Source organism: Heptranchias perlo, unplaced genomic scaffold (assembly GCF_035084215.1).
Source record: "Heptranchias perlo isolate sHepPer1 unplaced genomic scaffold, sHepPer1.hap1 HAP1_SCAFFOLD_59, whole genome shotgun sequence".
Taxonomy (NCBI): Eukaryota; Metazoa; Chordata; class Chondrichthyes; order Hexanchiformes; family Hexanchidae; genus Heptranchias; species Heptranchias perlo.
Window position 1 is genome coordinate 2,133,826 of NW_027139612.1, and position 144,179 is coordinate 2,278,004.

A 144,179-nucleotide genomic window follows, 5' to 3' on the forward strand; every position below is an offset into this window, starting at 1 on the left:
CACAAACTGACTCACAGATATACAGGGGCATCCTCGCTCACACACTCACTGATATACAGGGGCATCCTCGCTCACACACTCACTGATATACAGGTGCATCCTCTCTCTCACACTCACTGATATACAGGGGCATCCTCGCTCACACACTCACTGATATACAGGGGCATCCTCGCTCACAAACTGACTCACTGATATACAGGGGCATCCTCGCTCACATACTCACAGATATACAGGGGCATCCTCGCTCACACACTCACTGATATACAGGGGCATCCTCGCTCACAAACTGACTCACTGATATACAGGGGCATCCTCGCTCACACACTCATTGATATACAGGGACATCATCGCTCACACACTTACTCAGAATCACTCACTGACATACAGAGCCATCCACTCTGTCTCACACACTTACTCAGAGTCACGCATTGATATATAGAGGCATCCTTTCTCACAAACTTACTCAGAGTCACTCACTGATATACAAAGGCACCCTCTCTCACTCACTCATTCAGACCGTGCGGGGAGTGTCCGGGTGATTTTTTTTTAAATTCGTTCACGGGATTTGGGCGTCGCTGGCGAGGCCAGCATTTATTGCCCATCCCTAATTGCCCTCGAGAAGGTGGTGGTGATCCGCCTTCTTGAACCGCTGCAGTCCGTGTGGTGAAGGTTCTCCCACAGTGCTGTTAGGAAGGGAGTTCCAGGATTTTGACCCAGCGACAATGAAGGAACGGCGATATATTTCCAGGTCGGGATGGTGTGTGACTTGGAGGGGAACGTGCAGGTTGTGTTGTTCCCATGCGCCTGCTGCTTTTTTCCTTCTAGGTGGTAGAGGTCGCGGGTTTGGGAGGTGCTGTCGAAGAAGCCTTGGCGAGTTGCTGCAGTGCATCCTGTGGATGGTGCACACAGCAGCCACAGTGCGCCAGTGGTGAAGGGAGTGAATGTTTAGGGTGGTGGATGGGGTGCCAATCAAGCGGGCTGCTTTATCTTGGATGGTGTCGAGCTTCTTGAGTGTTGTTGGAGCTGCACTCATCCAGGCAAGTAGAGAGTATTCCATCACACTCCTGACTTGTGCCTTGTAGATGGTGGAAAGGCTTTGGGGAGTCAGGAGATGAGTCACTCGCCGCAGAATACCCAGCCTCTGACCTGCTCTCGTAGCCACAGTATTTATATGGCTGGTCCAGTTAAGTTTCTGGTCAATGGTGACCCCCAGGATGTTGATAGTGGGAGATTCGGCGATGGTAATGCCGTTGAATGTCAAGGGGAGGTGGTTAGACTCTCTCTTGTTGGAGATGGTCATTGCCTGGCACTTATCTGGCGCGAAAGTTATTTGCCACTTATGAGCCCAAGCCTGGATGTTGTCCAGGTCTTGCTGCATGCGGGCACGGACTGCTTCATTATCTGAGGGGTTGCGAATGGAACTGAACACTGTGCAGTCATCAGCGAACATCCCCATTTCTGACCTTATGATGGAGGGAAGGTCATTGATGAAGCAGCTGAAGATGGTTGGGCCTTGGACACTGCCCTGAGGAACTCCTGCAGCAATGCCCTGGGGCTGAGATGATTGGCCTCCAACAACCACTACCATCTTCCTTTGTGCTAGGTATGACTCCAGCCACTGGAAAGTTTTCCCCCTGATTCCCATTGACTTCAATTTTACTAGGGCTCCTTGGTGCCACACTCGGTCAAATGCTGCCTTGATATCAAGGGCAGTCACTCTCACCTCTGGAATTCAGCTCTTTTGTCCATGTTTGGACCAAGGCTGTAATGAGGTCTGGAGCCGAGTGGTCCTGGCGGAACCCAAACTGAGCATCGGTGAGCAGGTTATTGGTGAGTAAGTGCCGCTTGATAGCACTGTCGACGACACCTTCCATCACTTTGCTGATGATTGAGAGTAGACTGATGGGGTGGTAATTGGCGGATTGGATTTGTCCTGCTTTTTGTGGACAGGACATACCTGGGCAATTTTCCACATTGTCGGGTAGATGCCAGTGTTGTAGCTGTACTGGAACAGCTTGGCGAGAGGCGCAGCTAGTTCTGGAGCACAAGTCTTCAGCACGATAGCTGGGATGTTGTCGGGGCCCATAGCCTTTGCTGTATCCAGTGCACTCAGCCATTTCTTGATATCACGTGGAGTGAATCGAATTGGCCGAAGACTGGCTTCCAGTGATGGTGGGGATATCGGGAGGAGGCTGAGATGGATCATCCACTCGGCACTTCTGGCTGAAGATGGTTGCAAACGCTTCAGCCTTGTCATTTGCACTCACGTGCTGGACTCCGCCATCATCGAGAATGGGGATGTTTGCAGAGCCTCCTCCTCCCGGTAGTTGATTAATTGTCCACCACCATTCACGACTGGATGTGGCAGGACTGCAGAGCTTTGATCTGATCCGTTGGTTGTGGAATCGCTTAGCTCTGTCTATAGCATGTTGCTTCTGCTGTTCAGCATGCATGTCGTCCTGAGTTGTCGCTTCACCAGGTTGGCACCTCATTTTTAGGTATGCCTGGTGCTGCTCCTGGCATGCTCTTCTACACTCCTCATTGAACCAGGGTTGATCCCCTGGCTTGTTGCTAATGGTAGAGTGAGGAATATGCCGGGCCATGAGGTTACAGATTGTGCTGGAATACAATTCTGCTGCTGCTGATGGCCCACAGCGCCTCATGGATGCCCAGTTTTGAGCTGCTAGATCCATTCTGAATCTATCCCATTTAGCACGGTGGTCGTGCCACACAACACGATGGATGATGTCCTCAGTGCGAAGACGGGACTTCATCTCCACGAGGACTGTGCGGTGGTCACTCCTACCAATACTGTCATGGACAGATGCATTTGCGACAGGTGGATTGGTGAGAACGTCGGTCAAGTAAGTTTTTCCCTCGTGTTGGTTCGCTCACCACCTGCCGCAGGCCCAGTCTAGCAGCTATGTCCTTCAGGACTCGGCCAGTTCGGTCAGTCGTGGTGCGACCGAGCCACTCTTGGTGATGGACATTGAAGTCCCCCACCCAGAGTACATTTTGTGCCCTTGCTACCCTCAGTGCTTCCTCCAAGTGGTGCTCAACATGGAGGAGGACTGATTCATCAGCTGAGGGAGGACGGTAGGTGGCAATCAGCAGGAGGTTTCCTTGCCCATGTTTGACCTGATGCCATGAGATTTCATGGGGTCCAGAGTCAATGTTGAGGACTCCCAGGGCCACTCCCTCCTGACTGTATATCACTGTACCGCCACCTCTGGTGGGTCTGTCCTGCCGGTGGGACAGGACATACCCAGGGATGGTGATGGAAGAGTCTGGGACGTTGGCTGAAAGATATGATTCTGTGAGTATGGCTATGTCAGGCTGTTGCTTGACTTGTCTGTGGGACAGCTCTCCCAATTTTGGCACAAGTCCCCAGATGTTAGTAAGGAGGACCTTGCAGGGTCGACTGGGCTTGGTGTTTTGCCGTTGTCGTGTCCAGTGCCTTGTGGTCCGTCCGGTTTAATTCTTATTATGACTTTTCGTGGCGAGATTTTACAACTGAGTGGCTTGCTCGGCCATTTCAGAGGGCAATTAAGAATCAACCACATTGCTGTGGGTCTGGAGTCACATATAAGCCAGACCGGGTAAGGACGGCAGGTTTCCTTCCCTAAAGGACATTAATGAACCAGATGGGTTTTTACGACAATCCGGTAGTTTCATGGCCATCATTACCGATACCAGTATTTCAATTCCAGATTTTTTTATTTAATTAATTGAACTTAATTAATTAATTGAATTTAAATTCGCCAGCTGCCGTGGCGGGATTTGAACTCATGACTCTGGATTTTAGTCAGGCCTCTGGATTCCGAGCCCAGGAACATAACCACTATGCTACCGTACCGTGTGGGGGAGGGAGGAAAGGGGTTTAGGATCAGACCATGCAGGGAGTGCCCGGGTGTCGGGGAGGGAGGAAGAGGAATCAGGATCAGTCCGTGCAGTGAGTGTCTGGGACTGGGAGACGGAGGGAGCGGTGGGTTGGTGTCAGGATCATACCGTGCGGGGAGTGTCCTGGACTGGGGGAGGGTTGATCAGGATCAGACCGTGCGGGGAGTGTCTGAGACTGGGGGAGGGAGGGAGAGTGATCAGGATCAGACCATGCGGGAAGTGTCTGGGACTGGGGGCGGGCGGGAGGGGGATCAGGATCAGACCGTGAGGGGAGTGTCTAAGATTGGGGGAAGAAGGGAGGGGGATCAGGATCAGACCGTGCGGGGAGTGTCTGAGACTGGGGGAGGGAGGGAGGGGGATGAGGATCAGACTGTGCGGGGAGTGTCTGGGACTGGGGGAGTGAGGCTGTGGATCAGGATCAGACCGTGCGGGGAGTGTCTGAGACTGTGGGAGGGTGGGAGGTGGATCAGGATCAGACCGTGTGGGGAGTGACTTGGACTGGGGGAGGGTGGGAGGTGGATCAGGATCAGACCGTGCGGCGAGTGTCTGGGACTGGGGGAGGGAGGGTGGGGGATCATATCAGACCGTGCGGGGAGTGTCCGGGACTGGGGGAGGGAGGGAGTTGGGATCCAGATCAGACCGTGCGGGGAGTGTCGGGGACTGGGGGAGTGAGGGAGCGGGAACAGGATCAGGCCCTGCGGGGAGTGTCTGGGACTGGGGGAGGGAGGGATGGGGGTCAGGATGAGACCGTGCGGGGATTGTCTGGAGCTGACGGAGGGAGGGAGCGGGATCAGGATCAGACCGTGCGGGGAGCGTCTGAGACTGGGGGAGGGAGGGAGGGGGGTCAGGATCAGACCGTGCGGGGAGTGTCTGGGGCTGACGGAGGGAGGGAGCGGGATCAGGATCAGACCGTGCGGTGAGTGTCTGGGACTGGGGGAGGGAGGGGGATCAGGATCAGACCGTGCCGGGAGTGTCTGGTACTGGGGGAGGGAGGGAGGGGGATCAGGATCAGACCGTGCGGGGAGTGTCTGGGACTGGGGGAGGGAGGGGGATCAGGATCAGACCGTGCCGGGAGTGTCCGGGACTGGCGGAGGGAGGGTGGGGGATCAGGAGCAGACCGTGCGGGGAGTGCCTGGGACTGGCAGAGGGAGGGAGGGGGATCTGGATCAGACCTTGCGGGGAGTGTCTGGGACTGGCGGAGGGAGGGATGGGGATCAGGATCAGACCGTGCGGGGAGTCTCTGAGACTGGGGGAGGGAGGGAGGGGGACGAGGAACAGACCGTGCGGGGAGTGTCTGGGACTGGGGGAGGGAGGGAGGGGGATGAGGAACAGACCGTGCGGGAAGTGTCTGGGAATGGAGGAGGGAGGGAGGGGATGCAGGATCAGGCCGTGCGGGGAGTGTCTCGGACTGGGGGAGGTCGGGAGTTGGGATCCGGATCAGACAGTGCGGGGAGTGTCTGAGACTGAGGGAGGGAGGTAGGTGGGATCCGGATCAGACCGTGCGGGGAGTGTCTGAGACTGGGGGAGGGAGGGAGGTGGATCAGGATCAGACCGTGCGGGGAGTGTCTGAGACTGTGGGAGGGTGGGAGGTGGATCAGGATCAGACCGTGCGGGGAGTGTCTTGGACTGGGGGAGGGTGGGAGGGGGATCAGGATCAGACCGTGCGGGGTGTGTCCGGGACTGGGGGAGGGAGGGAGGGAGATCAGGATCAGACCATGCGGGAAGTGTCTGGGACTGGGGGCGGGGGGGAGGGGGATCTGGATCAGACCGTGAGGGGAGTGTGCGGGACTGGGGGAGGGAGGGTGGGGGATCATATCAGACCGTGTGGGGAGTGTCGGTGACTGGTTGAGGGAGGGAGCCAGATCAGGATCAGGCCGTGCGGGGAGTGTGCGGGAACTGGGGGAGGGAGGGAGCGGGATCAGGATCAGACCGTGCGTGGAGTGTCTGGGACTGGCAGAGGGAGGGAGGGGTATCAGGATCAGACCGTGCGGGGAGTCTCCATGACTGGGGGAGGGAGGGGGATCAGGAACAGACCGTGCGAGCAGTGTCTGGGACCGGGGGAGGGATGGAGTGGGATCCGGATCAGTCCGTGCGGTGAGTGTCTGTGAGTGGTGGAAGGATGGAGCGGGAACATGTTCAGAACGTGCGGGGAGTGTCTGGGACTGGGGGAGGGAGGGAGCGGGAACATGTTCAGAATGTGTGGGGAGTGTCTGGGACTCTGGGAGGGAGGGAGCGGGAACATGTTCAGAACGTGTGGGGAGTGTCTGGGACTGGGGGAGGGAGGGAGGCGGATCAGGATCAGACCGTGCGGGGAGTGTCTAAGATTGGGGGAAGGAGGAAGGGGGATTAGGATCAGACCGTGCGGGGAGTGTCTGGGACTGCGGGAGGGGAATCTGGATCAAACCGTGTGGGGAGTGTCTGAGACTGGGGGAGGGAGGGAGGGGGACGAGGAACAGACCGTGCGGGGAGTGTCTGGGACTGGGGGAGGGGGATCTGGATCTGATCGTGCGTGGAGTGTCCGCGACTGGGGGAGGGAAGGAGGGGATGCAGGATCAGGCCGTGCGGGGAGTGTCTCGGACTGGGGGAGGGAGGGAGTTGGGATCCGGATCAGACAGTGCGGGGAGTGTCTGAGACTGGGGGAGGGAGAGAGGTGGATCAGGATCAGACCGTGCGTGGAGTGTCTGAGACTGTGGGAGGGTGGGAGGTGGATCAGGATCAGACCGTGTGGGGAGTGTCTTGGACTGGGGGAGGGTGGGAGAGGGATCAGGATCAGACCGTGCGGTGAGTGTCTGGGACTGGGGGAGGGAGGGAGTTGGGATCCGGATCAGACCGTGCGGGGAGCGTCTGAGACTGGCGGAGGGAGGGAGGGGGATCAGGATCAGACCGTGCGGGGAGTGTCCGGGACTCTGGGAGGGAGGGAGGGGATCAGGATCAGACCGTGCGGGGAGTCTCAGGGACTCTGGGAGGGAGGGAGGGGGATCAGGAACAGACCGTGCGGGGAGTGTCTGGGACTGGGGGAGGGGGATCTGGATCAGATCGTGCGGGGAGTGTCTGGGACTGGGGGAGGGAGGGAGGGGGATGAGGAACAGACCTTGCGGGGAGTGTTCGGGACTGGGGGAGGGAGGGATGGGTTGCAGGATCAGGCCATGCAGGGAGTGTCTCGGACTGGGGGAGGGAGGGAGTTGGGATCCGGATCAGACCGTGCGGGGAGTGTCTGGGACTGGGGGAGGGAGGGAGTTGGGATCCGGATCAGACCGTGCGGGGAGCGTCTAAGACTGGGGGAGGGAGGGAGGGGGATCAGGATCAGACCGTGCGGGGAGTGTCTGGGACTGGGGGAGGGAGGGAGGTGGATCAGGATCACACCGTGCGGGGTGTGTCCGGGACTGGGGGAGGGAGGGAGGGGGATCAGGATCAGACCGTGCGGGGAGTGTCCGGGACTGGGGGAGGGTGGGAGGGTGATCAGGATCAGACCCTGCGGGGAGTGTCTGGGACTGGGGGAGGGTGGGAGCGTGATCAGGATCAGACCGTGCGGGGAGTGTCTGGGACCGGGGGAGGATGGGAGCGTGATCAGGATCAGACCGTGCGGGGAGTGTCTGGGACCGGGGGAGGGATGGAGGGGGATCTGGATTAGAACGTGCGGGGAGTGTCTGGGACTGGGGGCGGGGCGTAGGGGGATCTGGATCAGACCGTGAGGGGAGTGTCGGTGACTGGTTGCGGGAGGGAGCCGGATCAGGATCAGACCGTGCGGGAAGTGTCTGGGACTGGCGGCGGGCGGGAGGGGAATCAGGATCAGGCCGTGCGGGGAGTGTCCGGGAACGGGGGAGGGTGGGAGGGAGATCAGGATCAGACCGTGCGGGGAGTGTCTGGGACTGGGGGAGGGAGGGAGCAGGAACATGTTCAGAACGTTCGGGGAGTGTCTGGGACTGGGGGAGGGAGGGAGGCGGATCAGGATCAGACCGTGCGGGGAGTGTCTAAGATTGGGGGAAGGAGGGAGGGGGATTAGGATCAGACCGTGCGGGGAGTGTCTTGGACTGCGGGAGGGGTATCTGGATCAGACCGTGTGGGGAGTGTCCGAGACTGGGGGAGGGAGGGAGGGGGACGAGGAACAGGGAGTGTCTGGGACTGGGGGAGGGGGATCTGGATCTGATCGTGCGGGGAGTGTCTCGGACTGGGGGAGGGAGGGAGTTGGGATCCGGATCAGACCGTGCGGGGAGTGTCCGGGACTGGGGGAGGGAGGGATGGGGATCAGGATCAGACCGTGCGGGGAGTGTCTGGGACTGGGGGAGGGAGGGAGGGGGATCAGGATCAGACCGTGCGGGGAGTGTCCGGGACTGGGGGAGGGAGGGAGGGGGATCAGGATCAGACCGTGCGGGGAGTGTCCGGGACTGGGGGAGGGAGGGATGGGGATCAGGATCAGACCGTGCGGGGAGTGTCTGGGACTGGGGGAGGGAGGGAGGGGGATCAGGATCAGACCGTGCGGGGAGTCTCCGGGACTGTGGGAGGGAGGGAGGGGGATCAGGCTCAGACCGTGCGGGGAGTGTCTGGGACTGGGGGAGGGAGGGATGTGTAATCAGGATCAGACCGTGCGGGGAGTGTCTGAGACTGGGGGAGGGAGGGAGGGGGACGAGGAACAGACCGTGCGGGGAGTGTCTGGGACTGAGGGAGGGAGGGAGGGGGATAAGGATCAGACCGTGCCGGGAGTGTCTGGGACTAGGGGAGGGAGGGATGGGGATCAGGATCAGACCGTGCGGGGAGTCTCCGGGACTGTGGGAGGGAGGGAGGGGGATCAGGATCAGACCGTGCGGGGAGTGTCTGGGACTGGGGGAGGGAGGGATGTGTCATCAGGATCAGACCGTGCGGGGAGTGTCTGAGACTGGGGGAGGGAGGGAGGGGGACGAGGAACAGACCGTGCGGGGAGTGTCTGGGACTGAGGGAGGGAGGGAGGGGGATAAGGATCAGACCGTGCCGGGAGTGTCTGGGACTGGGGGAGGGAGGGAGCGGGAACAGGTTCAGACCGTGCGGGGAGTGTCTGGGACTGGGGGAGGGAGGGAGGGGAATCAGTCTCAGACCTTGCGGGGAGTGTCCGCGACTGGGGGAGGGAGGGAGGGGCATCAGGTTCAGACCGTGCGGGGTGTGTCCGGGACTCGGGGAGGGAGGGAGGGGTATCAGGATCAAACGGTGCGGGGAGTGTCTCGGACTGGGGGAGGGTGGGGGTTGGGATCCGGATCAGACCGTGCAGGGAGTGTCTGGGACTGGGGGAGGGAGGGGGATCAGGATAGACCGTGCAGGGAGTGTCTGGGACTGGGAGAGGGAGGGAGGTGGATCAAGATCCGACCGTGCGGGGAGTGTCTGGGACTGGGGGAGGGAGGGAGGGGTAATCAGGATCAGACCGTGCCGGGAGTGTCTGGGACTGGGGGAGGGAGGAAGGGAGATCAGGATCAGAACGTGCGGGGAGTGTCTGGGACTGAGGGAGGGAGGGAGGGGGATCAGGGTGAGACCGTGCGGGGAGTATCCGGGACTGGGGGAGGGAGGGAGGGGTGCAGGATCAGACCGTGCGGGAAATGTCCGGGACTGGGGTAGGGAGGGAGGTGGGATCAGGATCAGACTGTGCGGGGAGTATCCGGGACTGGGGGAGGGAGGGAGTGGTGCAGGATCAGACCGTGCGGGGAGTGTCTCGGACTGGGGGAGGGAGTGAGTTGGGATCCGGATCAGACCGTGCGGGGAGTGTGTGGGACTGGGGGAGGGAGGGAGGGGGATCAGGATCAGAACGTGCGGGGAGTGTCTGGGACTGAGGGAGGGTGATCAGGATCAGACCGTGAGAGGAGTGTCTGGGACTGGGGGAGGAGGATCAGGATCAGACCGTGCGGGGAGTGTCCGGGACTGGGGGAGGGAGGAAGGGGGATCAGGATCAGACTGTGCGGAAAGTGTCTGGGACTGGGGGTGGGAGGGGGATCAGGATCAGACCGTGCCGGGAGTGTCCGGGTCTGGCGGAGGGAGGGAGGGGGATCAGGATCAGACCTTGCGGGGAGTGTCCGGGACAGGAGAACGGAGGGAGGGGGATCAGGATCAGACCTTGCGGGGAGTGTCCGGGACAGGCGAACGGAGGGAGGGGGATCAGGATCAGACCGTGCAGGGAGTGTCTGGGACTGGTGGAGGGAGGGAGGGGGATCAGGGTCAGACCGTGCGGGGAGTGTCCGGGACTCGGGGAGGGAGTGAGGGGGATCAGGATCAGACGGTGCGGTGAGTGTCCGGGACTCGGGGAGGGAGTGAGGGGGATCAGGGTCCGACCTTGCAGGAAGTGTCCGGGACTGGCGGAGGGATGGAGGGGTATCAGGATCAGACGGTGCGGGGAGTGTCTGAGACTGGGGGAGGGAGGGGGAACAGGATAGACCGTGCGGGGAGTGTCTAGAACTGGGAGAGGGAGGGAGGTGGATCAGGATCAGACCGTGTGGGTAGTGTCTGGGACTGGGGGGTGGAGGGAGCGGGAACAGGTTCAGACCGTGCGGGGAGTGTCTGCGACTGGGGGAGGGAGGAAGGGGGATCAGGAACAGACCGTGCGGGGAGTGTCCGGGACTGGGGGAGGGAGGAAGGGGGATCAGGATCAGAACGTGCGGGGAGTGTCTGGGACTGAGGGAGGGTGATCAGGATCAGACCGTGAGGGGAGTGTCTGGGACTGGGGGAGGGATGGAGGGGGATCAGGATCAGATCGTGCGAGGAGTGTCCTGGACTGGGGGAGGGAGGAGGGGGATCAGGATCAAACCTTGGGGGGAGTGTCGGTGACTGGGGGAGTGAGGGAGCGGGAACAGGATCAGACCGTGCGGGGAGTGTCCAGGACTGGGGGAGGGAGCGAGGTGGATCATATCAGACCGTGCGGGGAGTGTCTGCGACGGGGGGAGGGATGGAGGGGAATCAGTCTCAGACCTTGCGGGGTGTGTCCGCGACTGGGGGAGGGAGGGAGGGGCATCAGGTTCAGACCGTGCGGGGTGCGTCCGGGACTCGGGGAGGGAGGGAGGGGGATCAGGGTCAGACCGTGCGGGGAGTATCCGTGACTGGGGGAGGGATGGAGGGGTATCAGGATCAGACGGTGCGGGGAGTGTCTCGGACTGGGGGAGGGTGGGAGTTGGGATCCGGATCAGACCGTGCAGGGAGTGTCTGAGACTGGGGGAGGGAGGGGGATCAGGATAGACCGTGCAGGGAGTGTCTGGGACTGGGAGAGGGAGGGAGGTGGATCAAGATCCGACCGTGCGGGGAGTGTCTGGGACTGGGGGAGGGAGGGAGGGGTAATCAGGATCAGACCGTGCCGGGAGTGTCTGGGACTGGGGGAGGGAGGAAGGGGGATCAGGATCAGAACGTGCGGGGAGTGTCTGGGACTGAGGGAGGGAGGGGGATCAGGGTGAGACCGTGCGGGGATTATCCGGGACTGGGGGAGGGAGGGAGGGGTGCAGGATCAGACCGTGCGGGAAGTGTCCGGGACTGGGGGAGGGAGGGAGGGGGATCAGGATCAGACCGTGCGGGGAATGTCCGGGACTGGGGGAGGGAGGGAGGTGGGATCAGGATCAGACTGTGCGGGGAGTATCCGGGACTGGGGGAGGGAGGGAGTGGTGCAGGATCAGACCGTGCGGGGAGTGTTTCGGACTGGGGGAGGGAGTGAGTTGGGATCCGGATCAGACCGTGCGGGGAGTGTCTGGGACTGGGGGAGGGACGGAGGGGAATCAGTCTCAGACCGTGCGGGGAGTATCCGGGACTGGGGGAGGGATGGAGGGGTATCAGGATCAGAACGTGCGGGGAGTGTCTCATACTGGGGGAGGGAGGGAGTTGGGATCCGGATCAGACCGTGCAGGGAGTGTCTGAGACTGGGGGAGGGAGGTGGATCAGGACAGACCGTGCATGGAGTGTCTGGGACTGGGAGAGGGAGGGAGGTGGATCAAGATCAGACCGTGCGGGGAGTGTCTGGGACTGGGGGAGGGAGGGAGGGGTAATCAGGATCAGACCGTGCCGGGAGTGTCTGGGACTGGGGGAGGGAGGGAGCGGGAACAGGTTCAGACCGTGCGGGGAGTGTCTGGGACTGAGGGAGGGAGGGAGCGTGTTCAGGATCAGACTGTGAGAGGAGTGTCTGTGACTGGGGGAGGGGGATCAGGATCAGACCGTGCGGGGAGTGTCCGGGACTGGGGGAGGGATGAAGGGGGATCAGGATCAGACTGTGCGGGGAGTGTCTGGGACTGGGGGTGGGAGGGGGATCAGGATTAGACCGTGCCGGGAGTGTCCGGGACTGGCGGAGGGAGGGAGGGGGATCAGGATCAGACCTTGCGGGGAGTGTCCGGGACAGGCGAACGGAGGGAGGGGGATCAGGATCAGACCGTGCAGGGAGTGTCTGGGACTGGTGGAGGGAGGGCGATCAGGATCAGACCGTGTGGGGAGTGTCTGGGACTGGGGGAGGGAGGCAGGGGGTTCAGGGTCAGACTGTGCGGGGAGTATCGGGGACTGGGGGAGGGTGGGAGGGGTGCAGGATCAGACCGTGCAGGGAGTGTCTCGGACTGGGGGAGGGAGGGAGTTGGGATCCGGAGCAGACCGTGCGGGGAGTGTCTGGGACTGGGCGAGGGACGGAGGGGGATCAGGATCAGACCTTGCAGGGAGTCTCTGGGACTGACGGAGGGACGGAGAGGGATCAGGATCAGACCGTGCGGGGAGTGTCTGGGACTGGGAGAGGCAGGGAGTTGGGATCCGGATCAAACCGTGTGTGGAGTGTCGGGGACTGGGGGAGGGAGGGAGCGGGAACAGGATCAGACCGTGCGGGGAGTGTCTGGTACTGGGGGAGGGAGGGAGGGGGATCAGGATCAGACCGTGCGGGGAGTGTCTGGCACTGGGGGAGGGAGGGAGCGGGAACATGTTCAGACCGTACGGGGAGTGTTTTGGACTGGGGGAGGGAGACAGGGGGATTAGGATCAGACAGTGTGGGGAGTGTCCTGGACTGGGTGAGGGAGGGGGATCAGGATCAGACCGTGCGGGGAGTGTCTTGGACTAGGCGAGGGAGAGAGGGGGATCAGGATCAGAACGTGCGGGGAGTGTCTGGGACTGGGGGAGAGGGGAAGGGGGATCAGCATCAGGCCATGCGGGGAGTGTCTTGGACCAGGCGAGGGAGAGAGGGGTATCAGGATCAGAACGTTCTGGGAGTGTCTAGGACTGGGGGAGAGGGGGAGCGGGATCAGGATCAGACCATGCAGGGAGTGTCTTGGACTGGGGGAGGGACGGAGAGTGATCAGGATCAGAACGTGCGTGGAGTGTCTGGGACTGGGGGAGAGGGGGAGGGGGATCAACATCAGACCATGTGGGGCATGTCTTGGACTGGGCGAGGGAGAGACGGGTATCAGGATCAGAACGTGCCGTGAGTGTCTGGGACTGGTGGCCGCTGGGAGCGGGGGTCGAGTGTGGAATCAGAACCCAAAGGCAAATGAGGTCCTAAAACCAGTGGTGGGAAATGGAGAAGGAATTGCCTCGAACTGGGGCGGGAGAATGAAACGATCACATATTGTGGTCTGGGTGGTAAAGAGACATGGAATGTGGAAACAGAGTTCATCAAACAGTGTGTTAAATTCAATATTAGAGGAAAAGTTTAGATTACATTCACCTTCACACCGTCAATATTGGTCTCATTTACTGCCCTGCCATAAATAGATCTCCTGGAGTGATTGAGAAAAGTCCACAGCTGGAAGTCAACAGGGATTGCAGACTGAGGAACAACAGCAGGTGAATCAGCACAGGATTGTGAGAGCAGCAACCAGAGAGAATCCTTCCGATTCGAAAAGCTTCCATAGATCGACTGAGGAGAAAGGTAAGAGAAAGTCCCATTTACTCAGATAAACACTGGTCCTGTGGACAGTCCACAAAAGTTACAAGGTAAGGGGGGAAATTGAGAGAATGAGACTGGGAGAGTCTGATCACCGAGTACAATTATCCAGTGTGAGGCCGTGCAATGAAATGTGAAGTAAGATCAGTTTCTGTCTCAAAACACACAGTCACAAATGAATCTTGTGTGTGTTTTAGAGCAAAGGGGTTGAATCGAAGAGCTGACTCCAGTCTGAAGCAGTGCCTAGCAGATATACAGTGTCTCCCCGCCCCCAGCACCAACTCGGAAAGAACCCACCTTTATCGCCCCCATAATATCGATATTACATTGCGTTTTAATGTAGTACCAGACAGTGTTACCGAATTCAAATATATTTCATATCCAAATATCAAAATCAATCATCTTACAATTCTGAACTGGATACTGGGTTTTACTTCATGTTATTTCCCATCAGTAAATCTATTTCTGGATTTAACAGTTGCAGTTGAATTGAATGATAATTTAAATATAAACTGGTGATAAAATGATACCTAAATCGTATTCTAATAATGATTTGTAAATTGTCTTCCAATTGATTATTTGTGTTTTGTATCAGAATAATGTTCTGGGTGATCACATGATCCAGCTCCTGGCTTCCGCCGAGGGTTCGTTTTATTAAACTGAGATCGAAGTCTGTCTCAATACAATCTACATTCATTTCCGTGCTTTTTCAACACAATCATCTGATTATTATGGGGATATGCTTTTAGTAGGAAATATAAACACTGTCTTTCAGCCCTTTAAACACTAACTGGAGTTTGCCGAAATGACGCTTATCCAAATTTTGTAACATTCCAGATGTATAAAGAATGTGACGATCAGTTGTTTCGCCATCGAATTCAGTATTGTGGCAGTAATTTAAATGGTCACTGTGAACAGTTACAGATTTAGATGGTTGAAGACAATTTGCTTTTCAGAGCAGACGGGGTCTGTTTTCAACAGTGTGACTGTTTTATCCATGTCCTTCTATAGATGCTGTGCTGCTTAATGTTCTGTAGAGTTGGAACTGACGGTGAATTCACTAAATCGCCAGTATCAGGTCTTGTGGTGTAAAAAATCCTTTATTGGAATCGCAGCTTCATGGTCATAAAAAGTGTCTGAATGTTCAGAGTTAATCTTCGACTTAACTAAACTCCAAACACGATGGTGGCTTTTCATATTTCCGTTTCAGTTATTTTCCTTTAGTGATTTCCTCTATTGCCAGGGTAACAATCTGTCAGATCTCAGTACAAGAGGCGTTGGTTCCAATTTATATCCGAAAGACCATGAAACATTCAGTGTAAACTCCTTTCTATATACTCAGATCATGAAACATTCAGTGTAAACTCCTATCTATATATTCAGACCATGAAACATTCAGTGTAAACTCCTTTCGATATATTCAGACCATGAAACATTCAATGTAAACTCCTCTCTATATATGATGTGGAGATGCCGGTGATGGACTGGGGTGGACAAATGTAAGGAGTCGCACATCACCAGTTTATAGTCCAACAGCTTTATTTGATATCACAAGCTTTCGGAGCTTTGCTCCTTCGCCAGGTGAAGTGACTTCACCTGACGAAGGAGCAAAGCTCCAAAAGCTTGTGATTTCAAATCAAGCTGTTGGACTGTAACCTGGTGTTGTCCTCTTCATATTCAGACCATGAAACATTCAGTATAAACTCCTATCGATATATTCAGACCATGAAACATTCAGTGTAAACTCCTATCGATATATTCAGACCATGAAACATTCAGTGTAAACTCCTATCGATATATTCAGACCATGAAACATTCAGTGTAAACTCCTATCGATATATTCAGACCATGAAACATTCAGTGTAAACTCCTATCGATATATTCAGACCATGAAACATTCAGTGTAAACTCCTATCGATGTATTCAGACCATGAAACATTCAGTGTAAACTCCGATCGATATATTCAGACCATGAAACATTCAGTGTAAACTCCAATCGATATATCCAGACCATGAATCATTCAGTGTAAACTCCTCTCTATATACTCAGATCATGAAACATTCAGTGTAAACTCCTACCGATACATTCAGACCATGAAACATTCAGTGTAATCTCCTATCGATATATTCAGACCATGAAACATTCAGTGTAAACTCCTATCTATATATTCAGACCATGAAACATTCAGTGTAAACTCCTATCGATATATTCAGACCATGAAACATTCAGTGTAAACTCCTATCGATATATTCAGACCATGAAACATTCAGTGTAAACTCCTATCGATATATTCAGACCATGAAACATTCAGTGTAAACTCCTATCGAGATATCCAGACCATGAAACATTCAGTGTAAACTCTTATCGATATATCCAGACCATGAAACATTCAGTGTAAACTCCTATCGATATACTCAGACCATGAAACATTCGGTGTAAACTCCTATCGAGATATCCAGACCATGAAACATTCAATGTAAACTCCAATCGATATATCCAGACCATGAAACATTCAGTGTAAACTCCTATCGATATACTCAGACCATGAAACATTCAGTGTAAACTCCTATCGATATACTCAGACCATGAAACATTCAGTTTAAACTCCTATCGAGATATCCAGACCATGAAACATTCAATGTAAACTCCAATCGATATATCCAGACCATGAAACATTCAGTGTAAACTCCTATCGATATACTCAGACCATGAAACATTCGGTGTAAACTCCTATCTATATATTCAGACCATGAAACATTCAGTGTAAACTCCTCTCTATATATGATGTGGAGATGCCGGTGATGGACTGGGGTGGACAAATGAAAGGAGTCGCACATCACCAGTTTATAGTCCAACAGCTTTATTTGATATCACAAGCTTTCGGAGCTTTGCTCCTTCGCCAGGTGAAGTGACTTCACCTGACGAAGGAGCAAAGCTCCAAAAGCTTGTGATTTCAAATCAAGCTGTTGGACTGTAACCTGGTGTTGCCCTCTACATATTCAGACCATGAAACATTCAGTGTAAACTCCTATCGATATATTCAGACCATGAAACATTCAGTTTAAACTCCTATCGAGATATCCAGACCATGAAACATTCAATGTAAACTCCAATCGATATATCCAGACCATGAAACATTCAGTGTAAACTCCTATCGATATACTCAGACCATGAAACATTCGGTGTAAACTCCTATCTATATATTCAGACCATGAAACATTCAGTGTAAACTCCTCTCTATATATGATGTGGAGATGCCGGTGATGGACTGGGGTGGACAAATGAAAGGAGTCGCACATCACCAGTTTATAGTCCAACAGCTTTATTTGATATCACAAGCTTTCGGAGCTTTGCTCCTTCGCCAGGTGAAGTGACTTCACCTGACGAAGGAGCAAAGCTCCAAAAGCTTGTGATTTCAAATCAAGCTGTTGGACTGTAACCTGGTGTTGCCCTCTACATATTCAGACCATGAAACATTCAGTGTAAACTCCTATCGATATATTCAGACCATGAAACATTCAGTGTAAACTCCTATCGATTTATTCAGACCATGAAACATTCAGTGTAAACTCCTATCGATGTATTCAGACCATGAAACATTCAGTGTAAACTCCAATCTATATATTCAGACCATGAAACATTCGGTGTAAACTCCTATCGATTTATTCAGACCATGAAACATTCAGTGTAAACTCCTATCGATGTATTCAGACCATGAAACATTCAGTGTAAACTCCAATCTATATATTCAGACCATGAAACATTCAGTGTAAACTCCTATCGATTTATTCAGACCATGAAACATTCAGTGTAAACTCCTATCGATATATTCAGACCATGAAACATTCAGTGTAAACTCCAATCTATATATTCAGACCATGAAACATTCAGTGTAAACTCCAATCTATATATTCAGACCTTGAAACATTCAGTGTAAACTCCTATCTATGTATTCAGACCATGAAACATTCAGTGTAAACTCCAATCTATATATTCAGACCATGAAACATTCAGTGTAAACTCCTACCTATTTATTCAGACCATGAAACATTCAGTGTAAACTCCTATATATTTATTCAGACCATGAAACTTTCAGTGCAAACTCGTTTTTATGTATTCAGACCATGAAACGAGGACGCCCAAATCTCTCTGAAGACCAACATTCAATAGTTTCTCACCATTTAAAAAAATATTCTGTTTTTCTCCATCTGCCACTTTCTTGCCCACTCACTTAACCTCTCTATATCGCTTTGCAGACTCTTTGTGTCCTCCTCACAGCTTACTTTCCCACCTACCTTTCTATCTTCAGCAAACTTGGATACATTGCACTCGGTCCCTTCATCGAAGTCATCGAATCATAGAATGGTAACAGCAGGGAAGGAGGCCATTCGGCCTGTCGTCTCTGCGCTGGATCTCTGCAAGAGCAATCCAGCTGGTCCCACTCCCCCGCACTATCCCCGTAGCCCTATAATTTTTTTCCCTTCAAGCGTTTATCCAATTCCATTTTGAAGGCCATGATTGAATCAGCTTCCACCACCGCCTCGGGCAGTGCATTCTAGATCCTGAGCACTCACTGCGTAAGAAGGTTTTTCCTCATGTCGCTTTTGGTTCTTTTGCCAATCAACTTACATCTATGTCCTTTGATTCTTGACCCTTCCGCCAATGGGAACAGTTTCTCACTAGACCATTCATGATTATGAACACCTCTTCAGATCTTCTCTAAACCTTCTCTGTTGTAAGGAGAACAACCCCAGCTTCTCCAGTCGATCCATGTAACACTAACATAGATTGTAAATAGTTGAGGCCCAAGCACCGATCGCTGCAGCACACCTCTGGTTACAGCCTGCCAACCTGAAAATGACTGTTTTATCCCTACTCTCTGTTTTCCGTCCGTTAACCAATCCTCTATCCATGCCAATATATTACCCACAACTCCCTTATCTTGCGTAACAACCTTTTATGTAGCACCTTATCGCATGCCTTTTGGAAATCCAAGTATACTACATCCACTGGTTCTCCTTTATCTAGCCTGCTGGTTACATCTTCAAAGAACTCTTCATAAATTTGGTAAACACGATTTTCCTTGCATAAAACCATGTTTACTGTGCCTAATCATATTATGATTTTCTAAGTGCCCTGTTACCACTGCCTTTATGAATTCCAGCATTTTCCTGATGACTGATGTCAGGCTAACTGGCCTGTCGTTCCATGTTTTTTTCTCTCCCTCCTTTCTTGAATAGCGGGGTTACATTTGCTACCTTCCAATCCGCTGGGACCGCTCTAGAATCGAGGGAATTTTCGAAGATCACAACCAACGCATTCACTCTCTCTCTGCAGCCACCTCTTCCAGAACCCTCGGATGTAGGCCATCAGGCCCAGGGGATTTATCAGCTTTAGTCCCATTAGTTTCTGAAGTACTTTTTCTCTTCTGATATTAATTGTTTAAAGTTTCTCACTCTCGTTTGCCCCTTGGTTCCCCACTCTTTCCGGTATGCTTTTTGTGTCTTCTGCTGTGAAGACAGATACAGATTATCGACGCACATTAATCTTAAAAGGATTATTCTTACCATCAGTTTATCGATTAATAAATTGATTTAATTTTACTTAGCAGGTGTAAATAGAGGACTGTATTTAATATGTGATTTCAAAACATCAGTGAGCGACAGGCCCTTTAGATTAATGTACAAGTCTGGCGTGTCATGTAACTTTCATATTACAAAGTGATCATCATAAGTAATACCATTGTTGAGAAATGGCGGGGTTATAATATGTTCTATGGAAAACAAGTATAAGTGCAGAGACACAAAGTTCAAAGCACTTTTTTCCACTTGGCGGCTGTAAGTTGTCAGCGAGCTCAGGGAACGGAAATGAGATTCTGGGTGGAAACCAGATGGTGATCAGAATTAAAGATAAAACCTAATGCAGTGAATTAATCAACACCAAATGCGGGTGACCCCATTATTCTCAGGTGGATGTTAGGGTCGAATTGAAACCCAGTGCTCCATTAATTAAAAAACACAGGGATTGAATAAACCTTCTGGTAAAAAAATCAAACTGAAGGGGGAACTGAGTGGGTCTTAAAATGTCTGCCACTGAGTGACACAAAGTAACAGCAAAATGCTGAAACTTGCAGAGACAGAGGCGAACGGTTTCCGTTTGTGGGAACTCACCTCCTCAAACTTTGGGTTGATCTGAGGAAGAGCTTTGTGCACTTTGCACGTTGACACCACTTGCTGAGTCTGATCCAACCTGTGATATGGACACGTGTCTTCTGGCAATTTAACTTGTTCGATCCGAGTCTGTGTAGGATTTAACAAATTGTTGATGGTCAAAGATCGGGTTTCATCATCCTGCCGCTTGTCCCCAACATAAAATACTCACAGATACTCAGTCACTCACTGATATACAGAGGCATCCTCTCTCTCTCACACTCACTCAGAGTCACTCACTGATATACAGGGGCACCCTCTCTCTCACACACTCACTCAGGGTCATTCCCTGATAGACAGGGGCATTCTCTCTCACACTCACTGATATACAGGGGCATCCTCGCTCACACTCACTGATATACAGGGGCATCCTCGCACACACTCACTGATATACAGGGGCATCCTCGCTCACACACATTCACTCAGAGTCACTCACTAATATACAGACGCATCCTCTCTCTCACACACTCACTCACTGATGTACAGAGGCATCCTCTCTCTCACACTAACTCACTGAGTGTCACTCACTGCTTTACAGAGGCATCCTCTCCCTCACACTCACTCAGAGTCACTCACTGATATACAGAGGCATCCTCTCTCACACACACACTCACTCAGAGTCACTCACTGATATACAGAGGCATCCTCTCTCAAACACACACTCACTCAGAGTCACTCACTGATATACAGAAGCCTCCTCTCTCTCACACTCACTCAGAGTCACTCACTGATATACAGGGGCATCCTGTCTCACACAAACTCACTCACTGATATACAGGGGCATCCTCTCTCACACACACTCACTGATATACAGGGGTATCCTCTCTCACACAAACACTCACTCAGTGTCACTCACTGATAAACATGGGCATCCTCGTTCACACACATACTCACTCACTGATATACAGAGGCATCCTCTCTCTCACACATTCACTCAGAGTCATTCACTGATATACAGAAGCCTCCTCTCTCTCACACTCACACACACTCACTCACTGATATACAGCGGCATCCTCTCTCTCACACACTCACTGATATACAGCGGCATCCTCTCTCACACACACACACTTACTCAGAGTCACTCACTGATATACAGAAGCCTCCTCTCTCACACACTCACTCAGAGTCACTGATATACAAGGGCATCCTCTCTCACATACCGACTCATTCAGAATCACTCACTGATACACAGAGGCATCCTCGCTCACACTGACTGATATAAAGGGGCATCCTCGCTCACACACACTCACTCACTGATATACAGGGGCATCCTCTCTCTCGCACACTCACTCAGAGTCACTCACTGATATACAGGGGCACCCTCTCTCACACTCACTCAGAGTCACTCACTGATATTCAGGGGCATCCTCTCTCTCTCACACACACTCAGAGTCACTCACTGATATACAGACGCAGCCTCTCTCACACTCACTCACTGAGAGTCACTCACTGATATACAGGGGCATCCTCTCTCACACACACTCACTCACTGATATAGAGACGCATCCTCTCTCTCACACACTCACTCAGAGTTATTCACTGATATGCAGGGGCATCCTCTCTCTCACACACTCACTGATATAGAGACGCATCCTCTCTCTCACACACTCACTCAGAGTTATTCACTGATATGCAGGGGCATCCTCTCTCTCACACTCACTCACTTATACACAGAGGCATCCTCTCTCTCTCACTCTCACTCACTGATTTACAGAGGTATCCTCTCTCACACACACTCACTCAGAGTCACTCACTGATACGCAGGGGCATACACACACACACACACACACACACACACACACACACAGAGTCACTCACTGACATACATGTGCATCCTCTCACACGCATACTCACTCAGAGTCACTCACTGATATACAAGGACATCCTCTCTCAAACACTGACTCACTCACTGATACACAGAGGCATCCTCTCCCTCACACTCACTCAGAATCAATCACTGATATACAGGGGCATCCTCTCTCACACTCACTCAGAGTCACTCACTGATATACAGACGCAGCCTCTCTCTCACACACTCACTCACTGACATACAGGCGCATCCTCTCTCACACACTGACTCACTCAGAATCACTCACTGATGCACAGAGGCATCCTCGCTCACACTCACTGATATAAAGGGGCATCCTCTCTCACACTAACTGATATAAAGGGGCATCCTCGCTCACACACTCACTCACTCAGAGTCACTCACTGATATACAGGGGCATCCTCTCTCACACTCACTCAGAGTCACTCACTGATTTACAGACGCATCCTCTCTCTCACACACTCACTCACTGATATACAGAGGCATCCTCTCTCTCACACTCACTCATTCAGGGTCACTCACTGATATACAGGGGCATCCTCTCTCACACAAACACTCACTCAGTGTCACTCACTGATATACAGAGGCATCCTCTCTCTCACACATTCACTCAGAGTCACTCACTGATATACAGAGGCATCCTCTCTCTCTCACACACTCACTCACTGATATACAGAGGCACCTTCTCTCTCTCACACTAACTCACTGATTTACAGAGGCATCCTCTCTCACACAAACACTCACTCAGTGTCACTCACTGATAAACATGGGCATCCTCGTTCACACACATACTCACTCACTGATATACAGAGGCATCCTCTCTCTCACACTCACTCACTGAGTATCACTCACTGATATACAGAGGCATCCTCACTCTCACACATTCACTCAGAGTCACTCACTGATATAGAGAGGCATCCTCTCTCTCACACACACTCACTCACTGATATACAGAGGCATCCTCTCTCTCTCACACGAACTCACTGATTTACAGAGGCATCCTCTCTCACACACTCACTCACTGATATACAGGGGCATCCTCTCTCACACACACTCACTCAGAGTCACTCACTGATACACAGGGGCATACACACACACACACACACACACACACACACACTCAGAGTCACTCACTTACATACATGTGCATCCTCTCTCACACACAAACTCACTCGCAGATACACGGGGGCATCCTCTCTCTCACACACTCACTCACTGACATACAGACGCATCATCTCTCTCTCACTCACTGATATACAGAGGCATCCTCTCTCACACAGACTCACTCACTGATACACATAGGCTTCCTCGTTCACACTCACTGATATAAAGCGGCAACCTTGCTCACACTGACTGCTATAAAGGGGCATCCTCGCTCACACTCACTGATATAAAGGGTCATCCTCGCACACACTCACTCACTGATATACAGGGGCATCCTCTCTCTCACAAACTCACTCAGAGTCACTCACTGATATACAGGGGCATCCGCTCTCACACTCATTCAGAGTCACTCACTGATTTACAGACGCATCCTCTCTCTCACACACTCACTCACTGATATACAGAGGCATCCTCTCCCTCACACTCACTCAGAGTCACTAACTGATATACAGACTTATCCTCTCTCTCGCACACACTCATTCAGGGTCACTCACTGATATACAGGGGCATCCTCTCTCACACAAACACTCACTCAGTGTCACTCACTGATATACAGAGGCATCCTCTCTCTCACACACACTCACTCACTGATATACAGAGGCACCTTCTCTCTCTCACACTAACTCACTGATTTACAGAGGCATCCTCTCTCACACAAACACTCACTCAGTGTCACTCACTGATAAACATGGGCATCCTCGTTCACACACACACTCACTCACTGATATAAAGAGGCATCCTCTCCCTCTCACACTCACTCACTGATATACAGAGGCATCCTCTCTCTCGCACTCACCCACTGATATACAGGGGCATCCTCTCCCTCTCACACTCACTCACTGATATACAGAGGCATCCTCTCTCTCTCACACTTACACACTGAATTACAGAGGAATCCTCTCTCACACACACTCACTCAGAGTCACTCACTGATACACCGGGGCATCCTCACACACACACACACACACACACACACACACTCAGAGTCACTCACTGACATACATGTGCATCCTCTCTCACACACACACTCACTCACTGATATACAGGGGCTTCCTCTCTCTCACACACTCACTGATATAGAGACGCATCCTCTCTCTCACACACTCACTCAGAGTTATTCACTGATATGCAGGGGCATCCTCTCTCTCACACTCACTCACTTATACACAGAGGCATCCTCTCTCTCTCACTCTCACTCACTGATTTACAGAGGTATCCTCTCTCACACACACTCACTCAGAGTCACTCACTGATACGCAGGGGCATACACACACACACACACACACACACACACACACACACACACACAGAGTCACTCACTGACATACATGTGCATCCTCTCACACGCATACTCACTCAGAGTCACTCACTGATATACAAGGACATCCTCTCTCAAACACTGACTCACTCACTGATACACAGAGGCATCCTCTCCCTCACACTCACTCAGAATCACTCACTGATATACAGGGGCATCCTCTCTCACACTCGCTCAGAGTCACTCACTGATATACAGACGCAGCCTCTCTCTCACACACTCACTCACTGACATACAGGCGCATCCTCTCTCACACACTGACTCACTCAGAATCACTCACTGATGCACAGAGGCATCCTCGCTCACACTCACTGATATAAAGGGGCATCCTCTCTCACACTAACTGATATAAAGGGGCATCCTCGCTCACACACTCACTCACTCAGAGTCACTCACTGATATACAGGGGCATCCTCTCTCACACTCACTCAGAGTCACTCACTGATTTACAGACGCATCCTCTCTCTCACACACTCACTCACTGATATACAGAGGCATCCTCTCTCTCACACTCACTCAGAGTCACTCATTGATATACAGATGCATCCTCTCTCTCACACACACTCATTCAGGGTCACTCACTGATATACAGGGGCATCCTCTCTCACACAAACACTCACTCAGTGTCACTCACTGATATACAGAGGCATCCTCTCTCTCACACATTCACTCAGAGTCACTCACTGATATACAGAGGCATCCTCTCTCTCTCACACACTCACTCACTGATATACAGAGGCACCTTCTCTCTCTCACACTAACTCACTGATTTACAGAGGCATCCTCTCTCACACAAACACTCACTCAGTGTCACTCACTGATAAACATGGGCATCCTCGTTCACACACATACTCACTCACTGATATACAGAGGCATCCTCTCTCTCACACTCACTCACTGAGTATCACTCACTGATATACAGAGGCATCCTCACTCTCACACATTCACTCAGAGTCACTCACTGATATAGAGAGGCATCCTCTCTCTCACACACACTCACTCACTGATATACAGAGGCATCCTCTCTCTCTCACACGAACTCACTGATTTACAGAGGCATCCTCTCTCACACACTCACTCACTGATATACAGGGGCATCCTCTCTCACACACACTCACTCAGAGTCACTCACTGATACACAGGGGCATACACACACACACACACACACACACACACACTCAGAGTCACTCACTTACATACATGTGCATCCTCTCTCACACACAAACTCACTCGCAGATACACGGGGGCATCCTCTCTCTCACACACTCACTCACTGACATACAGACGCATCATCTCTCTCTCACTCACTGATATACAGAGGCATCCTCTCTCTCTCACTCACTGATATACAGAGGCATCCTCTCTCACACAGACTCACTCACTGATACACATAGGCTTCCTCGTTCACACTCACTGATATAAAGCGGCAACCTTGCTCACACTGACTGCTATAAAGGGGCATCCTCGCTCACACTCACTGATATAAAGGGTCATCCTCGCACACACTCACTCACTGATATACAGGGGCATCCTCTCTCTCACAAACTCACTCAGAGTCACTCACTGATATACAGGGGCATCCGCTCTCACACTCATTCAGAGTCACTCACTGATTTACAGACGCATCCTCTCTCTCTCACACACTCACACTGTGTCGCTCACTGATATGCAGAGGCATCCTCTCTCTCTCACACACTAACTCACTGAGAAACAGGGGCATCCTCTCTCTCACGCACTCACTCAGAGTCACTCACTTATATGCAGATGCACCCTCACTCACACTCACTCAGGGTCACTCACTGATATACAGACGCATCCTCTCTCTCTCACACTCAATCACTGATATATACACACATCCTCTCTCACTGTCTCTCTCACGCTGTTCACTGCCTTCCCCAAAGTGTAAACAATTTTACAACACTAAGTTATAGTCCAACAAATTTATTTTAGATCCCACAAGATTTTGGAGGCTTCCTCCTTCCTCAGGTGAACGGTGTGGAAAATCACACCGTTCCCCAAAGTGTGTGACACTGTGTCATTACCCGTTTGTTTCACACGCTACACAATAAACAGTGCACAGGAACAGGAGGCGGCCGTTCAGCCCCTCGAGCCCATTACACGGGAACAGGAGGAGGCCGTCCAGCCCCTCGAGCCCATTACACGGGAACAGGAGGAGGCCGTTCAGCCCCTCGAGCCCATTACACGGGAACAGGAGGAGGCCGTCCAGCCCCTCGAGCCCATTACACGGGAACAGGAGGAGGCCGTTCAGCCCCTCGAGCCTGTTCCACCATTTTATTAAATCATAGCCAATCTGTCCCTCAACTCCATATCACCTCGATATTCCTCATAAAAGGGTAGATTTGATCACCTGTTACTTTGTACTGAAAACAGAATCGGACCCTGTTGGGGAAACTGAAAACCAGGGACACAGACAGACTCAGTGAGTGAGGAAAACTGTGGGAGATGGTGTTTAATGTGGGCAAGTGTGAGGTCATCCACTTTGGATCAGAAAAAGACAAATCAGAATATTTTCTGAATGGGAAGAGTGTGGGAACTGTGGATGAGCAGAGAAATTTAGGGGTCCAAGTCGACAAATCTCTAAAACCCAGTGGGCGGGTACAAGAAGTGATCAAAAAGGCGAATGGAGTGTTGGCCTTTATCTCAAGAGGGCTGGAATATAAAGGGGAGGAAGTTATAGAATCATAGAATCATAGAAGTTACAACATGGAAACAGGCCCTTCGGCCCAACATGTCCATGTCGCCCAGTTAATACCACTAAGCTAGTCCCAATTGCCTGCACTTGGCCCATATCCCTCGATACCCATCTTCCCCATGTAACTGTCCAAATGCTTTTTAAAAGACAAAATTGTACCCGCCTCTACTACTGCCTCTGGCAGCTCGTTCCAGACACTCACCACCCTTTGAGTGAAAAAATTGCCCCTCTGGATCCTTTTGTATCTCTCCCCTCTCACCTTAAATCTGTGCCCCCTCGTTATAGACTCCCCTACCTTTGGGAAAAGATTTTGACTATCGACCTTATCTATGCCCCTCATTATTTTATAGACTTCTATAAGATCACCCCTAAACCTCCTACTCTCCAGGGAATAAAGTCCCAGTCTGTCTAACCTCTCCCTATAAGTCAAACCATCAAGTCCCGGTAGCATCCTAGTAAATCTTTTCTGCACTCTTTCTAGTTTAATAATATCCTTTCTATAATAGGGTGACCAGAACTGTACACAGTATTCCAAGTGTGGCCTCACCAATGCCCTGTACAACTTCAACAAGACATCCCAACTCCTGCATTCAATGTTACAGCTGTACAGAGCTCTGGTTAGAGCTCATCCAGATCTCAATGAGGTAGGTTTTAAGGAGCGTCTTAAAGGAGGTGGAGAGGTTTCGGGAGGGAATTCCAGAGCTTGGGGCCCCGGCAGGTGAAGGCACGGCCGCCAATGGTGGAGTGATGGAAATCGGGGGATGGGCAAGAGGCCAGAATTGGAGGAATGCAGAGATCTCGGAGGGTTGTCGGGCTGGAGGAGGTTATAGAGATGGGGAGAGGGGCGAGGGTCATGGAGTGAATTGAAAACCAGGATGAGAATTTTAAAATGGAGGCATTCCCGGACCGTGAGCGGATGTCGGTCAGTGAGCACAGGGGGTGATGGGTGAACGGGACTTGGTGCGAGTTCAGATACGGGCAGCAGAGTTTCGGATGAGCTGATGTTTATGGAGGGTGGAAGATGGGAGGCCGGGCAGGAGGGTATTGGAATAGTGGAGTCTGGAGGTGAGAAAGGAATGAATGAGTCTGATTAACCGTCTGATTCACACTCCCGCCCGTGGGAGGATGGCGGTGGATTGAGATGATGGCGGTGGATGGGGACCGGTTGATCTTCTCCAGGGGGAGGATGGCGGTGGATTGAGATGATGGCGGTGGATGGGGACCGGTTGATCTTCTCCAGGGGGAGGATGGCGGTGGATTGAGATGATGGCGGTGGATGGGGACCGGTTGATCTTCTCCAGGGGGAGGATGGCGGTGGATTGAGATGATGGCGGTGGATGGGTCGCGGTTGATCTTCTCCAGGGGGAGGATGGCGGTGGATTGAGATGATGGTGGTGGATGTGGACCGGTTGATCCTCTCCAGGGGGAGGATGGCGGTGGATGGGGACCGGTTGATCCTCTCCAGGGGGAGGATGGCGGTGGATTGAGATGATGACGGTGGATGGGTCGCGGTTGATCTTCTCCAGTCCCCTGAACTCTCCCATCAGTCGGCTGACGGCACCGCCTCTCGACACACGTCACACGCGCGCCGTTGCCAGGTTACGACCGTCACACGCGCGCCGTTGCCATGTTTACGAACGTCACACGCGCGCCGTTGCCAGGTTATGAACGTCACACGCGCGCCGTTGCCAGGTTACGAACGTCACCGCGCCTTTGCCAGTTTTCCAACATCGCCCGCGCTCCCGGCCCGCGCTGTTTCTGTTCAACGGCCGCGCAGTTTTAAAGTCAGCTGCCGCGTGACCCCGAGCCGCACCTCGATTGGTGGACCTCGCGTGGACGTCAATCACCAGGTTCCGAACCGCAGGAGCGGACTCTGGGAGGGGGCGTTTATTGACGGTGAATGTCCGCAGTGCGCATGCCCCGGCCATCCAATCCCCGGATGGAGCAGGGTCGGCGGAGAAGAAGACGGTTTGGAGGAAAAATGGCGGTGGAGGCGCAGGGGGTGAAATGGAGAGAGAGAGAGAGAGAGTGTGAGTGAGTGTGTGGGATTGGGGGCCGCTCCGATGGAGGGAGGCTGTATTCCCCGCCCCCGCCAACGTACCGGCATGTGGGGGAATTGAAACTCAGAGACAGGAGCAAACGGTTCACCCGTTTGTGGGAATTCACTCGCAATCTTTGGGTCGATCTGAGGAGGTGTTTTCTGATCCTTTCCCCCGAGACACCACTTGCTGTGTCTGATCCAACCTGTGATGTGGACACGTGTCTTCTGGCAATTTAACTTGTTCAATCCCAGTCTGTGTTGGATTTTACATGTTTTTAATGGTAAAAGGTTGGGTTTCATCATCCTGCCGCTTGTCCCCATCACAAAATACACACGGATACTCAGTCACTCACTGATATACAGAGGCATCCTCCCTCCCACACACTCACTGATATACAGAGGCATCCTCTCTCTCACACTCACTGATATACAGAGACATCCTCTCTCTCACACACTCACTGATATACAGAGGCATCCTCTCTCTCACACACTCACTGATATACAGAGGCATCCTCTCTCTCTCACAAACTCACTGATATACAGAGGCATCCTCTCTCTCTCACAAACTCACTGATATACAGAGGCATCCTCTCTCTCTCACACACTCACTGATATACAGAGGCATCCTCTCTCTCTCACAAACTCACTGATATACAGAGACATCCTCTCTCTCTCACTCACTGATATACAGAGGCATCCTCTCTCTCACACACTCACTGATATACAGAGGCATCCTCTCTCTCTCACAAACTCACTGATATACAGAGACATCCTCTCTCTCTCACTCACTGATATACAGGGGCATCCTCTCTCACACACTCACTGATATACAGAGGCATCCTCTCTCTCCCACACTCACTGATATACAGAGGCATCCTCTCTCTCCCACACTCACTGATATACAGAGGCATCCTCTCCCTCTCACACACTCACTGATATACAGAGGCATCCTCTCCCTCTCACACACTCACTGATATACAGAGGCATCCTCCCTCTCACACACTCACTGATATACAGAGGCATCCTCCCTCTCACACACTCACTGATACACAGAGGCATCCTCTCTCTCACACTCACTGATATACAGAGGCATCCTCTCTCTCTCACACACTCACTGATATACAGAGGCATCCTCTCTCACACACTCACTGATATACAGAGGCATCCTCTCTCTCACACACTCACTGATATACAGAGGCATCCTCTCTCTCACACACACACTCACTGATATACAGAGGCATCCTCTCTCTCACTCACTGATATACAGGGGCATCCTCTCTCTCTCACACACTCACTGATATACAGAGGCATCCTCTCTCTCACACACTCACTGATATACAGAGGCATCCTCTCCCTCTCACACACTCACTGATATACAGAGGCATCCTCTCTCTCACACACTCACTGATATACAGAGGCATCCTCTCTCTCTCACACACTCACTGATATACAGAGGCATCCTCTCTCACACACTCACTGATATACAGAGGCATCCTCTCTCTCACACACTCACTCACTGATATACAGAGGCATCCTCTCCCTCTCACACACTCACTGATATACAGAGGCATCCTCTCTCTCACACACTCACTGATATACAGAGGCATCCTCTCCCTCTCACACACTCACTGATATACAGAGGCATCCTCTCTCTCACTCACTCACTGATATACAGAGGCATCCTCTCTCTCACACACTCACTGATATACAGAGGCATCCTCTCTCTCTCACACACTCACTGATATACAGAGGCATCCTCTCTCTCACACACTCACTGATATACAGAGGCATCCTCTCCCTCTCACACACTCACTGATATACAGAGGCATCCTCTCTCTCACACACTCACTGATATACAGAGGCATCCTCTCTCTCACACACTCACTGATATACAGAGGCATCCTCTCCCTCTCACACACTCACTGATATACAGAGGCATCCTCTCTCTCACACACTCACTGATATACAGAGGCATCCTCTCTCTCTCACACACTCACTGATATACAGAGGCATCCTCTCTCACACACTCACTGATATACAGAGGCATCCTCTCTCTCACACACTCACTCACTGATATACAGAGGCATCCTCTCCCTCTCACACACTCACTGATATACAGAGGCATCCTCTCTCTCACACACTCACTGATATACAGAGGCATCCTCTCCCTCTCACACACTCACTGATATACAGAGACATCCTCTCTCTCTCACTCACTGATATACAGAGGCATCCTCTCTCTCACTCACTCACTGATATACAGAGGCATCCTCTCTCTCACACACTCACTGATATACAGAGGCACCCTCTCTCTCTCCCACACTCACTGATATACAGAGGCATCCTCTCTCTCACACACACTCACTGATATACAGAGACATCCTCTCTCTCTCACACTCACTGATATACAGAGGCACCCTCTCTCTCTCCCACACTCACTGATATACAGAGGCATCCTCTCTCTCACACACTCACTCATATACAGAGGCATCCTCTCTATCTCACACACTCACTGATATACAGAGACATCCTCTCTCTCTCACACTCACTGATATACAGAGGCACCCTCTCTCTCTCCCACACTCACTGATATACAGAGGCATCCTCTCTCTCACACACTCACTCATATACAGAGGCATCCTCTCCCTCTCACACACTCACTGATATACAGAGGCATCCTCTCCCTCTCACACACTCACTGATATACAGAGACATCCTCTCTCTCTCACACTCACTGATATACAGAGGCACCCTCTCTCTCTCCCACACTCACTGATATACAGAGGCATCCTCTCTCTCTCACACACTCACTCATATACAGAGGCATCCTCTCTCTCACACACTCACTGATATACAGAGGCGTCCTCTCTCTCACACACTCACTGATATACAGAGGCATCCTCTCTCACACACTCACTGATATACAGAGGCATCCTCTCTCACACACACTCACTGATATACAGAGGCATCCTCTCTCACTCACACACTCACTGATATACAGAGGCATCCTCTCTCTCTCACACACTCACTGATATACAGAGGCATCCTCTCTCACACACTCACTGATATACAGAGGCATCCTCTCTCTCACACACTCACTGATATACAGAGGCATCCTCTCTCTCTCACACACTCACTGATATACAGAGGCATCCTCTCTCACACACTCACTGATATACAGAGGCATCCTCTCTCTCACACACTCACTCACTGATATACAGAGGCATCCTCTCCCTCTCACACACTCACTGATATACAGAGGCATCCTCTCTCTCACACACTCACTGATATACAGAGGCATCCTCTCCCTCTCACACACTCACTGATATACAGAGACATCCTCTCTCTCTCACTCACTGATATACAGAGGCATCCTCTCTCTCACTCACTCACTGATATACAGAGGCATCCTCTCTCTCACACACTCACTGATATACAGAGGCACCCTCTCTCTCTCCCACACTCACTGATATACAGAGGCATCCTCTCTCTCACACACACTCACTGATATACAGAGACATCCTCTCTCTCTCACACTCACTGATATACAGAGGCACCCTCTCTCTCTCCCACACTCACTGATATACAGAGGCATCCTCTCTCTCACACACTCACTCATATACAGAGGCATCCTCTCTATCTCACACACTCACTGATATACAGAGACATCCTCTCTCTCTCACACTCACTGATATACAGAGGCACCCTCTCTCTCTCCCACACTCACTGATATACAGAGGCATCCTCTCTCTCACACACTCACTCATATACAGAGGCATCCTCTCCCTCTCACACACTCACTGATATACAGAGGCATCCTCTCCCTCTCACACACTCACTGATATACAGAGACATCCTCTCTCTCTCACACTCACTGATATACAGAGGCACCCTCTCTCTCTCCCACACTCACTGATATACAGAGGCATCCTCTCTCTCTCACACACTCACTCATATACAGAGGCATCCTCTCTCTCACACACTCACTGATATACAGAGGCGTCCTCTCTCTCACACACTCACTGATATACAGAGGCATCCTCTCTCTCTCAGTCACTCACTGATATACAGAGGCATCCTCTCTCTCACACACTCACTGATATACAGAGACATCCTCTCTCTCTCACACTCACTGATATACAGAGGCATCCTCTCTCTCACACACACTCACTGATATACAGAGGCATCCTCTCTCTCACACACACTCACTGATATACAGAGGCATCCTCCCTCTCACACACTCACTGATATACAGAGGCATCCTCTCTCTCTCACACACTCACTCATATACAGAGGCATCCTCTCTCTCACACACTCACTGATATACAGAGGCATCCTCTCTCTCTCACGCACTTACTGATATACAGAGGCATCCTCTCTCTCACTCACTCACTGATATACAGAGGCATCCTCTCTCTCACACACACTCACTGATATACAGAGGCATCCTCCCTCTCACTCACTCACTGATATACAGAGGCATCCTCTCTCACACTCACTCACTGATATACAGAGGCATCCTCCCTCTCACTCACTCACTGATATACAGAGGCATCCTCCCTCTCACACACTCACTGATATACAGAGGCATCCTCTCTCTCACACACTCACTGATATACAGAGGCATCCTCTCTCTCACACACTCACTGATATACAGAGGCATCCTCTCTCACACACTCACTGATATACAGTGGCATCCTCTCTCTCTCACTCATTGATATACAGAGGCATCCTCTCTCACTCACACACTCACTCACTGATATACAGTGGCATCCTCTCTCTCTCACACTCACTGAAACACAGAGGCATCCTCTCTCACACACTCACTGATATACAGTGGCATCCTCTCTCTCTCACTCATTGATATACAGAGGCATCCTCTCTCACTCACACACTCACTCACTGATATACAGTGGCATCCTCTCTCTCTCACTCACTGATATACAGAGGCATCCTCTCTCACACTCACTGATACACAGAGGCATCCTCTCTCACACACACTCACTGATATACAGAGGCATCCTCTCTCTCCCACACTCACTCACTGATATACAGAGGCATCCTCCCTCTCACTCACTCACTGATATACAGAGGCATCCTCCCTCTCACACACTCACTGAAATACAGAGGCATCCTCTCTCTCTCTCACACTCACTGAAACACAGAGGCATCCTCTCTCACACTCACTGATATACAGAGGCATCCTCTCTCTCTCACTCATTGATATTCAGAGGCATCCTCTCTCTCACACACTCACTGATATACAGAGGCATCCTCTCTCTCTCACACTCACTGAAACACAGAGGCATCCTCTCTCTCACACACTCACTGATATACAGAGGCATCCTCTCTCTCTCACACTCACTGATATACAGAGGCATCCTCTCTCTCACACTCACTGATATACAGAGGCATCCTCTCTCTCTCACTCATTGATATACAGAGGCATCCTCTCTCACTCACACACTCACTCACTGATATACAGGGGCATCCTCTCTCTCTCACTCATTGATATTCAGAGGCATCCTCTCTCTCACACACTCACTGATATACAGAGGCATCCTCTCTCTCTCACACTCACTGAAACACAGAGGCATCCTCTCTCTCTCACACTCACTGATATACAGAGGCATCCTCTCTCTCACACACTCACTGAAATACAGAGGCATCCTCTCTCACACACTCACTGATATACAGAGGCATCCTCTCTCTCACACACTCACTGAAATACAGAGGCATCCTCTCTCACACACTCACTGATATACAGGGTCATCCTCTCTCTCACACACTCACTGAAATACAGAGGCATCCTCTCTCACACTCACTGATACACAGAGGCATCCTCTCTCACACACACTCACTGAAATACAGAGGCATCCTCTCTCTCTCACACTCACTGAAACACAGAGGCATCCTCTCTCTCTCACACTCACTGATATGCAGAGGCATCCTCTCTCTCAAACACTCACTGATATACAGAGGCATCCTCTCTCTCTCATACTCACTGATATACAGAGGCATCCTCTCTCTCTCACTCATTGATATACAGAGGCATCCTCTCTCACTCACACACTCACTCACTGATATACAGTGGCATCCTCTCTCTCTCACTCACTGATATACAGAGGCATCCACTCTCTCTCACACTCACTGAAACACAGAGGCATCCTCTCTCTCACACACTCACTGAAATACAGAGGCATCCTCTCTCACACACTCACTGATATACAGAGGCATCCTCTCTCTCACACACTCACTGAAAGACAGAGGCATCCTCTCTCTCACACACTCACTGATATACAGAGGCATCCTCTCTCTCACACACTCACTGATATACAGAGGCATCCTCTCTCTCACACACTCACTGATATACAGAGGCATCCTCTCTCTCACACACTCACTGATATACAGAGGCATCCTCTCTCACACACTCACTGATATACAGAGGCACCCTCTCTCACTCACACTCACTGATATACAGAGGCATCCTCTCTCTCTCACACTCACTGATATACAGAGGCATCCTCTCTCTCACACACTCACTGATATACAGAGGCACCCTCTCTCACTCACACACTCACTGATATACAGAGGCATCCTCTCTCTCTCACACTCACTGATATACAGAGGCATCCTCTCTCTCACACACACTCACTGATATACAGAGGCATCCTCCCTCTCACACACTCACTGATATACAGAGGCATCCTCTCTCTCTCACACACTCACTCATATACAGAGGCATCCTCTCTCTCACACACTCACTGATATACAGAGGCATCCTCTCTCTCTCACGCACTTACTGATATACAGAGGCATCCTCTCTCTCACTCACTCACTGATATACAGAGGCATCCTCTCTCTCACACACACTCACTGATATACAGAGGCATCCTCCCTCTCACTCACTCACTGATATACAGAGGCATCCTCTCTCACACTCACTCACTGATATACAGAGGCATCCTCCCTCTCACTCACTCACTGATATACAGAGGCATCCTCCCTCTCACACACTCACTGATATACAGAGGCATCCTCTCTCTCACACACTCACTGATATACAGAGGCATCCTCTCTCTCACACACTCACTGATATACAGAGGCATCCTCTCTCACACACTCACTGATATACAGTGGCATCCTCTCTCTCTCACTCATTGATATACAGAGGCATCCTCTCTCACTCACACACTCACTCACTGATATACAGTGGCATCCTCTCTCTCTCACACTCACTGAAACACAGAGGCATCCTCTCTCTCACACACTCACTGATATACAGTGGCATCCTCTCTCTCTCACTCATTGATATACAGAGGCATCCTCTCTCACTCACACACTCACTCACTGATATACAGTGGCATCCTCTCTCTCTCACTCACTGATATACAGAGGCATCCTCTCTCACACTCACTGATACACAGAGGCATCCTCTCTCACACACACTCACTGATATACAGAGGCATCCTCTCTCTCCCACACTCACTCACTGATATACAGAGGCATCCTCCCTCTCACTCACTCACTGATATACAGAGGCATCCTCCCTCTCACACACTCACTGAAATACAGAGGCATCCTCTCTCTCTCTCACACTCACTGAAACACAGAGGCATCCTCTCTCACACTCACTGATATACAGAGGCATCCTCTCTCTCTCACTCATTGATATTCAGAGGCATCCTCTCTCTCACACACTCACTGATATACAGAGGCATCCTCTCTCTCTCACACTCACTGAAACACAGAGGCATCCTCTCTCTCACACACTCACTGATATACAGAGGCATCCTCTCTTTCTCACACTCACTGATATACAGAGGCATCCTCTCTCTCACACTCACTGATATACAGAGGCATCCTCTCTCTCTCACTCATTGATATACAGAGGCATCCTCTCTCACTCACACACTCACTCACTGATATACAGGGGCATCCTCTCTCTCTCACTCATTGATATTCAGAGGCATCCTCTCTCTCACACACTCACTGATATACAGAGGCATCCTCTCTCTCTCACACTCACTGAAACACAGAGGCATCCTCTCTCTCTCACACTCACTGATATACAGAGGCATCCTCTCTCTCACACACTCACTGAAATACAGAGGCATCCTCTCTCACACACTCACTGATATACAGAGGCATCCTCTCTCTCACACACTCACTGAAATACAGAGGCATCCTCTCTCACACACTCACTGATATACAGGGTCATCCTCTCTCTCACACACTCACTGAAATACAGAGGCATCCTCTCTCACACTCACTGATACACAGAGGCATCCTCTCTCACACACACTCACTGAAATACAGAGGCATCCTCTCTCTCTCACACTCACTGAAACACAGAGGCATCCTCTCTCTCTCACACTCACTGATATGCAGAGGCATCCTCTCTCTCAAACACTCACTGATATACAGAGGCATCCTCTCTCTCTCATACTCACTGATATACAGAGGCATCCTCTCTCTCTCACTCATTGATATACAGAGGCATCCTCTCTCACTCACACACTCACTCACTGATATACAGTGGCATCCTCTCTCTCTCACTCACTGATATACAGAGGCATCCTCTCTCTCTCACACTCACTGAAACACAGAGGCATCCTCTCTCTCACACACTCACTGAAATACAGAGGCATCCTCTCTCACACACTCACTGATATACAGAGGCATCCTCTCTCTCACACACTCACTGAAAGACAGAGGCATCCTCTCTCACACACTCACTGATATACAGAGGCATCCTCTCTCTCACACACTCACTGAAATACAGAGGCATCCTCTCTCACACACTCACTGATATACAGGGTCATCCTCTCTCTCACACACTCACTGAAATACAGAGGCATCCTCTCTCACACTCACTGATACACAGAGGCATCCTCTCTCACACTCACTGATACACAGAGGCATCCTCTCCAACACACACTCACTGATATACAGAGGCATCCTCTCTCTCCCACACTCACTCACTGATATACAGAGGCATCCTCCCTCTCACTCACTCACTGATATACAGAGGCATCCTCCCTCTCACACACTCACTGAAATACAGAGGCATCCTCTCTCTCTCACACTCACTGAAACACAGAGGCATCCTCTCTCACACTCACTGATATACAGAGGCATCCTCTCTCTCTCACTCATTGATATTCAGAGGCATCCTCTCTCTCACACACTCACTGATATACAGAGGCATCCTCTCTCTCTCACACTCACTGAAACACAGAGGCATCCTCTCTCTCACACACTCACTGATATACAGAGGCATCCTCTCTCTCTCTCACTCATTGATATACAGAGGCATCCTCTCTCTCACACTCACTGATATACAGAGGCATCCTCCCTCCCACACACTCACTGATATACAGAGGCATCCTCTCTCTCACACTCACTGATATACAGAGACATCCTCTCTCTCACACACTCACTGATATACAGAGGCATCCTCTCTCTCACACACTCACTGATATACAGAGGCATCCTCTCTCTCTCACAAACTCACTGATATACAGAGGCATCCTCTCTCTCTCACAAACTCACTGATATACAGAGGCATCCTCTCTCTCTCACACACTCACTGATATACAGAGGCATCCTCTCTCTCTCACAAACTCACTGATATACAGAGACATCCTCTCTCTCTCACTCACTGATATACAGAGGCATCCTCTCTCTCACACACTCACTGATATACAGAGGCATCCTCTCTCTCTCACAAACTCACTGATATACAGAGACATCCTCTCTCTCTCACTCACTGATATACAGGGGCATCCTCTCTCACACACTCACTGATATACAGAGGCATCCTCTCTCTCCCACACTCACTGATATACAGAGGCATCCTCTCTCTCCCACACTCACTGATATACAGAGGCATCCTCTCCCTCTCACACACTCACTGATATACAGAGGCATCCTCTCCCTCTCACACACTCACTGATATACAGAGGCATCCTCCCTCTCACACACTCACTGATATACAGAGGCATCCTCCCTCTCACACACTCACTGATACACAGAGGCATCCTCTCTCTCACACTCACTGATATACAGAGGCATCCTCTCTCTCTCACACACTCACTGATATACAGAGGCATCCTCTCTCACACACTCACTGATATACAGAGGCATCCTCTCTCTCACACACTCACTGATATACAGAGGCATCCTCTCTCTCACACACACACTCACTGATATACAGAGGCATCCTCTCTCTCACTCACTGATATACAGGGGCATCCTCTCTCTCTCACACACTCACTGATATACAGAGGCATCCTCTCTCTCACACACTCACTGATATACAGAGGCATCCTCTCCCTCTCACACACTCACTGATATACAGAGGCATCCTCTCTCTCACACACTCACTGATATACAGAGGCATCCTCTCTCTCTCACACACTCACTGATATACAGAGGCATCCTCTCTCACACACTCACTGATATACAGAGGCATCCTCTCTCTCACACACTCACTCACTGATATACAGAGGCATCCTCTCCCTCTCACACACTCACTGATATACAGAGGCATCCTCTCTCTCACACACTCACTGATATACAGAGGCATCCTCTCCCTCTCACACACTCACTGATATACAGAGGCATCCTCTCTCTCACTCACTCACTGATATACAGAGGCATCCTCTCTCTCACACACTCACTGATATACAGAGGCATCCTCTCTCTCTCACACACTCACTGATATACAGAGGCATCCTCTCTCTCACACACTCACTGATATACAGAGGCATCCTCTCCCTCTCACACACTCACTGATATACAGAGGCATCCTCTCTCTCACACACTCACTGATATACAGAGGCATCCTCTCTCTCACACACTCACTGATATACAGAGGCATCCTCTCCCTCTCACACACTCACTGATATACAGAGGCATCCTCTCTCTCACACACTCACTGATATACAGAGGCATCCTCTCTCTCTCACACACTCACTGATATACAGAGGCATCCTCTCTCACACACTCACTGATATACAGAGGCATCCTCTCTCTCACACACTCACTCACTGATATACAGAGGCATCCTCTCCCTCTCACACACTCACTGATATACAGAGGCATCCTCTCTCTCACACACTCACTGATATACAGAGGCATCCTCTCCCTCTCACACACTCACTGATATACAGAGACATCCTCTCTCTCTCACTCACTGATATACAGAGGCATCCTCTCTCTCACTCACTCACTGATATACAGAGGCATCCTCTCTCTCACACACTCACTGATATACAGAGGCACCCTCTCTCTCTCCCACACTCACTGATATACAGAGGCATCCTCTCTCTCACACACACTCACTGATATACAGAGACATCCTCTCTCTCTCACACTCACTGATATACAGAGGCACCCTCTCTCTCTCCCACACTCACTGATATACAGAGGCATCCTCTCTCTCACACACTCACTCATATACAGAGGCATCCTCTCTATCTCACACACTCACTGATATACAGAGACATCCTCTCTCTCTCACACTCACTGATATACAGAGGCACCCTCTCTCTCTCCCACACTCACTGATATACAGAGGCATCCTCTCTCTCACACACTCACTCATATACAGAGGCATCCTCTCCCTCTCACACACTCACTGATATACAGAGGCATCCTCTCCCTCTCACACACTCACTGATATACAGAGACATCCTCTCTCTCTCACACTCACTGATATACAGAGGCACCCTCTCTCTCTCCCACACTCACTGATATACAGAGGCATCCTCTCTCTCTCACACACTCACTCATATACAGAGGCATCCTCTCTCTCACACACTCACTGATATACAGAGGCGTCCTCTCTCTCACACACTCACTGATATACAGAGGCATCCTCTCTCACACACTCACTGATATACAGAGGCATCCTCTCTCACACACACTCACTGATATACAGAGGCATCCTCTCTCACTCACACACTCACTGATATACAGAGGCATCCTCTCTCTCTCACACACTCACTGATATACAGAGGCATCCTCTCTCACACACTCACTGATATACAGAGGCATCCTCTCTCTCACACACTCACTGATATACAGAGGCATCCTCTCTCTCTCACACACTCACTGATATACAGAGGCATCCTCTCTCACACACTCACTGATATACAGAGGCATCCTCTCTCTCACACACTCACTCACTGATATACAGAGGCATCCTCTCCCTCTCACACACTCACTGATATACAGAGGCATCCTCTCTCTCACACACTCACTGATATACAGAGGCATCCTCTCCCTCTCACACACTCACTGATATACAGAGACATCCTCTCTCTCTCACTCACTGATATACAGAGGCATCCTCTCTCTCACTCACTCACTGATATACAGAGGCATCCTCTCTCTCACACACTCACTGATATACAGAGGCACCCTCTCTCTCTCCCACACTCACTGATATACAGAGGCATCCTCTCTCTCACACACACTCACTGATATACAGAGACATCCTCTCTCTCTCACACTCACTGATATACAGAGGCACCCTCTCTCTCTCCCACACTCACTGATATACAGAGGCATCCTCTCTCTCACACACTCACTCATATACAGAGGCATCCTCTCTATCTCACACACTCACTGATATACAGAGACATCCTCTCTCTCTCACACTCACTGATATACAGAGGCACCCTCTCTCTCTCCCACACTCACTGATATACAGAGGCATCCTCTCTCTCACACACTCACTCATATACAGAGGCATCCTCTCCCTCTCACACACTCACTGATATACAGAGGCATCCTCTCCCTCTCACACACTCACTGATATACAGAGACATCCTCTCTCTCTCACACTCACTGATATACAGAGGCACCCTCTCTCTCTCCCACACTCACTGATATACAGAGGCATCCTCTCTCTCTCACACACTCACTCATATACAGAGGCATCCTCTCTCTCACACACTCACTGATATACAGAGGCGTCCTCTCTCTCACACACTCACTGATATACAGAGGCATCCTCTCTCTCTCAGTCACTCACTGATATACAGAGGCATCCTCTCTCTCACACACTCACTGATATACAGAGACATCCTCTCTCTCTCACACTCACTGATATACAGAGGCATCCTCTCTCTCACACACACTCACTGATATACAGAGGCATCCTCTCTCTCACACACACTCACTGATATACAGAGGCATCCTCCCTCTCACACACTCACTGATATACAGAGGCATCCTCTCTCTCTCACACACTCACTCATATACAGAGGCATCCTCTCTCTCACACACTCACTGATATACAGAGGCATCCTCTCTCTCTCACGCACTTACTGATATACAGAGGCATCCTCTCTCTCACTCACTCACTGATATACAGAGGCATCCTCTCTCTCACACACACTCACTGATATACAGAGGCATCCTCCCTCTCACTCACTCACTGATATACAGAGGCATCCTCTCTCACACTCACTCACTGATATACAGAGGCATCCTCCCTCTCACTCACTCACTGATATACAGAGGCATCCTCCCTCTCACACACTCACTGATATACAGAGGCATCCTCTCTCTCACACACTCACTGATATACAGAGGCATCCTCTCTCTCACACACTCACTGATATACAGAGGCATCCTCTCTCACACACTCACTGATATACAGTGGCATCCTCTCTCTCTCACTCATTGATATACAGAGGCATCCTCTCTCACTCACACACTCACTCACTGATATACAGTGGCATCCTCTCTCTCTCACACTCACTGAAACACAGAGGCATCCTCTCTCACACACTCACTGATATACAGTGGCATCCTCTCTCTCTCACTCATTGATATACAGAGGCATCCTCTCTCACTCACACACTCACTCACTGATATACAGTGGCATCCTCTCTCTCTCACTCACTGATATACAGAGGCATCCTCTCTCACACTCACTGATACACAGAGGCATCCTCTCTCACACACACTCACTGATATACAGAGGCATCCTCTCTCTCCCACACTCACTCACTGATATACAGAGGCATCCTCCCTCTCACTCACTCACTGATATACAGAGGCATCCTCCCTCTCACACACTCACTGAAATACAGAGGCATCCTCTCTCTCTCTCACACTCACTGAAACACAGAGGCATCCTCTCTCACACTCACTGATATACAGAGGCATCCTCTCTCTCTCACTCATTGATATTCAGAGGCATCCTCTCTCTCACACACTCACTGATATACAGAGGCATCCTCTCTCTCTCACACTCACTGAAACACAGAGGCATCCTCTCTCTCACACACTCACTGATATACAGAGGCATCCTCTCTCTCTCACACTCACTGATATACAGAGGCATCCTCTCTCTCACACTCACTGATATACAGAGGCATCCTCTCTCTCTCACTCATTGATATACAGAGGCATCCTCTCTCACTCACACACTCACTCACTGATATACAGGGGCATCCTCTCTCTCTCACTCATTGATATTCAGAGGCATCCTCTCTCTCACACACTCACTGATATACAGAGGCATCCTCTCTCTCTCACACTCACTGAAACACAGAGGCATCCTCTCTCTCTCACACTCACTGATATACAGAGGCATCCTCTCTCTCACACACTCACTGAAATACAGAGGCATCCTCTCTCACACACTCACTGATATACAGAGGCATCCTCTCTCTCACACACTCACTGAAATACAGAGGCATCCTCTCTCACACACTCACTGATATACAGGGTCATCCTCTCTCTCACACACTCACTGAAATACAGAGGCATCCTCTCTCACACTCACTGATACACAGAGGCATCCTCTCTCACACACACTCACTGAAATACAGAGGCATCCTCTCTCTCTCACACTCACTGAAACACAGAGGCATCCTCTCTCTCTCACACTCACTGATATGCAGAGGCATCCTCTCTCTCAAACACTCACTGATATACAGAGGCATCCTCTCTCTCTCATACTCACTGATATACAGAGGCATCCTCTCTCTCTCACTCATTGATATACAGAGGCATCCTCTCTCACTCACACACTCACTCACTGATATACAGTGGCATCCTCTCTCTCTCACTCACTGATATACAGAGGCATCCACTCTCTCTCACACTCACTGAAACACAGAGGCATCCTCTCTCTCACACACTCACTGAAATACAGAGGCATCCTCTCTCACACACTCACTGATATACAGAGGCATCCTCTCTCTCACACACTCACTGAAAGACAGAGGCATCCTCTCTCTCACACACTCACTGATATACAGAGGCATCCTCTCTCTCACACACTCACTGATATACAGAGGCATCCTCTCTCTCACACACTCACTGATATACAGAGGCATCCTCTCTCTCACACACTCACTGATATACAGAGGCATCCTCTCTCACACACTCACTGATATACAGAGGCACCCTCTCTCACTCACACTCACTGATATACAGAGGCATCCTCTCTCTCTCACACTCACTGATATACAGAGGCATCCTCTCTCTCACACACTCACTGATATACAGAGGCACCCTCTCTCACTCACACACTCACTGATATACAGAGGCATCCTCTCTCTCTCACACTCACTGATATACAGAGGCATCCTCTCTCTCACACACACTCACTGATATACAGAGGCATCCTCCCTCTCACACACTCACTGATATACAGAGGCATCCTCTCTCTCTCACACACTCACTCATATACAGAGGCATCCTCTCTCTCACACACTCACTGATATACAGAGGCATCCTCTCTCTCTCACGCACTTACTGATATACAGAGGCATCCTCTCTCTCACTCACTCACTGATATACAGAGGCATCCTCTCTCTCACACACACTCACTGATATACAGAGGCATCCTCCCTCTCACTCACTCACTGATATACAGAGGCATCCTCTCTCACACTCACTCACTGATATACAGAGGCATCCTCCCTCTCACTCACTCACTGATATACAGAGGCATCCTCCCTCTCACACACTCACTGATATACAGAGGCATCCTCTCTCTCACACACTCACTGATATACAGAGGCATCCTCTCTCTCACACACTCACTGATATACAGAGGCATCCTCTCTCACACACTCACTGATATACAGTGGCATCCTCTCTCTCTCACTCATTGATATACAGAGGCATCCTCTCTCACTCACACACTCACTCACTGATATACAGTGGCATCCTCTCTCTCTCACACTCACTGAAACACAGAGGCATCCTCTCTCTCACACACTCACTGATATACAGTGGCATCCTCTCTCTCTCACTCATTGATATACAGAGGCATCCTCTCTCACTCACACACTCACTCACTGATATACAGTGGCATCCTCTCTCTCTCACTCACTGATATACAGAGGCATCCTCTCTCACACTCACTGATACACAGAGGCATCCTCTCTCACACACACTCACTGATATACAGAGGCATCCTCTCTCTCCCACACTCACTCACTGATATACAGAGGCATCCTCCCTCTCACTCACTCACTGATATACAGAGGCATCCTCCCTCTCACACACTCACTGAAATACAGAGGCATCCTCTCTCTCTCTCACACTCACTGAAACACAGAGGCATCCTCTCTCACACTCACTGATATACAGAGGCATCCTCTCTCTCTCACTCATTGATATTCAGAGGCATCCTCTCTCTCACACACTCACTGATATACAGAGGCATCCTCTCTCTCTCACACTCACTGAAACACAGAGGCATCCTCTCTCTCACACACTCACTGATATACAGAGGCATCCTCTCTTTCTCACACTCACTGATATACAGAGGCATCCTCTCTCTCACACTCACTGATATACAGAGGCATCCTCTCTCTCTCACTCATTGATATACAGAGGCATCCTCTCTCACTCACACACTCACTCACTGATATACAGGGGCATCCTCTCTCTCTCACTCATTGATATTCAGAGGCATCCTCTCTCTCACACACTCACTGATATACAGAGGCATCCTCTCTCTCTCACACTCACTGAAACACAGAGGCATCCTCTCTCTCTCACACTCACTGATATACAGAGGCATCCTCTCTCTCACACACTCACTGAAATACAGAGGCATCCTCTCTCACACACTCACTGATATACAGAGGCATCCTCTCTCTCACACACTCACTGAAATACAGAGGCATCCTCTCTCACACACTCACTGATATACAGGGTCATCCTCTCTCTCACACACTCACTGAAATACAGAGGCATCCTCTCTCACACTCACTGATACACAGAGGCATCCTCTCTCACACACACTCACTGAAATACAGAGGCATCCTCTCTCTCTCACACTCACTGAAACACAGAGGCATCCTCTCTCTCTCACACTCACTGATATGCAGAGGCATCCTCTCTCTCAAACACTCACTGATATACAGAGGCATCCTCTCTCTCTCATACTCACTGATATACAGAGGCATCCTCTCTCTCTCACTCATTGATATACAGAGGCATCCTCTCTCACTCACACACTCACTCACTGATATACAGTGGCATCCTCTCTCTCTCACTCACTGATATACAGAGGCATCCTCTCTCTCTCACACTCACTGAAACACAGAGGCATCCTCTCTCTCACACACTCACTGAAATACAGAGGCATCCTCTCTCACACACTCACTGATATACAGAGGCATCCTCTCTCTCACACACTCACTGAAAGACAGAGGCATCCTCTCTCACACACTCACTGATATACAGAGGCATCCTCTCTCTCACACACTCACTGAAATACAGAGGCATCCTCTCTCACACACTCACTGATATACAGGGTCATCCTCTCTCTCACACACTCACTGAAATACAGAGGCATCCTCTCTCACACTCACTGATACACAGAGGCATCCTCTCTCACACTCACTGATACACAGAGGCATCCTCTCCAACACACACTCACTGATATACAGAGGCATCCTCTCTCTCCCACACTCACTCACTGATATACAGAGGCATCCTCCCTCTCACTCACTCACTGATATACAGAGGCATCCTCCCTCTCACACACTCACTGAAATACAGAGGCATCCTCTCTCTCTCACACTCACTGAAACACAGAGGCATCCTCTCTCACACTCACTGATATACAGAGGCATCCTCTCTCTCTCACTCATTGATATTCAGAGGCATCCTCTCTCTCACACACTCACTGATATACAGAGGCATCCTCTCTCTCTCACACTCACTGAAACACAGAGGCATCCTCTCTCTCACACACTCACTGATATACAGAGGCATCCTCTCTCTCTCTCACTCATTGATATACAGAGGCATCCTCTCTCTCACACTCACTGATATGCAGAGGCATCCTCTCTCTCTCACTCATTGATATTCAGAGGCATCCTCTCTCTCACACACTCACTGATATACAGAGGCATCCTCTCTCTCTCACACTCACTGAAACACAGAGGCATCCTCTCTCTCTCACACTCACTGATATACAGAGGCATCCTCTCTCTCTCACACACTCACTGAAATACAGAGGCATCCTCTCTCACACACTCACTGATATGCAGAGGCATCCTCTCTCTCACACACTCACTGAAATACAGAGGCATCCTCTCTCACACACTCACTGATATACAGGGTCATCCTCTCTCTCACACACTCACTGAAATACAGAGGCATCCTCTCTCACACTCACTGATACACAGAGGCATCCTCTCTCACACACACTCACTGAAATAGAGGCATCCTCTCTCTCTCACACTCACTGAAACACAGAGGCATCCTCTCTCTCTCACACTCACTGATATGCAGAGGCATCCTCTCTCTCAAACACTCACTGATATACAGAGGCATCCTCTCTCTCTCACACTCACTGATATACAGAGGCATCCTCTCTCTCTCACTCATTGATATACAGAGGCATCCTCTCTCTCTCACACTCACTGATATACAGAGGCATCCTCTCTCTCTCACTCATTGATATACAGAGGCATCCTCTCACACTCACACACTCACTCACTGATATACAGGGGCATCCTCTCTCACTCATTGATATTCAGAGGCATCCTCTCTCTCACACACTCACTGATATACAGAGGCATCCTCTCTCTCTCACACTCACTGAAACACAGAGGCATCCTCTCTCTCTCACACTCACTGATATACAGAGGCATCCTCTCTCTCTCACTCATTGATATACAGAGGCATCCTCTCTCACTCACACACTCACTCACTGATATACAGAGGCATCCTCTCTCTCACACACTCACTGATACACAGAGGCATCCTCTCTCTCACACACTCACTGAAATACAGAGGCATCCTCTCTCTCACACACTCACTGAAATACAGAGGCATCCTCTCTCACAATCACTGATACACAGAGGCATCCTCTCTCTCACACACTCACTGAAATACAGAGGCATCCTCTCTCTCTCACTCATTGATATACAGAGGCATCCTCTCTCACTCACACACTCACTCACTGATATACAGGGGCATCCTCTCTCTCTCACTCATTGATATTCAGAGGCATCCTCTCTCTCACACACTCACTGATATACAGAGGCATCCACTCTCTCTCACACTCACTGAAACACAGAGGCATCCTCTCTCTCACACACTCACTGAAATACAGAGGCATCCTCTCTCACACACTCACTGATATACAGAGGCATCCTCTCTCTCACACACTCACTGAAATACAGAGGCGTCCTCTCTCTCACACACTCACTGATATACAGAGGCATCCTCTCTCTCACACACTCACTGATATACAGGGTCATCCTCTCTCACACACACTCACTGAAATACAGAGGCATCCTCTCTCTCTCACACTCACTGAAACACAGAGGCATCCTCTCTCTCTCACACTCACTGATATGCAGAGGCATCCTCTCTCTCACACACTCACTGATATACAGAGGCATCCTCTCTCTCTCACACTCACTGAAACACAGAGGCATCCTCTCTCTCACACACTCACTGATATACAGAGGCATCCTCTCTCTCTCACTCATTGATATACAGAGGCATCCTCTCTCTCACACACTCACGGATATACAGGGGCATACTCTCTCTCTCACACACTCACGGATATACAGGGGCATCCTCTCTCTCTCACACTCACTCACTGATATACAGAGGCATCCTCTCTCTCACACTCACTCACTAATATACAGAGGCATCCTCTCTCACACACACACTCACTCATATACAGAGGCATCCTCTCTCTCTCACACACACTCACTGATATACAGAGGCATCCTCTCTCTCTCACACTCACTCACTGATATACAGAGGCATCCTCTCTCTCACACACTCACTGATATACAGAGGCATCCTCGCACAAACTCACTGATATACAGAGGCATCCTCTCTCTCTCACACTCACTCATATACAGGGGCATCCTCTCTCTCTCACACTCACTCATATACAGGGGCATCCTCTCTCTCTCACACTCACTGATATACAGAGGCATCCTCGCACAAACTCACTGATATACAGAGGCATCCTCTCTCTCTCACACTCACTGATATACAGAGGCATCCTCTCTCTCACACACTCACTGATATACAGAGGCATCCTCGCACAAACTCACTGATATACAGAGGCATCCTCTCTCTCACACACTCACTGATATACACAGAGGCATCCTCTCTCTCACACACTCACTCATATGCAGGGGCATCCTCTCTCTCTCACACTCACTGATATACAGGGGCATCCTCTCTCTCTCACACACTCACTGATATACAGAGGCATCCTCTCTCTCTCACACTCACTGATATACAGGGGCATCCTCTCTCTCTCACACTCACTGATATACAGGGGCATCCTCTCTCACACACTCACTGATATACAGAGGCATCCTCTCTCACACACACTCACTGATATACAGAGGCATCCTCTCTCACACACACTCACTGATATACAGAGGCATCCTCTCTCACACACACTCACTGATATACAGAGGCATCCTCTCTCTCTCACACACTCACTGAAATACAGAGGCATCCTCTCTCACACACTCACTGAAATACAGGGGCATCCTCTCTCTCACACACTCACTGAAATACAGAGGCATCCTCTCTCTCACACACTCACTGAAATGCAGGGGCATCCTCTCTCTCTCACTCACTGATATACAGAGGCATCCTCTCTCACACACTCACTGATATACAGAGGCATCCTCTCTCACACACTCACTGATATACAGAGGCATCCTCTCTCTCACACACTCACTGAAATAAAGGGGCATCCTCTCTCACACTCACTGATATACAGAGGCATCCTCTCTCTCACACACTCACTGATATACAGGGGCATCCTCTCGCTCACACACACTCACTGATACACAGGGGCATCCTCTCTTTCACACACTCACTGATATGCAGAGGCATCCTCTCTCACACACTCACTGATATACAGGGGCATCCTCTCTCTCACACTCACTCACTGATATACAGGGGCATCCTCTCTCTCACACACACTCACTGATATACAGGGGCATCCTCTCGCTCACACACACTCACTGATATACAGGGGCGTCCTCTCTCTCACACTCACTCACTGATGTGCAGGGGCATCCTCTCTCTGACACACACACACTCACTGATATCCAGGGGCATCCTCTCTCACACACTCACTGAAATACAGAGGCATTCTCTCTCACACACACACATACAACACACACACACACACTCACTGATACACAGGGGCATCCTCTCTCTCACATGTTCACTGATACACAGAGGCATCCACTCTCTCACACACTCACTGATACACAGGGGCATCCTCTCTCTCACACGTTCACTGATACACAGAGGCATCCTCTCTCTCACACACACTCACTGATATACAGGGGCATCATCTCTCTCACACGTTCACTGATACACAGAGGCATCCTCTCTCTCACACACTCACTGATAGACAGAGGCATCCTCTCTCTCTCACACACACTCACTGATATACAGAGGCATCCTCTCTCACACACACACTGATATACAGAGGCACTCTCTCTCACACACTCACTGATGCACAGGGGCATCCTCTCTCTCACACTCACTCACTGATATGCAGGGGCATCCTCTCCCTCACACACACTCACTGATATACAGAGGCATCCTCTCTCTCACACACTCACTCACTGATATACCGGGATATCCTCTCTCTCTCTCACACACTCACTGATGTACAGAGGCGTACTCTCTCTCTCTCACACACTCACTGACATACAGAGGCCTCCTCTCTCTCTCTCACACACACACACACACACACACACACACACTGATATGCAGAGGCATCCTCTCTCACACACACACTCACTGAAATACAGAGGCATCCTCTCTCACACACACACACACACACACTCACTGATATACAGAGGCATCCTCTCTCTCTCTCTCACACACACACACACACTGATATACAGAGGCATCCTCTCTCTCTCACACACTCACTGAAATACAGAGGCATCCTCTCTCACACACACACACACACTCACTGATATACAGAGGCATCCTCTCTCTCTCACACACACACACACACACACACACTGATATACAGAGGCCTCCTCTCTCTCTCTCACACACTCACTGACATACAGAGGCATCCTCTCTCTCACTCACTGATATACAGGGGCATCCTCTCTCTCACTCACTGATATACAGAGGCATCCTCTCTCTCTCTCACTCACTGACATACAGGGGCATCCTCTCTCTCACACTCACTGATGCACAGAGGCATCCTCTCGCTCACACACTCATTGATATGCAGGGGCATCCTCTCTCTGACACACACGCACTCACTGATATACAGATGCATCCTCTCTCTCACACACTCACTGATATACAGGGGCATCCTCTCTCTCTCACACACACTCACTGATATACAGGGGCATCATCTCTCTCACACGTTCACTGATACACAGAGGCATCCTCTCTCTCACACACTCACTGATAGACAGAGGCATCCTCTCTCTCTCACACACACTCACTGATATACAGAGGCATCCTCTCTCACACACACACTGATATACAGAGGCACTCTCTCTCACACACTCACTGATGCACAGGGGCATCCTCTCTCTCACACTCACTCACTGATATGCAGGGGCATCCTCTCCCTCACACACACTCACTGATATACAGAGGCATCCTCTCTCTCACACACTCACTCACTGATATACCGGGATATCCTCTCTCTCTCTCACACACTCACTGATGTACAGAGGCGTACTCTCTCTCTCTCACACACTCACTGACATACAGAGGCCTCCTCTCTCTCTCTCACACACACACACACACACACACACACTGATATGCAGAGGCATCCTCTCTCACACACACACTCACTGAAATACAGAGGCATCCTCTCTCACACACACACACTCACTGATATACAGAGGCATCCTCTCTCTCTCTCTCACACACACACACACACTGATATACAGAGGCATCCTCTCTCTCTCACACACTCACTGAAATACAGAGGCATCCTCTCTCACACACACACACACACACTCACTGATATACAGAGGCATCCTCTCTCTCTCACACACACACACACACACACACACACTGATATACAGTGGCATCCTCTCTCTCTCTCACACACTCACTGACATACAGAGGCATCCTCTCTCTCACTCACTGATATACAGGGGCATCCTCTCTCTCACTCACTGATATACAGAGGCATCCTCTCTCTCTCTCACTCACTGACATACAGGGGCATCCTCTCTCTCACACTCACTGATGCACAGAGGCATCCTCTCGCTCACACACTCATTGATATGCAGGGGCATCCTCTCTCTGACACACACGCACTCACTGATATACAGAGGCATCCTCTCTCTCACACACTCACTCACTGATATACAGGGGCATCCTCTCTCTCTCTCACACACTCACTGATGTACAGAGGCGACCTCTCTCTCACACACACACACTCACTGATATACAGAGGCATTCTCTCTCTCTCTCACACACACACACACACACACACACTGATATACAGAGGCATCCTCTCTCACACACACACTCACTGATATACAGGGGCATTCTCTCACACACACACACACACACACACACACTGATATACAGAGGCATCCTCTCTCTCACACACTCACTGAAATACAGAGGCATCCTCTCTCACACACACACACACACACTCACTGATATACAGAGGCATTCTCTCTCTCTCTCACACACACACACACACTGATATACAGAGGCATCCTCTCTCACACACACACTCACTGATATACAGGGGCATCCTCTCTCTCTCACGCACACACACACACACACACACTCAGTGATATACAGGGGCATCCTCTCTCTCTCGCACACACTCACTGAAATACAGAGGCATCCTCTCTCACACACACACACACACACACTCACTGATATACAGAGGCATCCTCTGTCTCTCACACACACACACACTGATATACAGAGGCATCCTCTCTCTCTCACACACACACACACACACACACACACTGATATACAGAGGCATCCTCTCTCTCTTTCACACACTCACTGATATACAGAGGCATCCTCTCTCACACACACACACACTCACTGATATACAGGGGCATCATCTCTCTCTTACACGCACTCACTGATATTCAGGGGCATCCTCTCTCTCTCACACACACTGATATATAGAAGCATCCTCTCTCTCACTCACTCACTGATCTTTTCAGGGGCATCCTCTCATATACACACTCACTGATCTGCAGGGGCATCCTCTCTCTCACACACACTGATATACAGGGGCATCCTCTCTCTCACATACACTCACTGATATACAGGGGCATCCTCTCTCTCACTCACTCACTTATCTTTTCAGGGGCATCCTCTCACACACACACTCACTGATATGCAGAGGCTTCCTCTCTCTCTCACACTCACTCACTGATATGCAGGGGCATCCTCCCTCTCACACACACTCACTGATATACAGAGGCATCCTCTCGCTCACATTCACTGATGTACAGAGGCATCCTCTCTCTCTCACACTCACTGATATACAGAGGCATCCTCTCTCTCACAAACTCTCTCACTGATATACCGGGGCATCCTCTCTCTCTCTCACACACTCACTGATATACAGAGGCATCCTCTCTCACACACACACTCACTGAAATACAGAGGCATCCTCTCTCACACACACACTCACTGATATACAGAGGCATCCTCTCTCTCTCTCACACACACACACACACACACACACACACACACATTGATATACAGAGGCATCCTCTCTCACACACACACACACTCACTGATATACAGAGGCATCCTCTGTCTCTCTCTCACACACACACACACACACACACTGATATACAGAGGCATCCTCTCTCTCTCTCACACACTCACTGATATACAGAGGCATCCTCTCTCTCACTCACTGATATACAGGGGCATCCTCTCTCTCACTCACTGATATACAGAGGCATACTCTCTCTCTCTCTCACTCACTGACATACAGGGGCATCCTCTCTCACACACTCACTGATATACAGAGGCATCCTCTCTCTCACACACTCACTCACTGATATACAGGGGCATCTTCTCTCTCTCACGCACTCACTGATATGCAGAGGCATTCTCTCTCTCACACACTCACAGATATACAGAGGCATCCTCGCTCACACACACTGATATATAGGGGCATCCTCTCTCTCTCACACTCACTGATATTCAGAGGCATCCTCTCTCTCTCACACACTCACTGATATTCAGAGGCATCCTCTCTCTCTCACACTCACTGACATTCAGAGGCATCCTCTCTCACACACACACACTCACTGATATACAGGGGCATCCTCTCTCTCTCACACTCACTGATATGCAGGGGCATCCTCTCTCTCACACTCACTCACTGATATACAGAGGCATCCTCTCTCTCACACACTCACTGATATACAGAGGCGTCCTCTCACACACACACTCACTGATGTACAGGGACATCCTCTCTTTCTCTCACACACTCACTGATATACAGAGGCATCCTCTCTCACACATTCACTGATGTACAGAGGCATCCTCTCTCTCACACACACACACTCACTGATATACAGAGGCATCCTCTCTCTCTCTCACACACTCACTGATATACAGAGGCATCCTCTCTCTCACTCACTGATATACAGGGGCATCCTCTCTCTCACTCACTGATATACAGAGGCATACTCTCTCTCTCTCTCACTCACTGACATACAGGGGCATCCTCTCTCACACACTCACTGATATACAGAGGCATCCTCTCTCTCACACACTCACTGATATACAGAGGCATCCTCTCTCACACACTCACTGATATACAGAGGCACCCTCTCTCACTCACACTCACTGATATACAGAGGCATCCTCTCTCTCTCACACTCACTGATATACAGAGGCATCCTCTCTCTCACACACTCACTGATATACAGAGGCACCCTCTCTCACTCACACACTCACTGATATACAGAGGCATCCTCTCTCTCTCACACTCACTGATATACAGAGGCATCCTCTCTCTCACACACACTCACTGATATACAGAGGCATCCTCCCTCTCACACACTCACTGATATACAGAGGCATCCTCTCTCTCTCACACACTCACTCATATACAGAGGCATCCTCTCTCTCACACACTCACTGATATACAGAGGCATCCTCTCTCTCTCACGCACTTACTGATATACAGAGGCATCCTCTCTCTCACTCACTCACTGATATACAGAGGCATCCTCTCTCTCACACACACTCACTGATATACAGAGGCATCCTCCCTCTCACTCACTCACTGATATACAGAGGCATCCTCTCTCACACTCACTCACTGATATACAGAGGCATCCTCCCTCTCACTCACTCACTGATATACAGAGGCATCCTCCCTCTCACACACTCACTGATATACAGAGGCATCCTCTCTCTCACACACTCACTGATATACAGAGGCATCCTCTCTCTCACACACTCACTGATATACAGAGGCATCCTCTCTCACACACTCACTGATATACAGTGGCATCCTCTCTCTCTCACTCATTGATATACAGAGGCATCCTCTCTCACTCACACACTCACTCACTGATATACAGTGGCATCCTCTCTCTCTCACACTCACTGAAACACAGAGGCATCCTCTCTCTCACACACTCACTGATATACAGTGGCATCCTCTCTCTCTCACTCATTGATATACAGAGGCATCCTCTCTCACTCACACACTCACTCACTGATATACAGTGGCATCCTCTCTCTCTCACTCACTGATATACAGAGGCATCCTCTCTCACACTCACTGATACACAGAGGCATCCTCTCTCACACACACTCACTGATATACAGAGGCATCCTCTCTCTCCCACACTCACTCACTGATATACAGAGGCATCCTCCCTCTCACTCACTCACTGATATACAGAGGCATCCTCCCTCTCACACACTCACTGAAATACAGAGGCATCCTCTCTCTCTCTCACACTCACTGAAACACAGAGGCATCCTCTCTCACACTCACTGATATACAGAGGCATCCTCTCTCTCTCACTCATTGATATTCAGAGGCATCCTCTCTCTCACACACTCACTGATATACAGAGGCATCCTCTCTCTCTCACACTCACTGAAACACAGAGGCATCCTCTCTCTCACACACTCACTGATATACAGAGGCATCCTCTCTTTCTCACACTCACTGATATACAGAGGCATCCTCTCTCTCACACTCACTGATATACAGAGGCATCCTCTCTCTCTCACTCATTGATATACAGAGGCATCCTCTCTCACTCACACACTCACTCACTGATATACAGGGGCATCCTCTCTCTCTCACTCATTGATATTCAGAGGCATCCTCTCTCTCACACACTCACTGATATACAGAGGCATCCTCTCTCTCTCACACTCACTGAAACACAGAGGCATCCTCTCTCTCTCACACTCACTGATATACAGAGGCATCCTCTCTCTCACACACTCACTGAAATACAGAGGCATCCTCTCTCACACACTCACTGATATACAGAGGCATCCTCTCTCTCACACACTCACTGAAATACAGAGGCATCCTCTCTCACACACTCACTGATATACAGGGTCATCCTCTCTCTCACACACTCACTGAAATACAGAGGCATCCTCTCTCACACTCACTGATACACAGAGGCATCCTCTCTCACACACACTCACTGAAATACAGAGGCATCCTCTCTCTCTCACACTCACTGAAACACAGAGGCATCCTCTCTCTCTCACACTCACTGATATGCAGAGGCATCCTCTCTCTCAAACACTCACTGATATACAGAGGCATCCTCTCTCTCTCATACTCACTGATATACAGAGGCATCCTCTCTCTCTCACTCATTGATATACAGAGGCATCCTCTCTCACTCACACACTCACTCACTGATATACAGTGGCATCCTCTCTCTCTCACTCACTGATATACAGAGGCATCCTCTCTCTCTCACACTCACTGAAACACAGAGGCATCCTCTCTCTCACACACTCACTGAAATACAGAGGCATCCTCTCTCACACACTCACTGATATACAGAGGCATCCTCTCTCTCACACACTCACTGAAAGACAGAGGCATCCTCTCTCACACACTCACTGATATACAGAGGCATCCTCTCTCTCACACACTCACTGAAATACAGAGGCATCCTCTCTCACACACTCACTGATATACAGGGTCATCCTCTCTCTCACACACTCACTGAAATACAGAGGCATCCTCTCTCACACTCACTGATACACAGAGGCATCCTCTCTCACACTCACTGATACACAGAGGCATCCTCTCCAACACACACTCACTGATATACAGAGGCATCCTCTCTCTCCCACACTCACTCACTGATATACAGAGGCATCCTCCCTCTCACTCACTCACTGATATACAGAGGCATCCTCCCTCTCACACACTCACTGAAATACAGAGGCATCCTCTCTCTCTCACACTCACTGAAACACAGAGGCATCCTCTCTCACACTCACTGATATACAGAGGCATCCTCTCTCTCTCACTCATTGATATTCAGAGGCATCCTCTCTCTCACACACTCACTGATATACAGAGGCATCCTCTCTCTCTCACACTCACTGAAACACAGAGGCATCCTCTCTCTCACACACTCACTGATATACAGAGGCATCCTCTCTCTCTCTCACTCATTGATATACAGAGGCATCCTCTCTCTCACACTCACTGATATGCAGAGGCATCCTCTCTCTCTCACTCATTGATATTCAGAGGCATCCTCTCTCTCACACACTCACTGATATACAGAGGCATCCTCTCTCTCTCACACTCACTGAAACACAGAGGCATCCTCTCTCTCTCACACTCACTGATATACAGAGGCATCCTCTCTCTCTCACACACTCACTGAAATACAGAGGCATCCTCTCTCACACACTCACTGATATGCAGAGGCATCCTCTCTCTCACACACTCACTGAAATACAGAGGCATCCTCTCTCACACACTCACTGATATACAGGGTCATCCTCTCTCTCACACACTCACTGAAATACAGAGGCATCCTCTCTCACACTCACTGATACACAGAGGCATCCTCTCTCACACACACTCACTGAAATACAGAGGCATCCTCTCTCTCTCACACTCACTGAAACACAGAGGCATCCTCTCTCTCTCACACTCACTGATATGCAGAGGCATCCTCTCTCTCAAACACTCACTGATATACAGAGGCATCCTCTCTCTCTCACACTCACTGATATACAGAGGCATCCTCTCTCTCTCACTCATTGATATACAGAGGCATCCTCTCTCTCTCACACTCACTGATATACAGAGGCATCCTCTCTCTCTCACTCATTGATATACAGAGGCATCCTCTCACACTCACACACTCACTCACTGATATACAGGGGCATCCTCTCTCACTCATTGATATTCAGAGGCATCCTCTCTCTCACACACTCACTGATATACAGAGGCATCCTCTCTCTCTCACACTCACTGAAACACAGAGGCATCCTCTCTCTCTCACACTCACTGATATACAGAGGCATCCTCTCTCTCTCACTCATTGATATACAGAGGCATCCTCTCTCACTCACACACTCACTCACTGATATACAGAGGCATCCTCTCTCTCACACACTCACTGATACACAGAGGCATCCTCTCTCTCACACACTCACTGAAATACAGAGGCATCCTCTCTCTCACACACTCACTGAAATACAGAGGCATCCTCTCTCACAATCACTGATACACAGAGGCATCCTCTCTCTCACACACTCACTGAAATACAGAGGCATCCTCTCTCTCTCACTCATTGATATACAGAGGCATCCTCTCTCACTCACACACTCACTCACTGATATACAGGGGCATCCTCTCTCTCTCACTCATTGATATTCAGAGGCATCCTCTCTCTCACACACTCACTGATATACAGAGGCATCCACTCTCTCTCACACTCACTGAAACACAGAGGCATCCTCTCTCTCACACACTCACTGAAATACAGAGGCATCCTCTCTCACACACTCACTGATATACAGAGGCATCCTCTCTCTCACACACTCACTGAAATACAGAGGCGTCCTCTCTCTCACACACTCACTGATATACAGAGGCATCCTCTCTCTCACACACTCACTGATATACAGGGTCATCCTCTCTCACACACACTCACTGAAATACAGAGGCATCCTCTCTCTCTCACACTCACTGAAACACAGAGGCATCCTCTCTCTCTCACACTCACTGATATGCAGAGGCATCCTCTCTCTCACACACTCACTGATATACAGAGGCATCCTCTCTCTCTCACACTCACTGAAACACAGAGGCATCCTCTCTCTCACACACTCACTGATATACAGAGGCATCCTCTCTCTCTCACTCATTGATATACAGAGGCATCCTCTCTCTCACACACTCACGGATATACAGGGGCATACTCTCTCTCTCACACACTCACGGATATACAGGGGCATCCTCTCTCTCTCACACTCACTCACTGATATACAGAGGCATCCTCTCTCTCACACTCACTCACTAATATACAGAGGCATCCTCTCTCACACACACACTCACTCATATACAGAGGCATCCTCTCTCTCTCACACACACTCACTGATATACAGAGGCATCCTCTCTCTCTCACACTCACTCACTGATATACAGAGGCATCCTCTCTCTCACACACTCACTGATATACAGAGGCATCCTCGCACAAACTCACTGATATACAGAGGCATCCTCTCTCTCTCACACTCACTCATATACAGGGGCATCCTCTCTCTCTCACACTCACTCATATACAGGGGCATCCTCTCTCTCTCACACTCACTGATATACAGAGGCATCCTCGCACAAACTCACTGATATACAGAGGCATCCTCTCTCTCTCACACTCACTGATATACAGAGGCATCCTCTCTCTCACACACTCACTGATATACAGAGGCATCCTCGCACAAACTCACTGATATACAGAGGCATCCTCTCTCTCACACACTCACTGATATACACAGAGGCATCCTCTCTCTCACACACTCACTCATATGCAGGGGCATCCTCTCTCTCTCACACTCACTGATATACAGGGGCATCCTCTCTCTCTCACACACTCACTGATATACAGAGGCATCCTCTCTCTCTCACACTCACTGATATACAGGGGCATCCTCTCTCTCTCACACTCACTGATATACAGGGGCATCCTCTCTCACACACTCACTGATATACAGAGGCATCCTCTCTCACACACACTCACTGATATACAGAGGCATCCTCTCCCTCTCACACACTCACTGATATACAGAGGCATCCTCTCTCTCACACACTCACTGATATACAGAGGCATCCTCTCACAAACTCACTGATATACAGAGGCATCCTCTCCCTCTCACAAACTCACTGATATACAGAGACATCCTCTCCCTCTCACACACTCACTGATATACAGAGACATCCTCTCTCTCTCACTCACTGATATACAGGGGCATCCTCTCTCACACACTCACTGATATACAGAGGCATCCTCTCTCTCCCACACTCACTGATATACAGAGGCATCCTCTCTCTCACACACTCACTGATATACAGAGGCATCCTCTCCCTCTCACACACTCACTGATATACAGAGGCATCCTCTCCCTCTCACACACTCACTGATATACAGAGGCATCCTCCCTCTCACACACTCACTGATATACAGAGGCATCCTCCCTCTCACACACTCACTGATACACAGAGGCATCCTCTCTCTCACACTCACTGATATACAGAGGCATCCTCTCTCTCTCACACACTCACTGATATACAGAGGCATCCTCTCTCACACACTCACTGATATACAGAGGCATCCTCTCTCTCACACACTCACTGATATACAGAGGCATCCTCTCTCTCACACACTCACTGATATACAGAGGCATCCTCTCCCTCTCACACACTCACTGATATACAGAGGCATCCTCTCTCTCACACACTCACTGATATACAGAGGCATCCTCTCTCTCTCACACACTCACTGATATACAGAGGCATCCTCTCTCACACACTCACTGATATACAGAGGCATCCTCTCTCTCACACACTCACTCACTGATATACAGAGGCATCCTCTCCCTCTCACACACTCACTGATATACAGAGGCATCCTCTCTCTCACACACTCACTGATATACAGAGGCATCCTCTCCCTCTCACACACTCACTGATATACAGAGGCATCCTCTCTCTCACTCACTCACTGATATACAGAGGCATCCTCTCTCTCACACACTCACTGATATACAGAGGCATCCTCTCTCTCTCACACACTCACTGATATACAGAGGCATCCTCTCTCACACACTCACTGATATACAGAGGCATCCTCTCTCTCACACACTCACTGATATACAGAGGCATCCTCTCTCTCACACACTCACTGATATACAGAGGCATCCTCTCCCTCTCACACACTCACTGATATACAGAGGCATCCTCTCTCTCACACACTCACTGATATACAGAGGCATCCTCTCTCTCTCACACACTCACTGATATACAGAGGCATCCTCTCTCACACACTCACTGATATACAGAGGCATCCTCTCTCTCACACACTCACTCACTGATATACAGAGGCATCCTCTCCCTCTCACACACTCACTGATATACAGAGGCATCCTCTCTCTCACACACTCACTGATATACAGAGGCATCCTCTCCCTCTCACACACTCACTGATATACAGAGACATCCTCTCTCTCTCACTCACTGATATACAGAGGCATCCTCTCTCTCACTCACTCACTGATATACAGAGGCATCCTCTCTCTCACACACTCACTGATATACAGAGGCACCCTCTCTCTCTCCCACACTCACTGATATACAGAGGCATCCTCTCTCTCACACACACTCACTGATATACAGAGACATCCTCTCTCTCTCACACTCACTGATATACAGAGGCACCCTCTCTCTCTCCCACACTCACTGATATACAGAGGCATCCTCTCTCTCACACACTCACTCATATACAGAGGCATCCTCTCTATCTCACACACTCACTGATATACAGAGACATCCTCTCTCTCTCACACTCACTGATATACAGAGGCACCCTCTCTCTCTCCCACACTCACTGATATACAGAGGCATCCTCTCTCTCACACACTCACTCATATACAGAGGCATCCTCTCCCTCTCACACACTCACTGATATACAGAGGCATCCTCTCCCTCTCACACACTCACTGATATACAGAGACATCCTCTCTCTCTCACACTCACTGATATACAGAGGCACCCTCTCTCTCTCCCACACTCACTGATATACAGAGGCATCCTCTCTCTCTCACACACTCACTCATATACAGAGGCATCCTCTCTCTCACACACTCACTGATATACAGAGGCGTCCTCTCTCTCACACACTCACTGATATACAGAGGCATCCTCTCTCACACACTCACTGATATACAGAGGCATCCTCTCTCACACACACTCACTGATATACAGAGGCATCCTCTCTCACTCACACACTCACTGATATACAGAGGCATCCTCTCTCTCTCACACACTCACTGATATACAGAGGCATCCTCTCTCACACACTCACTGATATACAGAGGCATCCTCTCTCTCACACACTCACTGATATACAGAGGCATCCTCTCTCTCTCACACACTCACTGATATACAGAGGCATCCTCTCTCACACACTCACTGATATACAGAGGCATCCTCTCTCTCACACACTCACTCACTGATATACAGAGGCATCCTCTCCCTCTCACACACTCACTGATATACAGAGGCATCCTCTCTCTCACACACTCACTGATATACAGAGGCATCCTCTCCCTCTCACACACTCACTGATATACAGAGACATCCTCTCTCTCTCACTCACTGATATACAGAGGCATCCTCTCTCTCACTCACTCACTGATATACAGAGGCATCCTCTCTCTCACACACTCACTGATATACAGAGGCACCCTCTCTCTCTCCCACACTCACTGATATACAGAGGCATCCTCTCTCTCACACACACTCACTGATATACAGAGACATCCTCTCTCTCTCACACTCACTGATATACAGAGGCACCCTCTCTCTCTCCCACACTCACTGATATACAGAGGCATCCTCTCTCTCACACACTCACTCATATACAGAGGCATCCTCTCTATCTCACACACTCACTGATATACAGAGACATCCTCTCTCTCTCACACTCACTGATATACAGAGGCACCCTCTCTCTCTCCCACACTCACTGATATACAGAGGCATCCTCTCTCTCACACACTCACTCATATACAGAGGCATCCTCTCCCTCTCACACACTCACTGATATACAGAGGCATCCTCTCCCTCTCACACACTCACTGATATACAGAGACATCCTCTCTCTCTCACACTCACTGATATACAGAGGCACCCTCTCTCTCTCCCACACTCACTGATATACAGAGGCATCCTCTCTCTCTCACACACTCACTCATATACAGAGGCATCCTCTCTCTCACACACTCACTGATATACAGAGGCGTCCTCTCTCTCACACACTCACTGATATACAGAGGCATCCTCTCTCTCTCAGTCACTCACTGATATACAGAGGCATCCTCTCTCTCACACACTCACTGATATACAGAGACATCCTCTCTCTCTCACACTCACTGATATACAGAGGCATCCTCTCTCTCACACACACTCACTGATATACAGAGGCATCCTCTCTCTCACACACACTCACTGATATACAGAGGCATCCTCCCTCTCACACACTCACTGATATACAGAGGCATCCTCTCTCTCTCACACACTCACTCATATACAGAGGCATCCTCTCTCTCACACACTCACTGATATACAGAGGCATCCTCTCTCTCTCACGCACTTACTGATATACAGAGGCATCCTCTCTCTCACTCACTCACTGATATACAGAGGCATCCTCTCTCTCACACACACTCACTGATATACAGAGGCATCCTCCCTCTCACTCACTCACTGATATACAGAGGCATCCTCTCTCACACTCACTCACTGATATACAGAGGCATCCTCCCTCTCACTCACTCACTGATATACAGAGGCATCCTCCCTCTCACACACTCACTGATATACAGAGGCATCCTCTCTCTCACACACTCACTGATATACAGAGGCATCCTCTCTCTCACACACTCACTGATATACAGAGGCATCCTCTCTCACACACTCACTGATATACAGTGGCATCCTCTCTCTCTCACTCATTGATATACAGAGGCATCCTCTCTCACTCACACACTCACTCACTGATATACAGTGGCATCCTCTCTCTCTCACACTCACTGAAACACAGAGGCATCCTCTCTCTCACACACTCACTGATATACAGTGGCATCCTCTCTCTCTCACTCATTGATATACAGAGGCATCCTCTCTCACTCACACACTCACTCACTGATATACAGTGGCATCCTCTCTCTCTCACTCACTGATATACAGAGGCATCCTCTCTCACACTCACTGATACACAGAGGCATCCTCTCTCACACACACTCACTGATATACAGAGGCATCCTCTCTCTCCCACACTCACTCACTGATATACAGAGGCATCCTCCCTCTCACTCACTCACTGATATACAGAGGCATCCTCCCTCTCACACACTCACTGAAATACAGAGGCATCCTCTCTCTCTCTCACACTCACTGAAACACAGAGGCATCCTCTCTCACACTCACTGATATACAGAGGCATCCTCTCTCTCTCACTCATTGATATTCAGAGGCATCCTCTCTCTCACACACTCACTGATATACAGAGGCATCCTCTCTCTCTCACACTCACTGAAACACAGAGGCATCCTCTCTCTCACACACTCACTGATATACAGAGGCATCCTCTCTTTCTCACACTCACTGATATACAGAGGCATCCTCTCTCTCACACTCACTGATATACAGAGGCATCCTCTCTCTCTCACTCATTGATATACAGAGGCATCCTCTCTCACTCACACACTCACTCACTGATATACAGGGGCATCCTCTCTCTCTCACTCATTGATATTCAGAGGCATCCTCTCTCTCACACACTCACTGATATACAGAGGCATCCTCTCTCTCTCACACTCACTGAAACACAGAGGCATCCTCTCTCTCTCACACTCACTGATATACAGAGGCATCCTCTCTCTCACACACTCACTGAAATACAGAGGCATCCTCTCTCACACACTCACTGATATACAGAGGCATCCTCTCTCTCACACACTCACTGAAATACAGAGGCATCCTCTCTCACACACTCACTGATATACAGGGTCATCCTCTCTCTCACACACTCACTGAAATACAGAGGCATCCTCTCTCACACTCACTGATACACAGAGGCATCCTCTCTCACACACACTCACTGAAATACAGAGGCATCCTCTCTCTCTCACACTCACTGAAACACAGAGGCATCCTCTCTCTCTCACACTCACTGATATGCAGAGGCATCCTCTCTCTCAAACACTCACTGATATACAGAGGCATCCTCTCTCTCTCATACTCACTGATATACAGAGGCATCCTCTCTCTCTCACTCATTGATATACAGAGGCATCCTCTCTCACTCACACACTCACTCACTGATATACAGTGGCATCCTCTCTCTCTCACTCACTGATATACAGAGGCATCCTCTCTCTCTCACACTCACTGAAACACAGAGGCATCCTCTCTCTCACACACTCACTGAAATACAGAGGCATCCTCTCTCACACACTCACTGATATACAGAGGCATCCTCTCTCTCACACACTCACTGAAAGACAGAGGCATCCTCTCTCACACACTCACTGATATACAGAGGCATCCTCTCTCTCACACACTCACTGAAATACAGAGGCATCCTCTCTCACACACTCACTGATATACAGGGTCATCCTCTCTCTCACACACTCACTGAAATACAGAGGCATCCTCTCTCACACTCACTGATACACAGAGGCATCCTCTCTCACACTCACTGATACACAGAGGCATCCTCTCCAACACACACTCACTGATATACAGAGGCATCCTCTCTCTCCCACACTCACTCACTGATATACAGAGGCATCCTCCCTCTCACTCACTCACTGATATACAGAGGCATCCTCCCTCTCACACACTCACTGAAATACAGAGGCATCCTCTCTCTCTCACACTCACTGAAACACAGAGGCATCCTCTCTCACACTCACTGATATACAGAGGCATCCTCTCTCTCTCACTCATTGATATTCAGAGGCATCCTCTCTCTCACACACTCACTGATATACAGAGGCATCCTCTCTCTCTCACACTCACTGAAACACAGAGGCATCCTCTCTCTCACACACTCACTGATATACAGAGGCATCCTCTCTCTCTCTCACTCATTGATATACAGAGGCATCCTCTCTCTCACACTCACTGATATGCAGAGGCATCCTCTCTCTCTCACTCATTGATATTCAGAGGCATCCTCTCTCTCACACACTCACTGATATACAGAGGCATCCTCTCTCTCTCACACTCACTGAAACACAGAGGCATCCTCTCTCTCTCACACTCACTGATATACAGAGGCATCCTCTCTCTCTCACACACTCACTGAAATACAGAGGCATCCTCTCTCACACACTCACTGATATGCAGAGGCATCCTCTCTCTCACACACTCACTGAAATACAGAGGCATCCTCTCTCACACACTCACTGATATACAGGGTCATCCTCTCTCTCACACACTCACTGAAATACAGAGGCATCCTCTCTCACACTCACTGATACACAGAGGCATCCTCTCTCACACACACTCACTGAAATACAGAGGCATCCTCTCTCTCTCACACTCACTGAAACACAGAGGCATCCTCTCTCTCTCACACTCACTGATATGCAGAGGCATCCTCTCTCTCAAACACTCACTGATATACAGAGGCATCCTCTCTCTCTCACACTCACTGATATACAGAGGCATCCTCTCTCTCTCACTCATTGATATACAGAGGCATCCTCTCTCTCTCACACTCACTGATATACAGAGGCATCCTCTCTCTCTCACTCATTGATATACAGAGGCATCCTCTCACACTCACACACTCACTCACTGATATACAGGGGCATCCTCTCTCACTCATTGATATTCAGAGGCATCCTCTCTCTCACACACTCACTGATATACAGAGGCATCCTCTCTCTCTCACACTCACTGAAACACAGAGGCATCCTCTCTCTCTCACACTCACTGATATACAGAGGCATCCTCTCTCTCTCACTCATTGATATACAGAGGCATCCTCTCTCACTCACACACTCACTCACTGATATACAGAGGCATCCTCTCTCTCACACACTCACTGATACACAGAGGCATCCTCTCTCTCACACACTCACTGAAATACAGAGGCATCCTCTCTCTCACACACTCACTGAAATACAGAGGCATCCTCTCTCACAATCACTGATACACAGAGGCATCCTCTCTCTCACACACTCACTGAAATACAGAGGCATCCTCTCTCTCTCACTCATTGATATACAGAGGCATCCTCTCTCACTCACACACTCACTCACTGATATACAGGGGCATCCTCTCTCTCTCACTCATTGATATTCAGAGGCATCCTCTCTCTCACACACTCACTGATATACAGAGGCATCCACTCTCTCTCACACTCACTGAAACACAGAGGCATCCTCTCTCTCACACACTCACTGAAATACAGAGGCATCCTCTCTCACACACTCACTGATATACAGAGGCATCCTCTCTCTCACACACTCACTGAAATACAGAGGCGTCCTCTCTCTCACACACTCACTGATATACAGAGGCATCCTCTCTCTCACACACTCACTGATATACAGGGTCATCCTCTCTCACACACACTCACTGAAATACAGAGGCATCCTCTCTCTCTCACACTCACTGAAACACAGAGGCATCCTCTCTCTCTCACACTCACTGATATGCAGAGGCATCCTCTCTCTCACACACTCACTGATATACAGAGGCATCCTCTCTCTCTCACACTCACTGAAACACAGAGGCATCCTCTCTCTCACACACTCACTGATATACAGAGGCATCCTCTCTCTCTCACTCATTGATATACAGAGGCATCCTCTCTCTCACACACTCACGGATATACAGGGGCATACTCTCTCTCTCACACACTCACGGATATACAGGGGCATCCTCTCTCTCTCACACTCACTCACTGATATACAGAGGCATCCTCTCTCTCACACTCACTCACTAATATACAGAGGCATCCTCTCTCACACACACACTCACTCATATACAGAGGCATCCTCTCTCTCTCACACACACTCACTGATATACAGAGGCATCCTCTCTCTCTCACACTCACTCACTGATATACAGAGGCATCCTCTCTCTCACACACTCACTGATATACAGAGGCATCCTCGCACAAACTCACTGATATACAGAGGCATCCTCTCTCTCTCACACTCACTCATATACAGGGGCATCCTCTCTCTCTCACACTCACTCATATACAGGGGCATCCTCTCTCTCTCACACTCACTGATATACAGAGGCATCCTCGCACAAACTCACTGATATACAGAGGCATCCTCTCTCTCTCACACTCACTGATATACAGAGGCATCCTCTCTCTCACACACTCACTGATATACAGAGGCATCCTCGCACAAACTCACTGATATACAGAGGCATCCTCTCTCTCACACACTCACTGATATACACAGAGGCATCCTCTCTCTCACACACTCACTCATATGCAGGGGCATCCTCTCTCTCTCACACTCACTGATATACAGGGGCATCCTCTCTCTCTCACACACTCACTGATATACAGAGGCATCCTCTCTCTCTCACACTCACTGATATACAGGGGCATCCTCTCTCTCTCACACTCACTGATATACAGGGGCATCCTCTCTCACACACTCACTGATATACAGAGGCATCCTCTCTCACACACACTCACTGATATACAGAGGCATCCTCTCTCACACACACTCACTGATATACAGAGGCATCCTCTCTCACACACACTCACTGATATACAGAGGCATCCTCTCTCTCTCACACACTCACTGAAATACAGAGGCATCCTCTCTCACACACTCACTGAAATACAGGGGCATCCTCTCTCTCACACACTCACTGAAATACAGAGGCATCCTCTCTCTCACACACTCACTGAAATGCAGGGGCATCCTCTCTCTCTCACTCACTGATATACAGAGGCATCCTCTCTCACACACTCACTGATATACAGAGGCATCCTCTCTCACACACTCACTGATATACAGAGGCATCCTCTCTCTCACACACTCACTGAAATAAAGGGGCATCCTCTCTCACACTCACTGATATACAGAGGCATCCTCTCTCTCACACACTCACTGATATACAGGGGCATCCTCTCGCTCACACACACTCACTGATACACAGGGGCATCCTCTCTTTCACACACTCACTGATATGCAGAGGCATCCTCTCTCACACACTCACTGATATACAGGGGCATCCTCTCTCTCACACTCACTCACTGATATACAGGGGCATCCTCTCTCTCACACACACTCACTGATATACAGGGGCATCCTCTCGCTCACACTCACTCACTGTTGTGCAGGGGCATCCTCTCTCTGACACACACACACTCACTGATATCCAGGGGCATCCTCTCTCACACACTCACTGAAATACAGAGGCATTCTCTCTCACACACACACATACAACACACACACACACACTCACTGATACACAGGGGCATCCTCTCTCTCACATGTTCACTGATACACAGAGGCATCCACTCTCTCACACACTCACTGATACACAGGGGCATCCTCTCTCTCACACGTTCACTGATACACAGAGGCATCCTCTCTCTCACACACACTCACTGATATACAGGGGCATCATCTCTCTCACACGTTCACTGATACACAGAGGCATCCTCTCTCTCACACACTCACTGATAGACAGAGGCATCCTCTCTCTCTCACACACACTCACTGATATACAGAGGCATCCTCTCTCACACACACACTGATATACAGAGGCACTCTCTCTCACACACTCACTGATGCACAGGGGCATCCTCTCTCTCACACTCACTCACTGATATGCAGGGGCATCCTCTCCCTCACACACACTCACTGATATACAGAGGCATCCTCTCTCTCACACACTCACTCACTGATATACCGGGATATCCTCTCTCTCTCTCACACACTCACTGATGTACAGAGGCGTACTCTCTCTCTCTCACACACTCACTGACATACAGAGGCCTCCTCTCTCTCTCTCACACACACACACACACACACACACACTGATATGCAGAGGCATCCTCTCTCACACACACACTCACTGAAATACAGAGGCATCCTCTCTCACACACACACACACACACACTCACTGATATACAGAGGCATCCTCTCTCTCTCTCTCACACACACACACACACTGATATACAGAGGCATCCTCTCTCTCTCACACACTCACTGAAATACAGAGGCATCCTCTCTCACACACACACACACACTCACTGATATACAGAGGCATCCTCTCTCTCTCACACACACACACACACACACACACTGATATACAGAGGCCTCCTCTCTCTCTCTCACACACTCACTGACATACAGAGGCATCCTCTCTCTCACTCACTGATATACAGGGGCATCCTCTCTCTCACTCACTGATATACAGAGGCATCCTCTCTCTCTCTCACTCACTGACATACAGGGGCATCCTCTCTCTCACACTCACTGATGCACAGAGGCATCCTCTCGCTCACACACTCATTGATATGCAGGGGCATCCTCTCTCTGACACACACGCACTCACTGATATACAGATGCATCCTCTCTCTCACACACTCACTGATATACAGGGGCATCCTCTCTCTCTCACACACACTCACTGATATACAGGGGCATCATCTCTCTCACACGTTCACTGATACACAGAGGCATCCTCTCTCTCACACACTCACTGATAGACAGAGGCATCCTCTCTCTCTCACACACACTCACTGATATACAGAGGCATCCTCTCTCACACACACACTGATATACAGAGGCACTCTCTCTCACACACTCACTGATGCACAGGGGCATCCTCTCTCTCACACTCACTCACTGATATGCAGGGGCATCCTCTCCCTCACACACACTCACTGATATACAGAGGCATCCTCTCTCTCACACACTCACTCACTGATATACCGGGATATCCTCTCTCTCTCTCACACACTCACTGATGTACAGAGGCGTACTCTCTCTCTCTCACACACTCACTGACATACAGAGGCCTCCTCTCTCTCTCTCACACACACACACACACACACACACTGATATGCAGAGGCATCCTCTCTCACACACACACTCACTGAAATACAGAGGCATCCTCTCTCACACACACACACTCACTGATATACAGAGGCATCCTCTCTCTCTCTCTCACACACACACACACACTGATATACAGAGGCATCCTCTCTCTCTCACACACTCACTGAAATACAGAGGCATCCTCTCTCACACACACACACACACACTCACTGATATACAGAGGCATCCTCTCTCTCTCACACACACACACACACACACACACACTGATATACAGTGGCATCCTCTCTCTCTCTCACACACTCACTGACATACAGAGGCATCCTCTCTCTCACTCACTGATATACAGGGGCATCCTCTCTCTCACTCACTGATATACAGAGGCATCCTCTCTCTCTCTCACTCACTGACATACAGGGGCATCCTCTCTCTCACACTCACTGATGCACAGAGGCATCCTCTCGCTCACACACTCATTGATATGCAGGGGCATCCTCTCTCTGACACACACGCACTCACTGATATACAGAGGCATCCTCTCTCTCACACACTCACTCACTGATATACAGGGGCATCCTCTCTCTCTCTCACACACTCACTGATGTACAGAGGCGACCTCTCTCTCACACACACACACTCACTGATATACAGAGGCATTCTCTCTCTCTCACACACACACACACACACACACACACTGATATACAGAGGCATCCTCTCTCACACACACACTCACTGATATACAGGGGCATTCTCTCACACACACACACACACACACACACTGATATACAGAGGCATCCTCTCTCTCACACACTCACTGAAATACAGAGGCATCCTCTCTCACACACACACACACACACTCACTGATATACAGAGGCATTCTCTCTCTCTCTCACACACACACACACACTGATATACAGAGGCATCCTCTCTCACACACACACTCACTGATATACAGGGGCATCCTCTCTCTCTCACGCACACACACACACACACACTCAGTGATATACAGGGGCATCCTCTCTCTCTCGCACACACTCACTGAAATACAGAGGCATCCTCTCTCACACACACACACACACACACTCACTGATATACAGAGGCATCCTCTGTCTCTCACACACACACTGATATACAGAGGCATCCTCTCTCTCTCACACACACACACACACACACACACACTGATATACAGAGGCATCCTCTCTCTCTTTCACACACTCACTGATATACAGAGGCATCCTCTCTCACACACACACACACTCACTGATATACAGGGGCATCATCTCTCTCTTACACGCACTCACTGATATTCAGGGGCATCCTCTCTCTCTCACACACACTGATATATAGAAGCATCCTCTCTCTCACTCACTCACTGATCTTTTCAGGGGCATCCTCTCATATACACACTCACTGATCTGCAGGGGCATCCTCTCTCTCACACACACTGATATACAGGGGCATCCTCTCTCTCACATACACTCACTGATATACAGGGGCATCCTCTCTCTCACTCACTCACTTATCTTTTCAGGGGCATCCTCTCACACACACACTCACTGATATGCAGAGGCTTCCTCTCTCTCTCACACTCACTCACTGATATGCAGGGGCATCCTCCCTCTCACACACACTCACTGATATACAGAGGCATCCTCTCGCTCACATTCACTGATGTACAGAGGCATCCTCTCTCTCTCACACTCACTGATATACAGAGGCATCCTCTCTCTCACAAACTCTCTCACTGATATACCGGGGCATCCTCTCTCTCTCTCACACACTCACTGATATACAGAGGCATCCTCTCTCACACACACACTCACTGAAATACAGAGGCATCCTCTCTCACACACACACTCACTGATATACAGAGGCATCCTCTCTCTCTCTCACACACACACACACACACACACACACACACATTGATATACAGAGGCATCCTCTCTCACACACACACACACTCACTGATATACAGAGGCATCCTCTGTCTCTCTCTCACACACACACACACACACACACTGATATACAGAGGCATCCTCTCTCTCTCTCACACACTCACTGATATACAGAGGCATCCTCTCTCTCACTCACTGATATACAGGGGCATCCTCTCTCTCACTCACTGATATACAGAGGCATACTCTCTCTCTCTCTCACTCACTGACATACAGGGGCATCCTCTCTCACACACTCACTGATATACAGAGGCATCCTCTCTCTCACACACTCACTCACTGATATACAGGGGCATCTTCTCTCTCTCACGCACTCACTGATATGCAGAGGCATTCTCTCTCTCACACACTCACAGATATACAGAGGCATCCTCGCTCACACACACTGATATATAGGGGCATCCTCTCTCTCTCACACTCACTGATATTCAGAGGCATCCTCTCTCTCTCACACACTCACTGATATTCAGAGGCATCCTCTCTCTCTCACACTCACTGACATTCAGAGGCATCCTCTCTCACACACACACACTCACTGATATACAGGGGCATCCTCTCTCTCTCACACTCACTGATATGCAGGGGCATCCTCTCTCTCACACTCACTCACTGATATACAGAGGCATCCTCTCTCTCACACACTCACTGATATACAGAGGCGTCCTCTCACACACACACTCACTGATGTACAGGGACATCCTCTCTTTCTCTCACACACTCACTGATATACAGAGGCATCCTCTCTCACACATTCACTGATGTACAGAGGCATCCTCTCTCTCACACACACACACTCACTGATATACAGAGGCATCCTCTCTCTCTCTCACACACTCACTGATATACAGAGGCATCCTCTCTCTCACTCACTGATATACAGGGGCATCCTCTCTCTCACTCACTGATATACAGAGGCATACTCTCTCTCTCTCTCACTCACTGACATACAGGGGCATCCTCTCTCACACACTCACTGATATACAGAGGCATCCTCTCTCTCACACACTCACTGATATACAGAGGCATCCTCTCTCACACACTCACTGATATACAGAGGCACCCTCTCTCACTCACACTCACTGATATACAGAGGCATCCTCTCTCTCTCACACTCACTGATATACAGAGGCATCCTCTCTCTCACACACTCACTGATATACAGAGGCACCCTCTCTCACTCACACACTCACTGATATACAGAGGCATCCTCTCTCTCTCACACTCACTGATATACAGAGGCATCCTCTCTCTCACACACACTCACTGATATACAGAGGCATCCTCCCTCTCACACACTCACTGATATACAGAGGCATCCTCTCTCTCTCACACACTCACTCATATACAGAGGCATCCTCTCTCTCACACACTCACTGATATACAGAGGCATCCTCTCTCTCTCACGCACTTACTGATATACAGAGGCATCCTCTCTCTCACTCACTCACTGATATACAGAGGCATCCTCTCTCTCACACACACTCACTGATATACAGAGGCATCCTCCCTCTCACTCACTCACTGATATACAGAGGCATCCTCTCTCACACTCACTCACTGATATACAGAGGCATCCTCCCTCTCACTCACTCACTGATATACAGAGGCATCCTCCCTCTCACACACTCACTGATATACAGAGGCATCCTCTCTCTCACACACTCACTGATATACAGAGGCATCCTCTCTCTCACACACTCACTGATATACAGAGGCATCCTCTCTCACACACTCACTGATATACAGTGGCATCCTCTCTCTCTCACTCATTGATATACAGAGGCATCCTCTCTCACTCACACACTCACTCACTGATATACAGTGGCATCCTCTCTCTCTCACACTCACTGAAACACAGAGGCATCCTCTCTCTCACACACTCACTGATATACAGTGGCATCCTCTCTCTCTCACTCATTGATATACAGAGGCATCCTCTCTCACTCACACACTCACTCACTGATATACAGTGGCATCCTCTCTCTCTCACTCACTGATATACAGAGGCATCCTCTCTCACACTCACTGATACACAGAGGCATCCTCTCTCACACACACTCACTGATATACAGAGGCATCCTCTCTCTCCCACACTCACTCACTGATATACAGAGGCATCCTCCCTCTCACTCACTCACTGATATACAGAGGCATCCTCCCTCTCACACACTCACTGAAATACAGAGGCATCCTCTCTCTCTCTCACACTCACTGAAACACAGAGGCATCCTCTCTCACACTCACTGATATACAGAGGCATCCTCTCTCTCTCACTCATTGATATTCAGAGGCATCCTCTCTCTCACACACTCACTGATATACAGAGGCATCCTCTCTCTCTCACACTCACTGAAACACAGAGGCATCCTCTCTCTCACACACTCACTGATATACAGAGGCATCCTCTCTTTCTCACACTCACTGATATACAGAGGCATCCTCTCTCTCACACTCACTGATATACAGAGGCATCCTCTCTCTCTCACTCATTGATATACAGAGGCATCCTCTCTCACTCACACACTCACTCACTGATATACAGGGGCATCCTCTCTCTCTCACTCATTGATATTCAGAGGCATCCTCTCTCTCACACACTCACTGATATACAGAGGCATCCTCTCTCTCTCACACTCACTGAAACACAGAGGCATCCTCTCTCTCTCACACTCACTGATATACAGAGGCATCCTCTCTCTCACACACTCACTGAAATACAGAGGCATCCTCTCTCACACACTCACTGATATACAGAGGCATCCTCTCTCTCACACACTCACTGAAATACAGAGGCATCCTCTCTCACACACTCACTGATATACAGGGTCATCCTCTCTCTCACACACTCACTGAAATACAGAGGCATCCTCTCTCACACTCACTGATACACAGAGGCATCCTCTCTCACACACACTCACTGAAATACAGAGGCATCCTCTCTCTCTCACACTCACTGAAACACAGAGGCATCCTCTCTCTCTCACACTCACTGATATGCAGAGGCATCCTCTCTCTCAAACACTCACTGATATACAGAGGCATCCTCTCTCTCTCATACTCACTGATATACAGAGGCATCCTCTCTCTCTCACTCATTGATATACAGAGGCATCCTCTCTCACTCACACACTCACTCACTGATATACAGTGGCATCCTCTCTCTCTCACTCACTGATATACAGAGGCATCCTCTCTCTCTCACACTCACTGAAACACAGAGGCATCCTCTCTCTCACACACTCACTGAAATACAGAGGCATCCTCTCTCACACACTCACTGATATACAGAGGCATCCTCTCTCTCACACACTCACTGAAAGACAGAGGCATCCTCTCTCACACACTCACTGATATACAGAGGCATCCTCTCTCTCACACACTCACTGAAATACAGAGGCATCCTCTCTCACACACTCACTGATATACAGGGTCATCCTCTCTCTCACACACTCACTGAAATACAGAGGCATCCTCTCTCACACTCACTGATACACAGAGGCATCCTCTCTCACACTCACTGATACACAGAGGCATCCTCTCCAACACACACTCACTGATATACAGAGGCATCCTCTCTCTCCCACACTCACTCACTGATATACAGAGGCATCCTCCCTCTCACTCACTCACTGATATACAGAGGCATCCTCCCTCTCACACACTCACTGAAATACAGAGGCATCCTCTCTCTCTCACACTCACTGAAACACAGAGGCATCCTCTCTCACACTCACTGATATACAGAGGCATCCTCTCTCTCTCACTCATTGATATTCAGAGGCATCCTCTCTCTCACACACTCACTGATATACAGAGGCATCCTCTCTCTCTCACACTCACTGAAACACAGAGGCATCCTCTCTCTCACACACTCACTGATATACAGAGGCATCCTCTCTCTCTCTCACTCATTGATATACAGAGGCATCCTCTCTCTCACACTCACTGATATGCAGAGGCATCCTCTCTCTCTCACTCATTGATATTCAGAGGCATCCTCTCTCTCACACACTCACTGATATACAGAGGCATCCTCTCTCTCTCACACTCACTGAAACACAGAGGCATCCTCTCTCTCTCACACTCACTGATATACAGAGGCATCCTCTCTCTCTCACACACTCACTGAAATACAGAGGCATCCTCTCTCACACACTCACTGATATGCAGAGGCATCCTCTCTCTCACACACTCACTGAAATACAGAGGCATCCTCTCTCACACACTCACTGATATACAGGGTCATCCTCTCTCTCACACACTCACTGAAATACAGAGGCATCCTCTCTCACACTCACTGATACACAGAGGCATCCTCTCTCACACACACTCACTGAAATACAGAGGCATCCTCTCTCTCTCACACTCACTGAAACACAGAGGCATCCTCTCTCTCTCACACTCACTGATATGCAGAGGCATCCTCTCTCTCAAACACTCACTGATATACAGAGGCATCCTCTCTCTCTCACACTCACTGATATACAGAGGCATCCTCTCTCTCTCACTCATTGATATACAGAGGCATCCTCTCTCTCTCACACTCACTGATATACAGAGGCATCCTCTCTCTCTCACTCATTGATATACAGAGGCATCCTCTCACACTCACACACTCACTCACTGATATACAGGGGCATCCTCTCTCACTCATTGATATTCAGAGGCATCCTCTCTCTCACACACTCACTGATATACAGAGGCATCCTCTCTCTCTCACACTCACTGAAACACAGAGGCATCCTCTCTCTCTCACACTCACTGATATACAGAGGCATCCTCTCTCTCTCACTCATTGATATACAGAGGCATCCTCTCTCACTCACACACTCACTCACTGATATACAGAGGCATCCTCTCTCTCACACACTCACTGATACACAGAGGCATCCTCTCTCTCACACACTCACTGAAATACAGAGGCATCCTCTCTCTCACACACTCACTGAAATACAGAGGCATCCTCTCTCACAATCACTGATACACAGAGGCATCCTCTCTCTCACACACTCACTGAAATACAGAGGCATCCTCTCTCTCTCACTCATTGATATACAGAGGCATCCTCTCTCACTCACACACTCACTCACTGATATACAGGGGCATCCTCTCTCTCTCACTCATTGATATTCAGAGGCATCCTCTCTCTCACACACTCACTGATATACAGAGGCATCCACTCTCTCTCACACTCACTGAAACACAGAGGCATCCTCTCTCTCACACACTCACTGAAATACAGAGGCATCCTCTCTCACACACTCACTGATATACAGAGGCATCCTCTCTCTCACACACTCACTGAAATACAGAGGCGTCCTCTCTCTCACACACTCACTGATATACAGAGGCATCCTCTCTCTCACACACTCACTGATATACAGGGTCATCCTCTCTCACACACACTCACTGAAATACAGAGGCATCCTCTCTCTCTCACACTCACTGAAACACAGAGGCATCCTCTCTCTCTCACACTCACTGATATGCAGAGGCATCCTCTCTCTCACACACTCACTGATATACAGAGGCATCCTCTCTCTCTCACACTCACTGAAACACAGAGGCATCCTCTCTCTCACACACTCACTGATATACAGAGGCATCCTCTCTCTCTCACTCATTGATATACAGAGGCATCCTCTCTCTCACACACTCACGGATATACAGGGGCATACTCTCTCTCTCACACACTCACGGATATACAGGGGCATCCTCTCTCTCTCACACTCACTCACTGATATACAGAGGCATCCTCTCTCTCACACTCACTCACTAATATACAGAGGCATCCTCTCTCACACACACACTCACTCATATACAGAGGCATCCTCTCTCTCTCACACACACTCACTGATATACAGAGGCATCCTCTCTCTCTCACACTCACTCACTGATATACAGAGGCATCCTCTCTCTCACACACTCACTGATATACAGAGGCATCCTCGCACAAACTCACTGATATACAGAGGCATCCTCTCTCTCTCACACTCACTCATATACAGGGGCATCCTCTCTCTCTCACACTCACTCATATACAGGGGCATCCTCTCTCTCTCACACTCACTGATATACAGAGGCATCCTCGCACAAACTCACTGATATACAGAGGCATCCTCTCTCTCTCACACTCACTGATATACAGAGGCATCCTCTCTCTCACACACTCACTGATATACAGAGGCATCCTCGCACAAACTCACTGATATACAGAGGCATCCTCTCTCTCACACACTCACTGATATACACAGAGGCATCCTCTCTCTCACACACTCACTCATATGCAGGGGCATCCTCTCTCTCTCACACTCACTGATATACAGGGGCATCCTCTCTCTCTCACACACTCACTGATATACAGAGGCATCCTCTCTCTCTCACACTCACTGATATACAGGGGCATCCTCTCTCTCTCACACTCACTGATATACAGGGGCATCCTCTCTCACACACTCACTGATATACAGAGGCATCCTCTCTCACACACACTCACTGATATACAGAGGCATCCTCTCTCACACACACTCACTGATATACAGAGGCATCCTCTCTCACACACACTCACTGATATACAGAGGCATCCTCTCTCTCTCACACACTCACTGAAATACAGAGGCATCCTCTCTCACACACTCACTGAAATACAGGGGCATCCTCTCTCTCACACACTCACTGAAATACAGAGGCATCCTCTCTCTCACACACTCACTGAAATGCAGGGGCATCCTCTCTCTCTCACTCACTGATATACAGAGGCATCCTCTCTCACACACTCACTGATATACAGAGGCATCCTCTCTCACACACTCACTGATATACAGAGGCATCCTCTCTCTCACACACTCACTGAAATAAAGGGGCATCCTCTCTCACACTCACTGATATACAGAGGCATCCTCTCTCTCACACACTCACTGATATACAGGGGCATCCTCTCGCTCACACACACTCACTGATACACAGGGGCATCCTCTCTTTCACACACTCACTGATATGCAGAGGCATCCTCTCTCACACACTCACTGATATACAGGGGCATCCTCTCTCTCACACTCACTCACTGATATACAGGGGCATCCTCTCTCTCACACACACTCACTGATATACAGGGGCATCCTCTCGCTCACACACACTCACTGATATACAGGGGCGTCCTCTCTCTCACACTCACTCACTGATGTGCAGGGGCATCCTCTCTCTGACACACACACACTCACTGATATCCAGGGGCATCCTCTCTCACACACTCACTGAAATACAGAGGCATTCTCTCTCACACACACACATACAACACACACACACACACTCACTGATACACAGGGGCATCCTCTCTCTCACATGTTCACTGATACACAGAGGCATCCACTCTCTCACACACTCACTGATACACAGGGGCATCCTCTCTCTCACACGTTCACTGATACACAGAGGCATCCTCTCTCTCACACACACTCACTGATATACAGGGGCATCATCTCTCTCACACGTTCACTGATACACAGAGGCATCCTCTCTCTCACACACTCACTGATAGACAGAGGCATCCTCTCTCTCTCACACACACTCACTGATATACAGAGGCATCCTCTCTCACACACACACTGATATACAGAGGCACTCTCTCTCACACACTCACTGATGCACAGGGGCATCCTCTCTCTCACACTCACTCACTGATATGCAGGGGCATCCTCTCCCTCACACACACTCACTGATATACAGAGGCATCCTCTCTCTCACACACTCACTCACTGATATACCGGGATATCCTCTCTCTCTCTCACACACTCACTGATGTACAGAGGCGTACTCTCTCTCTCTCACACACTCACTGACATACAGAGGCCTCCTCTCTCTCTCTCACACACACACACACACACACACACACTGATATGCAGAGGCATCCTCTCTCACACACACACTCACTGAAATACAGAGGCATCCTCTCTCACACACACACACACACACACTCACTGATATACAGAGGCATCCTCTCTCTCTCTCTCACACACACACACACACTGATATACAGAGGCATCCTCTCTCTCTCACACACTCACTGAAATACAGAGGCATCCTCTCTCACACACACACACACACTCACTGATATACAGAGGCATCCTCTCTCTCTCACACACACACACACACACACACACACTGATATACAGAGGCCTCCTCTCTCTCTCTCACACACTCACTGACATACAGAGGCATCCTCTCTCTCACTCACTGATATACAGGGGCATCCTCTCTCTCACTCACTGATATACAGAGGCATCCTCTCTCTCTCTCACTCACTGACATACAGGGGCATCCTCTCTCTCACACTCACTGATGCACAGAGGCATCCTCTCGCTCACACACTCATTGATATGCAGGGGCATCCTCTCTCTGACACACACGCACTCACTGATATACAGATGCATCCTCTCTCTCACACACTCACTGATATACAGGGGCATCCTCTCTCTCTCACACACACTCACTGATATACAGGGGCATCATCTCTCTCACACGTTCACTGATACACAGAGGCATCCTCTCTCTCACACACTCACTGATAGACAGAGGCATCCTCTCTCTCTCACACACACTCACTGATATACAGAGGCATCCTCTCTCACACACACACTGATATACAGAGGCACTCTCTCTCACACACTCACTGATGCACAGGGGCATCCTCTCTCTCACACTCACTCACTGATATGCAGGGGCATCCTCTCCCTCACACACACTCACTGATATACAGAGGCATCCTCTCTCTCACACACTCACTCACTGATATACCGGGATATCCTCTCTCTCTCTCACACACTCACTGATGTACAGAGGCGTACTCTCTCTCTCTCACACACTCACTGACATACAGAGGCCTCCTCTCTCTCTCTCACACACACACACACACACACACACTGATATGCAGAGGCATCCTCTCTCACACACACACTCACTGAAATACAGAGGCATCCTCTCTCACACACACACACTCACTGATATACAGAGGCATCCTCTCTCTCTCTCTCACACACACACACACACTGATATACAGAGGCATCCTCTCTCTCTCACACACTCACTGAAATACAGAGGCATCCTCTCTCACACACACACACACACACTCACTGATATACAGAGGCATCCTCTCTCTCTCACACACACACACACACACACACACACTGATATACAGTGGCATCCTCTCTCTCTCTCACACACTCACTGACATACAGAGGCATCCTCTCTCTCACTCACTGATATACAGGGGCATCCTCTCTCTCACTCACTGATATACAGAGGCATCCTCTCTCTCTCTCACTCACTGACATACAGGGGCATCCTCTCTCTCACACTCACTGATGCACAGAGGCATCCTCTCGCTCACACACTCATTGATATGCAGGGGCATCCTCTCTCTGACACACACGCACTCACTGATATACAGAGGCATCCTCTCTCTCACACACTCACTCACTGATATACAGGGGCATCCTCTCTCTCTCTCACACACTCACTGATGTACAGAGGCGACCTCTCTCTCACACACACACACTCACTGATATACAGAGGCATTCTCTCTCTCTCTCACACACACACACACACACACACACTGATATACAGAGGCATCCTCTCTCACACACACACTCACTGATATACAGGGGCATTCTCTCACACACACACACACACACACACACTGATATACAGAGGCATCCTCTCTCTCACACACTCACTGAAATACAGAGGCATCCTCTCTCACACACACACACACACACTCACTGATATACAGAGGCATTCTCTCTCTCTCTCACACACACACACACACTGATATACAGAGGCATCCTCTCTCACACACACACTCACTGATATACAGGGGCATCCTCTCTCTCTCACGCACACACACACACACACACACTCAGTGATATACAGGGGCATCCTCTCTCTCTCGCACACACTCACTGAAATACAGAGGCATCCTCTCTCACACACACACACACACACACTCACTGATATACAGAGGCATCCTCTGTCTCTCACACACACACACACTGATATACAGAGGCATCCTCTCTCTCTCACACACACACACACACACACACACACACTGATATACAGAGGCATCCTCTCTCTCTTTCACACACTCACTGATATACAGAGGCATCCTCTCTCACACACACACACACTCACTGATATACAGGGGCATCATCTCTCTCTTACACGCACTCACTGATATTCAGGGGCATCCTCTCTCTCTCACACACACTGATATATAGAAGCATCCTCTCTCTCACTCACTCACTGATCTTTTCAGGGGCATCCTCTCATATACACACTCACTGATCTGCAGGGGCATCCTCTCTCTCACACACACTGATATACAGGGGCATCCTCTCTCTCACATACACTCACTGATATACAGGGGCATCCTCTCTCTCACTCACTCACTTATCTTTTCAGGGGCATCCTCTCACACACACACTCACTGATATGCAGAGGCTTCCTCTCTCTCTCACACTCACTCACTGATATGCAGGGGCATCCTCCCTCTCACACACACTCACTGATATACAGAGGCATCCTCTCGCTCACATTCACTGATGTACAGAGGCATCCTCTCTCTCTCACACTCACTGATATACAGAGGCATCCTCTCTCTCACAAACTCTCTCACTGATATACCGGGGCATCCTCTCTCTCTCTCACACACTCACTGATATACAGAGGCATCCTCTCTCACACACACACTCACTGAAATACAGAGGCATCCTCTCTCACACACACACTCACTGATATACAGAGGCATCCTCTCTCTCTCTCACACACACACACACACACACACACACACACATTGATATACAGAGGCATCCTCTCTCACACACACACACACTCACTGATATACAGAGGCATCCTCTGTCTCTCTCTCACACACACACACACACACACACACTGATATACAGAGGCATCCTCTCTCTCTCTCACACACTCACTGATATACAGAGGCATCCTCTCTCTCACTCACTGATATACAGGGGCATCCTCTCTCTCACTCACTGATATACAGAGGCATACTCTCTCTCTCTCTCACTCACTGACATACAGGGGCATCCTCTCTCACACACTCACTGATATACAGAGGCATCCTCTCTCTCACACACTCACTCACTGATATACAGGGGCATCTTCTCTCTCTCACGCACTCACTGATATGCAGAGGCATTCTCTCTCTCACACACTCACAGATATACAGAGGCATCCTCGCTCACACACACTGATATATAGGGGCATCCTCTCTCTCTCACACTCACTGATATTCAGAGGCATCCTCTCTCTCTCACACACTCACTGATATTCAGAGGCATCCTCTCTCTCTCACACTCACTGACATTCAGAGGCATCCTCTCTCACACACACACACTCACTGATATACAGGGGCATCCTCTCTCTCTCACACTCACTGATATGCAGGGGCATCCTCTCTCTCACACTCACTCACTGATATACAGAGGCATCCTCTCTCTCACACACTCACTGATATACAGAGGCGTCCTCTCACACACACACTCACTGATGTACAGGGACATCCTCTCTTTCTCTCACACACTCACTGATATACAGAGGCATCCTCTCTCACACATTCACTGATGTACAGAGGCATCCTCTCTCTCACACACACACACTCACTGATATACAGAGGCATCCTCTCTCTCTCTCACACACTCACTGATATACAGAGGCATCCTCTCTCTCACTCACTGATATACAGGGGCATCCTCTCTCTCACTCACTGATATACAGAGGCATACTCTCTCTCTCTCTCACTCACTGACATACAGGGGCATCCTCTCTCACACACTCACTGATATACAGAGGCATCCTCTCTCTCACACACTCACTCACTGATATACAGGGGCATCTTCTCTCTCTCACGCACTCACTGATATACAGAGGCATTCTCTCTCTCACACACTCACAGATATACAGAGGCATCCTCGCTCACACACACTGATATATTGGGGCATCCTCTCTCTCTCACACTCACTGATATTCAGAGGCATCCTCTCTCTCTCACACACTCACTGATATTCAGAGGCATCCTCTCTCTCTCACACTCACTGACATTCAGAGGCATCCTCTCTCACACACACACACTCACTGATATACAGGGGCATCCTCTCTCTCTCACACTCACTGATATGCAGGGGCATCCTCTCTCTCACACTCACTCACTGATATACAGAGGCATCCTCTCACACACACACTCACTGATATACAGAGGCATCCTCTCTCACACATTCACTGATGTACAGAGGCATCCTCTCTCTCACACACACACACTCACTGATATACAGAGGCATCCTCTCTCTCACACACTCACTGATATACAGGGGCATCCTCTCTCTCACACACTCACTGATCTTCAGAGGTATCCTCTCTCACACACACTCACTGATATGCAGAGGCGTCCTCTCTCACACACACTCACTGAAATCCAGGGGCATCCTGTCTCTCTCACACTCACTGATATACAGGGGCATCCTCTCTCTCACACACACTCACTGATATACAGGGGCATCCTCTCTCTCACACACACTCACTGATATACAGGGGCATCCTCTCTCACACACACTCACTCACTGATATACGGAGGCATCCTCTCTCTCTCACACTCACTGATATATAGTGGCATCCTCTCTCTCACACACACACACACACTCACTGATATACAGCGGCATCCTCTCTCTCACACACTCGCTGATATACAGAGACATCCTCTCTCTCACACACTCGCTGATATACAGAGGCATCCTCTCTCTCACACACTCGCTGATATACGGGGTCATCGTCTCTCTCACACACTCACTGATATACAGAGGCATCCTCTCCCTCACATTCACTGATGGACAGAGACATCCTCGCTCACACATTCACTGATGGACAGAGACATCCTCGCTCACACATTCACTGATGGACAGAGACATCCTCGCTCACACATTCACTGATGGACAGAGACATCCTCACTCACACATTCACTGATGGACAGATACATCCTCGCTCACACATTCACTGATGGACAGAGACATCCTCTCACTCACTCACACATTCACTGATGGACAGAGACATCCTCGCTCACACATTCACTGATGGACAGAGACATCCTCTCTCTCACTCACACATTCACTGATGGACAGAGACATCCTCGCTCACACATTCACTGATGGACAGAGACATCCTCTCTCTCACTCACACATTCACTGATGGACAGAGACATCCTCGCTCACACATTCACTGATGGACAGAGACATCCTCTCTCTCACTCACACATTCACTGATGGACAGAGACATCCTCGCTCACACATTCACTGATGGACAGAGACATCCTCTCTCTCACTCACACATTCACTGACAGACCCAAGCACGCACAATCGGTCAGAGGACCTGTACCCTACCCCGTTGGATAGAATCTGCTGAAAAGGGAAACCTCCCCCTCCCGGCCCCCCTATTTGCAGTGCGTGGTTACTGAGATGTCGGTTCGCCTCTAACTGTTGTAAGATGTCCATTCCCAGAATCCGATCCTCGTTCTTGGGACCTACCCAGAGCGTGTCCCACCAGGTTCGTCCTCCAGGAGATAGCTGTAGGGGGATTGGGATGCTCCGGCGAAGGACGACGTTCTCCCCACTAACCCCGCTGATATGTAGTTTTTTGATTCCGGTCGGAAAATCTGAGTCGGTTATTGACACCGAGGCTCTCGTGTCTAAAAGAGCAAAATACTGCCGGCCTCCTAACAGTCCGTTTATACATGGGTGGGTGGCCCCCGGTCCTCCAACGGAGGAGACCGGGGTGTCCTATCCGTGATGAGGGGAATATGGGAGGAGGAGAGCCCGCAGTCCCTTCAATTCCCTGTCGGATAAGCCCCCTTTTGGTGGTCTCTGCGACCCCTGAGTGGTCCCCCGGGGCCCCTGTCCTTCCCTTCCCCATTTGCTGCCCCTCCGGCTGGGTTTCCTCGGACAGGGGCCATGGCTTTCACCTCCCCATTTCCAGGTTGTACCGGTGCCGAAGGGCAGATACGGTTGTATTCGGCGGGGGGGGGGGCACTCGGGCTGCGGTGTTTTGTGCTGCTGCTGAACCTCCATTGTCTTTACAATCCTCACCCCCCCCCCAATCCTTTAAATCCTCTAACTCCTCCATTGCTGGCACTTCCAGATCCAAAAGAGTGCTGACTCGAGCTTTCGCCTCCTGTACAGGTCTCAAAAGGTCCTGTAGAGGAGACGGCCTCCCCCATTTGTCCACGATGAAAGGTCCTGTCTGATCTGCCCAACTAGCGAGCAGAACAGTACCATAATGAGCTTGTTTAGAAGCCTTCTGCCCTGCCCACCACTTTATTTGATCATCTACTGGACTCGTCTCCTTCCTTCCGTTCCTGATCATTTCACTTTGATATTTTAAAGTAGCCTCTTGGACTCGTTTTACAACAGCAACACTGGTGGGCATAGCCGGGACATCCGGAGGAAGGGGATTCCCCTCGTTACTCATGTCAATCATTATGTATATCCTTATGCTCTATCTTATACTTTAATTTATTTGACTCTAATCTTACACTTTAATCGGCACAAACGGATCACCTTATACTCTAATTTATACACACTCACTAGTCATGGGATCACAATCCTGTGATGGTTGTAGTTCCCAACGCCTACTTAATCCTGGCCGTCACGTGGGACTACGTCCTCTTAATTCAGGCTCAGGCTCGGTGTTTGAGATAAACCACCACCCTTGTCCATGTAGATCACCATGTGACTCTCAAAATCCAATCTTATACTGTATCGGAATAACAGCATAAACTTGTACTATAAGTAAACAAACACTTATATTCTATCTTATGTACCTACAGGTCTAGTCAATTCCGTCAATCCGTCGTCTCCGTGAGGAATTTTACTGCATGGATAATTTTAATACTGCGGCAAGTGCCATTGCCAATCCTGTCTCCAATGATGAGCCGAGCCCCTACCATAGGTACCGGCCTCACCCTCGAGGGCTTTATACAGGGGCACCCCCCTGTCTCGAGCACAGGGCTAACCTGTCTCACGATACTACCACGTCCCCTCCAATACAGGATCCGTTAGCCTACCTGCAGCGCAGTATGCCACTTCTGACACCAACTGTTAGACTCGAATTTTTGGAGCAAAACCAGACGGAGATGGAACTGCTGACCAAGTTAAAGTTTATTCGAAAGCTTTGCACACAAAGGGAGAGTGGTAAGCTTCCTGAAGCTCGCACCAAACTCTCAAAGGAACATCAGCACTACAAGCATGTTTATACCTTCAATAAGCAACATCCTCCTGCTGTGAAACGTGAGGGTACATGTTTACGTAACTACAGTGGGTTTCACAGGGTGGTATCGTCTGCCACTCACTTGTCAGGGGCTGCCTTGTGTCGTCCCATAACATTAAACATCTCACATTCCTGAGAAGGACCCTTATCAATAAACACAAAAGTCCCAGACATTGAAACTACACGAGGGTCTTCCCAAACCCTTGATCCGTTAATCCCTCTCTCCCTTTTGTGCTGGGGTGACCTTGGAGATCTCCACCGCTCCTCCCTTAATCATCCGAAGTAAGCTGGTTAGGATAAACAATGTCAGCCTCGGCCTTGGGTAAACATTCCTTAATGTGTTCTGGAGATAAGCGAGGTGGTGGCCATAAGTCCAACAAACCTGCCTTTGTCAGCTTTTACAGTGTGGGTTACGAACTGCTATCATAATGGTCAAGTATCCCATCATGCTTTGCTGCTACCGAAATGCTGCGTGTGCGATTTAACTACTTATGTATTTGGGGATAGGAGTGGCTAATCATTCTTTAATATATATATATATATATATATATGGTTAGGTGAGGGGAGGCTGGAGGTTTTGGATTTCTGTTCACAAGCCTACTTTTACAGTGGGTATAGTCCATGATAGGTGAGACTGCACATGGGATGTGGGAGGAGGTTAATCGGTGGGTAGAGTCCATGATAGGGGAGAGTGTACATGGATGGTGGGAGGAATTTAAAGGGATGAGTAGAGTCCCTGATAGAGTATTGCATAGAATGTACAGCACAGAAACAGGCCATTCAGCCCAACAGGTCAATGCCGGTGTTTAAGCTCCTCACAAGCCTCCTCCTGCCCTATTTCATCTAACCTTATCAGCATATCCTTCTATTTCTTTCTCCCTCATGTGTTTATCTAAATTCCCATTAAATCCATCTATGCTATTCACCTCAAAAACTCCTCATGATAGCGAGTTGCATATTCTAACCACTCTCTGAGTAAAGAAGTTTCTCCTGAATTTCCTTTTGGATTTATTAGTGATTATATTTTATTTGTGGCCCCTAGCTCTTGTCTCCCTGCAAGTGGGAACATCTTTTCTAATTCTACCCTAATAAACGCTTTCCTAATCTTAAAAACCTATATCAAGTCTCCCCTCAGTCTTCTCTTTTCTGGAAAAAAATGCTCTAGCTTGCTCAAACTTTCCTGATAATTATCAGCTCTCAGTTGTGGTATCATCCTCGTCAATCTTTTTTGCAAATTGTCCAGTGCCTCTCTTTATTTTTTATAATATGAAGACCGGAACTGTAGAGTGTACATGGGTTGTGGGAGGAGATTAAATGGGTGGGGAGAGTACATGATAGGGGAGAGTGTACATGGGCTCTGGGAGGAGATTAAATGGGTGGGGAGAGTACATGATAGGGGAGAGTGTACATGGGCTCTGGGAGGAGATTAAATGGGTGGGGAGAGTCCATGATAGGGGAGAGTGTACATGGGGTGTGGAAGGAGATGAAATGGGTGGGTAGAATTCATGATGGGGGAGAGTGTACATGGGCTGCGTGGGTAGATTTCATGATAGGGGAGAGTGTTCATAGCCTTCCAGAACCCATTTGGCCGCAGAGAATTCCCCTGAGCTTCGTCCAATTCGATTTCATCCTGCAACCCACTCCCAGGTATCCGTTATGCTATTTATAACCACCCTCCCCTCCCCCCCCCAGCCCCCCCACCAAACAGCTCGATTAGATTCCAGCCTCTAACTCACTCCCGGGTATCCATTCTACATATAACCCCGCCCCCCGAACACCTCGATAAGATTCCAGCCTGTAACTCCCGCCCGAGTATCCGTTATTCTATATATAAACCATCTGAACCCTTCGATTAGATTTCAGCCTGTAACTCACTCCTGGATACCTGCTCTTCTATATATAAACGGCCGAGGCCCTCGATTAGATTCCAGTCTGTAACTCACTCCCTGTTTTCAGTTATTCTATATTTAAACTTTCTGGGGCGCAGTTCCACACCGGGTGAGATCAGTTAACTGAGCGAAGAGGTCTGTTGTCAGGAGCATCTTAATGGAGGAAAGGGAGAGGTTGTATAGATTTAGGGATGGAATTCCAGAGCTTAGGGCCAAGACAACTGAAGGCACCGTCGCCAAAGGTGCAGCAATCAAAACTAGGGATTTGCAAGAGACCAGAATTGGAAGAGCGCAGGGATCTCGGAGGGTCGTTGGGCGAGAGGAGGTTTCAGAATGAGGGAGGGGGCGAGACCAGGAAGGGATTTGAACACGATGTGAGGTTTTTAAAATCGAGGCATTGTCGGACCGGGAGCCAATGTAGTAACACACGAACAGAAACATACGGTTCACTGCCCGGCAGAGAGGTGGTGAAGACATTGATGTCCGCGGAGGAACAGTCAGGGTCACAGTGACAGGCGAGTTCACAGACTCCCCCAGTCAGGTCACAGGTACAAATGGGAACTGCTGGAACAAGACACACACAGAGAGATCTTACAACAGAGCACGGACGGTCTCAAAGACCACCTCCCTCCCTTGTCTGAATCGACGATCACCGTCTTCTCCATCTCCCAAAATCAATCTGCAGACTTATCCTCTCACTGCTTTCTACTCACCGAATTACAGCCTCCAGATACCCAGCACAACCCACTTAATAAAAAGTAACAATTACGGTTTTTTTTGTTGTACAATTTTCAATGAGGTGCAGGAATAGAGAGACTTTATGATGGCCGGGCGATGCTAAGGCTGTTAAATAAGCACACGGGATCCTTGGCTTCATAAATAGAGGCACAGAGTACAAAAGCATGGAAGTTATGCTAAATCTTTATAAATCACTGGTTAAGCCCCAGCTGGAGTAATTCTGTCCAATTCTGGGTATTGTACTTTGTTACGGATGTCAAGGCCTTGGAGAGGGTGCAGAGCAGATTTACCAGAATGGTACCAGGGATGAGGGACGTCGGTTAGCGGAGAGACTGGAGAAGCTGGGGTTGCTCCCAATGGCAGAAGGGTCTGTGATCAGAGGAAACAGATTTAAAATAATCGGCAAAAGAGCCAGGTGGGGAGGTGAGGAGACGAGGGTGGTGGAAGCAGATTCAATAATAAGTTTCAAAAGGGAATTGGATCAATCCTTGCAGGGGGAAATTTGCGAGACTGTGGGGAAAGAGCAGTGGAGTTGGACTAATCTGCTCGCCCTTTCACAGACCCGGCAGAGGCGCGATGGGCTGAGTGGCCTCTTCCTGTGCTGTTTGATTCTCGGTCACTTTTGGGCTCCGACTCACTGCCCATTTGACTGGGAGACGGCAGAGTGACCGCTCCATCCTCCCCTTCCCCCGAGCCCAGCTGTTAATTGTATCCATGTGATTTATATCAATTAGTGTTAATTGTATTCAGCTGGTGCGTATCAATTGGGGACTCTCTTGTATCATTTATACAAGAGATTATCCAGGGGATGGGTTGTGAATAAAGGTTTGGAAGCAACTGAAGACCAGGCTTTAGTATACTATCCTTCAGCACATGGATTTCCAGTTATAACACCAGCTGGACACCGGGCGCTGTGAAAGTCGATATTCACAGACTACGCAGGAGGCCCCAAGTAACTCCATCCATCTCCACACTTCAACCCCCTTCAGACCGTCCCCCTCCCCATCAGTCCCTCCCCCAGTTACCCTCCTCAGTCTCTCCCATTCACATCTCCCTACCTCTCCCCCTCTGATCTTCACCATCCCATCCTTCCCAGTCTCACCCAGAGGTCCTCCCCTCCCCTCAGCCCCTCCCCTCCCCTTTTCTCCACCTCTTCCCACTCAGTCCCTCTCCATCAACCATCATTCCCTCCCCCCATCAGTCCTTCCACCCGTCTCTGCAATCAGTCACTCTCCTTCCTGTCTCCCCACCTCTCCCCGGTCAGGCCCTCCTATCCCCATTCAGTCCCATCTCCCATCTCCCCCTTTAGACCATCCCCTCTCCGTCTCCCCACCTCTCCACCCTCAGACTCTGCCCCTGCCCCATCAGTCCCTGCTCCAGTCTCCCACTTCAGTCCATCCGCTCCCTGGCACCCCACCTCTCTGTCCACAGACCCTCCCCTTCCCCCAGCAGGCCGTTCTCCAGTCTCCCTTCTCTCCACTCAGTCCCTCCCCTCCCCGTCTCCCCACTTCGCCGCCCATAGACCCTCCCCCCGTCAGTCCCTTACCCAGTCTCCCCCTTCAGTCCCACCCCTCCCCCTCTCTCCGCCCTCAGTCCATCTCACTCCCCCATCAGTCCCTTCTCCCATGTCCACCATCAGTCCCTTCTCCAGTCTCCTCCCTCAGTCCCTAACTCCACATCTCCGCCTCTCTCCGCACTCAGTCCCTCCCCCTCCCCATCAGTCCCTTCTGCCGTCTCCCCCTCAGTCCCTCCCTCCACATCTCCCCATCTCTCCGCATTCAGTCCGTCCCCCTCCCCATCAGTCCCTTCTCCAGTCTCCCCCCTCATTCACTCCCTCCACATCTCCCCATCTCTCCGCACTCAGTCCCTCCCCCTCCCCATCAGTCCTTTCTCCCGTCTCCCCCTCGGTCCCTCCCTCCACATCTCCCCATCTCTCCGCATTCAGTCCGTCCCCCTCCCCATCAGTCCCTTCTCCAGTCTCCCCCCTCATTCACTCCCTCCACATCTCCCCATCTCTCCGCACTCAGTCCCTCCCCCTCCCCATCAGTCCTTTCTCCCGTCTCCCCCTCGGTCCCTCCTTCCGCATCTCCCCATCTCTCCGCATTCAGTCCCTTCTCCAGTCTCCCCCTTCAGTCCCTCCCCTCCACGTCTCTCCATCTCGCTGCCCTCAGACCATCTCACTCCGCCATCAGTCCCTTCTCTCGTGTCGACCATCAGTCCCTTCTCCTATCTCTCCCCTTAGTCCCTCCCTCCACATCTTCGCCTCTCTCCGCACTCAGTCCCTTCCCCTCCCCATCAGTCCCTTCTCCAGTCTCCCCCTTCAGTCTCCTCCAGCTCTCTGCCCTCAGACCATCTCACTCCTCCATCAATCCCTTCTCCCTTGTCCGCCATCAGTCCCTTCTCCCGTCTCCCCCCTCAGTCCCTCCCTCCGCATCTCCCCATCTCTCCGCACTCAGTCCCTCCCCCTCCCCATCAGTCATTCTCCTGTCTGCCCCCTCAGTCCCTCCCTCCGCATCTCCACATCTCTCCGCATTCAGTCCCTCCCCTTCCCCATCAGTCCCTTCTCCAGTCTCCCCCTTCAGTCCCCTCCACCTCTACGTCCTCAGGCCTTCACACTCCCCCATCAATCCCTCCTGCCGTGTCCGCCATCAGTCCGTTCTCCTGTCTTCCCCCTCAGTCCCTACTTCCGCATCTCCCCATCTTTCTGCACTCTGTCCCTCCCCCTCCCCATCAGTCCCTTCTCCCGCCCCCCACCTCAGCCCCTCCCTCCGCATCTCCCCATCTCTCCGCATTCAAACCCTCCTCCTCCCCATCAATCCCTTCTCACGTCTCCCCCCTCAGTCCCTCCCTCCACATCTCCCCATCTCTCCGCATTCAGTCCCACATTCCCCATCAGTCCCTTCTCCAGTCTCCCCCTTCAGTCTCCTCCACCTCTCCACCCTCAGACCATCTCACTCCCCCATCAATCCCTTCTCCCGTGTCCGCCATCAGTCCCTTCTCCTGTCTCCCCCTCAGTCCCTCCCTCCGCATCTCCCCGTCTCTCCGCATTCAGTCCCTCCCCCTCCCCATCAGCCCCTTCTCCCGTCTCCCGCCATCAGACCCTCCCCCTCTCATTCCCTCCCGCGGTTACCCCACTCAGTCCCTCCCATTCCCGTCTCACCATCACCCCCTCAGACCTTCACCCTCCCGTCTCCCACTTCAGTCACTCCCCTCCCCGTCTCCCCACCTCCCCTCCCTCAGACCCTCCCCAGCCCCCATCATTTCCTTCTCCCGTCTCCCCAACTCTCCGCCATCAGACCCTCACCCTCCCGTTTCCTGCCTTGATGTTCCAAGTCGCACTTTTTGCAGTTACATCGGCTGGAGATTGGGTCCCTCCGTTCCGGGGGTCTCGGTCCCTCCGTCCCGGGGTCGCGGCCCCATTAACGCCCCTCGGGCCTGGAATCGGATGAGCTTCAGCTCGGACCGCCCTCCGTGTGCGGGCCCTCCCTCTGTCGGTCTCGCCCCCACCCGCCAAGCCCAGCCCGAGGCCGCCATCATCATCCTCCCGGCGCCGGCCTGTTTGCATGGGAATGCGGCACAGGGACCGCGCGGCGCATGCGCGGCGTCCCTCGGGTGGGGGCGCTCGGGACGTTTCATGTCGCTTTCGCGTGTCACGTGATGGGAGGAGTCAGCCCAGGAGGAGGCGGGTGTCTGGTTTGGAGGTGAGAGCTGTCAATCAAAGGGCCTGGAGTCAGCATTCACAGCGCACAGGGTTTGGAGATTTTGTTTAAAATGCAAAATCTGCAAGAATGAAATAAAGACAAGAAATGTACAAAAAAGGGAAAAAACCGCAAATGCAATAATCTGCATTTAAAACAGAAATGTCCAAACTCACATAAGTCTGTGACAGTCTTGAAATTGGGATCATTATTTTTTATACATGTGCACAAAAATTTATTATAGAAACATAGAAACATAGAAAAAAGGAGCAGGAGTAGGCCATTCGGCCCTTTGAGCCTGCTCCACCATTCAATATGATCATGGCTGATCCTTTATCTCAATATTATATTCCCGCTCTCTCCCCATACCCCTTGATATTGATTGGTGTACCTGGACATCCAAACCCCTACAGTCCCTAGTTTCTCACCATTAAGAAATAACTCCTATTTCTCACCTGATGCCTGCAATAAATGCTCTTTGCATAACTCCCCACATCTTTACTGTCCAGCTCTGTTTCCACTGTTTACTGTTCAATAATGGCAGACACGGTGAGACTTAAACATTTTTTAGATTTCTAAATATACTTTATTTCATTAAATTTATGGACACACACAGTTCAATGTAAATATCACAGTACCAATTCAAAACAATACAATACAGTTCGTACACACAACGATTCCATTATTACAATTCAAAACTGGGTACATATCTTCTAATACATGCTGTACAATGCAAAGTGAAATGGCCTTACACAGTGGCCATTCCCCATAGAGCCTTTGCATAGGTCGCACTTTGCTTCAGTGCGTCCCACAGCACGTACTCCTGGACCTTGGAGTGTGCCAGTCCGCAACACTCAGTCATGGACAGATCCTTCAGATGGAAGACCAGCTGGTTTCGGGCGGACCAAAGGGCCCCCTTCACCGAGTTGATGGTCTTCCATCAGCAGTTGATATCTGTCTCAGTGTGTGTCCCGGGGAACAGTCCGTAGAGCACAGCGTAATGTGTTACTGAACTGTTGGGGGTGAACCCCTCTTCGACTCCATGGTATTGGGGTCCTGTCTCTATGCAGGGGGGTTATCACCTTTTACCTGAACACACGGATCCATTCGACCGCATTCATGTCAGTGTTTGTCAAACACTGTCTGATGTCTTTCTCACACCTGTCGAACCTTGGGGTCAGAGACGTGGGGGTAATTTCACCTTCACTGCTTGGACGGAGCAGAAATTAAAATCGGGCCGGTTCTATGACGGGCGGGTGATCCGCTCTACCAGATCAGCCCCAAGCAATGGTGAAAATGTCCCTCCACGTGTTGTGAACCGGTGGAGTTTGAGACAATGGACCAGCTTGTGGGCTTCGAAGATTGATACCAGGGCGTAGGTCAGGAAAGGTGTGGCCGATTTTAAGTATCCCCGCCTGGCGGAAATGGGGTGGTAGAGGCTAGTAAATGGTGTCAGTTCACTTACAGTCCCTTTATTGGTGACGTTCCTGCCTCCACCATCGCGGGTAGGGTCCTGAGAGGAGCGGCCGGACCTACGCCCGAGTATCAATCTTCGAAGCCCACAATCTGGTCCATTGATTCAAACTGCATCGGTTCAAAACATGTGGAGGGAAATATTCTGATCAGGTCACGTGTAATATGTAAATCAGGGTATTATGACGTACGTGGGACACCATTTAATGTTAGTTACAAATGGGTGGAGGAGCCGCCCTTTCGATGGGCATTGAGTGTCCAGAACACTGAGAAGTTTCTTTTTAACTTATAATTTGTTGAGCAAGGAGAAGCAGGAGAGCTTTCCCTTGGCCTGCTGCGGCCGTGCGAAATCTCCCGGCTCCTGATCGTATCAGAAATGTATCAGGAGGTTTCCTTATAGACCTGTGTAACCAGGTCCAGACTCATGTCCCATTAATCTCGCTTCAGTGAGTAAAAATGCCGTACAACAGCTCAGAGAGGAAACAATCTCCAGAACTCCCCACTGGAGTTTGAAATTACATTAATATTTTACCAGTTAGTAACGGTCCGGGTGTTGGTCCATTATTACTCTATTCTGGTAAAAACAAATGTCCCAATGAACAGGACGCTGTCTGACCCTGACAGCTCACCCTCAGTCCATCCCACCGGGCAGTGTGTGTGATGGGAAATAATCATCAACCGAAAAGGAGGATTTGATTTTATTCATTTCAGGATTAAACATTTCATATTGAAATATTTAATATTGAAATCACATTATTTCCAGACTAATAACAATTTCCTGTTAGAATCACATCTTGTAACTTTTCACAATACCGTAATTGTCGGGTAAAATATAATTCCTGTCTGGTATTCTCGAATCTATTTAAAGTATTGGATTGATATCAGTTACTTTAGTGAACTTGTTGTTGTGAATGGATCGTTGTGAATAACGGGCTCCCGAACCGCTACCACCCGCCTTATGCCACCGCCAAATGTGAAAATCTACTCTAATTGACTTTTTATTTAATATCGGAGGAAAGTGTTCAGACATTTCTATGATTTAACGAATGTAACAATTAGATTCAGTGGGTATCTCACTCCGTTCTTCAGCTCCTCTCTGAATTTAGTCTGGGTCACAGCATAAATACACGTGTTAGTGCAGGAACTGAGAAGTTGAAGCATGAATCCGGCTGACTCAATGTCACTGGCTGCATAGTACTGGGCGTTTGTGATACGTGGAGAGATAAAATAAAAAACTAATGTGCTACATAACAATATAAAACTGCCTGATATACTGAAGAGTAAAATGATGGATTTCCTTCGGTTCTCCATCTCTGGATCCTTGTGATTCTCTTCATTGCTGCGGCCCCGGAGTCCCCGGCGGACTCCACTGGCCGCTAAAATGTGCCTGGCGGTGAGAACATTGAACAACAAAATCAGAACGAATGGCAGACAAGGAGTTAACACAATATTAAACAAGTCAAACGCTGCCCACGCGGGTGAAGTGAAAAAGGTCAATTTCAAGACACAACCCCGGGGTACATTGTCCATTATATATTCCGGGTCAAATACAAAGTACCAGGGAATGTTCAGTAAACAGCTCAGCGCACTCACCACCCCGATGATAACAGCCGCCGTTTTCTCGGTGCAATATTTTGTTTTCAGCTTCTGACAACAAATGGCCACAAATCGATCAAAGGTGAAAACCACTGTGAACCAGACAGAGGCCGCTGTGGCTGCTAAACTCAGGATGACAATCAGACGGCACACGGGGGTAATGGTCAAGATTGAAACTGGGAAATAAATCTCACCAATCCCCCTCAATATAACATCGGTGATAACGACCAGGAGATCGGCCGCTGCCATTCCCACCAGGTAACGAGTGATACATTTGGAGAGACCGCACTTGCCTCGGGACAGGATGACAATCGCCACCAAGTTAACTGTAAGAGAGAGAAACGGAAGCAGAAAAATTACTGATCAGACCTGGAGCCAAAGCATCAGTTTGACAGGATCTGGGGTGACATTTCCAGCTTTGTTGCTGTATCAAACGTGTAAACTGATTCACTGACCTGGGCAGCGCGTTCGGGCAGAGAAATGTTTTTTGAACACAATTATCATTAATGAATTGGAAAATTGATATAGAAAGTGTAGAAAGTGAATAAAGTGAGCACCAGATCCACTGGAGGGCCGAGTGAGAGCGCAGTGCCGGTGGGGAAGGGAGGAGGGGTTTTAAAGACCGGGAATCCAACAGGTGAAATCGGGATTTGGACTCCAGATGGACGAGAAATTGAGCGAAGAGCCGGGAAGGTGAGAGGACAGGGGGAGGTGCAGCTGGTTTGTTGCTCTGGGTGAAGAGAGCCGACACGGACCGGCACAAAACGGGAAAGACCAAGATCCGTAGCGGTGAGTTTGAGCTTCGGATTGGATTGGAAGAGGCAGCTGCAGGCCGAACGAGTGAGTGAGATTGGGAGGAAGACAAGGAGAAGGACATGTTGGAGCTGGAGGGGAGTCAGTAGCAGATGGTTTGGGAAAACGAATAAACTGAGGCAACGGATGAGGAGACAGAGGATTCAATGCAGTGGGAGGAGAGGCTGGGATTCACAGTGAGAGACGGCAGCAGAGTGTTCGAGGAAATGTAATCTATAGGTCCCAGAAACATAATCCATTAATAAATTCAAACTTTAATTTCTGTGGTTATTGGTGTCAATGAACTGCTCGTTAGTTACATAATGTGTTCAATAAATTTAATTTGCATAATCAATTAAAATTACATTAAAATACAATAATTGAATTAGCCTCGTCCTTTATTCAATGAAGCTGACACACAGCCTTTAGAATACAATATCCCAATAATTCAATGCGGCAAAGAAATCACTGACTTTGTTCTTTAATTACATTTCAATTATGTTTCTGTATTCAATCAGTAAACAAGTAAATGGAACATTCACATAAACAGACTGAGGACCTGATAGCGATAAACACGCACGGCGAGAGTACAATAAAACTCTCACAATCTGACAACATCCTAATAACGCCTTCAAGTCACATTTCCTCTTGATAATTGTACTGGGAGTTTCAGCAGTTCATTCCGATGAATTATTCACACCGCTGCTGCTCTCTCTCTCCCCCTCTCTCGGTCTCTGTGTGTGTATCATTCTCTCTGTCTCTCTCTTTCTCTCGTTTCTTCTCCCCTACCTCTCGTTTTCCTTCTCAGTTACTTTCTCTATCACTCCTCTCTATGTCTCCGCACTGTCTCTACTCTCTTTCTCAATGCCCCTTTTCACATCCGAGTAAATCCTAACATCCTGCGCCTGCTTTCTCTTCACCAGCCCCATGTTCCAATGATCCTATTCTTAATGTCAGTTTGTTAAATGGTGAAGCATCTGTGAACAGTTCAATATGTCCACAGATCACCCAAGTCTCCACCTGTTCATCTCACTGTTCACTTCATCTATAATGCATGGAATAAACAGAATTGAATCCCTCTTCCAGACAGACCTCACAATAATTGAAATTCCTTCTCCTGTAATTACAAAGTGCAGCATTAGATGGCGGCATTGTTCAATTAACAAAACACCAACATCACCGCTGCGACTTGTAATCGACAGATAAATAGAAGGGCTCGTGATTCCAACAGATAAAGTGCAAACTGATACAACATAACCTCAAAATATTGCATTTTACAGTCAATTCATCCACAGTTAATCAGAGAATGAGATTGAAAGAATCAGCGTCAAACTCAGTTCAGTAACCAGACATCTGAAGCGGCGTCAGATACACACACAATGAAATAATATTTCAGAACAGTGACAACCAAAAAATACATTGATATCCCTGTTAAACTGAACCATGTTATCTGGGAGGGAGGACACTGCGCTGCCTCCTTGTAACACCGAGACCGTGAGCTGTCTCATGACCAATCACTGAAAACACATTTATGAAAAAAATATTCCAGGAGAGGTTAGTTCCACAACATGAAACTGTTAACAGCTCCTGGTGGTCTGATCCCAGCTATTAGCCCAGACACCTGATTCCAAAACATTCAGTACAGAGAATATTTCAGTAACAATGACAAGGTTAGATATACAAGATCATAACGCATACAATGCAACTGCTGCAAGACAAAAAGACAAGAGACTTAGGACAGTCGATCAACTGATAGAACAGAACAGTCCACTGCTTAATACACGATGGGAGAAAAATAGTGCCAAGTACAGCAGCAGAGTAAATATGGATTTACATCATGAACAGCTGAGATAATGGCTTACCTGGAACCCCAACGGCTGCAAGAATTGGATAATAAATACATTCTATCTGATACATGACTGAATATCCCATTTCTGTGAGAAGCAATGACTTCTGTTGGCCTGGAAACCGCAGCTCCGGCAGGCAGTCTGTGTGGATTCATTACAGCGATCCCTGATTTATACGGGGGGTAAATCTCCACTGACACGGTTATACCCCTGATCATTGCAATTAGTTACTGTCATTTGAACAAACACATTACATCAGCAGCTTTGCCTCCGATGATAATGATGACGTGGATATATCACAAACTTCTCAAAGTTCAGAACCTTGTCTTAATGAGACCTCTCTCAGGAATAAAGTGAAAAGATGTGCTCAGAAAGGACTGGTCCAACAATGAGCGTCTTCATTTACAGTTTTCATATAATTGTATTGACCATGTTCACTCCTGCCGATTCATTTATAAATTTTACAGATTTCTCTACATTGTACATTGAATCCAGGGAGACAAGCAGAACCGTTTCACTCTGCTTCTGCAGTTTCCCACTTAGAATATGAATTTTGAGTCTCTGACACGAAGACAACCTCTATAAGGGACACCATCCTTTCAGGCAAAGCTTAACAACCCTCTGTGTGAAAAATATTCTCCTAATTTCCCCTCTAGTTGCTTTGCCAATTATTTTAAACCTATGACCTCTGGTTACCAATCCAGTTGCCAGAGTGAACAGTTTCCCCTGTTTGCTCTATAAAAACCCTCATTATTTTGAACACCTCTATTTGGTCTCCCCTTAACCTTCTCTGATCTAAGGAGAACAATCCCAGCTTCTCCAATCTCGGCACATAACTGAAGTCCTTCATCCCTGGTATCACTCTGGTAAATCTCCACTGAATCCTCTCCAAGGCCTTGCCATCCTTCTTAAAGTGTGGTACCCAGTGCTGTACACAATCGACCGGCTGAGGCCTATCCAGTCTTTTGTAAAGGTTTAACATCACTTCCCTATTTGAGTATTCAATGCCCCTATTTACAAACCCATATATCCCATACGCTTGCTGAACCACCTTATCAACTTGCCCTGCCACCTTCAAAGTTTTGTGACTATGCGCCCCAAGGTCCGTCTGTTCTTCCACCACCCTCAAAATAGTACATTGACTTACATCGAAACTCCAGCACAGAAACAGGCCATTCGGCCCAACTGGTTTATGCCAGCTTTCATGCTCCACACGAGCCTCCTCCCTCCCTTCTTCATCTAACCCTATCAGGATACCCTATTGCTTTCTCTATCTTGTGCTTATCCAGCTTCCCCTTAAATGCATCGACGTTATTTCCCTCAACTACTCCTTGTGTTAGTGCGTTCCACATTCTTACCACTCTTTGGTAAAGAAGTTTCTCCTGAATTCCCAATTTGATTTATTAGTGACTATTTTATATTTATGACCTCTAATTTTGGACTCCCTTACAATTCGAAACATTTTCTCTACGTCTACCCTACCAAACCCTATCATTATCTTAAAGACCTCGAGCAGGTCACCCCTCAGCATTCTCTTTTCTAGAGAAAAGAGCCCCAGCCTGTTCAGCCTTTCCTGATAAGGATATCCTCTCGGTTCTGCTATCATCCTTGTGAATCTTTTTTGCACACTCTTCAATGCCTTTATATCTTTCTATAATATGGAGACCAGACTGTGCACTCCAAGTGTGGTCTAACCAAGGCTCCGGACAAGTTTAACATAACTTCTTTGCTAATCAATTCTATCCCTCTAGATTTGAACCCCAGTGTTTGATTTGCCTTTTTTAAACTGCATCGCTACTTTTAGTGATTTGTGCATCTGTGCCAGAAGATTTTAGGAAAATTTCAAAATATACTTTATTTCATAAAATTTAAGGATATACAGATTTCAATGTAAATGACACAATTCCCGTTCAAAACAATACAATACAGATCGTAAACACTTTGACCTCATTAATACAATTCAAAACAGAGTACATATCTTCGAATGCATGCTGTACAATACAAGGTGAAATGGCCTTCCACGGTTGCCTTGCCCCATAGCTCCTTATGCTCGGCAGCACCTCGCTTCATTCCATCCCTCAGCACGTACTCCTGGACCTTGGAGTGTGCCAGTCGGCAACACTCGGTCGTGGACAGCTCCTTCAGCTGGAGGACCAGCAGGTTTCAGCGGACCAAAGAACCTCCTTCACCGAGTTGATGGTCTTCCATTAGCAGTTGATATCTGTCTCGGTGTGCGTCCTGGGGAACTGCCCGTAGTGCACAATGTCCTTTGATACTGAAGTGTTGGGAATGAACCAGGACAGATCCAAACGTATCTGTCTCCACACCTTCTGCACCATGGGCAGCCCAGCAGGAGATGGGCGACGGTCTCCTTCTCGCCCTAGCCTCGAGGGCAGCTCGCAGTGGGGCTGAGGTTGTGTGTGTGTTGGTAGGACCGCACTGGGAAGGCCCATCTCACGACCATCCAGGCTACATCCTGGTGCCTGTTGGTCAGTTCCGGCAATGAGACGTTCTGCCAAATAGCATCGACCGTCTGGTCGGGGAACTGCCGGATCGGATCCACCCTCTCCTTTACCTGCAGGACTCCCAGAACATTTCGTGCTGATCACAGTCTGACGGATTTGTGGTCGTCAGGAACCTCTCCACCTGGGACAGGTGGGGGGAGTTTACAGACCAGCTGGATTGGACGTGGTGCATCTGCTCGGCCAGCGTGGCCTGACCCAATCTTTTCAGTGTGGTGGACAGTTGGAACCTTAGCACGTAGTGACACGTGGTTTTTGCACACTGGGGGTCTATACATATCCCGAGGCAGCCACACACAGAGGTGTCCATCAGGATCAGAGCGGCGTGGTGGACACACTTCCCCCTTAATCTGGGGTCTTGTACATGGTGTCCCTGTGCACACGTTCTGCCTTGGACCTCCAGGTAAAGTGGAAGATAGCTCGGGTGACTGTGACGGCGGATCAGCGCAGAACGGGCCAGACCCTGGCCATTTGGAGCAACACCGCGAGTATCTCACACCTTATCACCAGGTTCTTGCCGGGTATGGAGAGGAAGCGCCCCACCCAAGTACCAAGCTTCTGTTCGGCCTTGGCGACCCGCTCCTCCCAGTTCTTGGTGCAGGTCAGGGGACCCCGGAACCAGATCCCCAGCACGTTCAGGTAGTCGGACCTGACGGTGAAGGGGACAAGGGACCGGGCCTCCCACCTGTCAAATAACATGGTTTCGCTTTTATTTCGGTTCACTCTGGCCCCCGAGGCCAGCTGGAAAAGTTTGCAGATGCCCATCAGTCTTTGAACCGACCGCTGATCGGAGCAAAAGTTGGTGACGTCGTCCATGTGCAGGGAAGCCTTAACCTGAGAGTCTCCACTGCCTGGGATCGTCACCCGCCCCAGCCCACCCCGATACCTGCGTCCTTCCTGATGGACACAGCAAACGGATCGATACAAGACATGAACAAGACCACGGTGAGAGATCAGTTTGCCTGACTCCAGATCTGATTGGAACAATCTCCGATGTCCACCCATTGATCAGGACTGCGCTACAGATGTCTGTGTAGAGCGCACCGATCCAATCGTGGATTCCCTCCTCAAACTACATTTTGGAGAGCACGTCCATCATGTTCATGTGGGATATTCTGTGAACGGCCTTCTCCTGGTCGAGGCTGATGAACCAGGTGTTCCCCCTGCTGTTCTGCACATACGCTATCGTATCACTGTGTATCAATTCTATCCCTCGAGAATTTAAGCCCTTTGTTTGATTTACATTTTTAACCTGTGTCGCTACTTTTAGTGATTTGTGTCATTGTACCCAAAGATTTTATTTTTCTTGTACATTCTGTACAATACAATGTGAAATGGCCTCACACGGTGGCCTTTTCCCATAGATCCTTTTCGTAGGTCGCACCTCGCTTCATTATATCCCTCAGGACGTACTCCTGTACCTTGGAGTGTGACAGTCGGCAACACTCGATCATGGACAGCTCTATCGGCTGGGAGACCAGCAGATTTCGGGTGGAACAAAGGGACTCCTTCACCGAGTTGATGGTCTTCCAGTAGCAGTTGATATCTGTCCCTGTGTGCGTCCTGGGGGACTGCCCGTAGAGCACAGCATCATGTGTTACAAATACATCTGTCTCCAGAGTTTCTGCACCAAGGGGCAGCTCACCAGTAGATGGACGGCGGTTTCCTCCCCGCTGCAGCCTCGAGGGAAGCTCACGGTGGTGCTGAGGACAGTGAACTTACTGCTGATTGGAGCAAACGTCGGTGACGTCGTCCATGTATTGGGAGGCCTGAACCTGAGAACATCCGCTGCCCAGGATCTTCACCCCATGATATCTGTATCCGAACTGATGAACGCAGCAAACTGCTCGATGTAACATACGATCAAGGCTGCGGAGAGAGGACAGACCTGCCTGGCTCCAGATCTGATCCGAGAGCTTTCTGACTCCTGCCCGTTGATTAGGACCGTGCGACGGATGTCTGTGTGGAGCAGTTAGATCCAATCGCGGATTCCCTCCTGAAAACATCTTTTGGAGAGCACGTCCATCATGTACGTGTGGGATATTCTGTCAAAGGCCTGCTCCTGGTCCAGGGTGATCCCTGAGCAGCACAAGGCTATCAGAGACATACCTGCCGGGTACAGTACAGGTCTGATCCGGGTGGATCACTCGCTCCAGAGCAGACTTGAGCCTATTGGCGATGACCTTCGACAGAATCTTGTTGTCAACACTTACATGGAAATGGGTGCCCAATTTCTGATTTCTTCCCAATCCCCATTCCGCTTGTAGATAAGGGTGATGATGCCTTTCCTCATGGACTCTGACATGTTGCCTGCCAGAAGCATACCCCCGTACACATCCTGTATGTCTGGCCCTATCCAGTCCCACAGAGCCGAGTACAATTCAACAGGTAAACCATCACTCCCCGGAGTTCTACTCTTCTCGAAGGACTGGACGGCCTTTGTCAGCTCGTCCAATGTCAGTGGCCGATTCATACTCTCCCGCATAAAAGGATTTGCTGATCCTCAGTATGTCGGTCTGTGAAGATGTCACTGAGCCGTCTTCCTCCTTCAGGCTGCTGATCACAGAGATCTCTCTGTGAAGCTTCTGGAAGAAGAAGCGCGAGCACTTCTCACCCTGCTCCACGGAGCGGACACTGGACCGGAAGATGTTCTTTGAGGCCTCGGAGAAGAAGAGCGAGGATTACTGGCCCTTCACCGCCTGCAGTTCTTCCCAGACATCGACACCAATCGACTGCAGCTGCGGCAGATCCTGAATGCTTTTCTGGAGCTGTGCCACTTCCCTCTGCCTCTCTCTCGTCTTCTGAACGCCTTTGAGGATGAAGAACCGCTTGATGTTGGACTTGATCGCTTCCCACCAGTGCACCGTGGAGGCGAAGGGGGGGTTGTACGGTCCTCCAACCTGTGTAATCCCTCTTTAGTTCCTTGATGTTCTCCGGGGTCAACAGTCCCACGTTCAGCTTCCAGATCCCGCAACCCGCCCTCTTGTCCTCCAGCGATTGACAGTCGGCCAGTAGGAGGCAGTGGTCAGGAAGAAACACCGGCTGGACGTGGGTGGACCTGATCTTGAGTGTTGGGGACACAAATAGGAAGTCTATCCTGGAACGGACAGTCCCGTCTGGCCTGGACCAGGTGTACCTCTGCGGCGCTCGGTCTGCCGAGTTGCTGAAGACGACATGAAGCTTTGCTTCTTTCACTGCTTCCATCAGGAGTTTGGAAGTGGTGTCCAGTATTCCGCCGCCCCCGCTGGATCGTCCAGCCGCATTGATGATGCAGTTGAAGCCTCCGGCGAGAACGATCGGCCTGGACGTCGCCAGCAGCATCGGGAGATGCTGGAAGACCTCCAGAATCTCGGTGTTGAGGATCGTACACATTAGAATCATAGAATCATAGAAAGTTTACAGCACGAAAGGAGGCCATTCAGCCCATCGAATCAGTGCCGCTCAATGCAACAGCAATCCACTAGTCCCAGTCCCCCGCCCTATCCCCGTAGCGCTGCTTTTTTTTACTTTCAAGTGCTGATCCAGTTCCCTTTTGAAGGCCATGATTGAATCTGCCTCCACCATTCCCTCGGGCAGTGCATTCCAGATCATAACCACTAGCGGTGTCGAAAAGTTTTTCCTTTTCTTTTGCCAGTCACCTTAAATCTACACCCTTTGGTTCTTGACCCTTCTGCCAAAGGGAACAGTTTCTCGCTATCTACTCTGTCTGGACACTTCATTATTTTGAATACCTCCATCAAATCTCCTTGAAACCTGTCTGTTCCAAGGAGAAAAACACCAGCTTCTCCAGTCTATCGACGTAACTAAAGTCCGTCATCCCTGGAATCATTCTAGTAAATCTCTTCTGCACCCTCTCTAAGGCCTTCACATCTTTCCTGAAGTGCGGTGCTCAGAAATTGATACAATGCTCCAGTTGTGGCCGAACCAGTGTTTAATAAAGGTTCATCATGACTTCCTTACTTTTGTACTCTATGCCTCTATTGATAAAGCCCAGGATCCGGTATGCTTTTTAACCGCTTTCTCAAACTGTTCTGCCACCTTCAACGATGTATGTCCACATATCCCCAGATCTCTCTGTTCCTGTACGCCTTTTAGAATTGTGTCCTCTAGTTTATATTGCCTCTCCTCGTTTTTCCAACTGAAATGTACCACTTTGCAATTTTCTGCGTTAAATTTCATCTGCTACGTGTCCGCCCATTTCACCAGCCTGTTCATATCCTCTTGAAGTCTATCACAATCCTCCTCACTGTTCACTACCCTTCCAAGTTTCGTGCCATCTGCAAATTTTGAAATTATGCCCTGTACACCCAAGTCCAAGTCATTAATAACTATCAAGAAAAGCAGTGGTCCCAGCCCCAACCCCTGTGGAACACCACTGTACACACCCTCCAGTCCGAAAAACAACCATTCACCACTACTTTCTGCTTCGTGTCCCTTAGCCAATTCTGTATCCATATCGCTACTGCCCTCTTTATTCCATGGGCTGCCATATTGATGACAAGCCTACCATGCGGTACTTTATCAAACGCCTTTTGAAAGTCCAGAGACACCACATCAGCTGTACTGTCCTCATGTACCCTCTCTGTGACCTCATCAAAAAACTCTATCAGGTTAGTTAAACACGATTTGCCTTTAACAAATCCGTGCTGACTTTCCCTAATCAATTCACCCTCGTCCAAGTGACTGTTAATTCTGTCCCGGATTATCGTTTCTTACTTCCCTCAGCAACCTGGGATGCATCCCATCTGGACCGGGTTACTTATCTACTTTAAGCACAGCTAGCCTTTCAATTACCTCTTCTTTACCAATTTTTAGCCCATCCAGTACCTCAACTATATCTTCCTTTATTGAGATTCTGGCAGCATTTTCTTCCTTGGTAAAGACAAATGTAATGTATTCATTTAGTACCTGGGCCATCCCCTCTGCCTCCAAGAGTAGATCTCCTTTATGGTCCCTAATCAGGCCCACCCCTCCTCTTATTACACGTTTACTGCTTACATGCCTGTAGAAGACTTTGGGATTCCCTTTTATGTTGGCCACAGTCAGAGCGGGATGTTCTTGTACAGAATGTCTGCTATGCGCAGGCGGCCCTCCACCACCTCCTTAACCTCGGTGATGGTGAATTGACGTCCTCGCAGCAGAATCCCCAGGCCCGAGGATTGACTATCGTTGATTCCCGACCAGTTCGACTGCCCGTGGGTCCAAATGCGTGACCACTGTCGGTAGTTGCTAAGGTGCGGGATCACACACTCCTGCAAGAACAGCATGTCCTTCTTGACCCTCGATAGGTCGTTCAGAGTTGCAGCACACCGTGTAGTAGCTTTAATACTACACACGTTTAAGGATGCAATTTTGAAAGCCATTTTAAAAATACAAACGACAACCATTAACGTCTTCCAATTGCATCAGTCCAGGTTCAACGTTACCGTCCATTTCCAACCCTCGGGCCAGATTTTGCATTGGTGTCATGTGCAGGAACTTCTGGACAGTCCTTGGGCTGACGACATAGGCCTGCCCTCCTTTGGGAGAGCGTCTGCGTTCGGCGGTCAACAGCGGGATTTCTTGTGGTGGTATGTCCGTCACTTCTGCGGCCAAGTCCAACTCCTCGGCCTTTGCTGCTTGTGCGTTCGCCGTGACTGTCGTGCTGCTCCTAGTGTTCCGGATTTGGGGTGCGTTGGATGCGTCCCTGCTCCCGGTGTCCCAGAGCGGGGTGTTACTGTTCCCGAGTCACTGAAGCTGGAGCGTGCTGTCTGTGTCACTTCTCCCGGTGTCCCAGAGCGGGGTGTTACTGTTCCCGAGTCACTGAAGCTGGAGCGTGCTGTCTGTGTCACTTCTCCCGGTGCCCCAGAGCGGGATGTTACTGCTCCCGAGTCCCTGGAGCTGGAGCGTGCTGTCTGTGTCTCTTCTCACTGTTGCGTTTTGCAACTTCCTTCGATGAAGGCGGGGTCTCCCCCCTTTTTCCTGTTCATCAGCCGAGGAGCAGCCGCTCTTGTCCATTGAGGACTCGAAGCTCCTTTTGCTGCCGGTCCCGCCTTTGGCGTCAGTTCCCTTGATCCGACAGGACTTCCTCTTTTTCTTTTTCTGTCTGTTCCATCCTTCTTCCGCCCCTGGTTCACCTTCCATCGGCTCAGGGAGAGTCTCGGGGTTGAGTGTCGGGGCTTGGTTGGTTTTCTTGACGCTCCCTGCCTTTTCCTTTTCCTCCTCTTGGTCTTTGGCTTTTTCACAGGAGTCGCCGAAGTGGGGGAAGGGGTCTGACCTCCATTGGTGCAGCCACGACTGCGGCTTTCCTCACCTGCGTGGCCTGCCCTCCTGTCAGTCCAGTGCCTGTTGTCCATCTTGCTGCAGTTTCTACAGATCACCACCTTGCAGGAGGCCGCCTCGTGCCCGGGTTTGCCGCAGGAGCGACACACTCTGGGCTGCCCTTGGTACACCGCACACCCACGACTCGTCCCAATCACGAAGCTTGAGGGGAGGTGAGTGATGTTTCCCGGGCCATTCACACTCAGCGTCGCCGTGATGCTCCTCTCGTTCGTCCAGATCACGAAAATTACCTCGATGTTGATGCTCCAGTCCGCGCCATCCACGTTTCTCCTGAGGAATGTCAGCACATCCATGACGGGCACATGTGTGTTGAACATGTGGACCGTCAGGGGCCCTTCCTTCCCCAGTGGGGGTGTGAAGAGCGGCTCCTCAGTGTGAAGTGACAGCGGCCCTTCCATCCCCAGTGGGAGTGTGAAGAGCGGTGTGTGTGATAGATGGATAGAGAGATAGATAGATAGAGAGACAGGTCGATAGATAGTTAAATAGATGGATGGAGAGATAGATGGATAGAGAGATATATAGGTAGATAGATGGATAGAGAGAAATATGGATAGAGAGATAGATGGATAGATAGATGGCGAGATAGATAGATAGATAGATAGATAGATAGATAGATAGATAGATAGATAGATAGATACATTTAAAGCAGTGGAGAGACAACAATACATACAAATCAGTCGAAGTAGATTTATATTGATTTTTAATAAGGTGAAAATAACAATGGATATAGTGAAAGAGATAAAGAAACATAAAATTAGTAGAAAGAGAGCACGATAGACAGATTTATAATTAGAGACAGAGTTAGAGATTGGCAGAAGGAGCGATGGAGAAGTGGAGTAAGTTGGAACATTGGGGGCGGGGGGCGGGGAGTGGGTGCAGGAATAGTCTGTCTTTTTGTGATAGTTTAATTGAAATGTATTGAGTCAATTGAAGATCAATTAGCAATGGACAACTACAAATTGCCCGGTACAAACTCAAATATCCCTCGCCCCAATAAAGCTATGCCGGTAAAGAAACAACTCTATTGACACCCAAACTGAACGGCATCAAATCAGCAAAGGTTACTTGAAAGGCATCTCGTGATGAGCTTCAGACTGAATGTACTGGGGATGTTGTACTGAATTAGGCCGACCATGGAAGGCCCTGCAGTGATACGACATATCACGTGTTTCTCTGTTCTAATGTTGAGAAAAGACTCGAAATTAATTGAATACAACTGCAGTTCCTGAACGGGACTTTCTCCTTCACCTTAATATCCTCTAAACAGATCCGCCGCCTATCAAAGTCAACCTGCTTGACCTGTTCGGACTTTGACATTTGAGTTAATGATTAGTTTTGGGGTACATCGGAACATAGGAAGAGGAGTAGGCCAATCAACCCCTCGTGCCTGCTCCACCATTTGATAAGGTCATAGCTGATCTGTGATCTAACTCCATATACCTGCCTTTAGCCCATATCCCTTCATACCTTTGGTGGCCAAAAAGCTATCTATCTCAGATTTAAATTTAGCAATTGAGCTAGTATCAATTTTCCGTTTGCAGAAGAGAGTTCCAAACTTCTACCACCCTTTGTGTGTAGTACTGTGTTAGTTTGAGGTGCTGGATTCTTTTGAGGAACACTCTTGGTTTGAGGTGCTGTAATTGTTTGAGGAACACTCTTGGTTTGAAGTGCTGTAATTGTTTGAGGAACACTATTCGTTTGAGGTGCTGTAATTGTTTAAGGAACACTATTACTTTGAGGTGCTGTATTTGTTTGAGGAACACTATTAGTTTGAGGTGCTGTATTTGTTTAGGTCCAGTATTAGTTTGACGTGCTGTATTTGTTTGAGGACCACTAATAGTTTGAAGTGCTGTATTTGTTTAGGTCCAGTATTAGTTTGGGGTACTGTATTAGTTTGAGGAACACTATTAGTTTGAGGTGCGGTATTTGTTTGAGGAACACTATTAGTTTGAAGTGCTGTATTGTTTGAGGAACACTATTAGTTTGAGGTGCGGTATTTGTTTGAGTTCCTGTATTAATTCGAAGTACAGTATTCGTTTAAGGTGCTGTATTAGTTTGAGGTGCTGTATTAATTCGAGATACGGTATCAGTTTGAGGTACTGTATTTGTTTGAAGTACTGTATTAATTCGAGGTACAGTATTAGTTTGAGGTGCTGCGTTAGTTTGAGGTGCTGTATTAGTTTGAGATGCTGTACTAATTTGAGGCAATATATTAGTTTGAGGTACTGTATTAGCCTGAGGTGCTGTATCAGTTTGAGGTGTTCTTTAGTTTGAGGTGTTGTATTGGCTTGAGGTGCTCTATTAGTATGAGGTGCATATTAGTTTGAGGTGCTGTATTAGTTTGAGGTGTTGTAGTAGTTTGTGGTTTTATATTAGTTTCAGAATCTGTATCAGTTTGAGGTGATGTATTAGATTAAGGTGCTGTATTCGTTTGAGGTACTGTATTAGTTTGAGGTACTTTATTAGTTTGAGATGCTGTATTAGATTGAGATGCTGTATGAGTTTGAGGTATTATATTAGTTTCAGGTTCTGTATAGGTTTGAGGTACTGTATTAGTTTAAGGTGTTGTATTTGTTGGAGGTAGTGTATTAGTTTGAGGTACTTTATTAGTTTGAGACGTTGTATTAGCTTGAGGTATTATATTAGTTTCAGATTCTCTATCCGTTTGAGGTACTGTATTAGTTTGAGGTACTGTTTAATTTGAGAAGCTCTATCAATTTGAGGTGTTATATTAGTTGGGGTATCTGTATTGTGAGGAAAGTGTTAGTCTTTATATTGAAGTAATATTAACCTTTTGCTTTTGACTCTTAAGTAAGGAAGTATAAATCTCTGTTGGGAGAATGAAACTACAATCATAAGACAGATTTGCTTCATTTGATATGCATGCATATGATTAATATAGAGACGAGTAGATTCTGAAGTCCAGAAATTCTTTGATTTTAGCTGATATCATTATACTCGTAAGTTTAATTATTCTTTCGATATAAACAATTCTCTGACCATCATAACAAGGCCTTTAAATCATTCAGAGCTGGTGTGTATGTGTGTCAGGCAGCATTGTGTGCTATTCGTCTTACCAGATTCATAGGGAAGCAGGAGAGGTGTGACATCTGTATAATTGCTACGTATCATTCCAAGCTGACGGAGCGGGAAAGGGCTGTACTGGTGAGAGATAAACACCATTCTGCTTTCTGGTCAATGGGCAAGGCCATATGTTTTAACGAACAAGTTCAAAAGTTATAGTTATAATTAATGCCTAAAGCAGAACACCTGGCTGTGTGGAAGGAGCCTGCTTGCACCACAAGGCGACATCTAGTGGAGGAGTGTAGTTAGGTGATGAGGGAAGTGATACTCTGATAACATGGACAATGCTGGAAACCCTCAGCAGGTCAGGCAGCATCTGTGGAGAGAGAAACAGAGTTAATGTTTCAGGTCAATGACCTTTCATCAGAACCAAGTTGGGCAGTTGTGTTAGGTAATAGTATGAAACATAGGAATTGTTTCACTCATGTGGGGTGATTTGGAGACTTTTCAGTCTTTGGAAGTTCAAGATCAAAAGTAAAATAAGGGCTTCTCCGGGATTTGAACCAGGACCTCTTATATATTTGGATTAATAACCAAAAAGCGAGAATCAACCCCTGGATGAACCAGCCCACGGATACAAAACAATGCACTCAAGAGTCAGCTATCGTAAAACACTTTTTGGTGGCTATCCTTGATAAGCAATTATGAGTACAGGTTGCAAAGACTAGACTTGCATTCCCTTGAGTATAGAATATTAAGAGGTGATCTAATTGAGGTGTTTAAGATGATTAAAGGATTTGACAGGGCAGATAGAGACTATTTCCACTGGTGGGGAGACTCCAGAACAAGGGTGTGTAACGTTAAAATTAGAGCTTGGCCGTTCAGGGGTGATGTCAGGAAGCACTTCTTCACACAAAGGGGAGTGGAAATCTGGAACTCTCTCCCTCAAAAAGCAGTTGAGGCTGGGGGTCAATTGAAAATTTCAAAACTGAGATTGATAGATTTTGGGGCTAATTCGGGAGTTTAATGACTTTGACATTTTTTTCCCTGTGACTTGTATAGTTTCGATCGATGAAATGTTCGTCAAAAGTGTCAGTGTAAAGAGAGTCAGCAGGTCATGTTTTCCATTGACACTTCCTTCAGACCTGAGACCGAAAAGTTTGTCGTTTTCATAGTGTAGCGGTTATCGTGTTCACCAGTTACATGCAGAAAGTGCCCGATTTGATCTCGGAGGGAAGCATTTTGTTGGGATTTGCTCCCCATAAACCTCCAGGGTCGAGTTTCTTCAAGTGTGAAAGGGGATACAAACCTTTTTAAATTTAACAGCGGCTGCACCGGATTCCTGGTATAATAAGCACGAAACATTTTTAAGCAGACTCCTAAAATACAGTATGTAAAATGGGAAGGGATAAAAGTTCATGAAATGCAAAGCGCAAAGATTTATTAACGTTTCAATTGTCAGTTCGCAAACAAGTTAGCATTTCCTTCAGTGTGCAACAGAACGTATGAATGGTGATTGAAAAGAACAATAAGTGTCTCACAGACTTGAATTATTTTTGTGCAATGAACTATTCCCAACCACAAGGGAACACTGCATCAATCACATATATTTAAGTAAGTAATAACTATATATGCATATATAATCGATGCCATCAGTTAACCTCGTGGCGCAACGGTAGCGCATCTGACGCCAAATCAGAAAGCTGCGTGTCCAAATCACGACGAAGTTACTATTTATCTTACCATTCATAGGAGCCTGGATAATTTCGGAATTAATGCTTTTTAACAATAAACGGAACTTTGGTCACTAGTTCTGCGGTGCCAGGGAGGGAAGCTTCTTTTCAAAATAAACTGCTGGTAGCGGTGAGCAAGTTCAGGCACAGCAGGTGTTGGGACAAGTGAGTGAACCGTCTTAGTTCAGTTGGTTGTTGCTTAAACGCCCGGGTGCTTGATTCTGACACATTGATGGGCCCGACAGACAAGGAAGTAGCAGTGTCCTCAGGCTTGGCTAGCTCAGTCGGCAGAGGCATTCACCTCAGGATCGTGTGTGCTAGTTTCAACTTTTATGCTGCACTCATGAGCGGACCCCAGCGCTCCATTTTCGCTGAAATGGAGAATTTCTCCGCCACCTTTTTCTTGATATCACAATTGCTGGCGTGGGAGTGAAAACGGCCCTCCGCTTCACTGTGAGTGCAAGAGACAAGTCTGTCGGTGCCGCGTGGCGTCCAATGAATGACAAAACTTTGAAAGAAGAGTTAGTGATTCAGGTGCACAAACCTCGGTGGTGGATAAGAGATTTTTTTGTCAGAGCTTCCAGCCTTGCCTTCATCTCTTGCCCTTTGCAAGGCACTTTTTCCGGTTTAAATGTACAAACAGGGTGAGTTGGTGATCGGGGGTACTGCAGGAGATTCAGCGGCCCCGGGTGAGACACAGAAAAATCCGCCCAAGCCCTGTCCCAATGTCCGTTTGTGGAAGTAAGCACGAGAGGGGACGGTGTAACGTTCCAGTCAAACCTTCTGTCCGGGAACGCCTCGATTTTAAAATTCTCATCCTTGCTTTCAAATCCCACCATGGCCCTCGCCCCACCCTACAACTGTAACCTACAACCCTCCCAGATCATGTGGCTACAAGGGCAGGTCAGAGGATCGGTATTCTGCGGCGAGTGACTCACCTCCTGACTCCCCAAAGCCTTTGCACCATTTACAAGGCACAAGTCAGGAGTGGATGATTGCAGCTCCAACAACACTCAAGAAGCTCGACACCATCCAAGACAAAGTAGCCCGCTTGATTGGCACCCCATCCACCACCCTAAACATTCATTCCCTTCACCACTGGCGCAATGTGGCTGCAGTGTGTACCATCCACAGGATGCACTGCAGCTGCAGCAACTCGCCAAGGCTTCTTCGACAGCACATCCCAAACCCGCGACCTCTACCACCTAGAAGGACAAGGGCAGCAGGCACATGGGAACAACACGACCTGTACGTTCCCCTCCAAGTCACACACCATCCTGACTTGGAAATATATCGGCCGTTCCTTCATCGTCGCTGGAACTCACGACATAACAGCACATGGACTGCATCGGTTCAAGAAGGCGGCTCAACACCACCTTCTCAAGGGCAATTAGGGATGGGCACTAAATGCCGGCCTCGCCAACGACGTCCACATCCCATGAACGAATAAAAACAATCTGTGCTCCTCCAATTCTGGCCTCTTGCGCATCCTCGATTTTAATCGCTCCACCATTGGCGGCCGTGCCTTCAGCTGCCGAGGCCCGAAGCTCTGGAATTCCCTCCCTAAACCTCTCCGCCTCTCTCTCCTTTAACACATACCTTAAAACCTAACTCTCCGACTCAGCTTTTGGTAACCTGTCCCAATATCTCCTTATGTGGCTTAGTGTCAAGTTTTGTTTAATAACTCTCCTGTGAAGCACCTTGTGATGTTTTACTACGTTAAAGGCGCTATATAAATGCAGGTTGTGTCCTCTGGTTATCGACCCTCCTGCCAATGGAAACAACTACTCCCCATCCATTCTATCAAAATCCCCTCATAATTTGAACACCTCTATTAAATCTCCCCTTCACCTCTTTTTGCTCGAAGGAGAACAATCCCAGCTTGTCCAGTCTCTCCACATAACCCATCCACGGACACGATGGAAGGCGGAGGGTTGCAACCAGGTTTGCAAATTATTGCCAGTCGGGAGCTGGACAAATCGAAAGGAACCGAAATGACAAAGAGCTTTGTGAATCTGTCGATACGCTTTGGGAAACAGAATTGGAGACAAATAAAGGACTGACCAGACAGGCGGCCAAGACGCAGCTGAGTCGGCATGTTCCCCTGGAACAGTTACTCTGATGCTGTATTTGAAAGCGTTCCCAGTTGCTGCAGATCAGGGATCAAAACCTGACATGAGCGCAAGAACGCTCACAACACTTCATCTTTATTTTTTCATGGGATGTGGGCGCCGCGTCGCTGGCGAGGCCAGCATTTATTGCCCATCCTTAATTGCCCTTGAGAAGGTGGTGGTGAGCCGCCTTCTTGAACCGCTGCAGTCCGTGTGACGAAGGTTCTCCCACAGTGCTAATTAGTAACAGACAAAGCACCGGTGGGCGCGCCGGTTGCAGGAGAGCTGGTTGGCGGTGATATCGACGCTGTGAGCGAGACAAGACCGTTCCCATGTTTCCACGAACAATGTCCCATCCTTTATTTCTGGAAAAGTAACACTGATAGTGGACAATTGCATTTCTGTGGCTGCAACATGTAACTTTGGCTAGGTGACACGCTGCTTTAGTGTATCTTGCAAGAACAAAAACATCAGATGGTCTTTTTGGTGCATTCGGTTAGCGCGTTCGGTTATTAACTGAAAGGTCGGTGTTTCGAGTCCACCCAGAAACTGGGAGCACTTTAAATGACTCCGATCTCTTCATCTCATTTCAAGTTTTCTAATGTGTGATTTGTCTGCAAGAAAACACGATGTAAACAACGTCATCTGAGCATGCCTGATTCGCCATAATTTACACTGCGGTCGGATATCAGGCGCATGAAAAAAAACAGTGAAATGTTTGTGTGGGCGCGATGCTCTGGGATTCCCTGCCTGACCATCACCACCGATCCTTCTCTGCAGCCTTCCGAAATACAGCGCAGTAAATGTATCCCTGGGAAATGAGCGCCTGGACAGTAATACGGAAATTAGTTTGGCTGAGGGGTTATATCCCTATCACGGCGCTTGAGCCGTCAGGTTTCCGTAGTGTAGTGGTTATCACGTTCGCCTCACACGCGAAAAGTCCCTGGTTCGAAACCAGGCGGAAGCATTTTAAAACCTTGTTCCCATTAAAAATGAGTCAATATTTCACGATTCACACTGCTGATTCAATGTGAACAAAGTCCATATCTCACAGCCATGTTATTGCAGTTCGCCGCGAGCAGGCAATGAAAGCCAGCGTCATCTTGGGGGTGGAGGCTGCTTCCAATACTGTCTCACACCCCGTGGGACCTGGCGGAGATTTGATAAACCCGATCTATTCAACCAAGGTGGGATAAATGAATCGGTGTTTGAGAAACATTCATCTGGATCATAAAAATCCAGGACTCCAGATCAAAAGGCTGCGTGTTCACATCACATCGGGGTCACTGTTTCTTTCACCGCTCACATGACACTGGATAATCCCAGAATGAAGGTTTTAATTGCTTTTTCAACAACAAAAAACAGAAGTTTGGTCAAAACCCTGACTCAGTACCTACGCATTGGCAGGGAGGGAAGCGACTGATACTTTCGTTTATTTCACGCAACAAACTGACACGAATACTGGTGTTGATTCAAAATCGACCTGCAGATGGACACACACAGAAAAAAGACAACCACAGAAACAGGCAGCAACTACTTGCATATATATTTAGCGCCTTTAACGTGGTCAGACGATTTAAGCTCGGTGAACTTGCTTCAGCTTTCTGAAATGTACTTGTCCATCCTTCAGAGGTCACGGAAAATATATGTTTTGCCTTTCGAAAAAAGACGCGAAAAGCAGAGACATTTCTTGTTTTCAACACGGCTGGTGAAATGGCCGGACTATCAAAATTTAAAGGCGACTACCTAAAAATCACATCGTGCAAATTAAAATCAAGGTTACTATTTACTTATGTCTGTAAGAAATAACAATAAACAAATCAGTCAGCGTCCGTGGTGAGACGGTGTCGAACTTGTTTGCTGCGAAGTTCACCGCTGGGCTAAAGCTGACGCCGTTTAAAGGACGCGAACCCACTCAATTTAAAGGATGGGCTCATAACCAACAGGTCCCGTCAATGTCAAACACCTCCTTTCTTGTTCAATAGAGGGAGCAGAGGCGTGTGCATCATCAGACGCCAGCAACTTTAAGAAATGGAAGAGATAAAGGCACAGATGCAAGTTCCAAATCTTTTCAATGCAAAGTTATTTCACTTTACTTAAAGTGCCGTGAGGCTGAAAACGGGCCCCAGATGATTTGCGTTCACTCGTGACTTGTTTTTCAGTGTTTGTCCGTCAGGTTTGCAATTTAATTTGTATTGGATATTGAAGATATTTCAGGATGATTGCACAACATACCATGTGTAAAGCAACCATCTTGATAACTTCAATCATCACACACTCCACATCGACGCTGCAGAGGCCCCAGCACCCCTTTCAATATTGTTTTACTTAACTCACAGTTTTCAAAAGGGAATTGGATAAACGCTTGAATGGAAACTTTTTCAGGGCTATGGGGAAACAGCAGGCGAGCGGGACTAACTGCACAGCTCTTTCAGAGAGCTGGCACACGCACGATGGGCAGAGAGAAACTATTTCCGCTGGTCGAGGATTCTAGGACTTGGGGGAAAAGTCTAAAAATTAGAGCCAGACCTTTCAGGAGTGAGATTAGAAAACACTTCTACGTACAAAGGCTATGTTCCGATGCTCCTCTGTTCCTATGATATTATTAATATAGAATTCCGACAAGCATTTGATAAGGTTCCACACAAGGGACTGTTGGCAAAAATGAAAGCGCGTGGAACTTGAGGCAACGTATTGACATGGGTAGAGAATTGTTTCGGAGATAGGAGACAGAGAGTAGGGATAATGGGTATATACTCCAATTGGCAGGATGGGACTAGTGGTGTCCCCCAGGCCTCTGTAACTGGGGTCTCAGTTTGTCACCATATTTATCAAATACTTTGATGAAGGAATAGAGAGTCGTATATTCAAGTTTGTTGATGACACTAAGTTAGGTGGGACAGTGAGTCGTGTGGATGCGATTGTAAAGTTGCAAAGGGACATTGATAGATTAAGTGAGTGGGCAAAACTATGGCAGATGGAGTTCAATGTGGGGTAATCCACTTTGGACTTATGGTCAGGGTATTTTCCAAATGGTAAGAAGCTAGGAACTGTGGAGAAGCAGAGAGAATTAACGGTTCATTTACATAAATCAGTAAAAGCTAACGGACGGATCCAAAAATAATTTAAAAGGCTAACGGAATGTTCGCCTTTATCTCAGGGGGCGGGAATATAAAGAAGTGGAAGTTATGTTCCAGTTATATAAAGCTCTGGTTAGACTGCGTCTGGAGTAACAGCATTCAGTTTTGGACACTGCACCTCAGGAAGGATAGATTGGCCTTGGAGGGGGTGCAGAGCAGATTCACCAGAATGTTACCGGGGCTAAAAAGGTTAAATTATGAGGACAGGCTGCATAGACTCGGCTCGTATTTAACATGTTTAAATGATTCGATAGAATAGAGAGAGAGAATCAATTTCCTCTGGGGAATCAAGAACGAGGGGGACATAACCTTAAAATTAGAACCAGACCATTCAGATTCGAAATCAGGAAGCACTTTTTTACACAAAGGGCAGTAGAAGTCTGGAACTCTGTCCCCCAAAAGGCTGTGGATGCCGGGGGTCAATTGAAGCTTTCAAGACTGAGATCGATCGATTTTGTTGGGTTTCGAGGGATAGGGAGTAAAGGCGGGTAAATGGATTTGAGGTTCAGATCATCTCTGATCTCATTGAAGGGCAGAATAGGTTCAAGGGGCGAAATGGCCTCCTCCTGTTCCCAATGGAAATGTTGAGAATATGTTTTGTTGAGTCTGTGACGTCAGGGTCAAACCCCTGTCCAAACAAGGCAGGTCACATTTGGGAGTTTAATAACTTTGAAATGAACATTTTTCTTTTGTGACTTGTGCAACTTCGATCAATTGAATAGTTATGAAAGAGAATCAATGCAGTCATTCTAACTTCTGGCTGACAACCAAAACAGAAGTTTCCGTAGTGTGGCGATTTTCGCGTTTGCTTTACACGCGATAGGTCCACGCTTCAATCCTGGGCAGAAACATTATGTTGGGGCAAATTTATTTTTTCTCTGTGGAATAGCCGGTCCTGTTAAATTTAACACAGATTCGTCGTCTCACGAGCATTGAACATTTTAAACCGAGCCCTTCAAAATACAGTGTGTAAAATGAGAAGGGATAAAAAGCTCATCGCACAAAAGAAATTATTAAAGTTTTCCAATTTCCCTCAGTAGCCTTTCATTCTGCAAAATACCGTTATCGGTTAATTAATGGTGATGAAAACAATGGTTGTTTTTCTTTCTTCCCACAGACTTTGAGCAAGTTCATGCGACGAATATAACAAGTGTTCAAAAGTTGATTCCCTGACCGGGAATCGAACCCGGGCTGCGGCGGTGAGAGCGCCGAATCCTAACCACTAGACCACCAGGGAGCTCTGGTAGCTTGCTTATCAGATGTAATATGGATTTCTCCTTTTCTGTGATTCAGCTTTTAATTCTTTTTAGCTCCTGATTGCGGATATTCCGGTGATTAAATAGGAATAAAGTACAATAGGCTCAGGAAAACCCGGGGAGGTGGCATCCCGCTCACCGAGCCTCTCCAGCAGCATTTATCTTACCAAGCACTGGAGTGAGTGAAACTTTCTCTGGGGTTGGGGGGGGGGGGTCTCAATGTGCAAAGAGTGGCGAGTGATGAAGTCATTCATTAGTCAGGATGGCCAAGCGGTCTAAGGCGTTGCGTTCAGGTCGCAGTCTCCTTTGGAGGCATGGGGTCGAATCCCACTTCTGTTATCAGTTATTTTGACTACTATTTTATTTGTCGCTCGAGCTGCAGTTGATTTTTCGGCCCAGTTGATTTGCTCTTCCCGCAATAAGCAACCCGGTCTCGATCCACGGCACGTTTTGACGCCCACTGGCTCATCCCTAAACCGAGCTTTGCACGAAAATATGCTTTAAACACAAGGCAACAACTATGGAGAGAGCAGACAGTTGTGGAAATGTACCACAGGAACAGGAGAAGGCCATTCTGCCCCTCGAGTCCGCTCCGCCATTTCATAAGATCATGGCTGATCTGTGATCTCAATCCATATACCTGCCTTTGGCACATATCCCTTAATAGCTTTGGTTGGCAAAAAGCTATCGATCTCAGATTTAAAAATAGTAATTAAGCAAATTAGAGGAAAAGAATTCCAAACTTCTTCCATCCTTTGTGTGTCGAAGTGTTTTGTAATCTCACTTCTGAAAGGTCTGGCTCTAATTTTTAGACTGTGGCCCCTAGTCCTAGAATCCCCAACCAGCGGAAATAGTTTCTCTCTATCCAGAAAATGTCAATGACACAGTCAATGAAAGGTGCAGTTCACGAAGGCGGCTCACCAGCACCTTCTCAAGAGCAATTAGGGATGGGCAATAAATGCTGACCTTGCCATTGACACCCACATCCCATGAATGAAGGCCAAAAAGTCGCCTGCATTGCCGAGTAATTTCCTGCTGCTAAACGACGGGAAGAATGAAACCATCGGCTTCAGTCCTTTGAACGAACTGTATACACTTGCCGTCGAGCTCAATCCCCACTTGGTCCTCTGCCCCGAATATCCACTGCATCAGAAAATCCTCCATAACATCGAATCACAGCATGGAAACATCATAGAAGGAGGCCATTCGGCCCATCTTGCCAGTGCCAACACTTTGAAAGAGCTATCCAATTAGACTCACTCCCCCTCCCCTTCCCCATAGCCCTGCAAAACTTTACCCTTCAAGTATTTACCGAGTTCCCCTTTGAATGATATTATTGAATCTGTTTCCACCACCCTTTCAGGCAGCGCATTCCAGATCATGACAACTCGCTGCGGAAAAACATTCTCCTCATCTCACCTCTGTTGCCAATTACCTTAAATCTCTGTCCTCTGGTTACCATCCTTTCTGGCACTGGAAACAGTTTCTCCTGATTTATTCTATCAAAACCGTTCATGATTTTGAACACCTCTGTTAAATCTCCCCTTAACCGTCTCTGCTCAAAGGAAAACAACCCCAGCTTATCCAATCTCTCCACCGCACTGAAGTCCCTCATCCCTGGCACCATTCTAGTAAATCACCTCTGCACCCTCTCCAAGGCCTTGACATCCATCCTAAAGTGTGGTGGGCAGAATTGTGTGGTGGCCAGCTGGGGCCTAACCAGTGATTTATGAAGGTTTAGCATAAGTTCCTTGCTTTTGTACTCTATGCCACTATTAATAAAGTCAACGATTCCGGATATTTTTTTTTTACAATCCATTCAACTTGTCCTGTCACCTTCAAAGATTTGTGCACGTATACCCCCATGTCTCTCTGTTCCTGCACCACCTTTAAAATTGCACCATTTAGTTTAAAGAGCTGGCACAGCCACGATGAGCCGAATGGCCTCCTGCGATTCTATGATTTTATGTTTTTGATTAAACCTCTATGAAGCGCTTTGGGATATCCCCCAGAAGTGGGAGTCAGCGGTTCACTTTCTCCCTTAACACTTCCATCTGACCTGGTGAATCTGTGCTGCACTCCTTCCAAGGCCAATATATCCTTTCAGATTAAACGGGTATAAACTTAAAATAAGCGCCACAGTGGATCAGTTTTCGCTCACTCAAAGTTATCTGTTGATTGAAATAAGATAATGCGCTTTTAAAGAATAAGGAAGCAGCCACTATCGCCCCTTTTGACAAGCCCACTTTGTGGCACTTTTTCAAAAGCCTTTTGAATGGCCAGAAACACAACATCAACCACATTGCCCTCATCAGCCCTCTCTGTTAACTCATCACAAAACTCAATCACGATTTGCCTTTAACAAATCCACAGTGTCGTTCTATTATCAATCCACACTTGTCCAAATGACTATTAATTTTGTCCCAGATTATCATTTCTCAAAGCTTCCCACCACCTTGGTTAAACTGACTGGCCTGTAATTGCTGGGTTTATCCTTACACCCTATTTTGAACAAGGGTGTAACATCTGCAATTCTCCAGTTCTCTGACACCAAACCCTGTATCGAAGGAGGAGTGAAAGATTATGGCCAGTACCTCTGCAATTTGCACCCTTACTTCCCTCAGCAACTGAGGATGCATCCCATTCGGACCAGGTGACTTTAAGTACAGCCAGCCTTTTTAGTATCTCGTCTTTAGCAATTTTCACTCCATCCAGTATATCAACTACCTCCCCATTTACTGTGATTTCGGCAGCATTTTCTTCCTCGGTAAAGACAGATGCAAAATACTCATTTAGTACCTCATGCATAGATCTCCTTTTTGGTCTCTAATCGGTCTTACCCCTCCTCTTACTACCTGTTTGCTATTTATATACCTGTCGAAGACTTTTAATGACTTGATGAAGGGATCGAGTGTAATGTATCCAAGTTTGCAGATGATACAAAGCTAGGTGGGAAAGTAAGCTATGAGGAGGACACAAAGAAGCTGCAAAGGGATATAGACCGGTTAAATGTGTGGGCAAGAAGGTGGCAGATGGAGTATAATGTGGGGAAATGTGAGATCATTCACTTTGGTGGGAAGAACAGAAAAACATAATATTTTTGAAATGGTGAGAAACTATTAAATATTGATGTCCAGAGAAACTTGAGTGTCGTGGACACCTGAACTCCAGGTTGTGCTAACCTAGTATAAGCATCTAAAACCTAGTGACAGAGAAAAGCTAAATAAACACTAAGACATGAAACAATTCTTGGTGGTTTCTGAAAGTCAGCAAAGTGGGATGGTTTACGACCATGAGTTAAGATCAGTGGTGCTTACGTACAGAACAATGCAGCTGAATCGTATAAAGAGAGGGCATGCTCCCTTCTCAAATGTTAGAGCTCTCAATCGGGGACAGTCAGAAGTTCATTGCCACAGGCTGTCCGCAAAGGTCAGGTCTGATACACCTGGATTCGTAGACAGGTCAGGTTGTGTTAATTGCTTGTAATTAATGTAATCTGTCGACAGTTGTATAATAATAATAATACTGTTGAATATAATGTTGAAGACAACTGTAGTGCAACTCTGTTGTAAGTCAATCTATTAAACTTGCTATTTTGTAACCACTCGTGCTAAAATCAAGCGGAAGTCATTGTTGATGGATTAACAACCCTTAGTTGTCAGAGTAACGGGAGAAATCCGTTACAAACATTCACTTGATATATAAACATCACACCCATAGTTTATATTTTCACACGTTCTTCTTCGCAGTTCGAATCGAAGTCTAAACACCGAAAGTCTAAGTGTTTTTCAGAAGGTTCCCCTCCTGTTATGTATCTTGAGCAGTTTCCCACATCCTTTTCATGTGATGTGATAATTCTGGGTGCAGGATGAATGTAATTGGATTTGCTGCAGTCCGCTGACAGCAGGCGATGGAAGCGAGCGCCATGCTGCCGCTGACAGGTGAAGGAGACTTCTGATGCTTCCTGACATCTGGTGGGAGTGGGCGGGGATTTGAAAGCCAACCCATTCCACCGATATCGGAGCTATAAAGCGGTGCTTGGCAAACATTGAGAAAAACAAACACCCATTGCCGCACCCAGGCCTCGTGGCGCAACGGTAGCGCGTCTGACTCCAGATCAGAAGGTTGTGTGTTTAAACCACGTCGGGGTCACCGTTTTCTCCCTTGAAATTGGTTTGTATAATTCTGCAATAAATGTTTTCTTTGCGTCTTCACAAGTAAAAGAACCCTCCTCTAAAGTCTGCCTCTGTTTCCCCAGTGTCAGGGAGTGAAGCAACTGATGCCCTCTATTTATTTAATGTAACAAACAGAAGGCAATCACACGTCTTCATTCAAAAACCACCCTGCATGTGGACACATAGTGAGATAAACACAGGGCAGAGATGCAGACAGTATCCAGAAACATCGGGAAATAGACAAGAGAAATAGATTGAGCGCTTTGTTATCAGAAAATTGTATGAACCTCCACGGTCAATGAAAGGGCTTTTGTTGGTCGGTTCCCCATTGCACCTCAGAATTCAGGAGAACTTGGTAGATGGTTGGTTCGGTTCCCTTGTCCCCCACCAGCGGAAATGGTTTGTCGATCCCACCCGACTAGATCCTTTCAAAAGCCACTCTGTTCAAAGCCAATATATCCTTCCAGTTTAAAAGGGAATAAACTTGAAATGAGCGTCATTGTGGATCAGTTTTCTCTCACTCAAAGTTATCTGTTTAATGAAGTAAAAGATGCAGCTTTCAAAGAATAAGGGAGCAGCCACTTTCTCCCGTTTTGGCAGGAGAAGAAAATCGATCGGGATGTCTATGGAGACCAAGTTCCAAAATAAAGCTCCTCCCCTGAATCGAACCGGGAACCACCAAACCACGGAAAACGATGGCATTTTGTTTAACAAATTGGGCAATTGAATGGTGTCCTCTCTCTGCTCGTACGTGGAATGTGTTGTTTCAAATACAGCAAGAGATGCCGACAGTGGCTACTCCCCCTTTTCTTTGAAAACTCTCAGGGTAGTGGGTTTGAGCCCCACGTTGGGCGAGTACCGTTTTAATCTTTTATGCTGCTTCCGCCGGTGAGCCCCAGCTCTGACACTTCCCCTCGCCCCCCTCCGTCTCACCGCGCACGATGGGGCCGCACCCGGGATGAATCTCTCCGATTAGTTTTCCACCCCTGTCGCAGCATGAAATGGTCCTTATCAAAGTTACAAATGATACCCTATGTGACGACCACCATGATAATCTGTCCCTCCTCATCCTTCTCAAATACAATATCTCACCGTGCTGTTCTGCGGTTAGACGAGTTTCCTGTCTCTGCTCTTATTTGGAATGTGTTGCTTTTCCATCTGACAACAATTAGTATCATCGTATTATGTTAGTCCACAAGAGGAGATCATTCGGCCCATCGTGCCTGTGCCGGGTCAAACACACATATTCGTTCAAAATTCGTTCAGAGATAGATTGATTGCTTTGTTATCAGAAAATTGCCTGAACCCCCCACAGTCTACAGCTTTCCTCCTCGCTATCATGTCCCCTACGTTTAAGTCCAAATCGTTAATGTATACCACAAAAAGCAAATGACCAAGTACCGAGCCCTACGGCACCCCACTGGAAACAGCTTTCCAGCCGCAAAAACATCATTACCCTTTGCTTCCTGCCACTGAGCCAATTTTGGATCCAACAAGCCACATTCCCTTGGATTCCATGGGCCTTTACTTTTTTGACCAATCTACCATGTGGGAACTTTTCAAAAGCCTTGCGAAAATCCATGTGGACGACATCAATTGCACTACCCTCATCGATCCTTCTTGTCACCTCCTCGAAAAATTCAATCAGGTTAGACAAACACTACCTCCCCTTAACAAATCCATGCTGACTGTCCTTGATTCGTCCGTGCCTCTCGAAGTGACAGTTTATCCTGTCCCTCAGAATTAATTCCAATAATTTGAAATGGAGTCTTTCTCCTGCTTGCTGCAATAATAGATAGGGCGGTTAAAAGCCTTTCGGCCCAGCTAACTCAGTCGGTAGAGCATGAGATTCTTTATCTCAGAATCGTGGGTTCGAGCCCACGTTGGGCGAGTGCCATTTTAAACTTTTATGCTGCTTTCACTGGCCAACAGTGCAGAAATAATGCAGAATGAAACCTGAGCTTGGTGGTCAGGATGGCCGAGCGGTCTAAGGCGCTGCGTTCAGGTCGCAGTCTCTTCTGGAGGCGTGGGTTCGAATCCCACTTCTGACATTCCTTACTTTTACGAAGACGTGGAAATATTTTATTTGTGAATTGGGCTGCAGCTGATTTTTCTGCCAAGTTGATTAACTCCTCCCACAAAAGTAACTGGCTTTGTCATGCATATGTGACTTGAGAAGTTTCCAACGGTGAAATGTTTGACATATTAATGACCTGGACAAAGAAATAGAACAGCAGTGGGAAACATTTAAAACGATGTTCAATCGAGTCCAGGAGAAATACATCCCACTGAAAAGCAAGAACAAACGAGCCAGAAATGACACACCAGGGATGAATAAAGAAATAAGGGTAAAATTGAAACTAAAGAAAAAGGCACAGACGAGACAATAAAGGAGAGAGGGGAATTTGAAAAGGCTGGGAAAGAAGTCTAAAGAACTATTAGAAAGGCAAAAAGGAATATCATAAAAAGCAAAGTATTCTAGACACATCAACAGCCAAAGAAAGTTTATGATTGGAATCGGGCCACTAAGGGATACACACGACAAACTCACAGGCAATGACAGCAAAATGGCAGAAATATTAAATAATCACTTTGCTTCAGTATTTACCAGGGAGACTAGTATTGTGGGCATGACAGTAGAGGAAGAGATCAAAAAATATGTAAAGACATTTAAGATGGAAAGGTGGGGAGATAATTGATAAACTAATCAAACTCAGAGAGGAAATTTCCTGTAAGGTGCTTGACCAGAGTTTCAAACCGCTCAGCCACGCTAATTTCCGTATTACTGTTCAGGAGCTCATTTCACAGGGACACGATTACTGCGCTCCATTTAGGGAGGCTCAGTGAAAGGCGGAAATTGATCTATTAATAGAATCATAGAATAAGACAGCGCAATTCGGATGCCATTCGGCCCAACGTGCCTGTGCCGGCTCTCTGAAAGAGCTGTCCAGTTAGTCCCACTCGCCTGCTGTTTCCCCAGAGCCCTGAAAATGTTTCCATCCAAGCGTTTATCCAATTCCCTTTTGAAAACTGTGAGTTAAGAAAAACAATATTGAAAGGGGTGCTGGGGCCTCTGCAGCGTCGATGTAGAGTGTGTGATGATTGAAGTTATCAAGATGGTTGCTTTACACATGGTATGTTGTGCAATCATCCTGAAATATCTTCAATATCCAATACAAATTGAATTGCAAACCTGACGGACAAACACTGGAAAACAAGTCACGAGTGAACGCAAATCATCTGGGACCCGTTTTCAGCCACACGGCACTTTAAATAAAGTGAAATAACTTTGCATTGAAAAGATTTGGAACTTGCATCTGTGCCTTTATCTGTTCCATTGCTTCCAGTTGCTGGTGTCTGATGATGTACACGCCTCTGCTCCCTCCATTGAACAAGAAAGGAGGTGTTTGACGTTGACGGGACCTGTTGGTTATGAGCTCATCCTTTACATTGAGTGGGTTCGCGTCTTTTGACCGGCGTCAACTTTAGCCCAGCGGTGAACTTCGCAGCAAACAAGTTCATCACCGTCTCACCGCGGGCGCTGACTGATATGTTTATTGTTATTTCTTTCAGACCTAAATAAATAGTAACCGTGTTTTCAAATTTGCACTCAGTGATTTTTAGGTAGTCGCCTTTAATTGTTTCAAATGCGACTCCTAATTTATAATAGCCCGGCCATTTCACCAGCCGTATTGAAAACATATCATGTCTCTGCTTTTCGCGTCTTTTTTCGAAAGGCAAAAAATATATTTCCCGTGATCTCTGAAGGATGGACAAGGACATTTCAGAAAGCTGAAGCAAGTTCACCGAGCTTAAATCGTCTCACCACGTTAAAGGCGATATATATATATATATATATGTATATATGCAAGTAATTGCTGTCTGTTTCTGTGGTTGTCTTTTTTCTGTGTGTGTCCATCTGCAGGTCGATTTTGAATCAATACTAGTTTTCTTGTCAGTTTGTTGCATGAAATAAATGAGGGTATCAGGCGTTCCCCTCCCTGCCACTGGGTAGGCACTGAGTCGAGGTTCAGACCAAACATCTGTTTTTTTGTGAAAAGGCAATTAAAACCTTCATTCGGGAATTATCCAGTCTCATATGAGCGGTGAAAGAAACAGTGACCCCGATGTGATGTGAACACGCAGCCTTTTGATCTGGAGTCAGACTTTTGCGCCACGCACTCTGAAGACAGGATACTGGATGTTATTATATATATGAATGTTTCTCAAACACCATTTCATTTATTGGTTGAATAGATAGGGCTGATCAATTCTCCGCCAGGTCCCACGGGGTGTGAGACCAATATCACGCTGGCTTTCATCGCCTGCTCCCAGCGGACTGCAATAACAGGGTTGGGAGAAATGGACTTTGTTCACATTTAATCAGCAGTGTGAATCGTTAAATATTTACTCATTCTTAATGGGAACAAGGTTTCAAAATGTTTCTGCCTGGTTTCGAACCAGTGACTTTTCGCGTGTGAGGCGAACGTGATAACCACTACACTACGGAAACCTGATGGCTCAGTCGCCGTGTTAGGGACATAAACCCTCAGCCAAACTAATTTCCGCATTACTGTCCAGGAGCTCATTTCACAGGGATACATTTACTGCGCTGTATTTCGGAAGGCTTCAGAGATGGTCAGGTAGGGAATCCCAGAGCACCGCGCCCACACAAACATTTCACTATGTTTTTTTCATGTGCCTGATATCCGACCGCAGTGTAAATTATGGCGAATCAGGCATGCTCAGATGACATTGATCACAGAGTGTTTTCTTGCAGCCAAATCACACATTAGAAAACTTGAAGAGATTACGAGATCGGAGCCATTTAAAGTGCTCCCAGTTACTACAAATCAGAAATTAAAACCTGGCACCGGCTTCAGGGCTATCAGAATGAAGCAATGAACCAGAAAGTGTGGAAAAAAGGTGGAATTTCCGTCCTTGGGTGGGTTTAAACCACCAACTTTTCAATCAACAGGCGAACGCGCTAACCGATTGCGTCACAGAGACCATCCGGTGTTTTGATTTGCAAGATACACTAAAGCAGTGTGTCACCGAGCCAAAGTTACATGTTGCAGGCACAGAAATGCAATTGACCACTATCAGTGTTCCTTCTCCAGAAATAAATGATGGGACATTGTTTGTGGAAACATGGAAACGGTCTGGTCTCGCTCACAGCATCGATATCACCGCCAACCAGCTCTCCTGCAACCGGCTCGTCCAGCGGTGCTTTGTCTGTTAGTTAGTTGCACTGTGGGAGAACCTTCACCACACTGACTGCAGCGGTTGAAAAGGCGGTTCACCACTACCTTCTCAAGGGCAATTGGGGATGGGCAATAAATGCCGGCCTCGCCAGCGACGCCCACATCCTATGATCGAATAAAAAAAAGTATTCTGAGCGTCCTGACGCTGATGTCAGGTTTTGATCCCTGATCTGCGGCAACTGGGAGCGCTTTCAATGGCTCCGACCTCTTAATTTCACTCATAACATCAGAGTAACTGTTCCAGGGGGACATGCCGACTCAGATGCGTCTTGGCCGCCTGTCTGGTCAGTCCTTTACTCGCCTCCAATTGCGTTTCCCAAAGCGTATCTACAGATTCACAAAGCTGTTTGTCATTTCGGTTCCTTTCGATTTGTCCAGCTCCCGAATGGCAATAATTTGCAAACCTGGTTGCAACCCTCCGCCTTGCATCGTGTCCAGGGATGGGTTATATGGAGAGACTGGAGAAGCTGGGATTGTTCTTGGAGCAAAAAAAGGTTATGGTGAGATTTAATAGAGGTGTTCAAAATTATGAGTGGATTTTGATCGAATCGATGGGGAGACGCTGTTTCCATTGGCAGGAGAGTCGATAACCAGAGGACACAACCTGCATTTATATAGCGCCTTTAATGTGGTAAAACGTCACAAGGTGCTTCACAGGAGCGTTATTAAAAAAAACGTGACACTAAGCCACATCAGGAGATATTGGGACAGGTGACCGAAAGCTTAGTCGAAGAGGTAGGTTTTAAGGTATGTGTTAAAGGAGAGAGAGGTGGAGAGGTTTAAGGAGGGAATTCCAGAGCTTAGGGCCGAGGCAGCTGAAGGCACAGCCGCCAATGGTGGAGCGTTTAAAATCGGGGATGCGCAACAGGCCAGAATTGGAGGAGCACAGAGATTTGTTTTTCGTTCATGGGATGTGGGCGTCGTTGGCAAGGCCAGCATTTATTGCCCTTGGGAAGGTGGTGGTGAGCCGCCTTCTTAAACCGATGCAGTCCGTGTGGTGAAGGTTCTCCCACAGTGCTGTTAGGAAGGGAGCTCCAAGGATTTTGACCCAGCGACGATGAAGGAACGGCCGATATATTTCCAAGTCTGGATGGTGTGTGACTTGGAGGGGAACGTGCTGGTGGTGTTGTTCCCATGTACCTGCTGCCCTTGTCCTTCTTGGTGGTCGAGGTCGCGGGTTTGGGAGGTGTTGTCGAAGAAGTCTTGGCGAGTTGCTGCAGCTGCAGTGCATCCTGTGGATGGTGCACACTGCAGCCACAGTGCGCCAGTGGTGAAGGGAGTGAATGTTCAGGGTGGTGGATGGGGTGCCAATCAAGCGGGCTGCTTTGTCCTGGATGGTGTCGAGCTTCTTGAGTGTTGTTGGAGCTGCACTCATCCAAGCAAGCAAGTGCAGCGTCTTCCATCACACTCCTGACTTGTGCCTTGTAGATGGTAGAAAGGCTTTGGGGAGTCAGGAGGTGAGTCACTCGCCGCAGAATACCCAGCCTCTGACCTACTCTTGTAGCCACATGATCTCGAAGGGTTGTCGGGTTGGAGGAGGTTACAGAGATAGGGAGGCGGCGAGGGCCATGGTGGGATTTGAAAGCAAGGATGCGTATTTTAAAATCGTTGCGTTCCCGGACGGGGGGTTTGACTGGAACGTCACACGGAGCCCTCCCGTCGCACGCCAGCAATTGTGATATCAAGAAAAAGGTGGCGTCGTAATTCTCCATTTCAGCGAAAATGGAGCGCTGGGGTCCGTAAACGTGTAGCGTAAAAGTTGAAACTCGCACACACGATCAGGAGGTGAATGCCTCGACCGACTGAGCTAGCCAAGCCTGAGGAAACTGTTAGTTCCTTGTCTGTTGTTGCAGCGAGCCGGCTGTTGGCTCCGCTCCAAGGGTTCAGTACAAACCATGAAACAGGTTCTCCTGAATTCCATGGTGTGGAAGGCAATCGAGTAACAAGTCGAGCAATGTATTCCGCTCAATCATTGATCATTCCATTCAGATCTTCTGCTTTTCAGCTGCACTTCCCCCCAAACATTGCAATTAATTTTGCTCAGCATTTGTTTCGCTAGTTTAATATTTTGTTCGCCGGCTTTGCCAGATTAACATTTCATTTCAATTATCAATGACAGGGAGCAATGACCATCACTTGTAAAATTCCCTCGGGCCCATCAATTTGTCAGAATCAAGCACCCGGGCATTTAAGCAACAACCAACTGAACTAAGGCGGTTCACTCACTTGTCCCAACACCTGCTGTGCCTTAACTTGCTCACCGCCACCAGTCGTTTATTTTTAAATGACGCGTCCCTCCCTGACACCGCAGAACTGGTGACCAATGTTCCGTTTATTGTTAAAAAGCATTAATTCCGAAATTATCCAGGCTCCTATGAATGATAAGATAAATAGTGATTTTGATATACAGTCTTCTGATGGGGAATCAGATGCACTACAGTTGCGTCACGAGCTCCACTCACGACATGGATTATATATGTATATATACTTATTATATACTTAAATATATATGTTTGATGCGGTTTTCCCTTGTGGTTGGGAATAGTTCATTGCACAAAAATAATTGAAGTCTGTGAGACATTTAATGTTTTCTTTAATCACCATTAATACGTTCTGTTGCACACTGAAGGAAATGCTAACTTGTTTGCCAAGTGACAATTAAAACGTCAATAAATCTTTGTGCTTTGCATGTTATGAACTTTTCTCCCTTCCCATTTTACATACTTTATTTTAGGAGTCTGCTTAAAAATGTTTCGTGCTTATTATACCAGGAATCTGGTGCAGCCGCTGTTAAATTTAAAAAGATTTGTCGCCCCTTTCACGCTTGAAGAAACTCGACCCTGGAGGTTTGTGGGGAGCAAGGCCCAACAAAATGCATCCCTCCGAGGTCGAATTGGGGACTTTCTGCGTGTAACTGTTGAACATGATAACCGCTATACTGTGGAAACGACACACTTTTCGATCTCCGGTCTGAAGGAAGTGTCTCGGGAAAACATGAACTGCTGACTCTATTTACACTGACTCTTTTCGCCATCATTTCATCGATCGAAACGATACAAGTCACAGGGAAAAAATGTCAAAGTTATTCAACTCCCGAATTCGCCCCAAAATCGATCAATCTTAGTTTTGAAATTTTCAATTGACCCCCAGCCTCTGTAGCTTTTTGGAGGAGAGAGTTCCAGATTTCCACTCCCCTTTGTGTGAAGAAATGCTTCCTGACATCAATCCTGAACGGCCAAGCTCTAATTTTAAGGTTATGCCCCCTTGTTCTGGACTCTCCCCACCAGAGGAAATCGTCTCTATCTGCCCTGTCAAATCCTTTTATCTTCTTAAACACCTCAATTAGATCACCCCTTAATATTCTATACTCAAGGGAATGCAAGTCTGGTCTATGCAACCGGTCCTCATAATTGCTTATCAAGGATAGCCAACAAAAAGGGTTTTACGATGGCTGGCTCTTGAGTGCACTGGTCCTTATCAGTAGGCTCGTTGGTCCAGGGGTATGATTCTAGCTTTGGGGTTGTTTGTCCAAATATGTGAGAGATCCCGGACGAGCCCTTATTTTACTTTTGATCTTGAACGTCCAAAGACAGAAAAGTCCCCAAATCAGCACATATGAGTGAAACAATTCCGATGTTTCATACTATTACCTAACACAACTGGCCAACTTGGTTCCGATGAAAGGTCATTGACCTGAAACATTAACTCTGTTTCTCTCTCCACAGATTCTGCCTGACCTGCTGAGGGTTTCCAGCATTTTCCATGTTATCAGAGTATCACTTCCCTCATCACCGAAATACACTCCTCCACTAGATGTCGCCTTGTGGTGAAAACAGGCTCCTTCCACACAGCCAGGTGTTCTGCTTCGGGCATTAATTATAACTGGAACTGTTGAACTTGTTGGTTGAAACATATGGCCTTGCCCATTGACCAGAAAGCAGAATGGTGTTTATCTCTCATCAGTACAGCCCTTTCCCGCTGCGTCAGTATGGAATGATACGGAGCAATCGTACAGATGTCACACCTCTCCTGCTTCCCTGTGAAGTTGGTAAGACGAATAGCACACAATGCTGTCTGACACACATAAACACCAGCTCTGAATGATTTAAAGGCCTTGTTATGATTGTCAGAGAATTGTTTATATCAAAAGGACAATTAACTTACGAGTATTATGATATCAGCTGCAATCCAAGCGTTTCTGGACTTCAGAATCGACTAGTCTCTATGTTAAACATATGCATGCATATAAAATGAAGCAAATCCGTCTTATTATTGTAGTTTCATTCTCCCAACAGAGATTTATACTTCCTTCCTTAAGAGGCAAAAGCTAAAGGTTTGTATTACTTCAATATAAACACTAACTCTTTCCTTATAATACAGATACCCCAAACTAATATAACACCTCAAACTGATAGAGTTTCTCAAACTAAAATAGTACCTCAAACTAATACAGTACCTCAAACGAATACAGTACCTCAAAATGACACAGATTCTGAAAATAATATAACACCACAAACTACTACAACACCTCAAACTAATACAGCACCTCACACTAATAGAACACCTCAAACTAATAGAGCACCTCACACTAATACAACACCTCAAACTAATACAACACCTCAAACTGATACAGCACCTGAAGCTAATACAGTACCTCGAACTAATATATTACCTCAAATTAGTACAGCATCTTAAACTAACACAGCACTTCAAACTAACGCAGCACCTCAAACTAATACTGTACCTCGAATTAATACAGTGCCTCAAACAAATACAGTACCTCAAACTAATACAGTACCTCAAAATAATACTGTACCTCAAAATAATACTGTACCTCAAACAAATACAGCACTTCAAATAAATAGTGTTCCTAAAACAAATACAGCACCTCAAACTAATAGTGTTCCTCAAACAAATACAGCACCTCAAACTAATAGTGTTCCTCAAACAAATACAGCACCTCAAACTAATAGTGTTCCTCAAACAAATACAGCACTTCAAACTAATAGTGTTCCTCAAACAAATACAGCACCTCAAACTGATAGTGTTCCTCAAACAAATACAGCACCTCAAACAAATAGTGTTCCTCAAACAAATACAGCACCTCAAACTAATAGTGTTCCTCAAACAAATACAGCACCTCAAACTAATAGTGTTCCTCAAACAAATACAGCACCTCAAACTAATAGTGTTCCTCAAACAAATACAGCACCTCAAACTAATAGTGTTCCTCAAACTAATACAGCACCTCAAACTAATAGTGTTCCTCAAACAAATACAGCACCTCAAACTAATAGAGTCATAGAGTCATAGAGTTATACAGCACGGATAGAGGACCTTCGGCCCATCGTGTCCGCGCCGGCCATCAAGCCCTGTCTACTCTAATCCCATATTCCAGCATTTGTTCCGTAGACTTGTATGCTATGGCATTTTAAGTGCTCATCCAAATGCTTCTTGAATGTTGTGAGGGTTCCTGCCTCCACAACCCTTTCAGGCAGTGAGTTCCAGACTCCAACCACCCTCTGGGTGAAAAAGTTCTTTCTCAAATCCCCTCTAAACCTCCCGCCTTTTACCTTGAATCTATGTCCCCTTGTTATAGAACTCTCAACGAAGGGAAAAAGCTCCTTAGTATCCATCCTATCTGTGCCCCTCATAATTTTGTACACCTCAATCATGTCCCCACTCAGCCTCCTCTGCTCCAAGGAAAACAAACACAATCTTCCCAGTCTCTCTTCATAGCTGAAGCGCTCCAGCCCTGGTAACATCCTGGTGAATCTCCTCTGCACCCTCTCCAAAGCGATCACATCCTTCCTGTAGAGTGGCGACCAGAACTGCACACAGTGCTCCAGCTGTGGCCTAACACTAATAGTGTTCCCCAAACAAATACAGCATCTCAAACAAATAGTGTTCCTCAAACTAATACAGCACCTCAAACTAATAGTGTTCCTCAAACTAATACAGCACCTCAAACTAATAGTGTTCCTCAAACAAATACAGCACCTCAAACTAATAGTGTTCCTCAAACAAATGCAGCACCTCAAACTAATAGTATTCCTCAAACTAATACAGCACCTCAAACTAATAGTGTTCCTCAAACAAATACAGCACCTCAAACTAATAGTGTTCCTCAAACTAATACAGCACCTCAAACTAATAGTGTTCCTCAAACAAATACAGCACCTCAAACTAATGGTGTTCCTCAAACAATCCAGCACCTCAAACTAATACAGTACCCCAAAACTAACCATTAACTGAAATGTCAAAGTCCGAACAGGAGAAGCAGGTTGACCTTGATAGGCGGCGGATCTGTTAAGAGGATATTAAGCTGCAGGAGGAAGTCCCGTTGAGGAACTGCAATTGTATTCAATTAATTTCGAGTCTTTTATCAACATTAGAGCAGAGAAACACGTGGTGTGTAATATCACCGCAGGGCCTTCCATTGTCGGCCTAATTCAGTGCAACATCCCCAGAACATTTCGTCTGAAGCTCATCACTCGATGCCTTTCAAGTAACCTTTGCTGATTTGTTGCAGTTCAGTTTGGGTTTGAATTGAGTTGTTTCTTTACCAGCATAGCTTCATTGGGGCGAGGGGTATTTGAGTTTGTACCGGGCAATTTGTAGCTGTCCATTGCTAATTGATCTTCAATTGACACAATACATTTCAATTAAACTATCACAAAAAGACGGACTATTCCTGCACCCACTCCCCGCCGCCCCCCACCCCCGCCACCACCAATGTTCCAACTTATTCCATTTCTCCATCGCTGCTGCTGCCAATCTCTAACTCTGTCTCTAATTATGAATCTGTCCATCGTGCTCTCTTTCTACTAATTTTATGTTTCTTTATCTCTTTCAACTATATCCATTGTTATTTTCACCTTATTAAAAATCAATATCAATCTCCTTCGACCGATTCGAATGTATCATTGTCTCTCCACTGCTTTAAATGTATTTTTCTATCTATCTATCTTTCTATCCATCTACCTCTCCATTCATCTATCTCTCTATATATATATCTCTCTATCCATCTATCTCTCTATCCATCTGCCGATCTATCTATCTTTCTATCTATATATCTCTCTATCCATCTATCTATCCATCCATCTATTTAACTATCTACCTATCTATCTATCTCTCTATCAATCTATCTATCCATCCATCTATCTATTCATCCATCTATCTATCTATATATCTCTCTGTCTATCCATCCATCTATTTAACTATCTATCTATCTATATATCTCTCTATCCATCTATCTATCCATCCATCTATCTATCCATCCATTTATCTATCTATATATCTCTCTATCCATCTATCTATCCATCCATCTATCTATCTATCCATCTATCTATCCATCCATCTATCTATCTATATATCTCTCTATCCATCTGTCTATCCATCCATCTATCTATATATCTCTCTATCCAACTCTCTCTATCTATACATCTCTCTCGCCATCTATCTATATATCTACTTACCTATCTATCTATCTATCTCTATCTGTCCATCTATCTATCTATATAGCTATCTATCTGTTGACCTTTATCTCCCTATGTCTCTTTATCTGTTTCTCCCTCCACCTGTTTATTGCTCTGTTGTTGATTCTCTATCGCTTTCTGTCTCTCCTTCTTCATTACTCAAGTTCATCAAATAGCTTTCTAATCTTTATCAAAAAAATGCAATATTAAAGCATGAGCATGAGGTAAATTAGCAAATTACAAGGTGGGGTGGACTCAGTATGTTGGTCTGTGAAGACGTCACCGAGCCCTCTTCCTTCTTCAGGCTGCTGATCACAGAAGTCTCCCTGAGCAGCTTCTGGAAGAAGAAGCGCGAGCACTTCTCGTCCTGCTCCACGGAGCGGACTCTGGAACGAAAGATAATCTTTGAGGCCCCTTTAACTGGATGGATCACACCGTGAGATCACAGGATGAGGCCCCTTTAACTGGACGGTTCACAGCATGAGATCACAGGATGAGGCCCCCTGAACTCGACGGTTCACACCGTGAGATCACAGCATGAGGCCCCTTTAACTGGACGGTTCATACCGTGAGATCACAGCATGAGGCCCCTTTAACTGGACGGCTCATACCGTGAGATACGGTCTGTATTGTACTGTATTGCTTCGAAATTGTGAAATTTAGTTTTAACTCTGTGTATTCTTAAATTTTATGCAGTAATGTATGTTTTGTAACAAAAAAAAATCGCAGAAACTTTCGAATCAAACGGGAATTGAACCTCCACACGTTATCCATTGCTCCACTGGCCTAGTTTACAAAAAGCATGCAGTAACTCACACTTCCACAATGCTGGAGAATGAGCAGTTACCGAGTCAGTCTCGGTCATGCCCACGCGATTCCACGAGTCCGGAAGTGTCAAAGGTTCACGGTGAACAATCACCAAAGAGAGAGACATGAGCTGCTTCCTTTCGATCGCTCAGCTTGTCGAGCGGAGAACTATAGTACAATTAACAGATCAAAGTTTGCTGGTTCGAAGTAATAAACGTGCTTTTGGAGTAAGTAGCTCTAGGCCATTCTCTTAACTTTACAGGCAGCCTACGGCTTAACATGTTGGCGCTGAGGCACAGGAGAGCACTTTTCCTTTGTCAAACCTTAAAGCTTTCTGTGTCTGTCAGAACACGGCTGTTTTGTTCGAGCATTTGCCTCTGCTCACCAGCAGGGAGTGCCTTTGAGCAACAACACTTCAAACCGCTTTCAGGCAAAAATGTCTTCGATCAGGCAGACAGACAGGGCTCTCGCTGCTCCCTCAAGCTCGGGGCCGCTGTTCCTTTCCTGTGATCTCATCTACCTTCCGCATGCTCGGGCTCTTCTCAGCATCATTCACGATTACTGTGGCTTCCCGTTCTGCTGTTGCTCACTTGCTTATGCTCGAAACCACCGATTGGAACAAAGTATTGATTGTCGTTAGGGAGGGGGCCAACCCAAGGCGAGATTTCTCTGCTGATCGTGGAGCTGCTTGGAGGCGAGTGCGAAACAACTACTGTGAAGGGCATTGAATAAAGGGGGCAGTAGCAACATGGATACAGAATCGGCTAAGGGACAGGAAACAGAGTAGTGGTGAACGGTTGTTTTTGGGACTGGAGGGAGGAGGACAGTGATGTTCCCCAGGGGTCGGTGCTTTGACCACTGCTTTCCTTTATATATGTTAATGACTTGAACTTGTGTGTACAGGGCACAATCTCCAAATTTGCAGATGAAACAAAACTTGTAAGGGTTAAAAACAGTGAGGAGGATAGTGATAGACTTCAGGAGAATATATACAGACTGGCTGCATGGGCGGAAACATGGCAAATGAAAGTTAACGAAGAAAAATTCGAATTGATGCATTTCGGTAGGAAGAACGAGGAGAGGCAATATAAACTAGAGGGCATAATTCTAACAGTGATACAGGAACAAAGAGATCTGCGGGTATATGTGCACATATCATTGAAAGTGCCAGGGCAGGTTGAGAAAGTGGTTAAAAAAGCATTCGGGATCCTGGGCTTTATAAATAGAGGCAGAGAGCACTAAAGTATGGAAGTCATTAGAAAACACTGGTTCAGCCACAACTGGAGTATTATGTCCACTTCTGGGCGCCGCACTTTAGGAAAGATATGAAGGCGTTAAAGAGGGTGCAGAAGAGATTTACTAGAATGATTCCAGGGATGAGGGACTTTAGTTACGTGGATAGACTGGAGAAGCTGGAGATTTGATAGAGATTGTCAAAACCATGAAGGGATTAGACAGAGTGTATAGAGAGAAATCGTTCCTATTTGCAGAAGGGTGAAGGAGCAGAGGGCATAGATGTAACATGATTGGCAAAAGCACCATAGATGACATCAGGAAAAACGATGGGGCGGTGGAGTGGGACCAGCTGGATTGCTCTTGCACAGAGCTGGTGTGGTCTCGATGGGCCGAATGGCCTCCATCCGTGCTGGAATGTTTCTATGATTCAAGTCGAATGCTCGCTGAGCAGGTGAGAGATAGCAAGATAGATTCTTGCATTCTCCACTCACCTTTTGACTTGGGTCAATTGTCCAGAAACAAAAGTGGCGTCAGTTTTCAGCGAGCCCATGGTCCATGTACTTCTTAAGCTTCACTGCGTGCTACGGTACAGAGAGGTCAAGGGGCAGCAAATCTTTTGGTGTGCTGCAGGAAGAAAAAAATATTGATTTTGGTCTTGAGCAAAGATGGAAAAAAAAAAGCATAATGATGCCTTCTCTGAGGATTGAACTCAGGACCTTCAGATTATGAGACTGACGCGCTACCTACTGCACTAAGAAGGCACTTGATGCATAAATCTCCAGGCAGCACTATCAAGTAGGACAGTTTGCAAGGTGTAAAATCATAAACTCATCGGCAGTTTGCAAAAACTCTCCATCCAGGTGGAAATCGAACCAACAATCTTCTGAATTTTGGTCAGACACGTTCCCCATTGCTCGACTGGCCAAAGGTGTGTCGAGTAAGTCGGAGCTCACAAGCTCACAGCGCTGCGGTATGAGCAGGTACCGAGTCAGTCTCGGTCATGCCCACGCGACTCCACGAGTCCGGGAGTGTCAAAAGGCACACGGTGAACAATCACCAAAGAGAGGGACCTTTGCTGTTTCCCTTCGATAGCTCAGCTGGTAGTGTGGAAAACTTGTGGAGATTAAAACTTGAAAGCAAAATCACTCTTAAATCGTTGGTTTAATTCTGGCTCAAAATAACGAACGTGCTTTTGGATTAAGCGGTATTGTGCTCAAGGCCGCTCTCTTAACGTTACAGACTGCTTACTGTTTAAAATGTTGGCGCTTTTCCTTTCTCAAACCAGCAGGGAGCGCCTTTGAGCAACAACACGTCAAACCGGACTCACTTTCAGGCAAAAAAAGACTTCTGTCAGTCTTTCGGACAGGTCTCTCGCTGCTCAAAGGAGTGCCTTTGAGCAGCAATGTTTTTTTTAATTTTAAAAATATACTTTACTTCATAACATTTAATGATACATAAAGTTCAGGGTAAAAGTCGCAATTTCAATTCAAAACAATACAAAACAGATCGCACACACTATTTTTTCAATACAAAACACAGTACATGTCTTTAAATACATTCTGTACAATAAAAGGTGGGATGCTCTTTCCACATAGAGCCCTTGTATAGGCCGCACCATGCCTCAGTGCGTCCAGCAGCACATTCTCCTGGACCTTGCAGTGTGTCAGTCGGCAACACTCGGTCGTGGACCGCTCCTTCAGCTGGGAGACCAGAAGGTTTCGGGAGGACCAAAGGGCCTCCTTCACCGAGTTGATGGTCTTCCAGCAGCTGTTGATATCTGTCTCGGTTTCCGTCCTGGGGAACAGCCCGTAGAGCCCAGCGTCCTGTGTTACCGAGGTGTTGGGGATGAACTGGGACAGTGACTAACGCATCTCTCTCCACATATTCTGCTGAAGGACCAGTCCATGAGGAGACGGACGATGGTTTCATCCCCGTTGCAGCCTTGAAGGCAGCTTGAGGTGGTGCTGAGATTTTGTCCATGTTGGAATGCCCGCACTGGGAGCGCGGATCTCAACACCATCCAGATCACATCCTGTTGCCTGTTGGTCAGTTCCGGCGACGAGACTTTCTGCCAAATGGCATCGACCGTCTGGTCGGGGAACTGCCCGACCGGATTCATCCTCTCCTTTTCCTGCAGGACCCCCAGAACGTTCCTCGTCGACCACTGTCCGACGGCCTTGTGGTCGAAGTGGTTTCTCCTCAGGATCTTCTCCACCTGGGACAGGTAGGGTGGGGTGATCCAGCTGGACGGGACGTCCTCCGTCTCCTCGGCTAGCATGGCCAGACGCAGTTTTCTCAATGTTTTGGACAGGTAGAAACTCAGCACGTAGAGACACTTGGTGTTTGTGTACCGGGGCTCTGCACACATTCTGAGGCAGCCACACACAAAGCTGGCCATCAGGATCAGGGCAGCATTGGTGACGCTTCTGTCCCCTTTGTCTGGAGGTTTGTACATGGTGTCCCTGTGGGCGCGTTCAACCTTGGACCTCCAGACAAAGTGGAAGATAGCTCGGGTGACCGTGGTGACGGAGTTGTGGGGAATGCGCCAGACCTGGGCCACGGAGAGCATCACCGCGAGTACCTCACACCTCATCACCAGGTTCCTGTTGGTTACACAGAGAGAGACAGCGTCCCCCCAACATACCAAGCTTCTGTTGCGCCTTGGCGAACCGCTCCTCCCATTGCTTGGTGGAGGCCTGGGGCCCCCTGAACCAGCTCGCAAGTACCATCAGTTAGTCGGACCTGACGGTGAAGGGGACAAAGGATCGGGTCTCCCACCTGCCATAGAACATGGCCTCACCCTTACTGTAGTTCACTCGGGACACCGAGGCCAGTTCGAAACGATCGCAGATGCCCATCAATCTGTGGACCGACTGCTGATTGGAGCAAAAGGCAGTGACGTCATCCATGTACAGGGCGGCCTGGGATCGTTATCCCCCTGATACTTGTGTTCTTCCTGACGGACGGGGCAAACGGCTCGATACCACATATGAACAAGACCATGGAGAGAGGACAGCCCTGCCTGACTCCAAATTTGATCAGAAAACTCTCCGACTCCCGCCCATTGATTAGGACTGCGCTATGAATGTCCACGTAGAGCAGTCAGGTCCAATTGGACATTTCCTCCCCAAAGCCCATTTTAGACAGCACGTTCATCATGTATGTGTGGGATATTCTGTCAAACGCCTTGTCCTACTCCAGGCTGATGAGGCAGGTGTTCACCCCCCTTTCTTACTTGTAGACGATCGTATACCTGGACAGTACCAGGCTATCAGAGACCTTCCTGCCGGGTACAGTACAGGTCTGATCCGGGTGGATCACCTGCTCCAGAGCGGACTCGAGCCTGTTGGTGATGGCCTTCGACAGAATCTTGTAGTTGACATTTAGCAAGGAAATGGGTCGCCAATTTCTGATTTCCCCCTCTCTCTCTTCTGCTTGTAGATGACAGTGATGATGCCTTTCCTCATGGACTCTGACATGCTGCCTGCCAGAAGTATACCCCCGTACACATCCAGTAGCTCTGGGCCAATCCAATCCCACAGAGCCGAGTGCAACTCAACCGGTAAACCTTCGAGAAGAGTAGAACTCCCCGGAGTTCTACTCTTCTGGAAGGACCAGACAGCCTTTGTCAGCTTCTCCAAGGTCAATGGCCGACCCAGGCTCTCCTGTTCGCTGTCCTCTAAGACCTCCGTAATAGAGAACAGGAAGGGTTGGGAGGCCGTGCTGTCTCTGGGCTTTGCGTCAGACAGCCCGGCATATAAAGATTTGTTGATCCTCAGTATGTCGGTCTGTAAAGGCGTCACCGAGCCGTCTTCCTCCTTCAGGCTGCTGATCACCAGAGGTCTCTCTGTGCAGCTTCTGGACGAAGAAACGCGAACACTTCTCACCCTGCTGCACGGAGTGGACTCTGGACCGAAAGGTGATCCT

General features: G+C 48.4%; 1 protein-coding gene, 2 long non-coding RNA genes and 6 other non-coding genes across 9 annotated transcripts; 5 read left to right on the plus strand and 4 right to left on the minus strand.

Moving 5' to 3' along the window:
* Positions 1 to 13,255: 13,255 nt before the first annotated feature.
* On the plus strand, positions 13,256 to 91,814 carry LOC137316356 (uncharacterized). The gene is made up of 3 exons (XR_010961535.1): positions 13,256 to 13,729; positions 27,484 to 27,621; positions 88,713 to 91,814. It is a non-coding gene; the product is annotated as an uncharacterized lncRNA (long non-coding RNA).
* On the minus strand, positions 17,356 to 28,877 carry LOC137316357 (uncharacterized). Its single transcript, XR_010961536.1, has 3 exons — positions 28,791 to 28,877; positions 19,916 to 20,044; positions 17,356 to 19,255 (listed from the first exon to the last, which is right to left on the minus strand). It is a non-coding gene; the product is annotated as an uncharacterized lncRNA (long non-coding RNA).
* A 259-nt stretch (positions 91,815 to 92,073) lies between the features above and the next one.
* Positions 92,074 to 95,437, plus strand: LOC137316334 (uncharacterized). Its single transcript, XM_067980400.1, has 2 exons — positions 92,074 to 92,094; positions 94,022 to 95,437. Exons 1-2 carry the CDS (start codon positions 92,074 to 92,076, stop codon positions 95,435 to 95,437), a joined length of 1,437 nt encoding a protein of 478 aa, XP_067836501.1.
* A 22,353-nt stretch (positions 95,438 to 117,790) lies between these two features.
* Positions 117,791 to 117,863, plus strand: trnav-cac (transfer RNA valine (anticodon CAC)). Its single transcript has one exon. It is a non-coding gene; the product is annotated as a tRNA-Val (tRNA).
* Positions 117,864 to 121,201: 3,338 nt separating this feature from the next.
* On the minus strand, positions 121,202 to 121,273 carry trnae-cuc (transfer RNA glutamic acid (anticodon CUC)). Its single transcript has one exon. It is a non-coding gene; the product is annotated as a tRNA-Glu (tRNA).
* A 4,099-nt stretch (positions 121,274 to 125,372) lies between these two features.
* trnaw-cca (transfer RNA tryptophan (anticodon CCA)) lies at positions 125,373 to 125,444 on the plus strand. Its single transcript has one exon. It is a non-coding gene; the product is annotated as a tRNA-Trp (tRNA).
* A 1,991-nt stretch (positions 125,445 to 127,435) lies between these two features.
* trnal-cag (transfer RNA leucine (anticodon CAG)) lies at positions 127,436 to 127,518 on the plus strand. The gene has a single exon. It is a non-coding gene; the product is annotated as a tRNA-Leu (tRNA).
* A 2,389-nt stretch (positions 127,519 to 129,907) lies between these two features.
* Positions 129,908 to 129,980, minus strand: trnav-cac (transfer RNA valine (anticodon CAC)). The gene has a single exon. It is a non-coding gene; the product is annotated as a tRNA-Val (tRNA).
* A 10,960-nt stretch (positions 129,981 to 140,940) lies between these two features.
* On the minus strand, positions 140,941 to 141,013 carry trnam-cau (transfer RNA methionine (anticodon CAU)). Its single transcript has one exon. It is a non-coding gene; the product is annotated as a tRNA-Met (tRNA).
* Positions 141,014 to 144,179: the final 3,166 nt, after the last annotated feature.

What these genes read in the sequence shown, in the direction of transcription:
- LOC137316334 (XM_067980400.1), top strand. Translation starts at nt 92,074, where the DNA reads ATGGTACCAGGGATGAGGGAC. An exon ending in TGGTACCAGGGATGAGGGAC is followed by an intron (nt 92,095 to 94,021) that starts GTCGGTTAGCGG and finishes CTCTCCCCTTAG; the next exon opens with TCCCTCCCTCCACATCTTCG.